Source organism: Ciconia boyciana, chromosome 1 (genome assembly GCF_034638445.1).
Source record: "Ciconia boyciana chromosome 1, ASM3463844v1, whole genome shotgun sequence".
Lineage (NCBI taxonomy): Eukaryota > Metazoa > Chordata > Aves > Ciconiiformes > Ciconiidae > Ciconia > Ciconia boyciana.
In genome coordinates, this window is record NC_132934.1 from 208,009,035 (window position 1) to 208,152,677 (window position 143,643).

Sequence of the window (143,643 nt, forward strand, 5' to 3'; positions counted from 1 at the left end):
TTAAATAAAACATTAGAAAATGGATCTTGATAGATACTAACCTTTTCACTTAAATTTTAAGGGTCTAACTAAAACTAGACTGTCAAATCAGTAATTAAGAAAGAATTTCAATAGAGAGGCAAAAGCAGATGGCAGAGTATGTTTCTTTATTAAATGTTTGAGACATGCTAGCCATACTTACCCTTGCCAAGAACTAATGATAACGTCCCCTCCCTTGTGGGCAAAAGGACCACAAATCTGCATATAGACACTGCAGTTGTGATTACTCTGTGCTCTTATTTTTTGAAGTTTCAATCAGTTGTTTGAATCACTGTATTGTATAGAGTTAGTAATTTGCATAGGATCAAATAACTGGGTGGATCTCTGCATAAAGTTTCGTTCCCTGCTGCTAAAGGCAGTGCTGTCGTAGTTTGTCATTCAAAAATTAGCATTTAAATAAGGTTATGTGATATCCACCCCCCACCCCCCCCAATGAAATGTGTGTATTTCAGGTTTTCTTTCCACTACTCAGCATCTTTAAAAACTGAACAAGATAACTTAATACGGTGGAGTCACTTCAGGAATTTCAGCACTTTCTGTAAAAGTGATCTTGGTCTGTGCAAAGGGTAGGCACTGTACTAAAAAAATAACCATGGTAACAATAATGTTTTTCTTTCTTTTGCAGCCAGAAACAAATATGCCAAGGGACTGTTATTCTTACAGCAAGATAAGGAATAATTGTTTAGTTAAGGTTAATACAGTTTTGTCCGCTTTTTTTTTTTCCCCCCAACTGTGATGCCACGTGGTAAGTTCAGTTGTACAGTGGAGGCTTGCTTTGAGATCTAATTCACATAGTGGCATCTACATCTGCTTCCCAGGATATGGGACTCCAGCTGCCAGTCCAGTCTTATTTCCCACACCATAATATTCCTGTTCTATTGCCTCTGCTTCTAACACAGTGGTTACAACATGGTTGACTTCTGATTCATCTCTGCAGATAGTTGGTGCAACGTGCTGCCATTGAAAAGCACAACACTGCTGTCTGTAGTGATGGAATGATCTGTAGCATGTTTTCTTGCTAAAATGCCTTAGGAAAAGAGTTGTGTACGTCATCTCGCTGAATGGAAAGGCAGGCAAAGAGGCATTATTTTAGAAAAGGTGGGGTGAATAGAGAAATATTATTTTCCCCCTTAGGCTTTTCTTCTGTTGTGGGTTTGTTGTATCCATAGTGTTTTAGCTTAATAAGCCTTTGTTCCACCACACAAAAGAATGATGTAGGCTTTGGAGCAACCCGAGCCGCTTATTTTGTGAACAGCTGTGCTTGATCGTGCATCAGAGGTGTGAAGCTCAGACAGCTATGAACGTTATGTCTGGTCTGATTTGATATAACCCATGCTCCATCGCCTGGAGCGTCCTGGCTTTCAGTGGAGGAGTGGGCAATGGAAGATTTATATGGAAAATTCTGAAACATAATGAAAACCTTGTTTGGCTGGAGATGAGGGATTCTGCAGCTCTGGCCAAAATGTGTAACTTAGCTTAAGTGTAAATGTCAGCTTTACACTACTGTGATTTACACCTAGTATTTCCTCCATGTCAGTCTCTAAGATGCAAAACTTAGTAAATTACCTTTTTTACGTTGGTTTTTTTTTTAATCTTGAATACCTTCTTTGGGAGGTTTTAGTGAAGCTAAATAATACAAAAAATCTTCAAGACTAATCTTCAGAATTAGCCTGCTTCCTAAAACTTGTAGCAAATATGTTGAAATGTCGTCCAACCTAGAACAGCTTTGAACGACTGAATTACATAAATAAACTACCATGTGTGCCAGGTCTTCTTTGTAAAGTGACTAAAACTGGCGATGCCTTACTCAACAGATCTGTTCCCTGTTTGCTTTCAGACTCTAATCTGTTGATCTTTAATGACAAAGATAAGCTTATGCAGTTTGTTACTACTTCTAGTTGTGCTGCCTCTGCGAGTCTAAAAGACAGCAGAGTTCTGTTTGTGAACAGAGCTGAGAAACAGCAAATGGCCGCACAAGTGCCCAGGGGCCCTGTAGCATCTCTAACAGGTGACAGGGAAACAAGCTTTGAAAATAAGATTCATGGATGTTTTCTGTAGCTGTTGTCACTATAAAATAATGTTTGACAGCTTCTGTTAGCATTGTGTTCATAATTGTTTTTAATAATTTAATAGGTTCAAAATTAAAATGTAATCATTTGAAACGCCCAAGATTGCCCCTACCATTTCTTTTGATTATAGTACAGTTTTTGCTACCCTCCAGTCCTCTGGAATTGTAGTTGGCTTGAGTCAATGTAGTTTTTCGCTAGCAGTTAGTAGTTTTAGGCAGAATTCAGTTGAGCTTGAAATGCCGAGTTGTTGGGGTCAATGTACAAGTTATGTATCCCAGCTTCCATGGTGGTGCAGTGCAGATGCAGTCAGTAGAGCCTGGAGCGTGGTTGGTCTCCTGTGTGTGTAATGTAGTGTGAGCAGAAGAGCCGTCTCGACTCCTTATTGTATTCTCTAGATCTCTGCTGAGATCTGAGCTCAGATGCCTACAAGGGAGATATCTAGATGCAGGTGTCTTAGTCTGGAGCTAAATCCTGCTCTTAGTCTTACAGTACTGCTTGTAGTGTAATGCTTCTTAAAAGTGTTATTTCCATTTTGATTTTCTTTTTTTTTTTTTCCCTATCGCCACATTTTGTCACTTCAGTCTGATAATGCTTTTTTCATTACCAGAAAGTGAACTGTGTTGGGCTAATTGAGGCTGAAGGATATTACATGGGTTATGTAAAGCAGATAAAAATTAGGATGATGCCTAACATGCCTTTTTAAAATCTTATTATAGAAAAATTAAATGTGCATCTGTGTGTAATAAGAACACTGGAGTAGTTACTACCATATGCATATTTTTTTATGATTCTTAATATTGACTTTATCTTCTAGTGATTCAGGTGACTGAGTGCTTTTCACTTCTCTTCATGCATGGCAGAGAATGCTGGAATGATCAGCTTTTTAGGAGCTGTTGAGATTAAATCTGAAATGGGGGAAGAGAGGGGAGAACTTTAATTCCCCCAAAAAAAGATGCTGACTGATTCCAGTGGACTGACCATTGAATAAACACTGTGTGTGGAGTGCATTATAGTTCTGTATTTATCAGTGGTGTGTGGATGCATTTTCATGCATCATTAAAAAAAAAAAAAAACCAACATAAGATATTTATGTGTGCCCCAGGGAAAGTGGTTCATGATGCACAGGTTCAGTAACTTTGGATCACGGACGAGGTTAATACCTTAGAAGTTTGAGGGTGAGACTGTGCCATGCTCTGCATGCCACCTTGAGAAAAGTTCCACCGGAGTTCAGCTCTAAAATGGAAAATGCTGTGTCGGCAGATATAGGACTTGGAAGAAGTTCTCTCTACAGAACCTGTGTCAACAGGGGAGTATTAGTTTCTTACAGTGCTCTTATTAGTGCTGCCTTCTCGTGAGTATAGTCCAGTATGAATTTTTGGTTTGTAGCATTCTTACTTGCTTTTCAGATTTGTCCCAGACCTCTTGTTTTTAGCTTGTACCAGTATCTTACATTTTGCTTGGTTTCAAATTAGTGCTTTGCATACGTGTGCTGTATGGTAGTCTGAGAGCTGCTTGACTTCTGGTGGGAACACGACAAAGACTGCAGTAAATCGGCTTTCACTGCTGTTGGCTCCTCCATGTTACGGGGGAAGAAGATGGTAAATCAAAGGTTGGCATACTGTGCAGAAGAAGCTGCGTACATCTCTTGTCTGTAATCCACAGAGGAAAGAAATACATAATTTGGATTTGTATTTCTCATATGGGGGAAATTGCTGTTCCATATGAAATATTTTTGGTCTCTGTGTTTCCGTATTTACTGTGGTGGTAATAACAACTGAAGTTGGAATGCAAATGTTGGATTTAGAGCTATGTTTGAAAACGCAAAACTTTAGTTTATTTGTGTTAATAACTTTTAACTGCTGCGGTTTGTGTTAAAGCTCCATGGATACAGCAGCAAGGGCAAGTTTTCCCTACACACATGTTTTAATGAGGGCATTACAGGGCTGTGCCATGCTTTTAAGCAATATGCCCTTTTGGGGAGCTTTTCCCATCCCACTGGCAATTAATTGCAGCTGGTTCTTAATTTTATATGTGAGAAGCACTGTAGTGGTAGGGGTTTTTTCATAACTAAAACTTGAGTAGATTTTGAAAGGTAAAATATTTACCAGTGACCCTGCATCATCTGGTATTTGTCTGTTTGTTAAGTTGGTATTGTTCTTAAGAGGGTTGGGGTGTTTTATAGGAATATTCCACATACCTGATCAGTCCAACTGAAAAACACTGTAAATTGTAGATAGTTTTAGTAATATATCACTTAGTATTGATTAAATGTTTGAAGCTAGAGAACTCTGGCTAGTATCAGTGTTCAAGTTTAGCAGTTAAACCTTGTAAACGCTATCATCAAGAAAAACACTTCCTCTTTTGGGATCCCATAGCAGCCCTCGGCCATGAATTTTATGCAGCTTGCAAAAAAAAAAAAAGAAAACCTTGTGATCTCTTTGTCTTTAGTTTATATCATTTTTAAAAGCCATGGTTTGAGTCTCTTGCAGTGCTAATGAGACTTCAGTGCATTTTTTAAGTAGAATGTCTTCAGACCATACTTCAGCATACAGGGAGCGGGAGACCTAGTTAGTCATCCAAATTAAAGATTTTGATTTTTTTTTTTTCCTTCTGGTACTTTCATCAAAGAGCAGTCCTTGTACTACATTTGAAAGGTTGTGGCAAAATATGTTGATGTAAAATGAATACTACGTATTCATTTTGAAGTCTGTGAACATTTAAGTCACTAAATATATTAATACAGCTTGGAAGCGTGGGCAGTGAAATCTGCTTTGTGTTGCCTGTAGTGCAGTGCTTTACTTAGGCTTGAGTTACATGCTTTTGACAGTACAAGGAGAAGAAAATTTTTCTGCTCCTTAATACTGGAACTCTTAAATAGTCTTATGACATCCACTGCTCAGTTTCATCTTAAATGTCTCAATATTCTTTTTAACTGGTCCCTAGGGGAGTTGTAGTTGTAAAACGTAAGAAGATTGCTGAAGATGATAGAGAAGTTTCAACATGCTGTAAGGTTTCTTCCACCTAGTGAATGCTGTAAAATGTATTCTCTTTTCTCACGAGGATAAACCCCCCCCCCCTTTTAATCTGTATATAGTTTTTAATATAATAAATATGTAAATGGTAAAGCTAGAATCTAACTGAATATTTGGTGGAACATCAGAGGTAAGTAGAACAGATATGAGTGTTGCTAGACTGACAGTTTATTAGCAATGTTAAGCTCTTTAGAGTATCTCTGCTTCTCCTTATTTTACTCATATGCAAGTGTCAAACGCTCTGAAAAGAGTCTGAGCTAGGAATTAAAGGTCTGTGTGGGTGTTCACAGCTAAATAATGTTTATCTTTACCAACTAGATGAGAAAAATGGCCCAGAAAAGTAATGTGTCTATTTCTGGTTCTCAGGAACAAGAGCAAAAGGCTGAAGAAGAAAGAATTCGGATGGAGAACATTCTGAGTGGTAACCCACTGCTGAACCTTACCGGCCCAGCACAGCCTCAAGCAAACTTCAAAGTGAAGAGGAGGTACCGTGCAACCTGTACTGTGATATCCATCCCCTTGCTCCCTCTCGTTACTCAGAGTCTGAAGATGTCATCACTGCCATTGGTTTTTATTTCCTTCCTCAGATCTTGTCACAACTGGTGTAATGTAGAATTGGGATACTGATGCATGTAGTGATTGTCTTGTGCATTTCTCTGAACAAATCATCCTGCTACTTTGTGTTTAAAAAGGAGAGAAAGAGATTGAGAAGTGTGTTTGTCTGACATTGTTCATAATGATACAAAAAGTAACAGGACCAAAGTTCCTCAAGAAATTTGATGTTATGCTCCCCTTTAAAATCTTGCTGGTTTGGGGATTTTGTTTCTTTGGGTTTTTAATGTAACTAGAATTAATAAGTAACAGCCTTTTTCTGAATACAGTCCTTGTTTGCAGATATCCCAATTACTGCTGTGTTTATCAAAATTAGGGTGATTAAAGTTTTTTTTTCTGGTCTGTTCAAATGGTCGTTATTTTCTGTAAAGACAAAATAACCTTTAATCTGCTGATACTTATCTTGCTTCTGACTCAGAAGCATGCAGGAGATGGCTTGGATTAGAAAAATAGATCTTTTTTTTCTTGAAGACTAAAATCTAATCCTAATGACTAGCTGTTCTTAGTACATTTAAATAGGATGGCCAACTTCATTTATGTATTTCTGTAAATTGCACCTAATTTTCAGACAAACTTACTGAAGTTAAAAACTTTTGTTTTCAGATGGGATGATGATGTTGTCTTCAAGAATTGTGCCAAGGGGATAGACGAAACAAAAAAGGACAAAAGATTCGTGAATGATACTCTGCGATCAGAATTTCACAAAAAGTTCATGGAAAAATATATCAAGTAGTACAGTTTTATGTGCGGTGGTGCTGAAGGACTTGGAAGATCATGGTTGTTCCCTGCCTCTCCCTCAGAATTCAAGGCTGAATACTGGGTCATGAATTCCCAAATGCTTTTCCAAGATCATCAACAGCTTCATAATTAATAATTGCGTTGTATCTGGAGTTTTTATTCCTTCAGTATGTTTTCCTTTTCAGTTTTAATTAAATCAGTTTGTGTTTCATGAATGTTTTTCTGTTCACGTGCGTTTACTTTTACTGGCCTTCTTGTAAACGGTAGAAGAGAGAAGCTGGTTTGCAATAAATACTTCTAATTGTTTAAATTGCTTTCCAAAACAATCTGTATTTGTAATGATGGTACTTTGTAACGTACAACTTATATAAATGTCAGTATTATCAAAGACGAGGAGTAGCCGAGAATGATAAGCAGCTATACTTTCTGTAGCAAACTGGACTTACTTCCTCTTAATAGCTAGTTAGAAACTTAGTTAATAATCTTCCTTTTTAGTTTCTTCGTACTGTCAACCAAGATACGGTTTGGTGGGGTGGCTCCAAGTTCTTAGCAGCCCTGCTTTCTGGGCTGTCTTGGCTCAGCACTTCTGGGGCGATACCACGTAATGCTTGGGGGAGCATTGAGAGGGAAATGCTCTGTGGAACCGTTGGGGTTTTTTCCTCCTTAATAAAACATTGCAGTGCTGAGTCCCTCAGCCACAACCACGTGGCCGCAAGGTTCCATCTGTGTGTGCATGGTTCAGTAGTAATAGTATTGTCAGAAACTTGCAAGTGAGTGTTTTTATTAAACAAGTGATCTCCTCAAGATACCATAATACACTTTGTTTACTTCTTAAATGTCCATTTTAACACTTAATAGGACAGTATAAAATATGAATGACTGAAAAAAATCTCTGTTGTGAAGGGATTTTTTTTTCCCCCTCTTCTGTCGTCTCAGTTGCATTTGAAATCTTGGTCAAATGATGCACTGGCTATGAGCTTAACATTTGCAAAATGTAGTGCAGTTACCTCTCTACCCAGAAGGCTACAGTGGCAGAACTCAGATGTGCTTATGTAAAATTCTTGCCCTTTTCCTTGCCTGTGTTATGCTCAGTCTAGTTCATGCTTACAGACACTGGTTTATAGTAATATTATTATTTTCAAGCTCTTAATGTGAAAAAATACCTGATTTTCTTTTTAAGAGAGTAAATGTAGAGCACAATGTTTTAGATTTTTGTTGGGCATAACTCTAGTATCCTGTAAAAGCTTTCATTAGCTTTAGCTGTATTTTCCACCCTTTCATTAAGCTATGCATAGTGTACTAATGCCAGCAGCTAATACCCATATTTACTTGGAAGCAAGATTTTCAGCGTGCTTAAGGTCATGTGAGCTCCTACAGCTACTGGAGGAATATGTGTTTGTGTTACTTGTGCTACCCGCCTCATGATAGTAATGATTCTTGGGAAGCAGAAAAATGGGTGTCGTTTGTAATTCTCTCTCTAAATTAAAGCTACTGAAATCTTGGTATATAGGCAATGTATTTAGAAGGAAAAAAAAAAGTTAGAGCTGTACTTCTCAGAGTCTGGCAGTGGAGAAGCCACCTGCTGCTTTAGGTCTGACCTAACAGCATAGTTGTCATGGCAGCAACAGAGAAGATGTTGGTCTCGCAGTATTACAAGATATAATCACTGTGCCAAAGTGAGCAAGTGAGCGTACAGTTTTATTGGAGAGGGGGAGACATAGTTGAAACGCCAGTTCAATGCCTTCATGGAAATTGTAAGTGCATAATGCTACCATTTGTGTTCTTGAGGTACCATTGCTCTTTTCTTAGAGAAAATAATACTTTTAAGAAGTCAAGTGGCCGGGGTTGGATGAGCTCTTCTTCAGCTATGCAGGCAGTTGTTCTCCACACCTGGAGGAACGGCCCCTTCTTACACTTTTGCATAATGCATAGGTGTACTCAGGCATTTTTTTCCAGTAGCTCGTTCCCTCCCTGGTTCTGGAGAAAGAGCTGTCGGGGCCATATAGCTCTAGGCTGCAGCTGTATTTGAGGTTTTCTGTTGGCATTGTTCAGCTCAACCACAGAATTTGCAGATCCTATCTCTAACCTCCCCCCTCAAAGCTTTTGTATTTTAGCCTCCTGCAGTGTAAGCTGACCCACAATCTGAGAACTCAGCAATACACAAGCACAATTTGATAATTAAGGAATCTCAAGCCTTATCTCTTGGCGGGTTTTGCATCATTAACTACTGAATTTTCTTCACTAGTACTGGAAAATGGTAAAGCGTGCTCTGCTTTTTGTTGGGGAAGAGCCCTGTGCTTTCAGTATTGATGCTGTATTGATGTTTAATTTTCTACTGTGCTTCTTGTACTCATCTAGGAAAAGACAAGCAGGTCATTTGTTTTTGTAAAAGTGCAGTGTGACTGAATTCTTAAAAAAAAAAATCAGACTGTGATGTTCTATACCTCTGCTCCCAGCATAATTTTTTCCAAGAACCTCTGTTCAGTATGACAAATAACTTCCAACAAAGGCAGTGGAGCTGGCAAGGCAGCTGTTCCCAGGAGGTGAAGTGGAAGAAAGTTAACATTCGGCACTTCAAGGAATGTAATATTTTACAGTTCCTAGCAATCAGGATTGTTTAATCCCGTGTTTTTGCAAGCAACACCTGAACTCACTGTAACTGGTGGCTTGAAACAAAGCCACTTGCTTTATAAACAGTTTCCCCCTTGTTTATGGTTATTTTCGGTGTAGCATTGGAACTGAAAACCAGGATCTATTTTCAATAGGGACTAACAGTTAAACTTCTAGGGGTTTTTTAAAAAGCCTTGTCTTTCAAAATTTGTCTTGGAATATGTTTTATAATTCTAAAGGGATTAATAGTATGAGGAGTAAAGCTCGATGATAGTCTTGCAGCTGGAAATAATTGTGCTCTGTGTATACAAGGTTCTAAAATGTTTAGCATCTATTTGTCTTCCTCAAGTAGATGGCTGAATATTAAAGGCTGCATATTGCAATCAGTAAAATTATTATCTGCATTTTTCAGGATTTCACATAGTCGTAGGTACCATATAGGCATCCTATGAATGCCTGGAGGGAGATTTATTTTTTTTTAATTTTTTTTAAAAAAAGCCTTTTTGGTGAGTTCCAGTTCCTCTGCTAACTTGGATTTTGTTTGAAATAAAATCCTGGGGCGGAGATGATCTGGTACTTGCTCTATTTGCCTTTGAGTGCCTCACGGGCTGGCCAGCTGGTGCCTGGTGCGGTGACAGCCTGGTGTCTCCTTTCAGCCATAGGTATCGGTTCCCATCGAGCTGCTGAAATTTCTCTCTGCTTTTTCCTACAACTACAAATACCTTGAAGTCTTTCATGCTGGAGGTGAGATCTGAGCACAGGGTCAAACCATCAAATGGATGGGGCATGTTGCCTCCGAGCGCTTCACTTCAAAGGCAGATCTGTAGGATTCGAGCCTTGAAGGGATGTGCTGATGCTCAGAAAGTGCTTCAGGCTCAAGTGTTTATTCGTATCTGCAGTCATGGCTAGCTGGAGCCTGAAGCTTTAATTCTCTTCTAAGGAAAGTCAGAATCACATGTCGGGGCTTTGATTTTATTTTTTTCTCAGTGCCTAGTGCTCTGCTATACAGATTCAGGGGGAGGGAAAGAAAATGCCCACAGAAATGTTTCCATCCACAGAAGTCCTCCTTCCATCTCCTGTTAACTTTTAGAATTAAATTCAGTTAGTTGTTAGGCAAAAAGAAAACTTCCTGCCAAATTCTGTCTTGCTTATTTGGGAGAAAAATTTTGGCATGCTTTTTCCAAAGAAATAAAGTATGTTTTGTTGTAAATTCAGCTACTTTTTCCCTAGCAGACTGACATATTGTCATATTTAGCCATAAAAGCAAATGCAGCCTCGTTACCATACTTTATGTCCCCCAAGGTATGGTTCAAGCAGAGCGTAAATGGGCACGTTTGGAAAAGTCATGTTTCCTAAGAAAGGCTCCTCTGAGCTCTTTTTCTGAACTGGGGATAAGGAGGAAGGAGAATGATGTTTCTATAGGTATCCAAGTTCACTCATTTTAAATAAATTTTAAAAAAATCAAACAAACTTACTTCTTATGTTGTTCAGTCACAGATACCTGTTGCCGTTGTGCTGCTTTCCTCCTTTGACTGAGATCATACAGCTTGGCTTTTATGGATTTCAGACTTGACTTTGTTTTCTTGGCATAGGTGGGCATACCGTGGGATGTAACTGAAGAAGAATGACCCTGGTACGGTGACTGGCTGAGGGAAATAGTGACTATGTCTAGTTTTTAAATTGCTTTAGTTCAGAGAGTTGGAATATACCAAAGGGATGTGATGAAAGTGTCTGTGTAGGATGGGGTTTTTCCCTTTGTAGCATCTGACCAGCAGTTCAGGAGCAGAAGCTTAATGTCACTGATCTTATCAAAATTTGATCTTTCAAGTGGGAAACTGCAGCTTGGTGATTTAAAAAAAACACCAAAACAACAAAACCCAAACCCAACACAAAACTGCTTGGAATTCTAATGTGCCTAGTGCACCTGTAACAAAAAGGAAGAGTGTCCTGGTTTCGGCTGGGACAGAGTTAATTTTCTTCCTAGTAGCTGGTATAGTGCTGTGCTTTGGATTTTAGTATGAGAATAATGTTGATAACACGCTGATGTTTTGGCTGTCGCTAAGCAGTGTTTACATTGGTCAAGGGCTTTTATTTTTTTTTTCCCTTCAGCTTCCCCTGCTCTGCCAGGTGCAGAAGAAGCTGGGAGGGGGCACAGCCAGGACAGCTGACCCCAACTGGCCAAAGGGCTATTCCATACCATATGATGTCATGCCCAGTATAGAAACTGGGGGAGCTGGCCGGGGGGTAGCGATCGCTGCTTGGGGACTGGCTGGGCGTCGGTCGGCGGGTGGTGAGCGGTTGTGTATTTTTTTTTTTTTTTATTATTATCTCCCCCCCCCCCCCTTTTTCCCTCCCTTGCGTTTTGTTCCTCTCTCTCTCTCGTTGTTTTCCTTCTCATTATAATTCATTATTATTATTACTATTATTTTGTTCCAATTATTAAACTGTTCTTATCTCAACCCACGAGTTTTCTTACTTTTGCTCTTCCGATTCTCTCCCCCATCCCACCGGGGGGGAGTGAGCGAGCGGCTGAGTGGTGCTTAGCTGCCAGCTGGGGCTAAACCACGACAAAGAGTCATCTAGATCTAAACAAACTATGTCTCCTAATCCAAATCCCAGCTTGCCACCGAGCCTAAGAAATATCTTCTGAAGTAGAGGGAAGCGGCACTGTACAGGAGGTGGAAAAATGAAACAGAGAAGTCTGATTGCTTTCTGTTGAAATCAGTAGCATCTGGATAGGAAAAGACGATTTCTAAATTGTTCTGTAATATAATTCTATAGATTACAATGGATATCTGTTATGATAGGTTTTATGGAAACAGAGGCTGTAAAGCAGGCTGTATTCTGAAGAGCCTAAATGCTCAGAAGTTTGGGTGAAGGGCAGGATGGAGACAGGCTGTTCAGTCCCACAAAAAATTGTATTTGGGAGCCGAGTGGTGAGCCCCTCTCCTCGGTACCTGCCCGCTGCCTTACCTACAGATCTGCCCCTCCTTCCAGCTCTTTTCTTAGAAATACCCTTGCTAAGAAGTTGGGCTATTTCTTTATTTTTTAACTGAGTTGTTTACAGTGGATGGGATTTCAAGCAGCTGGTCTTCCTCCAGTGGAAAAGGTTTATTTTTACTGCACTGGGAGAACAAGTTGTAAGTTTGAGCTGGATAAGGGTGGAGGATAGACCTGCCAGTCGGTCTGATGGGGTCCCCTGGGGTTGATCTCTGTCCTTTGGGGTGGCCCGGTTGGACTCGGTGGCACACGAGTTGTTGGGATTGGTGGGGTGCGTGGATGGTACGCTCTGCTGAAGCATCGCATGCTGAACCACGGCTTGGGTGGATGGTTGAATCCTAGCACTAAAGTTTTGGATATTCTCATTGCAGGGTAAATTAACTCTGAAAGAAAAGTCTGTTCTGACTGAAATTCCCGTGAACGCTTCCTCTGGTGCGCATGCATCCTAGACGTCCCATGTTCATGTGCCCCAGGTAGGAGCCCCAGATGTGCCATCGTGGTGAGACCAGCAAGATTCAGCGTTCTGTAAATGTTCCTGCTTAATTTGTCTTTCTGGTGCAGACCAACGTCACGAAAATGTCACGGTGCCTTTGAGCACAGGTCAGCAACGGGCTTGAACAAAACCAGTCATGTAGCCTAATTCGTGACCTAGTTTGCAGAGGCTGATGCTCCTGGGTGCTGTTTACCAGCCCTCAGGCTTAGCTTGTGATAGTCTCAGTCTCCTCCCTTGCTCCGGAGAGGTACTGCAGCCGGAGCCTGCTCTGAAGCCAGGCAGCAACGGAGGTTGTCAACACCAGACAGAAGAGTGGAAGAAGCTGGGGTCCTGTTGGGTTTCTTTCTTCTGATTAAGTGAACTGTCACTCGCACCTCTTAAAGGACTCTGTTAAACCAACTTTCCCCAGCAAAAGCTACTCCCAATAGCAATGTATGGATTCATCATGTTTCTTACTGCAAGACTTGTTTTGGGCAGTGCAGCAAAGACGGTGGGTGTTGTGATTTATTTTAGAAGATGATACTTCACTGGAACATCTTTCCGGTTTAAAACTTTCAGTGCTGAATTAATTTCAGTTGGAGGCACAGGTAAGCCTATGGTAATGAGCGTGAATCATGTTTTCTGAGAGCTTTAGAAATTATTCATAGATGTTGAAATCTATAGCTGTTTTATGCCCACCTCCTCCTTTAATTTATGCTTGCTTTTCAAACACCAGCTTCTTGAAAATGTATATTCTCTCTTTCAATGCAGACAGTGAGAGAAGGAATAATTTTAGAAAATTCTAGAGCCAAAGAATAAAAAAAAAGGCAAATTAAAGTCTTCCTCTATGTAATACCCCTTTCTGCCATTTGTTCCAATAAAGAATGAAAGCAAGATGGTGTTACGTAGGCGTTAGAGCAGGGGATGGTAATCAGGACTCCTGCAGTCTATTTCCAGCCACTAACCCAGGGTGGTGGCCTGGTTTTCATTCCCCTTGCTGGACTTAATGCTGCGGAACTTGTTATATTTGTGGAGTCAGGCACGAAGCTACGGGGCGAAGCAATGATTTAAGCCCTACTCTGAGACGTGAGGAAAGCAGCGTTCGGTTTTTGCCTGTGCTGCAGTTTGTGGGACTTTGCAGGAGCAGCTCAGGCACGTAAACCCTTCTGGTCCAAACCTGGGATCCGAGCGGAGAGCAGGGTGCTGGCATCCCAGCTCTGCCCGGCTCCGTTCCCGCTGAAGGGTGCACCTTACCCCTGCAGTGCTGAACCACGGGGAACGAGGCAAGGACCCACCTTAGAGCATCTGATAGCCTCGGTGGCCACAACAGAGATGCAGGAGGTCTGAATTAATATTGCTCGAGGCAGGGGATAGAGGGAGAAGTGCTCAGCGTTGGTCCCTTGGGTAAGTTCATGGCTTATGCACGCATGGGTCCCTCAGTCTGGAGGCTATTGGCCACCCGTGGTCCTGCGGCAGGACATGGGCAGCGATGTCTTCTGCCGGTCTGGGTGGAGCACTGGAGTGAGATGAAGCAAATGTAGTCCCTGCTGCAGAAAGGCTTGTGTTGGCGTAGACAGCGGCTGCGCTGCACTTCTGGGGTGGGCAGTGCGTGCAGTGGGGGGATGCAGCCACCCTCTGGGACATGCCTGGGGGGGCACTGGTCCATCTGGATTTCTGCTTTCTGGGTCAAACTCCTGCAGGAGGACAGAGCTTGGGACATACATTTGTCTGCCGAGCTGCCCATTAGCTCAGCCATAGCTGCAGAGCACGAGAGCGTGGTTGGATCTAGACCGAGAATGGGGAGTTAGGGCCTTTGGCATTAAGATTTTATTAAAATTACACATTGTCAAAGGCAACCTTTTTGGTCAATTAGCAGCGATCTGTCTCAGAAACATATTTTTAATTTTACTCTTCCTTTTAATAGAAAGCTACTAGCAACTGCTGATTGCAGATGGGAGCATTTATGGATAAAGCCTTTCCTTTTCATACTGCTGCAGCCTGGCTGGCTGGCTCGCTCCTCTTCAGCATTTGTTGGTTTGGAGTGGGTTTGTTATTTAATTTCATCCATTTTTTCCCCAATAGTTACTCTTTGCCAAGAATATAAAATCTGAGAACTGGGGTGAGCGTGTTGCAAGAAAACGGAGAGATGCCACGAGGTGCCTTGGTACAAGGGAATGCGAGGAGGGACTTGACAGAAGACCTGGAGGGCATTTGGACCACGCTCAACTGGAGACGGACACAGTGCCGAACTAGCAGATGCAGAAAGTTAAAGAAAAAAAAAAAATGTTGAAAAGAAGTAAAGGGAAAAAAATCAGGAGATGGGAAGGAGTGTGACGGATGAGGAGGAAAGATGAGCAGAGTAACGTAGACAGAGAGAAGCTCTTCCCACTCCTGTAACGTGCCTTAGCCAAAGAGGTGATAACTCACTAACTAGGACCAGATGGACTCGTTTATCTGCTCTCGGCAGCTCAGCAGAACTTGTTTCAGCTGCCACAAAGGATGAGTTTCAGAGTCTCAGCACAGATCGTTGGTCTTTTGACAACCAGTTCAGAGGCCTGTCAACAGGTTTTCCAAAGCACTCAATGTCTGTGGGAAAATGCTGAGCAACGTCTGAAATTGCGGTCAGTTAAGAAGCATCTGAAAGGGAGCTGGGAGCTTTTGAAGATCATATTTCTGTCCCGGGATGCTCGAAAACCAGTGCTCTGAGACATTAATCCTGTGACTGGCATGGCTCCGGTTTTATCCCAGCGTTACACCGCTGGCTGCGGTGGAGTTATTCTTGGTCCTCGCTGCTGTAAATGGGAGAGCAAGACCAAGATGTTTCTAAATACTTGGAATTCTTTTTTTAGCGAAATGTGTTTTCTAAGTGGAAATAACAATAAACCAAAGACTTTTTTGGAATATCCTGAACATCCTAAGAGTCAGCTGCGTCTTTTCCTGCCGAGTGCAAGGAGTCTGGTGGGATGAGCCGCCCCCGCCAGCCGCAGCAACAGGGAATAACAGGAGTGTCTGAGAGCACCAGCTGCAGATCAGGGGTGGCAGCTGGGCTCTAGAGGGATGGGTTGATGCTGAACAGCATCATTATGGGACTAACCCAGCAGCTGCTCTTCCTAAGGAAAGAGATTTGTCAGCAAGTTGAGAACTCCCCGCAAGTTTTCTTTGCCGATGCAGCAGAAACAGAGACGTGGGGAGAGCAGGGTGGGGGCGTGAAGGACGCAGTGGGACCAGCGCTGGGTCTTCAGCTAAGCCAACTTCTGCCAGCAGAGGAGTGAGGCCAGGGCTTGCTTTCTACTCCTGCCTTTAAATTATCTTCTTTCCTCTGTAATGCCTAAATTTTAAAGAAAGGCAAGGCAGTGGATTTTTTTTTTTTTTTAATCCAGCGTTCAGTAGGTCAGAATATAGCTGGTAATTTTAAAGCGATATCCAGGGGGCTCAGAAAGTACGAAGATACTCTCAAGCTTCCTCTTCCTTTTTATTGTGAGCTGGGAACTGGGAAAGGCTTGATATCTGCAGGTGCTGCCTTGTGCCAGACGACATGAATTGGCATTGGGCACCATAGCTAGAGAGAGCTTTGCTGTAACAATTAATGCCCATAAACTGAACGTGACAGATGCATTAGGAATGGTGGCTCCAGCCATGCCTGTCATCTCCTGTAGCAGATGTATCCTTTGCCCTCAGTGCTTGCACACCGCTGTGATCGCAGGCACAGCTGGAGGAGGGGAATGAGGAGGAAATGTGAAACTCACAACCTGAGGTCCTGAACTTGTCCATGGAGCTGCTGCCAAGCAGAACACCCGTGCAGTGGAGCAGCGCGTCTCAGATGTGACCCAGGGTGACGGCTGCCTTCTTGCACGGCGGTTCGGTTGCCACTGCCCTGTGACCACAGCCCCGACATGGGCTCCTGCTGCTTGTTCTCTGTTGGAGTTTCTGCCTTTGGCTGAGCCTCTCCAATATCGAGGTTGTCTTTTAAGGCTCTCTGCAGGTTGACCAGGGTGGAGACTTCCTCGTTTATCAAGATTATGCTGAAATCTAATCCAGGCCTCTAAAACACTTGTAAGCACCCCTTCACTCATCCTGGTGAACGCTATGTGCAATTTTACATGTTCTCCTTTCCATCACGAGGAGCACCCACAAACAGAGCCTGGGACACGTCCCTGGCCAGGACCCCTGTAGCTCCCGAGAGCATGAGCACATCGCTGGCGTACGTGAGCGGGCATCAGGCAGGACAAGGTGGCTGCTTTACCGTATGAGCTTAAGCCTTGGAGGGAGAAATATCTGTACAACGTGGGCCTGGTCCTAATGGAGACTCTGGGAACTGCCAGGACACTCGGCGTTGGTAGGGCAGCACCGTTGGCTTCAGGCCTCCTCGGAGGTTCATGTTAACGCAGCACTAAATTCCAGTCCCAAGAGCTAGCTTTTGCCAAAGGGTGAATGGCCAGAGAAACTGAAATCGGCTCCTCCTGTCTCTGAAAAAGGGTTGAGGCTAACAATGAAATGTCTCGGTTGTCCTCAAAAGCAAGGACGATGTGATGGCCGTGTTGTGAAGGGATGGTGGTGGCTTTGTCTGGCAGAGCAGAAAGGGGAGCTTGGGGGTCTTGGCTGGCTGGCAGGTGTTTGCCCTGTCTGAGGAGCAAGGGAGCGTACCCCCCCATGCCGGTGAGCCTGCAGAGCAGGTACGGCTTGACTGCGGTGATACTGAGTCAGGGCGAACGTTCAGACCTTGTGGTAACTGATGTACGGGCGTTAGAGTGCACTGGACGGGGAGTCGCTGTGGGCTGGGGTGGCTCTGCAGGTCTGCGTGGGTTGCTTCCACTCTCTCTCCCTGGCTACCAGTACAGTGGTACTGGAGAGTGATGGAAAGCACTCGCAGCTCTGACAAACCTCTTTGCAGTTGTCCTTGGAGGCAGGAAAAGGGCAGCAGTTGTGATTCGGGTGCAGAATGAGAGTTAGAAATACTGCACCTCTGGGGAGGGAGGAGAGCCCCCCTCATGCCTATGCTCTCCTCTGCTTCGTTGAGTTTCTTTTAGGGGAGCTAAGCAGGTCTCGCGGGGCTGCAGAGCTGAAGACAACACCCAAAAAGGGGGATGTGGAAGGAGAAGAGAACGTGCAGCTGTGCTCCTCTCCCCTGAGACCTTCGAGTCATCACTTCAGCAGCGAGAGGAGACGCTGACCAAGCCGCTTCCCAGGGCACCCTGTACCACAGGGGACAACGCTGTTCCCTGGGGGACACATGCCAAAGCCCTCCGGCATGGGTACGGTGGTGGTGGAGAAACCCAGCACACTGCAACCAGCCCTGCAGACCCTGGCTCCCCACCCATCAGGAAAACCCATTTTCAAGAAGCTGCCTTGAAGCCTTCTCATTTATTTTCTCCTGGCCACTTATGTATGACATTTTAACAAGTTTCGAGCTGCGGTGTTTGAATTCCCCCAAGTCCAAGTGTTAGTCATTATGCCAATACCTTGTTGCTTCTCAAAGCGTTTTCACCCAGGGCTACCCACTGGGTTTCCATTAGCCAAAAGCGGGTTTCCATTAGCGAAAAGCTGGTTCCCACAAGGCTCCCACCATGAGCGGGACTCACCGGGGGGCAGCTGGGAGGGCGAAAGCCTGCATGGAAACACAGGGTCACCCCTTCTCCTCAATGCCAGGCAGGTGGAAGGAGCCCAATGCTCATGAAAACACCCCCAAATTTCTTTCCTTGCTTTGAAGCATTCAGATCCCAAAGCCAAGCCTCGGGCTTGCTGAGCTGCATCTTCACAATCCTTTTATGCTACCCTGGTACAATGCAGAGGTCACAGTGAAGACAGAATAACCTCGCTTGCCCATCAGGGATATCTCTTGCAACGGCCTCTTTGTTGTTCCAGCCCAGGGGACTCTTCCACGTTCCAGGCTGTAAGACACAGCGTGATGGGTCAAGGCAAGGCCAGAGATCCCAAGAGAAAGAAATGAAAACAAGCTCCTTTAATATAAACTATATGTTTTCTTGTCCCCGCTCAATTTACACGCTGCATTTTTGACTGCTCTCTGACAAGGAGTGTTTATCTGGCAGGGGACAACTCTCATTAGCAACGAAGGGCAGCATCAGATTTTTCTGTGCTTTGTTTAAACAGTATCTTTTGCTTGTGTTTTCCTTTTAAAACGATTGAGCAAATGACTGAAAAGTGACTGAGGCAAGGCTACAGCACCCTGCTCCCTTTCCACATGCCTCCAACTATTTTAAAAGTTTGAGGGAAAATAAAACATTGAGTCAAGTAAAACATTTCAACTCACTGATTCAGAAGGGTCAAAGAAAACCCATCTCCAGGAGACAAAAAAGAAGTGAGATTTCAGCTTCTATCGAAACTGCTGGCTGGCATTTATCAAAAACATTGGGTCATGGTAACAATTTTTACATTTACAAACATTTTAACAATATTTAGAAAAATCTCTGTTTACACAGAAGTTGTGTTTTATGTGAAGGTCATTTCTATTAAGTCAGTATCTTTTCCAGGAATAGAACTCTCTTTCTTTGGAAAACCAGAAGAAAAGTGCAAACGCTATTATTTATATAAGACTGACCAGTTCTGGTACTCTTCTCAGCCCCGGGGTGGCTGAGGGCCAGAGGGGCAGCGAGCAGGGCAACCATTGCCCCATTGCACTAGCCCATGCCCAGTGCAAAACCTTCCCGTTACCTCCCCGTGCCAAAGAAATGCTCTTTTCCTGACTCATTTCCTCTCCCCACTTCCCTTTGATTATGATCTGGAGCCGAGCATCCCGCCCCAGGCCAGCTAAACCAGAAGGAGGATTTGCTTTGTTGGCTTTTGGAAACAATAAGCTGGTTTTGGAGCCAAAGGGGCTCCTGACAGCCCTGGCATCTCACCCAGGAATCACCGTGGTTCTGCCAGAGGCAGCCCTCTCCCCCCTCAGACCCCATTCCACGCCAGAGTCCCTCCCTGCCCATAGGGGACGGCTCCGTCCCAGCTCCATGAGTAGCGTCCTCCTGTGCTGGGACGCTCTGGCTCAGCATCGCCGATGGGAAGGCAAAATCTCACCCAGCAGTAGCCATACTCCACATCTGGGTCCCACCCCGAGGACCTTGATTAGGTCTTTGCTGACTTCAGGAGCATCCACCACCCCAGTTTTTGGCACTGTGTTTTGAGAATCACCTCGTGCATTTAGAGCATCGAAAAATGTTTAACAAAAGTCATTAGCCGTGTCGCAGCAGCCAGTGAGCAAGAAAGCCCTCTCGTGCTTATGAGGTGGTAAACTAATGCTTGTCATCATTAAACCAAAGGCTCCACAGTGCTGCTCCTCCTGCATCTTCTCCTCCTCCTCCCTCGGTGCCCCATGTGGGCTGGGGGCTTGGCTTCCCAAAGCCCCAGTCTCCCTTGCCTCCCGCAGCCCCCGTGGCCGCTTGCTTTGCGCTGGCCCCACTGCAGTCCTCACCTCCTGCTCCTCCAGAGCACGCTTCCTTGGACCATTTTAAGAGCTCGGGCAAATGCCAATGTGTGCTGGTGCTGCCGGACCTGGGGAGATGTATCTTGAGTGTGAACCGCCCAGGTAACGTTCAGCACCTGCTTCCCACCCTATTTCCTGAACAAAATGGTCAGGCTGGACCAGCACTGTGAAGTGGACGGATCCCGCCAGGCCAGCCTAGTAGGACACGGCTCATCCCCGGTGGCTGTGCCAGGTGAAGACGTGTGTCTGGGATGCAGGGGGACAGCTGTGTGACCCAGCAGGAGGGTGACAGGCGCTGTGGATGCCACTGCTCCCGGGGGTTGCTCCCTCCCATACAGCCACATCCCCGTCACCTAGTGCTTGGGCCAGCTCTCCTCCACACCGCTCCTGGGGCTCACAGGCATTAACATTAGTTTGACTGGTGATTTTTTTTCATTTTTATTCACATTTCCACCATAAGGTGAGGGATGTGCCTTAACCTGCTGGCCTGGGGTTTTCCTAGCACAAGGCCAAGGAGCGTTGGGTGTCCGGGTGGTGGCTTACAAGCACACGTGGGTGTTTGAGAGCATGAAGTCTGCTGGGATAGCACAGGAGGAGCGTGCGGGGCAGAAGGAGCCAGGCTGTGCCGATCTGGCCCTGTGCCTTTTGTGCACAGCCCCTGGAGCGTGCCCGGAGCTGGGCTGCGGTTTCACCCTGGGCAGAGCCGGCTGGAGCTCGCCACGCTGGAGAGGGCCAACGGGCAAATAATATTGCTCTGTGGGCAACCGGGGGGTCCAGCGTTTGAGATTACCCCCTCGCCCACCATTTTTTGGGGGTGTAAGATCCCAGGTGGGGCTGTTTCAGCGTTTGCACCCAGCTGGTGGTTAGGTACCTGCCTGCTCCTTCGGTGCAGAGGTACCTCCCGCATCTGGCATGGAGGTCTTGGTGGGACGAGGTCCCCCAAGCTGCGCCTGGCATGCAGTGGCTGGGGGACACTGAGGGGTGACAGTGCTGAGAGTGAAAAGGAGGGTCCCAAACCCGGAAACCCTCCAGAGTCCTCCAACTCCTCTTCGAGCATTATTTTTATGGCTCTGTGGATGACAAATAAAAGGTTTGTGATTTATCCACAGTCTGAGACAAGCGGAAGGGCTGATGCCCACTCCGGCTCTCTGGTGAGCCGGGGAGGTGCTTTGGGCCGGTCTCAAGGACAGCAAGTAAATCCACTTAAATGGTGGGCTTGCTTCCAGCCGTGCTGGCGGCCCCGAGGCATGTAGGTGTGCTGGCAGGAGCCAGGACCAATTTTGCACCTTCCAGGGGTAAGAGGGATATAAGGGTCTGTCTCTGAGCACCTCCCTCCCTGGAGATGGCAGGCAGCTGCCTCTTCAGGGTGCTGCAGGGGTAGGGCCCTTTGCCTTGGGGAAGCGCTCAGTGACCCTTGGGTGGCTTTTTGCTGTGGAAATATGACATATCATCACGCATTTGCAACTCCCTTTTCAATTCTGCTGTGCCAGACAGCAGATCCCATTGCCATGTTGCCTATAGCAACATCTCCCGGTTGAAAATAAGTGAGCTGCAACAAATGGATAGGTTTGCTGGTGGATATGTAAGAATGGTTGTTTATTATTATTATTATTATTATTATTATTATTATTATTACTACTACTACTGCTACTACTACTACTACTACTACTACTACTACTACTACTACTATGTTGTTGTTGTTATTATTATTATTATTGCTATTACTACTGCCACTATTATAGCTTTGGGGGCCTTGCAGCAACTGTTTTTGGTTAGGGATGCAGCGGTGTGCAATTCAAGAGCAGCATCACCCAGGCGGCACCTCTGCAAGCCTCAGGGCACAGCAGCCCGGGGCAAAGGGACCAAGATCACAGCAGATCTGCTTTCTCTCCTCTTGCTTAAACAACTGCTTTTCTTGGCAAGGATCTGGTGGGAAGAGGCCTGCAGCATCAGTAGGGAATCCTTTTTCCTGGAAAAAACATGTATGTGTCAGTGTGTCCGGGGCAGTTGGACAGTGCAGCATGTCACCGATGCTCAGGCTGTGTGACGTGCTGCCGGTCTCAGGGGACAGCGCTGCTCGGCGAGGTTCCCGCTCACCAGCTCACAACCATTGCTGCACAACGCGCAAGTCAGAGGTTTTTGGCAGAAAACATCTTCGGATGGGCTGAGCTGTGCAGAAGTGACTCATGACTTTGGATGCCTTGGTTTCTGGGTGACCCCGTTATTTCACTGTACTCTTGGTTTTCATTGCTATTTCATGTTTCAGGGAGCTCTTCAAAGCCCGTGGCTCAGTGCTCCAGGTGTGTGGTGAGAGTGGTACCTTCTTGTGGGATCTGCATCCAGGCCACAGCGAGTTGGCAGATAATAATTAACAATTAATAATTTGTTTCAGAAGAAGTAATTTTTTAAGAAGAGTGCCCATTGATTGAGGGGTGGACTTTGGCCTCGTAAGCTTTCATTTTTCATCGTTTTCCTGTTGACTGTTGACCTTTAAGCAATTTACTTTGCGCTCTGAGGCTGAGGTTACTCATCCTTAAAAGAAGGACATGGCTCACACGTGGCTCTTCCTCCCCCCCCCAAACACTTGGCAGGCTCAGGCTTCCCAGGTGGGGTCAGAAGTCATTGTACCAACCCACAACTTCCCTGGGATTTCTGGTTTTCAGCCCATTTTGCCCAAATGCCCTCAGAGCCTTCTGGAAGGAGTCTGGAAAAGCACCCAAATCTTTGGGGCACCACCAACTGCTCCACCACCCCAGGACCCACCAACTGCTGTGGTGGTGTCCACCCAGGGAGGGTGGAAATGGGCACCCTAGTCCCCGAGTTGTGGTTGTTCAACACTTTCTCACTTCAAGGTAGGGAGGAAAAAGCAATTCCATTTAAACATCCTTTTGGTGGTTTCGATCCTTTTGGGGCTGGTTTCCATCGTGCCGGTTCCCCACTGCAGATCCATGCTCAGTTATTCACTGCCAGGTCCCCTCCCGAGCCCGGGGATGTCCTGGCCGGGATGGTCCCAGGAGGGAGCCAGCGTATTCACAGCTGGAAACACTGGGAGAAAATGTGCTCCCGTGGTGTTTTTCTCTAAGAGCAGCAAATCCCAAAGGTTCCTCCTGACCCTTCCTACTAGAAATGAGATGAAAAGAGACACTTAAATGAAATCCCAGTTGGTGCAGCAGGGGATGCTCCTGACAGCTGCTCCAAGGGCTTCATACTGGGCAGCAGCATCAGGGAGGCAGCTCTGTTACCAGGACTGCCCTGGGCTGAGCTGAGCTGAGCACTGCTCGGTCCAGGCGTGGTGCGTCCCCCAGTGTCACCACGACAGCTTGGGCAGCTCAGCCACGTGAAAAGCGCAGCAGAAACCTTGGGTGCTGGTACGGTGCAAGGTGGTAGCTGGGGGTACGCTTCAAGCCCTTGCCATCTCTAATTTCATGCACGACTTGGAGGAAGTCATTCAGCATCTCTGGGCTTTGGTTCCTGCTATGTAACATACAGATGGCAGAATAAACTGAGGGACACGCAGATGCTCTGCTGATGGGGACAGATCCATCCCTGAAGGAGATTACTTTCCAACCCTCCTGGAGCAGGCTGGGGTGGGAAATGAGATGCCGAAGGAAATAAAACCACAGCTGTGGGGGCCCGTCCCAAGGGCCTTCTGGTAGTTCAGCATCTCTCCAACCTTCCCCAGTCATGCTCTGATAGAAGGCAAGAGCATCTTCCCTTGTCCTGCAAGCTGGAAACGCCGAGCTGCCGCTTTCGCCTCTCTTTTGGCGTGCTCTGCATTGCTTCACTGGGCCCAGGACCTGGCCCAGTTTAGAGTCATTTTCCCTTGAACGTGGATGTGCCATGTGTCCCCCGCTTTGTGGCTGTCTCCTCTGAAAGCAGGAGGCTGCTGTTAAGTGCTTGATACTCCTGTGAGGGCACTTGGGTTTTGCAGGGCACCATCATGCCAATGGCTCAGCATTATCACCTCTCTCTAGCATTTGAAACCAATATATATATATATATGCCTGTCTGCTAGGGGGCATTGCCATTATCCATGAATTCAGGTTTTTTGTCCTATTAAATGTCATCCCATTTCTACTATTCCACTCCACAGGGTTGTTCAGTTCCTCCAAAATGACATGCAAATCCGTTTTGGTTTTTGGCGAAAACTATTACATGGTTATGTTACCACGAATTCATTAGCATATTATTTCTTGTGCCACTGGCATTGCCAGAAATACTAAATGATCCTCAAGACTCATCTTTGAGGATCTCCAGAAGTTATCTCCCTGCAGCATGAGAAAACGCTTACTGAGACAGAGCACTGGGATCTCCCTTAGTCCATTTGCTACCCATCTCACAGTTTCCTCCCACCAAGTATTGACATCCCCATTTTAACTAATAATTTCACGTGGGACACCATAAAAAAAGAAGTGCTAAAGTCTGGCGAGATATGACTGAATGCCTCTCCTTTGCCTAGAAAATCAGTTATTCAGGAACGCTTGCAGAATTCTCTGGCAAGAATGTAATTTGGCAGACCTATTGTAGACAAGCAGAGCTGTAGTTGCCCAGGGCATCTTTCTTGCCTTTCTTAAATTACTGTTTTCCAGTACCGCTTCTAAAATGCCATAGATTAATTTCAAATACTTGCTGAACCTGCAATTTCATGGCCATTTCTTCCCTGACTCTGGGATGGAGCTGGTCCAGTTCCTCCCATTTGCATGCTCCCAGATCTTTGAAATTTCTTTCCCCTTTAGATGTGGTCATTTCCATATCCTGATGTCCATCCATCTTCAGTTTGACCTGAGATTCATCATCTGATGAATCATCTTTTCCTCCCAAAGCCTGACACCGAAGAGCCACCTTGTCTGAGGGACGTAGTTTTAGTGTCTTTAGACTCTGCCACACCCTGGGCATGCAGAAGGCACATTTCTTTCTTCTTTTCTCATTTATGACTCACATTTTGCTAGTTGTTTTAATTTCCTTTGCAAGACCTAACACAACTTGACTTTGGCAATTCTCACGTTACCCCTGCACTGCCTGACCTTTAACATAAACCTCTCTTTGCTGGTTAATCCCTTTTTCCATCCATTGCAGGCTTGTGGTTATCCTAATATTCTTTTTGTGGTAATTCTTCATCCAGTTAAGGCTTTGGCCTTTCCCCTGAGAGGTTTCCTCTCTTGCCTGGGATTGCATTCCAGATTGTTCTAAGTTCAGTTGATTTCCCTGATTAATTTCCTTAATTTCTCAAAATTCTGCGTCTGAAAAAGTTAGCAGCAAGCTAACTTCTCCTTCTTTTTAATTTAGATTGAAATACCATGAGGGCATTCAGTGCAAGATATTTTCTATGACAATTCTTAAGGACATGTTCTTACTTCTTTTGCTTCAAAGCCAAGCAAAAAATTCTTCCCTCCTGTTGGATTAATGACACTTCAGTGAAGAAACCAGACTGTTGTGTCCAAGAGTAGCCACCACTCCCATGCTTGACAGTATCAGCCCTATGACAACAGCACAGAAATTCCTGTCCACGTCCACATCTGGCCCTAACGATCTAGAGGAACGTGCCAGCACCACCCTCGTACGGCCTTTCGATGCTCCTGTCTCCTTCCTATCACTGCTGACACCTGCTCGATACTTCCTAGCCAAAGCACCGAAGGATGTGATTCTGCTCTCCCAGGCTAATGCTCTCATTAGACCGTGTTTCTGCAGAGCCACTACGAGGTCCGCTTACTCCTCTCCATCCCTGCTGCTGAGACGATGTCCCACTCATCAGTTCCCACACACCTCCCCAGCCTGACCCAACTATTTGCCTGCTTTTCTGCAGACTCACCCTGGAAGCTGCCATGAGAAACAGCTGGTTTGCTTGATATGAAGTCAACCCCTTTGAAAATTATTCTATTGACTTTCCCTTTCCTTCACCAGGAGTGTCAGTCAAATCTAAGCTCATTAGACCCCACTTTACTGTAGACCCCTAATAAAGGTGTCACTTGGAAGTGCCTGTAGGTTCTTGGTTGGAACCTGGGCCGCATCCTCAATCTCAAGGCCAAGGATGACTCCAATCTAGCTTCTCTCTCCAGTCATCTTCTGGCCTCCTCTTTTGCCTCTCCGTTGCTCTCATCTTGTGGAGCTTTGTAATCCCCCCAGTCTGCAGGAACAGGCATGTTTTAGGAGCTTTAAGGATTATAGGTCATGGAAGGCTGAATTCTTTGGGACCTGGGTACAAATGGGATGTCAAATCGCTACTCCACTGCTGCAACAAGTTAGTATCTGCTGGTGATTTAGGAGAAACTCTACATGCTATCAACCTCTCGCCAGTGGTTCTCAGCCCCATGATTGCAAAGCTCGATAAATGACAGAAGTATCCTGAACTGTTTCATCCTCTTTTCCTTCTCTTCTGTTGGCTTTCTGGAGATAAGATCAGGTCCTTAGACCATCTCTGTTCCATGGCTTGAAACCTGCAGAAACTTGCTCTCCCTCCACTGTGCCGGGGCTGATTCCTCTGACCTTCTTCCCAAACACAGCTCTTCTCTTCTCTTCTCTTTACAGCTATACGGCACACCACTAACTTGGGGCCCAAACAAACATTAATATGACCGAGAACAATTATTTGCTTCATGGGTCTGGGAGGAAAGGTTTAGAGGAGAGGGACTGGAGGGGTCTGACAGATGTTTCACCAGCACAAGGGGGAACGCCGGCTGTCCCCACAAACGCATTTGGTGATGGGTGGAGACTCCACAGTGCTTCCCTGATAGTCCCATGGGCTGGCACAGGGGACACACGGAGCCGGTGGGGTGAGGAGGAGAGTGCCGAGGGGACACCCAGCTGCTGGTTGGTGCCCGAGCAACTCCAGGGCTGCTGTGCCCTTCCATGCTATCTCTGCCGGGATCAGGAGGGACTAGCCATGGGTCACCATTTTTGCACGTGATGATAACGCAGTGCTGCCGAGGGGCTCGGGGACCCCAGAGCAGGTCCCACCGACGGATGCCCAGTGCAGCACGATGCCGGAGCTGCTCCTGGGGCAGGCCCCAGAACGGCGTTCCCCTCCCCAGTGAGCTGGGGGTAAGTCTGTGGGTCTGAAAAAATCTCTTCTACTTAGGATTGCGAGCGCATTTTTCACGTGGGAAAAATCTTGCCGCTGGTGAAGGATCCAAGGAGAATGCTGATGTGTGCTGGGTGAAGGCTGCCAAGTGCTGGGAAGTGTTTGCTCTAAAGAGGTGTATGAAATTCCTCTCTAAATCCGAAATGAAGCCGGCCTGTGGTAGCTGTTTTGGGTCTGAACCAGTCAGCTGGATGATGAGGCAAGGAGGACTTACACGCCCAGAGGCTATGTAATAAGATAAAGAGGTTTTTTTTCAAATGCAGCCCAGTTCTTGCGAGGGCATCATCCTGTTTTCTCCATACAGAATCAAACCCTGTGCTCGGGTCGAGATGTATTTATTTATTTTTTTTACCCGGAATGGCCTAAGTTTGAGCTGGCCTGGCCACAGCCAGTAGTCACAGGGGGATAATAGACAATTTTCCCCTTCCATGGATGTGCAGCACACTCTGCAATCAAATTCTTCACCTTCAAACCCTTCTTTTGCCACCTGTGGTGAACAAATGTCTTATTCTTATTCTTATTCTTATTCTTATTCTTATTCTTTTTCTTTTTCCCTGTGATGAACTGAATTTCTTATTCTTACTCTTATTCTTAATTTTCTTGTTCCTTGTGATGAACTGAATTTCTTATTCTCTTATTCTTATTCCTCCTCCTCTATCTCTTCCTCTACTACTGCTATTACTATTACTACTATTACCATATTACTATTACTATTACTTCTTCATCACCATTAGAGGCTGGAGCCAGCTTTCGCACCAAAATCTGAGCATGCTGTGTGCTGCACAAACACAAAAGGACCACGACCCCCATCCCAGAGCCTTCCCAGTCTGAGTGCCAGGGAGGAGCTGGCAGGATGGGGCAGCAGGGGCGAGCAGCTCCCGCACACGGGCAGACCTTGCTGCTGGCTGGCTTTGCCCAGGAGTTGGCACGTGGCCGCCGGAGACCGGCCCTGGGGACCTGTCGACGGTGGATGGGGACAGGGACGAGGGAGGCTGGTGGTGCAGCCCCAGCCGGGGTCGGGTGAGGCTGCAGGGCCCCGCGGGCAGGAAAAGAGCCAGCACACACACAGCCATCTGGGTAACACGATAAGGAGCTCGTGGCATCTGAAAATAAAGGCTCATCTATCTAAAAAAAGCCCGGTGGTGGGGGTGAGGCATTATTTAACACCTAAGTGAAAGGGCTCTTACTGCTGCACCAGATTTAGGCTTGGGGAACTTGCACAATGATCTCATTTTAAAAGCAGAGGCACACCGAGCGGATACACTAATAATATTAATAATATTATTATTAATAATAATAGTAATATTTACAGCTTGAGCCAGTGCTTTTGGGCGACCACACGCGGTCCCGCTGTGCAAGGCACTGTACAAACACCTAAATGAAGGCAGCCCCTATCTCCCAGGTGTTCAATCTGAAAACCGAACAGGGAAAAGTGGGGAAACGGTGGCACATGAGGACCTGAATGCCTGGGCTTTCCCTGCCTGTTTCTGGCAGGGTTGAGTTGGAAAAAGATACGGGAGGCAGCAGGGCGAGAGGGATGGAGCAGAGAGGCAGGGCGGGATGGGTGCTGCGAGGATGAGCCTGCCAGCCCGCAGCGGCAGCATGGCTGGGCAGGGTGGGGGATGAGGACATGTCCTGCGGAGGAACAGGGCACGGAGGGGGATCGTGTCCCTGCAGGGAAACAGGGCGTGGGTGGGGATGTGTCTGCAGAGGAGCAGGGCGTGGATGGGGCCACGTCCCTGTGGAGAAGCAGGACATGGATGAGGATGTGTCCCTGCAGAGAAACAGGGCGTGGGTAGGGATGTTTTCCTGCAGAGGAGCAGGGCATGATGGTGATGTGTCCCTGCGGAGGAGCAGGGCATGATGGTGATGTGTCCCTGCGGAGGAGCAGGGCGTGGATGGGGAGAGCCCACCGCAGCCCCCTCTGCTCACCCCACTCCCCACCCAGGGAGCAGACGGGTCCCTGCTGCCCCGGCATCACGCTCACCCCAGGCCTGGGCTTGTGCAGGCGGTGGCTTCGGCTGTCTGACCCGCTTCAGCCCCAAACCTGACCGGGCCAAACCCACACAGCACAGGCTCCCTGCAGGTGTGGGCCGAGCGTGTCCTGTCCGCGGGCCGTTCTCCAGCCCCTGTGAGAGGGGGCTGGACCCACGGGCCCTGGGGGTTGCCCATCCCTGCGTCCTGCTTCGCCCTGCAGCAAGGAGGGGAGAGGCTTCCTGCAGCCGGGGTGACGGCCTGATCCTGCTCCTTCGACAGTCCCGGGGCAGCTGCTTTGGGTGCTCCATGTTCCCCACGGGGTCACCAGGTCCCACCGCTGATTTGATGGGCTGGGGGCATAGATAGCATCAGAGTAGAGACATGCTGGCCACTGGTCCTCCAATAAGAGCAGAAAACCACCGGATTTGGTGCTTGGCCTGCTCATTTCTGGGTGTGCTACGAAATCAGGTGCAATTCATCTCCTGAGCAGCAATTTTTTTTTGCGCACAAAATTGCAATGAGATTATAAGAGCGAGCCTACCAGAAAGGATCTTCTTGAAAATACTCTGAATAACTGGGCCAAAGGAGTGGACCTCCATCTCCTCACGCCCTGCGAAACCCTTCTCCCTCCCAGCACTTCCTCCTGGCAGGATTTCTGCTGCCTGGGTTGATCAAGTCCCAAAGCGGGACTGCCGAGGGGATGGCGGCTGCCTCTGCGGTCCCCTGTCCTCGCCCCAAGCCCAGCTGTCCCACGGGAAGCTTCACGTGCCTGGAGGGTCACTGGTTGCCCACCCCGCTTCTGCAGGGGCCCGAGGGTGCTCCCCGGGCACATGGGCACCTAGGGGGCTGTGAATGGGGAGTCAGTGGCCACCAAGCAGCCAGGAAAGCCACCATGATGGCCAGGCATGGGTATGATGACCTCCCAGGAGAGGTGGTGGCACTGCTGTCCCCCAGCTTTTAGCTTGCTGTTAGGTCCGTCGCTGCCTCTCCCAGCGGTACCCGGGAAAACATAAGCTCCCGTCCAGCTCTGAGCTTTGCTGTGGGTCCTCAGACCCTCGCAAGATGGGGTCCGATGCAGACCTGGGTCTCATCTCTCATCGCTGCCTTGCTTTGCGTCAAAGCAGAGGGCGCTGGCAAAGGACCAAGATCCAGGCTGCAGCAGGGCCACGCAGGGCTACGCTGGAAAATATGCGCGCTGATATTTTATTCATCTAAAGCTGAAGTGGTCGGTATGAAAGAAAATAGCTTGTGGTCTTTCATACCTCGAGTCAATGAATTCCTGGGCCTTTTATAGCTCAGGAATGCCGGGCGCTCTCGGTTGGTTTTACAAGGCTGTGAAGCCGCAGCTTAAGGTCTGGATGAGCATTAATCACGGTGGGGACGATGACAGCTGCTCGTGTTTTACCCGGCTTTCAGGCGGGTATCACGCTTCGGCACATGGCACCCTGTTTTCCCCACCGGTCTGAGACATTTGCTTTGGTCTGTGTGTGTGTGTGATGTTACCTTCAGGCTTGTGGGGCCACTGGGCCCACCAGTTTTAGTACTGGGATTCAAGGGGGGGTCCATGCCCAGCACACCAGTGCAGTGCCAGCACAGGAGGCAGCTCGGCACCAACTTTGGCACGTCCCTGCGCTTTGCTTTTCCCCCCAGGCTGCCGTTTGACCAGCACTCTTGCACCACGGGGGTGAGTAGGAGTGTTTCCCAAATTACCGTGATCTCTGTCATAAGAGCTGCAGACCTGTAAGAAGATGGGGCTCAAGGTCCATGTGCAGACGGTCTCCCAAGCCCCCATTACTGCAGGCTGACAGCCGGGAAGGGCAGCCTGGCACAGACCCCGCCAGGTACCACCGACCTGCCGGGGCTCCCCTGCCCCCACGCTGTATGTTTTCTGGGCGAGAAGCTCATCTGCTGCAGGGTACCCAAAAACCTGGCTAAGGGTGATCCAGAAACACAGTGGGATGCTCAAACCCAGCCCGATTTGTTGGGTTGCATCCGGACCCCAGACTGGGGATCCCAGTGGTGAGCGGACACCTGGCAGCATTCTTCCTGCCGGCAAGGGATGTCTGCACTTTGCGCATGTTTCACTGCAGCGTGCCTTAAGTCCAACTCTGAGAGGTGTTTAACGATGCGAGAAGTCACAGCTTTTCTCCAAGAATGCCCCTCACCGCTGTTCGTACCTTTGTTCCTACAATGTAGGGAAGAGAAATATGGTAACAAACCAGAGCAGAAGAGGTGTCACAGCTGTATAGTGCACTGAATCCAAGTGAATCCTGAAAAGGTCTCATCATTTTGGGTGGGACTTGACTCGTGATTTTTGAATGCCTCTAAATGGCAATTTTGTTAATACTTTTAGTTCTTCTGAGCTCTCTCTCTATATGCGATAAGTGAGGAGACCACTGTCCAGTACTTACTTTTGGGAACATGCAGTAATCAGGTATTTTAATGTTTAAACAAATTGACTCTGAAGTTTGCTTCTTTGTTTTTTTCCCCAAGGTTAATATGCAAAATGTACTTAACTTGGAGACAGCATTGCAGTGATGTTCTTGTTTTTTGGCTGGAGCATCCGTGGTGAAGGCACAATCCAAAAATGGGATAAAACTCTGCCTTGTTATACCTGAACACAGCTGGCCACGAGGCTTTCCCCACCCTAATACTGGTTTTGCCTCTGTTGATTTCTTTTCTCCCATGGCCTTGAAAAACCAAGCTGAGCCCCAAATCTTACTGTCAAATCTTGACTTGAAGAAAGCTGAAAAGCCACAATCTCAGCAGTCACCAAATTGTTGTTCTTGGTGGTAAAGAGCCAGGGCACTAAAAATACTTCCAGCTGCCATGTCTTGAAGCGGAGTAATAAGATGGGTCAGGCCGACCTGTGCTCACACGGGGAACACAAGGTGCCGGGATGTGGGTGAAGCAAACCACTGCTCAAGTTTCTGCAAAACCCCATGGTCTTTGCTGACACACTCCAGCCCAGGGCAGGTTGTTTTTTTAATGTGTGTGAGGATTTGGGGAGAGGAGGTTGGGACAGGCAGAACAGAGCCCATAGGGGAGAGATGCCCTTAGTGGCTTTCATGCCTTTCATGCCTGAAGCTCCCTGGGACCTGATTCAGGAATTTTCTAACAGACACTTTCAAGAGCATGTGAGAGCCTGCTGAGCAAACCTCCCTTAACTCAAAGCCAGACTCTTGGGTAACTTTTGCTCCCCTCCCCCAGTTTATTTCAGTTGCATAAGCAAACATATGAGCAGTATTTCCACCATGCCAGAGTGCTCCCCTTGCCCGCACAACAGCTTGAAATGGGATCTGATCTTTTTGTTCCTTACTGAGGACGTTATAGTAATTAAAGAATATCTAGATCTACCTAAATACCTAGAATATCTATCTAGGTGTTTAGGCATCTTGCTCACACTGATCCAACACCTGTCAAATAAAGAAGCCCCAGACCCTCAAGAACAACAAAAAATCAATGGGAGTGCTATGCTTAGCAGGAATGTAGGGCTAAAGGATCTTCAGGTCTTCACCAAAGTGTCTCGTTAAGTTTCCACCCTCATTTCCTTCAGGTGAAGATGACCTCGCTGAAATCCTGCTGCTCTTGCTTGGCAAAGCGCTCAGTTTGATCCTCTGCTTTGCAGACCCGCTGATTTCATGCCCCCATACACCTACCGATAGAACCTGCTGTGGGGCCTTTCATTAACAGCTATGAAAAACAGAGGAGACGCAACCTTAAAGTCCTTGAGGTATCACTTCTTAGTCTTAGCACATTGTATGCAAAGCTTAGAGAATTGTTTAAAAAGTCCTTTCTTCTTGGGGATTGAATATATTCACACTGGAAAAGTGAGAAAAGAAACATGTTTATACATTTATTATATACAATATTAAGGCACAAGTTTAAACAGCAAAGAATAAGAAATCTTTGGCTGACCAACAATATCAATATTTGCTGTGGGTGACACATAACGTTCTTCATTTTCCCCCCTATGTACAAATAACCCTCCAGCTGTACAACACTGTACACCAACTTCTCTATACAACCAACGACAATAAAAAACGACAGTATTTTACAACTAGTTACCAATGTCACCTGGAATGGCTACAGCACAGTTTCCCAAAACAAAAAACAGTTCAAAGAGCTGGGAAAACCAGCACAAATGGAGTTGCACCGCTCTGCTGAGAGGGGCTGATTTATGGCAGTAGTGCTCCACCCAAGTCCTGCTAGTGCTCAGGCTGGGGGGAGACCCGCTAGTCCTCCAGACCTTCCCTCCAGGAATACTAACATCTCTTGAGTTCAACATAATTGAGGAGAATGAACCTTTGTGTTTATTTGAGCTGGGACTCCAAAAGCAAACGAGAGTTGCCTACACCGTAGTCTCTACAAACGGTTTCCTATATGTGAGCATGAATCTGGGGCAGCATCAGTTGTAAACACACCTTGGGATACCAGAAACTGGAGGGACTGTGGCCTCCAACGAGGAGGAGGAGGAGTGCTGTACTCCAGCTGACTTGGAGAAGCTGAGCTGCACCACTACCAAACATAACTGAAAGCCACATCACGCACGCTGATCCAACACTGTTTCTGCTGGATGCCTAGCTGTCTGCCTGTACACAAATTATTAAATAGTTTCATCAAAAGAAATAATACAGCCGGTAATAAAATGCTTAGGGACTTCCAAGCACCTGGGTATCCTTATTTCTTGGAGAAAAATGATGAAACGAAATATTCACCATCATTTTACTCGTATTCCCTTGCTTTGTCTTCCTCCTGCCCTGCTCCAACCACAGACACTCGAGGAAGGGCTACGGAGGTGGGTCAGCGCTGCTGCCATGCGCGGGCCCGGCTTTTATGCAAACACTTACAACCTTTAAATTAACTTTAGAGAAAAAAATAAAATTATTTTACAAGGCATATATTAAGCTGCATAACATCTTCCGAGGGTTTTACACATTTGGTTTCACAATGCAAAGCTGCTAATACTCGAAACACACACTTCGCTTGCCTGCACAACCTACCTACCACTACTTTGTTTAACAAGTGCAAAAATCAGAAAGAGGGCGACACCGACATACGTCTAATTCTATGTACACGCAAAAATAAGTGCATAGATTTAACATAGCAATTTTGTTTTTAAAAAAAAGGTATCAGCCAGGCAGTATTGAGCGCAGGGCTCTGGCCCCTGCAGGCGCTGAGGTTGCAAGGACTTCGGTTTTCAGTGAAAGCAGAGTTTAAAGTGCCTGGTGTTTTCACAATCAAGGGCTCTGATCCAATACCTACAGGAAGGGGTGACCTTGAGACAGCCCTGAGCACACAATTACTTCCAGCACCCATCAATTTTCCACTCTAGGCAGCTTCACATAAAATCCCATCACCCTTTTTCCCAAAGCCAAGTTCTTCCTAATGTCATTACGGTGCACAACAAGATTCAGGCAAAAGCCAATACAAAAATACCTCCAAGAGGAAAATTTCCCAATCAGCATGTGCAATGCATGAAGCAAATGGTATGCCATGATTAAAACTGCTGGTGAGTTGGCTGTCTTACAAAGACAGTCGCCACCTCTTACAGAAATCAGGGACTAAGCTGAAAATGAGAAATGTTCCATCCTGGGTAAAACAAGGTGAAAAGAAACTGCAGCTCAGTGCAGAAAACAGATGATGCTCGTGCTTTGCATTGCAGTTAAACCCTTCCCAGCCTGATCCTACGCCCCTTAATGCCCAGTCCAATGTCAGCTTGAATGGCAGGTTTGTATGCTCAAGGAAGGTAGGATTTGGCTGTAGGCATTGAAAATATGGAAAAATCCTGTTCTTAGCGCAAACACACTGATTCTTCTATTACTGTGAACCAGTGCACAGTTAGAGGCATCTTCTGATCTCACATGCAAGCCCAGCTTAACTCTACTGGAAACGCACCCACGCAACCCCCCTCTGAATGAGCTTCTGCACTGCACAGCCCTTTGGGGAGCTGCGGGGATCCTCCCCCGACTTTCCCTCCTGAAACTTTCCCATCCTTACAAAAGGGATTGCTTCAGCAGGGTCCTCCTCCCCCCTCCACTTTCATCCTCCATGGGAGTTCCAGCCAACAACTGCTCCTACCAAAAAAAGAAGTCTCAGCAAGCTCTGAGGTTGCAAGACACGAATATTTGCACTGTAAATCAAGCTCCAAGAGCAACACTTGTCCAGTCAGGAAAGGGACACCTGACCTGCCTGCCCAGGAATACCACACCACACCACTTCAAACAAATACTTACAAGAACCTGCCGTGTACATCTACGGACCAATTATTCACCAAAATTAAGCAGTGAATACTTTTGAGAAATGAATTGATATTGAGGAATACGCAAGTTTCTCCTGGGTTATTCAGAAACTCCCTCTGGCCTCAAAAGAACCGGGATTTCACTCCCTGTCCCGGCTGCAGAGAGGCAGGAAAACAGAGCGGCAGTTTGCACCCAGTCTGTAACTTCACTACCTTCTCTTTACACCAGAAAATGCAGTTTCCTTTTCCCTCAATGATCCCCTTCTCACGCCACATTCTGTTTTCAAGGGTCCTTTCTGCTTAGAAAATTCCAGACGTTCATTTCATCGCTCCTCTTCAGCACTTTTGACTTCTTGCCTGGTCCAAAGTCTCAACATATCAGACTAAAGCTTTGTTTCGGGCACAAACTCTCTCTATCTTTCTTCAAACTCTCAGGGTTAGTTTTTAAGGTTGGCACACCGAGGACCATCTTGGACCTGGCTGTACGCACACAAAACCCCAGAGACGCCATCTTCTGCTCAGATGAGGACTTCCATCATGTCCGTATCTGGAAACTCAGGCTTGTGGAGCAAGCTGCTCACTCTGCCTTTGCTGTCGGGCAGCTTCCCGTGGCTTGAGTTCTCTACAACAAGAAGAAGGGACAGTTGGTCTTCAGCTCAAATTCAACAGCAAATTGTTCAAAGCAAATATAAAACCATTTTTTTTTTGGGTGGTGGTGAAGCACATCTTAGCTGTATGTCCTACATACTGAAAGCCAAACTTGATCAGGAGGCCAAGAACATGTCATGCTGCATTCCCTGCACAATGACAGTGGGTGTGTTGGTCTGCACAGACCCCAAGGGCAGGTGTAAAGACGGTATTTAAGAAATACAGACCAAAGTACTTCTTTAGCTGTGGCCCTAGAGAGAAACAGGCATTTGTGAAAGGTCTACATCACTTTACCAAGTTACTTGTCATCTGATCCACGGTAGCTCTCCACACATATGCTCCTATTCTGCATCAGGTACAAAATTTAGGAATTTAAAACATCATGAAGGCAGTACACAAAAAATCAGGTAGGTGGTTTAATCTAAAACATATTACTTTGCTAGTGGGATGGGCTAAGAGAATGTATATGGCCAATTATCACAAGGTAAGATAGATGATGTTAGGTGTTTATCTTCATCACCGTAGTTCTTGAAAGTCAAATTCAGGGAGAAGGAGGACTCCAATTTCTTACAAGCAGGAATAGCTTGAAAGGCTATTTTAAGAGTACCTGGAAACAAATTCCAATCTGGATTGCCCAAAACACAGTAATCCAGAGTTTCAAGGAATCAGTGATATTCAGCCCTATTAATGACACATGGCATGTTTTTAGAGGGAAGGCTTGCTTTTGAGACACGATAAATGTATAGGAAACTGGCTTTTTCAAAACTGTGTGAAATAAATGTGTTCCTTGCTGCAAATCAGCAGTATCCACTTTTCAAAAATAATTAAAATTGTATTTATTGACACCCCCCCCTTCCCCACTCCCAAATCTCCACTTTCTCCTTACTATTTTCCCCCAGGTTTACTTTAAAAATTAGGGGGAAAATGGTGCCTTCACTAACCATGGTTTGAGTTGAAAAAAAGAGAAGGGTCTGAGTACGTGAGCAGGTGTGGAGTGTTTTCAAGGTGTGAAACTCTGTAATTTTATCTTTGGCAGCATGAATAATTGCATTTGTTGGAAACTCTGCCTGCCGTAGGCAAGCAGAGCTTTACAGAAGCTGCCGTGCACGAAGCTCTGCAAAGCCAGACCAGCAAGTTTGGAAAGGTCTCTCCCTACGATTTTAATTTCCCTGAAGAAACCTCCCCACCACCTTACAAACTGTGAAGGCATCACCCCTTCCATCAATACTGGGGTGTCTCTGGTGATCTGCTGACAGCCCTAGGGGTGCTGGTGTTTTGCACCAACACAAGGTTCTGGCAGAGCTCACCTAGTTTCTCGCCAGCCACTCGTGTCCCCGGGGGCCGCGGAGCGGGGCTGTGCGATGGGGTGGTACCCAGCCGTCCACGGCCGGGGAAGGAGGCAGCGGCGGGCCAGAAGAGCTCGGTGCTTTTGTCCGTCTGGGTGCTGCTGTCTTTGCTGCCTGTCTTCGTGTGGGAGGCCGCTGGTGCCGGGACAGGCATGCAGGACAAGGAGGGCAGCGGAGGAGGCAGCGAGGGTCCTGATGGGTGGTCATGGTGCTCCTTCCCCAAGAGCAGCCCTGAAAACACGTGGTGGTCAGTCACATCCCGGCTCGAACATAAGTGCTGTCCTCCCTGTCCCACCCCAGAGCTACAAGGCGCTTGTCTGGATATGTCTCCAGCCCTTTAGCTCAGCTTAGCTTCTCCCCTTGACACTGCCTGTTGCTCTTCTCCTGACATCCACATGGTACTTTCCTACAAAACCAGCCTTTTGAGAGCAGCTGCCCTTTCTTGCATCCCCTTCTGCATGCCCATCCCAGCGGTACCCCCAGCACAGCCTCATGCATCTCCATACCCCCTGTCCCACACGGCCCCAAACCACGGTCCTGCACTCATTTTCCCATTTAGCTGCCATATCACATCATGCACTCCCTACCCAAAGGGATGCTCACCCTCTTGTTTAACCAGGCTTTTGTTCTAGCCCAAATTTGTTATTTACTCCCACAAAGTTGCAAACATCATTTCCTTGCTTCTGGTAGGCTTTCGCCCAAATATGGCTTTCTATAATCAGTGCAGAACAATTTAACATGATTAAAGATATAATTAAGATACAATGCAAGGTTAAAAAATTACTAATTTTTGACTCGAGCACAAGGACACACATTCGTCCCATGGAAAGTGCTCTGGAAATGAGCCGTCGGGGCAGAATATGCCACAGCCAGGGTCACTTTTGCTAAGCTCAAGCAGGATTAGGACGAAGTGATGGATGAGCCAAAGCTTAAGCAAAAACTGAGCTCACCTATGCTTCCCTTCCAGATCTTCTCTTCCTTCTTCTCCTCAGCTATTTGGTTGCTGGTGAGTGAGGTCTGGCGTGAATGCGCGCCTGTAGCAGCAGCGATGGAGGGCACGGACCGAGCTGGTCGCAGGCTGGCACTGTCGGCTTTCCCAGGATCCTTCCGTGACCGTTGCTGAAGGACCTTGATCATGGCATCCTTCTCAATTATTTTTGCATGGAGATTCTTTATTCTGCCAAAATATGAATGCCTTGCTTAGAGGAATGGAAGAAGCGTTTATACGTGCAGCTCTCCCCACTCTGGGGCAGCAGGATGGGTCCCTTGGGTACGTGCCCTGCTGCTCTGTTCCCTCTGGTTTTGAGTGACCCAGATAAGGCAGCTCCCACCAGTTCCTCTGAGGATAACCATGCACTTCAAAACAGGCAGCATTTCTAGCTATTAAGCCAGAACTGGGAACTCTTTTCTGCAAGGTTAACCGAATCCATCTATTGCTGTGGCTTTACCAACCCAGCAGGAGCAATGAGGGCAGTATCCTGACGGGGCTGCAGATTGCTGCCTTCACCAGAATACAAACACACAAGCAATTTCCACCCCCGTAATACATCAGGGCCAGTTCTGGAAACCCTCCTTTGGCAGGCTGAGTTAACCCCACAATTCGGGTCTGTTGTCAGCTGGAGTAAAGACCTGCTGAAGCGAGCGGAAAGGTTCCCTTTGGTTTCTCTAACAGCTGGGCTGGGCTCTTGCTTCTCCCTCACTGCTGCAGAAATGATCAGCACACAGTGCGCAGAGCGGAGCAAAGCTCGCTACTTCTCTCATACAGACCCTGAAGACTCTCAAATCACAAAAAAATAGGATTATCTGAGCCTTTTCTCCAGGAACGATTAACACCAAATCCTACCAAAAGACTACAAAGCCACAATTTAAAAAAAATAATTGTACATGTACAATATGACAGCCAGATGACTATAGCTTGACTGTGCTGTACAATATATAGTCCAACGCAGCTGCATTTTGTGAAGCAGTGAAAGCTAAAATGCCGCATCTGGAAAACCTATACGTACAAGGGAGATAGCTAGTAACTTCATGTTGGCGTTAGTTTTCATAATCAGATGTCTAATTTGCAATGAAAACACAAGATCCTAATCTATCTTTAATGAAGCCAATGGCAAAACTCCATTACTTCACTGGAAGCAGGATTAGCTTGCATCTGTGAGTGGAAAACAAAAACCAAACCCAGTAAAGACAATCACTGATATCTTCCACAAGCAATAAATACACCTTTTTATAAAAGTGTCTGCAGACCGATGTTTTTGTGGGGAAGCCAACACTGAAGAAGATATTTTAAACAGTTTTTCAGTAAAAACCTAGAGGAATACATGAACTTTCTCAAGGGATTTTTACTCATCAAAAGGCCACTTTTCACCAGGAAAAAGGTCTGGATTAAAAATACTGCCCAGGTCTAATGTTCATTGAATTACACGGCCACATGTCCACTTGTGTGTTGAAAAGGGAGAAGTATCTGCTCCATTATCTGAGACTATCTGAGAATATTACTCTTGCTGACTGCCTGTGCACAAAAAAGTTTATTTTATATCTTCTACTACTTGTAAATGCATCTTTTTTAGTGGTGCTCATGGTGCTAAATTTTGCAGGTTTGTTCCTAAATGCCAATGTGACCACACAACTTGGATGTGGGAAACTTAGTGTATCTAGGAAGAGCAATAAGCAGGCGAGGAGCAAAGAACGAGGCAAAGGCAAGCCCTCACGTTGCTGATTATGTAGGAGTGGGATTACAACTTCAGCTTTTATGACCAGACGCTCTTGTTTCCAGAGGAGGATTTTCACCGAGATTAAACAAGCATTCAGCTTCCTCGCATGCCAACCTACTTTTAATAGTGGAACAGCCTCTGTTTTGCAAGAAGGTCATTTTTGGCACAGAGAAGGTTTAATGGGAAGGTAGGGAGGAAGTTATCTAATGATAGCAACTCTTTAATCCCTGTTCTAATGCTGAAGAGCAAAACTAAGTCAAAGTGAAGCCAAGCCCATCCTTTCCAGGCAGGCATGAAGGAACAGAAGGGCATCCTGGTTTATCTGAACCCAGCCCAAACCCCACGATGAGTAGGTACGGCACAACGGCCCCTTACGTGTACTCCATGTCCTGGCAGCGCCGGTTGGCTTGCACGATCTCCTCCTCCTCCTGCCAGCCCCGCACCTCCAGTGCGCTCTCGCCGTAGCTGCCGTTGCGTGAATGGCTTGGGGCTGAGGCATCCCTGGCAAAGCGGTTCAACACAATGAGCTGGGCTCCTGAGACTGTGAGGGCAGCTTTTGCAAGTGAGATTGGTCCTCACAAAGAAAACCCCAAACCTACATTCAAAGAGCAAGCTACTGATGGTTCCCTGTCAAGCAGACAGCTACCTGCTGTTGGATTGTCTTGCTGCGGTCTACTCTTGGCTCGGGTTTAGCCATTAACACCAGTAAATAACCAGGCTGATGGAACAGAGAGCACGCTAAAACCGTGGGCGAACCCCATGGGGCTAACAACTATCCTGGAGGACATGGTCAGACATCAGAAGGACTCACTCACTGGGGAAATGGTCCCAAGTCAACAAGACTACATCACAAATGAGAAACAAAATTGCACACTCTGGAAGGTGAAAAATAGCACAGGAATTGCTGTCTAGACTGGAGTGCAAAAGAAAAGGATCATCCCGAGTCACGCACTCAACCGCATTTCAAAGGGAAATCTCATTTTAGGATGTCTTCAGGGGATTTGGCTTCTAAGAAACAGGGGTGAGAAGGTAATTATCCCGTCCTCCTCATCGCTGGAAAGCCTTGCTGCAGTGCCTTGTGTGCTTTTGGGCACCACGCTTTGACACAGACAAACTGGAGACAGTCCAGGCAAATGCAACAGGAATGGGAAGGGGTTTACACTAGGACATGTGAGGAACGGCTGAAGAAAGTAAGTTGGTTTAGGCCAGGGAAGATCAGTGGAGGATATCTGTCTTCCAATATTTACAAGGCTGTTACAATGTCGACAGTGATCTGTTGTTCATCATGTACACCTGGGAAGAACCAGAATCAATTGAGGTAATTTGCAGTAAAGAGGTTTAGCTTAGCTATCAGGAGAACCTTTTTATTTCGAAGCTTAATGAGGTGCTGAAACAGGGCACTTAGGCCACAGAATTTCCCTCATTACAGGTTTTTAAAACTAGGTTCAACAACCGCTTTGCAGACTGTGGGATGGATGCAGCCATATACCAACAGTCTCGCCTTGCTCCATTGGTGCAGTGGGGAGTTGCCTTACCTATGCTGTGCAATTTGGCAGCCTGAGACTTTGCTGTTGAGGCCATGGCTTGAGTCTGGTGCCTGGATTTGATAAACTTTTGGACCTGGTCATAATAGTAAATCCTGTCTTAACCAACTATTGTATCTCACTGGCATGACACCAGAAAGGTGCATTAACCCTGGCAGTGCAACTCAGCAGGGAAAGGCAAGCAAAATCCAGCCATAAGAAAATACCCATTCCTTATTATTCCCCCATGCTTTCTGCTGCAAAGAGAGCTGCCCGCTTGCAGCAACATCTTACCTCTCTGTGGCAGCCGTGGCTGCAGCATTCATAGCAAAGTGCCTGATCGTACTCTCCTCCAGGTACTTCTGCTCCCACTTGGTCATGTCGGCTTCCAGAGCCAGGATCCTCTCCTCCTTCTCCCGCACCAGCTCCATCAGGGCCGGGGCATTGTGCTCTGGGAGGCTGCTCACCTGGTAGCTGCCCTGCCTCTGCCGGTGGAAACAGCGAGATATTCACCTCCTGCCAAGTATGGGAGCTGCTTTTGCCCACGTCTTCTCTGGAGCTCACAAAGACATCCCCATGTCTTTTGACAGGGACATTGGGAAACCCTGGGCTAAACCCCTTATGTTGCAGGAGGACAGGCAGGTTGACCACGCGTGCAAGCCCCAGCACACGCTTCTCTGGACCATGCTGACAGAAGTAGGGATCCGGCTGCTCCCTGGGTGTGCAGGGATTTTGTGGGATACCCCAAGCCAAGGGAAAAGGTAGGAAAAAAAGCTGGTAGGAAAAAGAAGCAATGAAGCTTTAAAAGATATTCTTCTTGCTGGGACTTCATCACATGGCTGGGCAGTGCTTGGTATGGACAGGCAGTTATTACCAGAGGATTTATATATAAAAGCAGAAAAAAAAGTGACATGTAACCTAGCTACATGTAACCTATTTAAAATAGCAGCTGGGAAAAAACCCGGACGTGGATTTATGCCTCTTCTGGCACATTAGTTCTCATGTGCCCTCAGGAGATGCTTTCTGGGGTGCAGCAGGTAACTTTCCAACCAACCGGAGGGGCAGAAAATCCCCAGGCACTGTGGGGTGGCTCCCATGGGATGCTGACAAAGCAGCAATGGGTGCATAACCCTTTGCATTTATGCTGCGAGGAAAGCACTTACCCAGGCAGGATTTATCCCACCCAATTACAGGCACTTAATTAAAGCACCTAAGCAGCACAGGTAGCCTTCTCAAGCTCCTCTCACTGCTGGTTGAGAGTGAAGGAGGACAGAGATCCAGCCCTGGGCTCAGGGAAGGCTGGATGGAATGAGCCCACACTGGGGAGAAAGGCATGAAGCTCTGGGAGAAGTCAGTAGAAGTAAATGTTTTTTTCAACAAAAAATGCAAGAGATTTGTTACACTCCAGGGTGCACAGGACTGTGTTAAAAAGGAAACCGTGTCTCAGGTGCACCGGCTTCTCATCCGTGCTACACCACGAGCTTCCACCAGCAAAGCGGCTCCCTGGCGCAGCACCACCACACTGGAGCAAGGGCTGCAGCAACCGTTTCCATTTTCCAAACCACATTTCCTCCTTCTAGTCACTTATCTCCTGCTTACGGGAAACTAGAGATACCAGGGGAGGGCTGCGGCCTTTGCCTTTGGTGCAGTAACGTGTTTGGATGCTGCTTTCTGGAAGAGTGCAATACGGAGTAACCCTTAGGAGCAGTGGCTGCAAGTCTTCTCCTGCAAAAAACAGCACTTACACTTCAAATATTGTCAAATCCCTGGAAGGAAGGTAATATTTTGGAAGCACAGCCCTGGTCTGTAAATGGCACCTTGGGACATCACGGGTGCCTGTTGTCTTCATTCTCAGTCAAAACCTCTGCCAGCCCTGCATGCTCAGCCTGCAATGCTAAGTCAAAGATTTTTTTTGGTCCTAGCTCATGCATTAGTGATAATGAAGATTTGCCGTTTGGACTCGGTTACCAGCAAGCCAGGAACAGAGGATACTCTGGCTCACTATCTCCTTGTGTGCTGCTGGCTGCAGTAAAAAGGAGAAAAAGGAGGAAGGCTTCGGTGGAAAGCCCAGTGAATGACCTGAACCCAAAAGCAAGGTGGTGCCTGGCAGGGCTGCAAGCAACTGTCCTTTAAAAGCAACACAGAAGGCCCCATGCTGGGGTCCCGCACAGACCGCCCCGACCCTCACCTGCTGCATCCGCAGCGAGTCCAGCTCCCGCTCCAGGCGTGTGCGCAGCCGCCGCTCCATCTGCTCCCTCTTCTCGCAGGCTGCCTGCAGCTGCGTCAGCGCCTGCTGCAGCTTCTCCACCTTCTCCACGTAGGCTTGCTTCCTGCGCAGCTGCAGGGGACAGGGGGTCAGCAGTGCCGGGGGCCACCGCACACCCGCCCCGGGCTACCGAGACCCCTGCGCACTTGTAGGTGCGCGTTGGGCGCAAGCATGGCTTTTGCCATTTGCTTTGCAGAGTTTCTCTGGGGGAAGGATGGTGCCTCTTTGATGGGCAGCTCTACCCCTTTCAGAGGGAACACTGCCCAGATCTTCCATCCATAAGGGATCTGGTACCCATGAAACCCCCTGGCCATTTCTGAGCAAGAGCTGTCATGTTGGTGGATACTATTTAGTCAAGATACACAGGCTGGCCTCAGCTAAGAGGAATCCCAGTGGGTTTTATCAACTGGTGACACTTGGCACATTGTCTGCACCCAGAGTCTCTTTTTTTCAACACTGTGTATCTGTCCAACGCAGGTGGAACAAGCAGAGGGGCAGCAGTGCTCCACCTGCTCTATCCCGCTAATGGGGGATGCTCGAATTCACTGCCATGATCACTTAAGATCCTCTTTAGGACTTACAGTCTCCATCATTTATTTGTACACTTGTTTGAGATCTGAAGTTTTTCAGAAGCAAAACAGGAGGCAGAAAAACACCTTAACCCCAGCTGACACTGGCGAACTAGATAAATAAGAGAGGCTGGAGAGGTGCTGTGAGCTGGCAAGGCCAGGGCCAAACCGATATCCTAGTGCCTACCTCTTTTTTAAGTACTTGAATCACTACTGAAATTAACTGCAATGTGGGTTATGATATAGGAGCTATGGCCACAAAATATCTGTGTCTAAATATCTAAGGGATGTAGTGAGAAGTTTGCTGCCTTGCTCCTGAGCATGTGGAGCAAATAAACACCAGTGCTGGGTCCCCCACCGCTCTGTGGGGCTCCCCTTCATCCAGAGTCCTCTGCTTAGCCCAGGATTCCCATGCTGCAAAGACATTCCTTTTTTTACTTGTGTGATGCTGGATTCACCTATGTCTTCTCCCACTGATTAGAATGATAATAAAATAACTTCTTCAAATTCCTCTTCTGTCACCCCAAATCCATCCATGTCACAGGTGAAGTGAAATACGGGCTTGTTCACAGCAAAAGCAAAACTTGGCCTAAACAAACGTCCCCAGCCAGAGCCGATGACTGGCAGCATGACCTCCCTAGCCCTGCTGTAATCCAGGCTAATCCTTACGGCTCCTGGGGCTTTCCATGAAAATTAATGAGATTATAATCCCTACTAGTCTCTGGCAGCAGCACGAAGATTGCATTCCTCGGGAGCTCACGACTTGGCAAGACAGACACAGCAGCGGCTTCTTGCTGAATGTGCTATTTTGGCAGTAGGAAGGTGCCTGTGCCACCTCCCAGCCGCGCCAGGGTGGATCGGAGAGGGGAAGGGGGCTCCCCCAGGGTCCCTCCTCGGCAGCAGACCTCATCCGCTCCCCCGCATCCAGCTGGATGCTGGAGGGTCCATCCGTACCACAGCAGCCAGAATTTGGCTTTGCAGCAGCCCTCTAAGCCCCAGGGTTCACACGCTTGCGCATGAGTGCACCTCTGCCCGTGTGGGTGAGGCAATGCACACACGTCCACCGCCTTAGAAAACAATTTTGTTGGAGATATGCAACAAGACAGTTCCCACATTCATAAATTTATAGGGAGGTTCTTGAGCCAATTCTGACTTTTCTACCCTGCCTGCAGATTCATAAGCAAAAAATTCACCCACACATTTAAAAAACAAAGCACCAAATGTTGTCATTTAAATTAATGGGCTTGCCAGTGCAGTATGCATCCATAAGGGACAGGGACTGCAATCAGAAATAGATGATACTAAGCTCCACTACCTCACAGACACATAGACTCAAATAAAAAAAGGCTGGATGGCATCTGGAGAGGTACCAGTCCATCCTCCCGCTGCAAGGTAGGATCAACTCTACCTAAAACCTGGTGCATGTCTGTATAATCTGTTTACAAAACCCTCCAGGGGCACGGACTCCACAACCTCCCCCTGCAATCTACTTCATGGCTTATTTTCCTGTACTGCCAGAAAACTTTTACCCTAATGCCTAATCTGGCTTTCTCTTATGCAATTTAAGCAAATTACTTCTTGTTCTGTTTCCAAATTGTGATCTACTAGAGCAAGAAGCATTTAATGAAACAATTCACATATTCAGAAGATCAGCAAACTTGCCTGAACACTGCCCTTGTCCCAGGGATTAGGAAAATAAACATGAAGAAGAGCTAAGGCTAAAAGGGGATGATCCAAGCAAGTAAGTCTGAGTAAAAATGAGTGGGTCTGGGAAAAATATCTGCACTAGGAACATAACTCCAGTTTGAGCTATAGAATATCTATTCTATAGATATAAGATTTGATTTTAAGACTGTAAGAGATGGAGAATCCACTATCACCCTAAGTAGGTTGTTTCAGTGTTAATTACTCTAACTCTTTATTTCCGGCCTGATTTGCTCAGCTTCAGCCCCCAAACACTGCATCTCATTATTTCTTCTTACGTTAAAAAGCAACGTTTAATCTGGCTGACAGCAATCCCTTCTTCACGTTCATGTGCATGGACTGGAGCTCAGCCACCTCTCCACTTTAATTGTTCACAGCAAAGAACAGCTTCTGGGCCCCAAATAAATTCTACAGCTGTTTCCTGAACCCTCTCCAATTATTCAGCCTTCTATCCAAAGTGTGGACCAGACACACGATTCCAGCAGCAGTCTCCTAAATGACATGTGGTGATAATACCACCCACGTACTTTTGAATTAAATCCTTCTACTAGCAGGCACTTAGGATAATGTAGATTTACATAGTACGCTATCTTATGTTAATTCAACTTAGTAGCTACTGCTTCTTTCTCAAGCCTTGATTTAAAAAGCTTTTAAACCTAATTACATTCTGGTGGTAGAAGAAATCTGGGTGGATTTACAAAGCAGTGCATGAGGTAGAGCTCTGTTATTAAATAACAGTCATTTTCACTTTAGTGATTTTGTGTTTCCTTCAATATATTCCAAATTACAGTAAAAATCCCTGGTTTAAAATGAAGGTTCAAAACTTCAACAATATCTGCTGCATATGTGTTAAACTGAGCTCCAGAAACACTGGAGATTGTCGAAAAGGTGCTCTGATCTAGTGATGAAATAGGCCAAAAGCAAGGGTAAGGGAGGACAGGAGCTTGGGCACATGCCGGCAGCCACAGATTAACTGCACTTCACCCGAGCTGCATGACACTGCCTTGAACAATTAAAACACAGCAGCTGGGATAAAAGTCGTTTGGACTCCCCCTAGAATGAAAAAAGCAGTTAAACACTACCAGGTCAACATGGATTTGCTCAGGCTGAGGGCTCTAACAGAAAACTCTGGCAAATACCGTTGCCTCACCCTCGTATTTTGTCACCAAGAGGTCTACCATGCCCTATGCAAGAGGTTATCACCTCCATAACATCTACCATGCCCTGATCAGGAGGTAACCACCTCCATAACAGCTACCATATGCTGGGCAGGTGGTTACCACCTCTGTAACGTCTACCATGCCCCAGGCAGGAGGTTACCACCTGCATAACATCTACCATGCCCTGGGCAGGAAGTTAGCAGCTCTCTAGAGGGGAACATTTGCCCTCTTCTCAGCCCCACCAGTCCACAATCCAGGATCCTAGCTCCAGTCCCCAGCAGAGGCACATTTCTGTTGGGTGCCTAGATGAGGGACTGGCAACTGCAAAGCTCTTAAGAGACAGAGCCCTAAGGCTGCAAATGTATTTACGACAACCCAGCAGGCACCGGGTAGCTTCTTCCACCACCTGCCTGGCAATCTGCATTTATGCTTCTGCTGCCTTCACCGGTGTGTACTCAGCCAGTCAACGTTACCTGCCAATACCACACTGACAGCCTGTGGAGCAGCCAGGAGCTAAATGTATTTCTTCCCATCCCCTGTGTGATGCCGCAACTGCGGGAGCAGGTGTTGCCACCTAAAAACCTTTATTCAGCCACTTGGTAATGAAATGCAAGTAGAAAACCTCTGGTTGCCTTTAAGGCAAACAGTGTCAAGTGAATTATGTACAGATTAAAGGTATGCTAGCTCCTGCAGCTACCCCAGAGGGACTGCCCCAAATACACTGGGACGGTGAGCAGGCTTTAGTCTAACTAACAAAGGAGCAGTTAAACTTAATGTGATCCTCTTCTTGCGGCTGAGTGTATCTGCTGGAGGCAATGGAGTATTTAAAATGTTCCTAAGTTGGCAGTCAGAATGGTCTAGTGGTCAGGAACAAAATAGCAATGCCTTCAGCACTTACATATAGTACCTTAAATCTTCCAGACTCTAAGTAACCATTAGTTAGCCTAACAGGGGGTCTGTCATGCTTGACACCCTGATAAAAAACATTCAAATATCACTGAGGTCAATTCACCCTTCATCTTTCCAAGAAAATGAACTGCACTTAAGTTACTTGCAGTTATTTCAGAAAAGACCTTCCCTGCTCCTCACAAGACCACTTGCATCCCTGCACCCAGCGGGCTCCTGTGGATTCCCCCTGCTAGGTGACGCACCGCTCAGCAATGGCCTGCCCGCTCAGATAGTAAAGATTATATTTATTTTATTCCCTGTAAAACATCCTCCCTCTGTTGGTCACAGGGCTAGAGATTTTAGGGCCAAGAAGGCCTGTTTTGACAGTCTTGCCTGATCTTCCAGAGTGCATAGACTTTCAGTTAGTTATTAAATCCACATCTTTTGGTTGAAGGTCTTAAGGAACAAAATAAATTGAGATTCAGAAACCTCCAATAATGGAGAATTGACTCTCTCTTAGTTATAGTTAAACCTGAGCATTATTTCAACTTTGAATTTCAAAGAATCATAGAATCGTTTAGGTTGGAAAAGAACTTTAAGGTCATCAAGTCCAACCGTTAACCTAGCACTGCCAAGTCCACCACTACACCATGTCCCTAAGCACCACATCTACACGTCTTTTAAATACCTTCAGGGATGGTGACTCCACCACTTCCCTGGGCAGCCTGTTCCAATGCTTGACCACCCTTTCCATGAAGAAATTTTTCCTAATATGCAATTTAAACCTCCCCTGGTGCAACTTGAGGCCATTTCCTCTTGTCCTATCACTTGTTACTTGGGAGAAGAGACCGACCCCCACCTCTCTACAACCTCCTTTCAGGGAGTTGTAGAGAGCAATAAGGTCTCCTCTCAGCCTCCTTTTCTCCAGGCTAAACAACCCCAGTTCCCTCAGCCGCTCCTCATCAGACTTGTGCTCCAGACCCTTCACCAGCTTCGTTGCCCTTCTCTGGACATGCTCCAGCACCTCAATGCCTTTCTTGTAGTGAGAGACCCAAAACTGAACACAGGATTCAAGGTGCGGCCTCACCAGTGCCGCATTTGTGTAACTCCAGCTTCCAGCTACTAGATGATGTTCTGTACTTGTCTGTCAGTTTGAAGAGCCCTCTGTTCCTGGGATTGTTCTTCCCATCTGAATACCTATTTTCACTATCAGGCTTATAGGAGCCTTAAAGACCTCTTGGGGCTTTTGCACAGGTGGCACTTCTTGGTTCTCATGGTATGAGAGGTTTTTTCCAGCTCTCACATAAAACCTGTAGTTCTTCATAGCTCTAAATCCTGGGAGGTCTGCCTCCAGCCAGATCAGTCAGTTCTTTTAAGACCACTGTTCAGATGCGAAGTTATGAAGCCCTGTACTGCTGTGCACATCTCAAAAGCCTCCTGGCATTCTTTGGGGAGAAATGGGCTGCAGCAACATCACATGTTTGCATCGCAGTCTCAAGTCAGTGAGTAGTCAGCTTTTTATTTGATCTTTCTGTTACGTCCTACCATTACCTCGGCCACCACCTAGCTAAGTTTGGTGTTGCTCCTGGTTACATGTTGAAAGTTCTGCTCTGAAAACATCTATGATTGTGGTTTCCTTTGCTTGCTTGTTTGTCTCAGTATTGTATAACTACGCATTTTCTCTATAAGAGGGCCAGTGCAAGGGGAGCAGGAAGATCTGCCATACCATGGCTAGAAGAGATTCAGGACTTGGAGGGAGGAAGCCCTAACCATGAGCCATCACCAGCCTCAGAGCAGAGAAACGTTGCCCATGCCTCACCTCCTCTTCCAGTTTGATGACCTTGGCTTGCGCGTTGTTTAGGGCCTGGTCGAGGATTTCTATGTGCCTCCGCTGGTCCTCGTTGGCAGAGCGCACAGCTGCCAGCTCCATCTCCAACTTCTCCTTCTCCTTCAAGTGCTCTTTGTCTGGAAGAAAGACAAGAACAAGAGCCGCTCCAGGAGGACAGCTCACAGGCCCTGGGCCACATGCCAGAGGTAAGCTGCCACATCCCTAGAAAAGCAAAAATTACGTTAAGCAGCAGTGAGTGGGGCCATTACAACACAGTGCTGAGACACAGCAGGCAAGGAGTTTCTACTGCCAAGGCTCAGCCCCTCAATGTCCCGCCTTACGCGAGTGCCAGCAGCAGAAACAAGTGGCAGCTTGGGCTTCACCTGCACGAGCAGAGCTTGTGGACCTGAGCACTGCCTTATAATTGTCCATTCTGCTGAACTACTAGCACATTCCCCAGCAAAATTTTGGCTTGCACCAGCTACTCCTTTCCCACACAACACCCAGGCCCTGCTTGAGGACAGCCTACGTCAAGGAGTTTTTATAGCTGCCAGCTTGGATGCAGCTGCCCTTCTCTAAGAGACAAGAAACCTCAGCCATGTGGATGCAGGCTGTGCCGTGCCCGGTCCCTTTTATTTGCAAGGATGGAGATCATGAGATACAGAACATGTGAAGAGCCAAATAATTAACACAGATCTGTGCTGGACAGCTTGAAAATGGAAAGAGGAGAAAGCAATAAGGAAGAACAAGATAGGAGGCATCTGAACAGGCTTTCTCTGGCCATACAGAGAAAGTGGGGCTGTGGGAGGCATTCTAACCCTGTGGGGGCCCTGGGTGACTTTCCAGTCCTCCTCTAAGGGTCCAGCAGTCAGTGCTGCTCCCTTATTAAGTGCCTTAAAGCACGAGGAGTGAGGCTAAAACACATAGATAACCTCTGTGCTCAAAAATCATCCCTTTTTTGGATAAGATTTAAAACAACATTAAAAAAAACCCACCCAACTGGCTAAATTCAGTCAGCTTTGCTCACATCTTTTTCTTCGGCAACAAATTGCAGGCCCACCATTGACTTCGTTGGCAAGCTGCCTGGGGAAAGGCTCGGCTCCGTCCACCTCTGCCCTGACAGCCCTGAGAAGCCATTTCAGGGAACATGAGCATCACAGGCCAATCACTGGATCCCCAACACCGGACTGCAAACAGTTAATGATTGGAGGGAGCAGGGGATGGAGGTTTCATTCAGTGAAATCTGAGATTTCAAAACCTGGCCTTCGTTCTGAATGACAACAAAAATAGGGCACTTGGCAAGCCTCCAGGAAGGAAAATTTCCTCCAAAAATTAATTTGGCATCAATTAAACATTGTTTTAATTTTTGACTTTTTAAACACAGCATTACAGAATTTATTATTTTTTAACTGAAGTGAAAAGTTGCTCCAAAACTATCGAAACGTGGAAAATCTGCCTCTAATATCCAGCCCATCCCACCCAAGCATGACCACTCAAGCTGGAAGCCCCACCATCCACCTTCCTCTTGAGGAGGGTTAGGAAACTTCACATGGCCAAAGCCAGCCCATTTCAGACCTGAACTACCCCCAGAAGGGCCTTATTCTTCCTTAATTACAGGCAGGATGAGAACAGGTTTAATTTACACATTACCAGTAGGTGCCTGCAGCGAGGTGAGATGTGTACGAGCTGAGCCATGTGGAACAAGGCACAAGTGGCTGAGGTGAGCCCAAACCCACCCGGCTGTCTTCCCATTTATCCTAAAAGGAGGAATTCAGCACCTCACAAAAACATTCCCTGGCGGCAACACCGGCACATTGGCCTCTGCAAAGCCCACGAGCAAAGGCCAGTGAGCGCTGTGCACACTGCACCACCAACTGCCACCACGACCCATCTATGTATGACATGGCCTTAATCTTCCCACGTCAGCAAGAAATTTTGTATTGGACATGCAGGTCTCTTCCTTCAACGCAAAGACATTTACTTCAATCAGATTCACCAGAAGGAACATTAATATCTATTGTACAAAAGTGTAAATCTGGGGAAATTATCAAGCAGCTCATTTCATTAGAGGGTGAAGCAGCTGGAAGATGAATGCTATTTCAGCCCTGTGGCACTCCACCATCTCATGCTGGAACCACACTTGCTGTGCTCCAGATTTGAAAATCCTATTATAGGAGGACAGCACATAGAAAAACTGGACTTGGGACCTTCACTTTCAACTTTCATCCGAGGAACTCAAAGCACTCAGCTTGCTCTGCTGCATTACGTTTTCTATCCTCCCCTAAAAAGAGGACAAGATTATGCTGTGCACAAAATGACCACTGAAGCCACTAGAAAGCTGACAAGAAAAATTTACTTAACAGCTCTCAACACTTCTCCACGTCAGCTTCTCCCTGCAAAATGCTGGAGGCACATTTTATAAGTACTTTCCTATATTGCATTAACTTTTAGTAAAGAAGGTCTTTGTTGAACATACCTTAAATTCTCTTCAAGTACATACAGGTATCCTTAAAGTCTAAAAATACTGTTTTACTGTGCTACGCTTGCATGTACCTTCTGCCCAGGCATGTGCTTTTTACCAAAGAGACTCCAGCTAATAACTATTTCTATTTTCTGGTGAGTCACTGCTACATCTCATTACTGAACAGTCCCCAAAAGGCTTCTTTCCTGTAGTTTACAGTTGTAATCTCACAGCTTTCCACCCACTGCCTCTGACTGTTGTACCTCAACACACTGAGGACATTACACCAATACTCTGTGGCTGGGTTAGAAGAAAGAGGAGATAAAGCCAGAAGTCTGCTTTGGTGCTTCGCAAACAGGCTTTTTGAGTTGTCAAGCTGAGTAGGTACACCAAGAGTAGACAGTCTTGACCCTGCTTTGAAGCCGCAACATTAGACAGAAAGATACAATCTCTGCCACCCCTTCACTATACTCAGATGTGACCCCCAGCTTTTCACACAGACCTCATGCTTAACAGAAGGTTTTGATCTGATCAGTCTTGAAAGAAAAACAAGAAATATGTTTTTAACGTGCCATTGACCTGTATCAGTTGAATGTGTGCCCTCAAAGCCACTCATAACTAAATACTACATTATAGATCACACAGGTCCACCCTGGACGCTTCACAAGGAGCGACTGCTTTAACCCCTGCATCCTGGCCAAACACCAACACAGCTCACTGCAATCTCCTCCTCCTGCGGTTTTGCTCACAAACGGCACATTCCCAACAGCTCTCTGCAGTTTGGACCATGCCAGCATCAAGAAAAGGCTGAGAAGCTGCAGGAGGTTGTGCTCGAGGTCCCTGAGTCTCTTTTCTCACGTGGTGATTAACAGGGATTCTGCGCTGGCATTAATAATTATGATCAGTTGTAATGTACTTCGTAAATGGTTCATTACATGGTTACTTGTGGTCACCAGGCTAAGCAGGGATGCAGAAAGGTTTGATGCTCTGTTGTCAGAGGAAATCACCAAATCTCCATTGAAACTTGTGATGGCCTTCCTTACCCCTACAAAGTATCGCAGGCAGCTTAAGCATGGTCTGATTTACAGTTAGGACATTTCCATTTGCATGTCATGAAGTACAAGCCAGGGGAGAATTTGACCCTCACGTGTTGAAAATGGAAATCAGATTTCCCACTCCCCTTCCCTTTGGAGGGCAGGGGAAAGTCACGCAGAACAGATGCATTTTTCTATACAACACCATTTCTTCAGGATGCTGCTCCCTGCGCAGGTGCCCTTGGCTCTGGGTGCAGGGGGGCAGCAGCTCCCCACCTCCCCGCATGCAGCGCACGGCTGTGAAATGAGAGGGCAAGGAGCTCCCTTTCACTTGCCCCTGAAACTTCCGCCTCTGCCCTGATTATTTCCTGTCTTAATACCAAATGGCTCTTAGTCTGCCCAAAACCCCACTCTCAAAAACACCTACTGTGAGCATTTTCTTTGGTTAGATTAATTCAATGGGAATATTTCTTTGCCTGGGATATCTGGGACAGAGATATATGCACCAGTCATACACGGCACATCCACTGCACGCTCCCACAAAGCATGAGGCTCTACCAACACACTGCCAAAACTGTCTACACATCCCTACTAATGGGTGCAGAGCCACGTGGATGGGCACAGACCACAACCTGCCTCAGACACCTGAAAAAACAGCCTCTTGGAGGAACCCCTGCTCTGACAGAGTGTCTGTAAGTCCAGAAATCCCAGAAAAACACACAAAATTCTCAGACTCCACCAAAACAAATTTTTCCCATGAGATGCTGTATCATAAGCTTTCTCTCTGCCCTATGCCCTTGAAACCATCCTCAGTCTTCCTGCCTCTCCCTTTGTACAGTATCTCTCAGCCTCCTCCTGCCTGGCCCTTCTCTCACCTGTATGGGCCCATCCACCTTCATCAGTCACTGCTTCATATCTTTCCTTAAAAGAACCTCTTTCACTGACAAAACATCACATAATTAACGTGAAACTAATAGGCTATGAGTTCTCTCCTACCCCCGATACAAAAGTAGCATTTTTCTTAGGCACAAATGCCTAGCACTTAATACTTAGAGGCATGCAGCCTGGCTTTGCCTATTATTATTACAAAGAATAAGAGTTTTGTCACCTCCGGTCCCCATCGCTCTGCACTGTTGCACTGCTAACGGAGAGCTCTGCAAGGAACTGAGAAATGATCCCTGCATGTCCTGCCTTGCCAGACTTCTTTTTCAGGGATTCTTTCCTATTACTGGAGTTTTACCACAGTATTAATTCTGCATTTGCAGTATTACCAAGGACAAGCGTTAAAAAAAACCTCAAGAGTTTTATCCCTCCTTCTTCATGTCCTCATGAGACTAGCTTAAAAATGATAACTTTTAGGAACCTGCTGATGTTGGAGTCTTTTCATGTAACTTAAGTTGAGGATGTTAAGGGTCATGTTTTCAGGCTGTTTTCCATAAACGTAGGGACTAGAAATCTGCTTTTGCTTTCCTAATGAAAACTAAGATTTGCATTTACTAATCTGACTTAATAAGCTACCACCCTTAGGAAAAAACAAACACGAGTTTCACAACAAAATTGCAACAGCCGATGGGAGCGCATGTAGGCACCATTTTTTTTCTCTTCTTCTAAAAATGACCATTTCAGTCTCAGTCAACAAGCGTACACACAGCAGCTAAAACAAGCTGCACCTCTTCTCCTCAGTTTTCTGCCTCAGCATCCCATCAAAAGACATGAGGAGGGTACAGACCATACTTGCAAAACCACCAAGTTGGCCGTGAGGTGCAACCCTGGTCATGGTCTGCCCCTGGGGAACACTCACAAACATCAGCATATAAAGGCAGTCAGCAACAGGATTTCCAAGCAAAATTTTTTATGGGCTCTCAGAGGGGTGTTTTAGGCTGATACCCTGATACCGAGGTCATTACTGCATGTGCCCCAGCAGCCCAAAGAACATGACTGAAGAGGACCTGCTTTACTTGTGCCCATTTTTCTATTCTTGGAAGCACTCTGCATCGCATTGGTAACATTTAGCTCTCTGGCCTAGCCAGGAGACACTCCAAGCATCCGGCCTGTCTTATGGGATAGGATACAAAAAGCTATATTTGTTCGTAAGCTGTGAATTGATAGCAGTAATATGCTGAGTGCACAGCGCAGTTTTATTGCTAGATATTTATCAGCAGAAGCACAGAGTGTGTTTATGCACTGGAAAATGACTCAAATTCAGTCCATCCTGGGGATTTAACTCCCCCTTGCAGCTACCAGCATATGGAAACACTGCCAGGCTGTCTCTATGCGAAGACAGCAGACCCTAGTCTGCCATTTTCACTGTGCAACTTAACCCCATTTGAACTCTTCCCAAGGATGACAAGACTTACATAGCAATGCTATTTTCTTAACAGATCATCCCCTTGGGTTTGCAGCAGTACCTACACGCCCCTGTGGCATCTGCTAATATGGCGAAGCTAACTAAGTCATGGAAAAGATCATTAGATTCTCTTCTGGTTTCTGCACACGTGCACAATTATCAGCAAAGCTGCCGTGCTGGTATCGTCACTGCTGGTAGGAACTAGGAGAAGGCTTTCCTGCATTTGGAGCAGCTGGTGGACGTTGCAGGGCTGGCGGTGAGGCACGCTGAGTGGTATCAAACACGGCACTGCTAGTGGAGGTGGCCAGTTCTCCACCTAAGGATTTGCAGTTGCAGTTCATCTTCCAAGGAAGCTCTTGGTGCAATAAATAAAACAGAAGGATCAGTTGTCCACAGCATTTAGCTTCAATGGGATTTAAGCCCGCAAGGTACTGCACAGCTCCCAGGTGGTCAAGCCCTTCTGGAAGCGTGCTGAAGATGCTCAGGATACATGAGAAGCCACGCGCTGTCATGCAGCTCCCAGCTGCTCGGGTTTTCATTTGGCTGGTCACACGGAGCCGTCAGCACATGGCAGGGAAATGCTGCAACACTGTGCTCAGTCATTATGGGAGCCTAAAACTTGACAGGAATGGATGTTTTTCATAGCAGTAGAAGTTGTAAAATCTTTGTCTCTTCCATCCTTTGTGAAAAGGAAGGTTCAGGTCTGCTCTGCCTTCTGTTAGTGAACCCCTGTCACTGACAACAAGTCAGCAGAGGTTGCTCTGGCCTTATCCCAGCCAAGAGAAGAATCTGGCTTCTCTAAAAAGCATGCATCTCCATAGATGGTCCCCACAAGCAACACTTCACAATTTCAGATAAATATTTATCAAAAATAAGCTGAGCTGTGTTACCATTAACTCGCACTGCCTGATTGTGGTGCTCAGAGAGAAAAAAAACAGCCTAAACAGCCCAGTCTGCAGCTTAAATAAGAGTATGTGACGAATTAGCTGAGTAAAACCAAGCCATAAGGACAATAACAATTAATAGCAAAATATTCACCTCCACTCCAGCACATATATGTATGTGCATATATATATATATATATCTGCACCTTCAAAACAGATTAGCACAGTACTCACTCTGAGTGACATAAAGGCCCTCTGTTGACTTATCCTCATGCCCATCGAAGTCTCTGCTGGCTAGCTGCCTATTGGCCGTCTCCAGTCGTTCTGCAAAAAACAGGAAATACTTTAAGTATAAATATATGTATATAAAATTGTAGGCCAACCAAGAAAATAAGATGCATGCCAGCAGAGCAGTATAAATAGATTCTCTGAAGGAGGACATTAAAATGGAGGCTGACACATAAGTAAAAGTTGAGGCCTTTGACCTCTTCCATGAAGCTGTGTCGTTCAGATTTACAGAAACTGGAGGAAAAGCCTCTGCCATTTGCGGCTGACATGCCCAGGCAATTCATCTCTCACACTGTCCAAAACGCACACGGCATTTGCAATCTGAATTACGCAGCTTTGCAAGGGCATGGGTGCCTTCCCGCAGTGGAGTGCTGCCCCTGGTGCAGCAAGACGCCCTGGGAAGGAGCAGTTTTCTGCAGCCAGGGACAGCTTCCCCTGGGAAGGCCTTGCTTTCAGGTGCCTCCCTCCTCCAAAAAGACCATGCAACCCTCCTTGCACCATTGCAAAAAGCATGACCCAGCTTGCAGAAGGCATCTCACTGCACAAGGAGTGTACCAAAGTACCCCCATCAGGAACCTGGACCTGGTAATAGCTACCCAACATGTCCTCCATTTGCTTTCTCAAAAGGATATACCCTCAATTTTATGTTTTTAATACAAAAAAGAGATACCCTTTGATACTTCCTACTGGTTCGTGAAGGCAATGAACTTTGAGATTTATGGGTTGTACAGCATTTCTCTATATTGCAACTTGCTCTTCAGCTCGTTAGAGCTGGACAAGACTTTGGGACTGGTGGCCTTGCTGTCAAATCAATATTTGCAAGTGCTAAATGCAAAGTCACCATCTGAAGCCGACTCTCATATTTTGCCAGAAGGGTTCCTTGCCACCAGGGGGGTGACAGCAGTTTTGTCTTATGCCAATAAGCAGGGCCTGATTTCTCAAGATGTTTATCTAAAACTTGTGTGAAGCTACTCCTCTAAAGCCTGCTGCTCTGGAGCTTGTGAGAAGTGAAACACCATGTCAACTGGGGAAAAAAAACCCACCCAAGCAAGTGTAACGTACCGCGGAGATCCCTGTTGAAGTCATGAAGTCTCCTAATTTCTCCTTCGAGTTTGTTTCTCATTGCTTTGTCCAGAGACTCCCTCTTAGCGGTGGTCTTGACCAAGCCCTCATAAGCTTCTGAAATCCTCTGAATCTCTATTTCAAACTGAAAGGAGAGAGAGCTCCTGTTAAAGCCCGGAAGGAATGCATCCCGTCCCAGCATTTGCCCAGCGCATTTCTATGGGGCGCAGGGGTCGGGGGGATGCTCGTGCCGAGTGTCACGCCAGCCACCAGCTCTACAATGACCAATCTCCCTGGCGGAAGATGGTGTGAAGCCCCCAGCAGTGCTGGAGGTTCCTGCAGTGGGGACTTCCGCAAACACCCTGTGGGGCAGCTCACCATGCCACAACACCCCATGGCACCCTGCTGGCAGCTCCCAAAAAAGCCTGGGGTGGCTGGACTTGATGTAACTGCTCAGTTGCCTTCGCTCTACAACTGAGGTGACTGCTTTAACACCATCCAAGAGGAGAAACTAAGGAAATGGTGTATTTGTGTGGGCTGTATTCTTTCCTAGAAAGGGTTGTAGGAGGCAAGATTTATTATTCTGCCAGATCCCTGACCCAAAACTTAGCTCTGAGCTCTGCATGCCACCAGCAGTGTTTTAGGCTCAGCTCTGACCTCATGTCAGTTTTAAACTATTGTGGTCCACTCCTTTCCGTCCTTGACTGAAGACTGCTCTATACAAGAAGAAACTCTCTATAACAGACCAAACCAATTGTTTTGGGTTTTCAATCTTCTTAACTTCAGCTCCTTGAAATCTGGCAAACTGCAGGCAGGACATGCAGAGGAAGCCCTTAGCAGTGAACTTGCGTCTTAAGACCTGAGCCCAAAAGACTGACAGAAGGATAGTCCCGGGCAGAGTTTTGCTGTTCAGGTCAATCCCATCCAACTCTTTTAATAAGCTAATGTCGTGTTAAGTGTTACAGCTTTGCTAAAATAATTGCTGCAGGAATGATCAACACCGATGTGGGAATCTGCTCCTGCATGCCTGGCCCTTGTGTTGTGGAGAAAAGCTTGATAATGTGCACAGGCTGGAAAACCACGAGATATATATAGCCTCCCACATACCTTTCTAAATCTAGCACTTTTTTAGCCTCTTGAATCATGGGTGGGACAGATTCGTGATTTGTGAAGTCAGGGAGCGAGCCTACCTCCACTTGTTGTGGAGGTGGGTCCCCCTCCAGGGCTTGTTAAGCTTTAGGTGTAATTTGCCAGCTGCAGCATTTGCAGAATAAAAGCTGCAGGGACACTGGAGCTGTCACCCTGCTGTCTGCGTAGGAACCTGCAGCCAGGCTTCAGCAGCCTGGACCTGCGCTTCCCATGACACCAGAGCCACTCTGTCTGGATACAGTCCATGGGCACACGGTACCTCCAAACCACGCACCGAGGAAAGCCCGGCAGAGCTGTGATGGAGAAACCCAGTTACCTGCCCCAATTTCTCCTTTCAACTCGCTCAGGCACAAAGGCTGAAACAAGTGACGATGTGCAAAGCCCACGGTGTGGCCCCTGTGACACCAGCAGCTTTGGATTAGTACCTTGCTGGGTATCACATCACCTATCTCACACTGGTGATGATTTAACACACACAAGCCACATACACATACATGCGGTAACATACACATATGGTATTTCACACACATACAAGCCACTCCTCTACATCCATGACATTAAAAGGTACCATATGTAGATTAGTTCTCAGCTGACAATTCTCCACAGCTGCAAGAAGAGGATGACTTGTTGAACTGGCCATATCCCACGGTATGACACTCCTCCTTGGGTGAACTACAAACTTAGTCAGATTATTCTGACTTTCCATTTTACTCTTTTTAAAGCAGGAGCTCCAGGAAGCCCCGTTACATTTTCCCTAACCACATCTAGAAAAGCAGGTTCTTCTTCCCCACTCTGCTGATGCATGGCCAGACACCAAGCATGTTCCCACCACAAGGACAGCACGCTCAGAGGAATGCTGCATAAATCCAAACCTGTTTGAAATTCAGACTGAACCTTACTGTGGCTCAAAAAAAGTCAATGAGTTTTATTTTTCCTCATATTGCATGGCAATGCAAGCTTGTACAAAGCCTCATCAAAAAGTCTTAACTTTTTTTAGAAAATCACCTTGAGTGCTGTGTGCAGTTCTGGGCCCCACAATTTAAGAAGGATGTGGAGGTCCTTGAATGCATCCAGAGGAGGGCAACAAAGCTGGTGAAAGGGCTGCAAGGCATGTCTGATGAGGAGCAGCTGAGGACACTGGGTTTGTCTAGTTTGGAGAAAAGGAGGCTGAGGGGCGATTTCATTGCTCTCTACAGCTTCCTGAGAAGGGGAAGAGGAGAGGGAGGTGCTGAGCTCTTCTCCCTGGTATCCAGTGATAGGACGTGTGGGAATGGCTCAAAGTTGCACCAGGGGAGGTCTAGACTGCACATTAGGAAGCATTTCTTTACCAAGAGGGTGGTGAAACACTGGAACAGGCTTCCTAGAGAGGTGGTCAATGCCCCAAGCCTGTCAGTGTTTAAGAGGCATTTGGACAATGCCCTTAACACGCTTTAACTTGGTCAGCCCTGAATTGGTCAGGCAGTAGGACTAGATGGTCATTGTAGGTCCCTCCCAACTGAAATAGTCTATTCTGGTCTATGACTATGACCTACAATCAAAAATCTGTTTCATGTGAATTTTCCAGAATCAAAATGACATGTTGATTAGTTACTCCAATAACAGCATAGTTTCAGCTACTTGATTCTGTTACAGCTTTTTCTTTAGATCAGCATGACCTCCGCTAGCAAAAGTTTTCTCTTACTGTAAGTAGTTAGAGGCTATATTCAAACTACCTCTCATTGCTCTCCTTGACCATTTAAGCAGATTGAGCTTCTCTCTCCTTGAAAGGAAGGTTTTGCTTATCAAAAATAATTTTTAAAGCACCTTCCTGAATCCTGAACTACATGATCCCAACCAGACACTGTGCTCAGTTGGGTGCCCCGACACCTCCCCTCTCCTGGGTGAGCCACTATCTGCAGGAGAAGATGCCTGCTCCAGAGAGCTCCTACCACAGCAAAGCAGGTTTGCCAACATGGCAGGGGGTTTCCACAGCCCAACAGTCCTGCCCAACGCTGCTGTTACCACAAGGGCTCCGCTCTGCCCGTTATCTGCCGCTGTTTCCCAAAACACATCACCACACAAGTCTCCTGCAGCCCCGGAGGCAAAGACTTGCTGCAGGAAAAGAAAGAACCTCCATCAGCACTGAACAAAATTAAAGGAGAGTAGAAGAACAGCCATAAATTGTGTCAGTGTTTCTCAGCAGCTCTGGGATTTCCTTCCCCTTCTTCTATGGAGGGAAAAAAAACAGTTCAGCCTCTTCTCTGCCTGGTAGCTCCTAGAGCCAACCCACTCAAACAACCTACACACATGGCATGGGGAAGAGCCAGCCCAGCCTGGCAATTAAACTTCAGCAAGGTAACACTGCCCAACAAAACAACAAAAGCAAAAAAAAAAAAAAAAAGGAGAAAATCACACTTTGCTTTTGCAAAAAAAGCTCAAAATTAAACATGCACAACCCCTCTTCCCCTCCAACTCTTTTTAGGTAAGAAAACCAGACAACTTGTCAAACAGCACGGGCGTTAATCACCACCTTGTACCTCTGCAAAAAGTCTGTTCAGACACGACTGAGAACTTGACAACCCTCACGGCTGATCTGTTCATGCGAACACCCAGGGAGCCCTCCATGCCAAGCTGATTTTCCTAATTTCTTCTCCTATTCTGTAATGAATAAAAGTGATGGAAAGGTGGCCCTACCTAGAATAAAATTGTTATGCACAGACAAACAAGAAGTACTCCTCATGACCCTTCCACTTCCAATAAGAGGGAAGAGTTTTCACACCCAAAGGATGTAATTTAACTCACTGTCACGTTTTCAGAGGTGATGTTCAGCTGAAACTGTGGGAACAGAGGAGGACCTGCCCTGTCCTTGTGTTCAAACACAGAAAAAAACAGCATGGGAGGGATACTGTGTGTTAAGGCTTTGGTTCAGGACATTTTCCTGAAGAAAGAATGTACTTGAGCATGTGTTTCGCTTTAATACTCCGCTTACATTCCCCCAGAGTCAATGGGACTCGAGTCCACGGTCTGTTGACTGAAGTGAGACTTCAGCCCATGCTTGAATACCTTTCTGTTGGTGTCTGATGCAATCGACTCGCAGGGCATCCAAGATAAAGACAGAGCCGTTTCCAAGAGTGTAAAAGGAAATCAGAGTATTTTTAGGGCATCGCACTCAAATAACTTTTACTGAACAACGCAGCTTTTGTAAAATTAATAGCTGGAATATTTCTTTTTGCCCACGAAGGCCACAGGGAAGTCAGCGTTAAAACCTTTGCAGATGTCTTCACAAATAGTTAATGTTGCTGCAAAAATTTCTCAACTAAGTTTAGGAAATTCTGTGAATAAACTTAACTCATCTGGTTGCAGAGCAGGAGGCTGAAAAGACGACAGCAGCTACAAAACAACAGGTCTTTTTTCTAACCTGTTTGAACAGATTGTCACAGATTTTTCCCAAAGCTGATGCTGGGACATGGTCTCTCAGAGCTGCCTCTTCTCCTGTGACGGGTGTCTCCAAGAACACCCTGATCCCACACAGCACAGAAAAAACTGAGCTCCTATTTAGACTCCTAAATTCAGAGAGAAAAGACCTGCAGCCTAAGCCCATTGTGCATAAGCGGTGGGAATACATAAATGAAATAGCAGTGTAGAATCCTAAATAACTCATTTGGTCTGGGCTCTTGAGCCCCAAAGCCAGCAGGTCTGGGGAGCATCTCTGCATTGCCTTCAGTGAGCTCTCATTTTTAAGCAACTTCTACTTTGTTTGATTTGACTCTTCATCTTGTCACCCCAGGCAGTGTGCAAGACATCGCCCTTTCCCACTGAAAATGCCAGCTTGCATACAGACAAGAGGGTGCAGGTTCTCTTTGCAAAAGGGTTGTCGAACAAAACCTTTACCAAATGGTTCTTTCAGATAAGGGGGCAGTGCTTTTTGAACCAACATGTTCAAAGGTGGGTGTCTAACATCAGCTCTTAGAAACACATCAAGCAGCCACTGAAAGCCTCTGAGACAACCAGGTTAATGCATTTCCAAATAACGGGCAACCCCACCGATAGCTGTTACATTTCCAAAGAGCATGGAGTGCCACGCGAGCATATTGTGGTGAACAAGACCACTCAGGGCAGATGTGGCCGTGCTCTTCAAATGCTTCTCACCCGCAGCTCTAGTGCCTGTGCAGATGGTGCAGGACCCGGCTGCACCAGGAGCAGACTCTGCCCATGGAAGGCTTCCAGGGAAAGCTCTGGTGAGGCCACCACAGAAGGATGGAAGGGGAAAGTCCCCACCTGAGAGACATGTGATGGGCTGCTCCATTTCGCCCTAAAGGCAGGGGAGCCCACAGGCCACGGGGCACAGGATTACACTTCTGGGAGACCACCATGGAGAAGTAATAGTTGGAGATGGCCACTGGTGTGTGCCTGTTGCAGTGACATGACCATGAAGAACAGCTTGGGGGACCCAAATGCAGAAACACCAAGACGGTTGCCCTGCCCAGGCCCCATCCACCCCTCCACATACCTTCTGCAGCTTGTCCGCCTTCTCGTAGTACCCCTCCAGCTCCTGCCGTAACACGTGGTTCTCCTCGGAGAGCATCTCCACCATCTGCTGCGCCCGCTCCACGATGGCGAAGGCGTCGGGTGTCAGCTGCTGGCCCAGTGGCGTCGGTGTCGGCGGCTGGGCAGCAGCGGGGGCCGGCAGTGGGGGCAAGGTGCCCGGGAGCAGAGGGCCGCCGGCAGCGGTGGCCTGGGAGGACATGGGGCTGTGCTGCTGGGCCGGCGGCGGCGGGAAGGGCGGCTGGCATTGTCGGCTGCGGGGAAGCACACGCGGGGGAGGTGTTAGAGCCGCGCGCCCTCGAAATGTATGCAGGAGCTTTCGCCTAATGACTGCATGGTTTATTAATAGGGTTATAACTGTACGGTCGTGATTCCGGTCCTTAGTCACTCCTAAATACCAACAATTGCAGCAGGGACCGGGTAAATTGTCTCCTTGCCTGCTCTTGACAGTGATGTATACATCTGGCACGAATGGATAAAGGAAGCATTGACTCGCAAACGACATTTTTGCCTAGGTGCGCAGCTAATATTTCATCAGCCAGCCAGCCTCTCCCTGCCCCCCCTTGCCACAAACCCCACCGCCAAGAAGCGTAAGCCGGCGGGCTCGAAGGAAACACAAGGGGTGCATTACTCACCCTTCGAACACCGCTCCCTGCCTGGAGCGAGACCGGCTGATCGGCCGAACTGGGAGGCGAAAGGAAGTGATGTGAGCACAGCAGCATCCCCGAGCGGCTTTAGCAAGCGGCAAAGGGAAGGGCTGCTGCGGAGCTGCTGGAGACACAGCCCCGGTCAATCACGGCGAGCCACGAAAGCCATCTTCCAGTGCGAGACCTCATTGTGTCACTCCCCGACTAACGGCATCCATCACCCACCAGGCTCGTGTCAGGGAAGGATAAGAAGCGAGCTGTCAGCAGACCTGCTTGTGGGCTAGGCTTTCTGATGGTGGGTAGCTCTTTAATCCAGCCCAGTTACAATTTGCAATGTTTGGAGGATAACCCAGGTGGATGTCTTAGCAGTGAGGGGGACCCTGTGGCTGGTGGCCAGGCAGGACCGGAGTCCCTCACTTCTGTCCTGCATTTCAGCCCTGTGAGCTCGAGAAGGGAGACTGCTCCTGTTTCAAAAGGGGGAAATTCAGGCAGGGAGCAGCTCAAAGCTTGTCTGCACCGGACCCATCTCCATCCCTCCATCCACCGCACAGGCAGCCTCGGAGCCTTGGCCAGGGTGAGCAGCCCCACGCAGAGCCTCGCTGTGCACAGGCTGAGCCACTCCTCAGCCCAGATGCCAAAGTTGTGAAATTTCTACAGAGCGCTTATCTAAGAGACTGAACCCAGACCACACGGGACATCTGTGTCAGAGCCCAGTTTGGCTGGAAAATAAGCTGGCTGCTGGACCCCACCTGAGGTCTGCAATCAAGCACATTCTGAAAGTTGTATTTTAGCTGAACCACAAGCTATTAGGCTTGCTGTAGCTATCATTGCCTTTATTTCTGTACCCTACAAGAGGCAGGAGACATAATGAACAGATTTATTTACTCCATTTGGCCTCAAAGATCCATGAATGCTATTTTTTAGACAGGCGATTTTGTGCTATATAAAGACATAATAAATATGATTACCGGTCTTCAGCTCCCGAACGGCTTCACGAAACAGGGTTTTCAAAAGCTCTGCACGTTGGCCTAATTCTACTGACAATAACCCGCCACTGCCTTCAACTGCAGCAGAACAAGATGAAAAGTGAAGGCAATTAAAGCCCTGCCCTAAAAGCCAACAGCACTGCTCTAACGAGCTTGTCCCCACCAAGCCACACAACAGCAAGGAAAACCAGCAATTCAGCCATACCTTCTGTCCGAACCAGAGGGAAAGCAAACGGGGCTCTGCAGCTCCCCAGACGCAGCACACACACAGCCCCGTGCTCCCATCCCGGCTCTCGTGCTTTGCCCGGTGCATCCGCTGTGGCATGGAAAGGTATTGAAATGGAGCGAAGACCAGCGATGAGCCCATTCCCGAACACAAGCACACTGCTAACCTGCCCAGCAGCACAGATCCTGGTCCAGACTCAGTGTTCTTGGGAGGAAGATTCCAGCCAAGCTTCGTGCAGCCGGCACTGGGAAAGCCTGTGCTGAGCTCACTCTGGCCTCGAGACAGCTTTTACCTGCACAGCACAGACATATCCTAAGGCTGTGTCTCCCCTGGTAAATGAAACACCTACGGAGGCAGCTCAGGAGCACAGCAGAGGGGCCATTCCCCATGGGCAGCTCCCAGGGCCAGAAGGGTTTGCTCTCAGCCCCAGGCATGTTACTTCTCCGGCAGAGGTGCAGCTTAATGACTAAGAAGCTAATCGTCTACTGAAAGCAGATAAAACTTTCCAAAGGACAGGAAGGCAGGGAGGTGCTGTATGACACTTTACGTATGGGCAACAAAACATACAGTAATTCATAGAATCATAGACTGGTTTGGGTTGGAAGGGACCTTTAAAGATCATCTAGGCCAACCCCCCTGCCATAAGCAGGAACATCTTTCACTGCATCAGGTTCCTCAAAGCCCTTGCTCAAAGCTCAAAGCCCAACCTGACCTTGAACACTTCCAGGGATGGGGCATCCACAACTTCCCTGGGCAACCTGTTCCAGTGTCTCACCATCCTCATCATAAAAAAAAAATATTCCATATATCCAATCTAAATCTACCGTCTTTTAGTTTAAAACTGTTGCCTCTTGTTCTATCACCACAGACCCTGGTAAAAAGCCTCTCTCTCTTTCTTGTAAGCCCCCTTGAAGTACTGGAAGGCTGCTATAAGGTCTCATCAGAGCCTTCTCTTCTCCAGGCTGAACAACCCCAACTCTCTCAGCCTTTCCTCATAGGAGAGGTGCTCCATCCCTCTGACCATTTTCATGGCCGTCCTCTGGACCCGCTCCAACAGGTCCCTGTCTTTCCTGTGCTGAGGGCTCCAGAGCTGGACACAGTACTGCAGGGGGGGTCTCACAAGAGCAGAGTAGAGGGGCAGAATCACCTCCCTTGACCTGCTGGCCACGCTGCTTTTCGTGCAGCCCAGGATATGCTGGCTTTCTGGGCTGCGAGTGCACATTGGTAGCTCATGTCCAGCTTTTCACCCACCAGTACCCCCAAGTCCTTCTTGGCAGGGCTGCTCTCAATCACTTCATCCTCCAGTCTGTACTGATATTGGGGATTGCCCCGACCCAGGTGCAGGACCTTGCACGTGGCCTTGCTGAACTTCATGAGGTTCACATGGGACCACCTCTCTAGCCTGTTAAGGTTCCTCTGGATGGCATCCCTTCCCTCAAGCAAATCAACTCCACCACTCAGCTTGGTATCATCTGCAAACTTGCTGAGGGTGCACTCAACCCCACTATGTCACTGATGAAGACATTAAATAGTATTGGTCCCAGTAACGACCCTTGAGGGACACCACTCGTTACTGGTTTCACTTGGACACTGAGCCATTGACTGTAATTCTTTGGACGCGGCCATCCAGCCAAGTCTTTATCCATCTAACAGTCCATCCATTAAACCTGTAATTTGCCCATTTAGAGGCAAGGATGTTGTGGAGGACCATATCAAAGGCCTTACAGAAGTCTAGCCAGATGACATCCGTAGCTCTTTCCTTATCCACTGATGCAGTCACTCCATCGTAGAAGGCCCCTAGATTAGTCAGGCTTGATTTGCCCTTGGTGAAGCCATGTTGGTTGTCTCTAATCCCCTCTCTCTCTTCCATATGTTTTGACATAGCTCCCAGAAGGAACATTGCAAAGTTTTAAATGTCATGGCTGGTGAAGGTTCTGCCTGTGCTGGCCCCACTCATCCATCCCTGTGCCCGGACAGCACACACCACAGCAGAAACGCGACAGCACGGAGGAACAGGAAAAAGGAAACTGCAGCAGCTACGCAAAAACACCCCTTAGAAACAGCAAAAACACCCGCAAAAAAACATTGCACTCTGCTAGAGGCAAGGATGCTACCGCAACTCTTTCCTCTGTGCTGACTGCAGTGATTTGCTGTGGTGCTCGACATCGCCTTAGCAGGACAGGCGGCATTCCAGCAAGGAGCGTATCATTTTAATTCAGGATGTTAGGCTGCCTTGCTCTCTTGCATTTCTCACTAGAAAGGAAAGGAGCATGCACCCCACCCCCAAGCTGACTTTCTGGCTGGTGTATCTGCACTGTCTGAGCACACAGAAGGTGCTCAGCAAAGCCCAGGGCTGCAAAAAGAAGCAGTCATGACTTCCCCTGAAATCCCCTTGAAGCGGTGGGCCCAAGGTAGCCTCAGAGCTCCCGGACACTAGCACTGGGTTAAGATGCTGCTCCCTGCTCACTTGCCTTTGGAGTTTACTGCCTTTCCAGCCTCACCACTTCTGCCTGCTGCTGGGACCTCACGGCAGGATGCCCTGGGGGGGTCACACTGACCTGGGGGGCTCATTTTACCTTCCTGAGACCAAAACCACGTCTTTTAGCAGTACCTGGCGATCCAAGGCCGTGCAAGCGAGTGAGCCCAGCGAGCCCTGTGCCGAGTTGCTTGGCAAATCGCAAGGACAGCCCGCCACAGGCACAGCTCTCACACCATCCCCACAGTGCCCCTTTCTTTTGGTGCCCCAGTGTGTAAATCCCAACAAGGGACCCCAAGCCCATTGTGGGACTGCAATATTTTTTGTTCAAAAACCTGAACAATAATAAATATCATGAGTGGTGGAGCAATTGATATCACTCATGATGAAAAGATGCTCCACAAGCGTGCGCAAACACAGCCAAGCACGCAGCACCTCCTCCACACGGCTGACGGCCAGTCTATACTCGCACGTTTTACCACAGCAATTAATTGAGCTAAATGTGAGTTTGTTTGTCTTTACCAAAATAAAGGCCACAGCTGATTTTATGCAAGTAAAAGCCCAGCTGTCTGGACACAGTTATACCACTACAAAGACACAGATTTGCTGCAGGTACAGATTTTCTCACTTCTTTATGGGAATAGCTTAGAGTAATATAATTAAATTGATCTCTGAATCTAAACCAGTGGAGATATAGCAATTTCTCCTTTTAATAATCAAGTAGTACATTCTTTGGTCACAGACACACCCTTTAAACACTTGCAGGAACTCCTGACACTGTACTTTTGGGAAATTGCAACCTCCCATCAATTTGACCTTTTCACATGCACTTTGGTCTGTCTAGCTTTACGCGACAGAGGGAGGAGAGCTCCCCGGGATCTCCATTCTCTTGAACTACAATCTGCTTGTTGAACTACCAAAGATTTACACCCTGTAGCAGCAGCCAGGCAATAGCTAGGGCCACAGGAGAGATTCTCCAAAGTGTTTTCCAGCTTGGAAACAAAACCAGCAAAACTGACATTACATCTCTTGAAGTGCATCTGTTTAACATAATGAACACGTTTCTGACTTTCCTTTTACTTGCTTAATCTGTCCCAATTTAATTCTGACTAAGCCTACTGCAAAATCTCTAAGTGTATATGCAATAAAATCAGCACAGAGATTCATACTAACATTTCTAGAAATAGGAGAGTTATAACATCAGCTTAGTTCACATCCAACTGATCACATAAAGCTCCAAAGAAACGAAGCAATCAGGATTATCGTGAGCTCCTTCGGACTTAGTAAAGAATGACATTCTCAAAATGCTTCTACTGTATTTTAAATGTTGATCTTACTCTGCATTAGAGCAGGTTAAAATCTTCCAGCCAAACACGTTTTCATCAAAAATCATCCTTCTTAAAAGCATGAAACTGTGGAACATTATGAGTTTTGGATATCTCTGCAACACTGCAGCTACATTTCTGTTGGAAACATATTTTTTTATTGACACTATTGTAGAAGTAGGGCTCCTATATACTTCTGCAATGCAATGCAAAGAAGAAAAAAAAGAAGAAACTAAGGAAACCAGCTTTTAGAATAGGAAGCACCATGCAGGCAGTGAGCCTTTCAAGAGCTACCATGCTAGGGTCACCAGACTGCACTCTCTCTTTTAAGTGATGTATAGCTTGCAATATATGCAATAGCTTGCTATATATAGCTTGCAATACAGTGTCTTCAGCAAAATACTTGTCCATGGACCTCACTTTCATGAGAAACCCCTCAGAATTCAGCAAGGCCACCCAAGCCCCCAAATTTGGGCATGGTCTTAATACACCTCTTATATTGGAACCCCTGGGAACAAGAATGACCAACACAGAGGAATTTTGGGGGGAATTTGTAGCTGTATGTAGGAATAAGAAACCCTGAATGGACAATTAATGATGAAGTCCGCTTGCTGTTGACCACCAAGAAATCGTAAATACAGAAGAGCTATTGCTCAATAAAGCAGGGCAGTATAAGGAAGTAATGAAATGAAGATGCCTGTAAATGTTCTGGAAAGGAAAGTTCACTACTGCCCTGCTACAGGTACAGTGCAGGTCTCTTCTACGTAGGGATGAAGAGTAGCCAGTGGAGGAAGGACTTTGTTTCCAGCATACCATGGCATTTACATTCATAATTAAAATGCCCTCCTCTAACCTATTTAACTCATCTTTCTCTGCACGCTCTGCCTTCCTTTGCCTCTAGGGCAGACTGCCCTACTTCATCTCTCGAAGACTCTCCAAAGGGACTACATCTCACAACTTCACACATCTACTGTGGATATGCTCCAGCTGAGTCAGCAAAGAGAAAGAGGCGTTTCTGGGGTGCGGATCTTTGAACCTGCCTTAGGCTTTTACCTTACAATGAGAGTAACAAGTGTGTGAAAGGTGCTTACTCCTGCCCATTGACCAGGAGCCTTGAGTCTGGATACTAACCTCACGTCCAGGTGTCTACCTGACTTCAGCTATGATTTCTGCAGTCATGAAGCAGACTTCAAATGTTATTCTTTGTAGCTGTGAATAACACAGAAGAATTAGTGTTGTCGCCATGTGGGAAAAAAGACAAGATCCTGGGAAAGTCAGTAAGCCCAGTCATGGTGCAAGGAAACACAGTTATAGACCCATCGTTAAATGCTGATACAGCCAGAAATGGGAGAAGACTTTCCGTAGCCAAGACATAGCCCTCATGGTATCCTCTGGCTTACGGAATCAGCAACAGTTGCAGCACCTTGTAAAGACAAAGGTTTATTTCAAAAACCATTTTGCAGACTTGGACTCACATCTCCAGAATCCACTGTTTTCTTAGTGATGTTTGTTAGTGCTGGAAAGACTTGGCCTGGCTTCTTCAGGGGTGATTCCGTCAAGATTTGCAGGGCAAAATTATCATCTGAAGAGACACACGCTGTATTAAACATATCCTCCATAGTTAGGAGAGGGACAGGATATCATATTTCTTCACAGGGATCCACACTCAGAATAAATACTCTTTCTAAAGCTCAGCTGATTGTCAGCAAAGGAAAAGGTGCCTTCCTCAACCTCTGCACTCCCAGAGGAACCGATTGGGATAACAACACAGAAGTATAAGCATAAATGACATGGCCATCACCCAAGCTGTAGGAATGGCTTAATTTCTCTTCCATTTATTTTAATGAAAGGCAGATTAGACCAGAGGGAGAGGTTACAAAGCTCTTCTGCAGGGGTGCCAGCATCCACGTCAGCTAGAAGCGCAGCCTCCGACCCACGCTCACGCTTGGGCTAGCCTCGCAGAGAACGCCAGCAGAAGTCAGCTTGGGTGTGACATCCCTCGGCTTGGCCACGCTGCCAGCATGCCTGCCTGCCTGGGGTGTCTCGGGGAGGAAAAGGAGCTCCTTGTAGTCCTCTCAGCAGCCACAGACATGTGGTTGAATGAGTAAATATCAACAGGTTGTCTGAAAACAGCAGTAAGGGGGGAGGGGGGGGTGTTAATACACAAATAACCAGAGAAGCCACAGACTATTATGGCAGTTAAATATAGGCTTCTACATCCAGGCAGGGTGGAATTTTATGAAGCACATTAAAAAATGGGATATCTTTAAAAACAGACCAGATTTATTCTTCAGTTGCATGCCATCTTTTAAAATGCATGGATTAAATCAGAATTAAAAGGTGCCTGCATGATTGACTTCTGCATGTAGTCACAAATGAAGTCCGCTCAACAAGCAGCAGTGTTTCCAGTTCAAGGCTTCATTTGCATTATACATGCTTTTTATTAATGGTGCAAAGAAAGAAAACATTCTGGATAAAAGACACCAGGATCTGATAAGGGCCACTGAGAGCAATGAAGAGGATTCATTGCATTGAGTGATCTGGATCACTGCTTAAGCAGGGCAGGGAGAAACAATACGGACTTGAGCCGGTCCAAGTTCATCCACCCAGGAATAAATACAGCAAGCTACAGTAAAAGGGTGGGAAATCCTGTCCTGGGCTGTGACTACCCTCACATGTCTGACCGGATAACAAGCTGGATGGGGAGCTCCCGGGGTGCCAACGTCTGAAACGGCAAGTGTTAATGAGCTACGAAAACAAGGAACATTGAGTCGCATTGCAAAGGTGATATTGTATCTGATTAGCCTCTGGTTCAGCTGGTACTGCACCAGTGTCCAGGTCAGCTTTCCACAGTGAAAAAGGGGGTTTTGACAACAGTGAAATAATTACGGGGCTCCAGGCTCCATCTGTTAAATGCATTAAAGGACTGATAGCACAGGGCTCCTCACTGTATCTGACAAAGATACTGCAAAATCCCAACTGGTAACTAGAAAATACAGGCTAAAACTAAGATGCAGATCTGTGCCAGAGATGGCAATTAGCTAGTGGAACAAGTCTGTAAAGGCCGTGATGGATTCTCCAGACGGAGAGTGTTATAATCACCAGGACTGAATGTTTCGCAAACTGGAATTAATGCATGGCGTTGTGCAAAAGACTAAATTAGATTATTTCCAAGCCCTTTTACCGGACAAGCTGCCACTCTCTGAACATGTGCCTAAGGAAAGTTAGCAAAGACACCATTCAGGAAGAGCTGCACATCTAGGAAAGGAAAGGTTTTCTAAAGATTATTACACTTGGCCAGCTTAAAGCATTCAGAAGTTGTGAGTCAAGGCCATGGAACAAATATCTATTCCTTTTTATTTGCCTTCTGTTCTTTTGGCCTTTTAAGCTTCAGGGTTCAAGCTCTGCTCTGCAATCATGATGTCCATAAAGCAGAGGTCACCAAGTCTAATTTATGTAAATGCTGAGATTACCACAGCATCATATGAGTCTAGGAGGTCTTCAGGACAATACTGTAAATCTCAAGATTTTTGATAAAGTTATGAGATTTCACCATGGTGATTATAAAGGCAACGCTCCCTTTAAAACCAGCCACATGCAAAAAAAAAAGCCAAATGAAAAAAGCAAGTTAAGCAGCAGCTGCAGTTATCCCATCTCCTTCAAGAGCTCCCTGCCAGCATTTGCGGGTTTCCAGCCACATTTCCCTCATCACAGAAGGACTGGGGGGGGAGTAGGGGATTGATGACCCTACAGGTCTTTTCCATCCCTGGTATGTGTGGGTGCTTCCTCTGGACCGATGCAGCTCTGTGCTTCTCTCTTTTCTGGAAGGCAGAAACCTTTTGCACAGTCCCTGTCCAGAGGATGCCAGGATGGATGGGCTGGGGAACAGATATGGCCAGGATAGACGGAAGGAGATGCTGGGATATACGAGATTCCCATCTGACCACGGGCAAAGCTCTGTTTCCATTAGCTTCTTTCCCAGGCCCTCCTGACGAGATGAAAGCTGGAATTTCTCACCTCGCTTGTTCCTCTAACAGAAAAAAAACCAGCTTCTCCAAACCCTACTCCTTCCATTAACCTTATGAAACCGGGTAGTCCCCTACCTCGACCTCTCTTATCAAGGTCTTCCATCCCAGCCAGACAGCTGGCTGTGAGCCTCCCCAGAGCCCAGGTAAGGGGGGGAAGCGGTGAGCAAGAGCAGAGGCACAGGAAGGTTTGCGCTTGGGAGCAACCCAGCAGTGTGACACAGCCCCTGGCTCTCCTCCAGCAGAGCTCAGGGGCTGCCACCCAGACAAGTCCTCTAGCAGAGATGGGGCTGACTTCCCCCGACAGGTAACCTGCCTTAACCCTCTCCATAGAGAGGAATATTTAGGGCAGAGGCCATTTTGTGAAATTCCATTTTAACCATGCTCATTCCAGACCTGGGCAAGCCCATCCTGTGACGCAGCCCGAGATGTGCGCAGGGATGCACCAGAGCACAGCTGCTGCAGACAGAGAAATGGCAAGTGATGAGCACGCTGGGATTACTGCCATTTCCTAAAGGCTTTTGTCACCCAAATCTTCCCAGGTAACAGGGCCGTGAGGGGATCCTGCAGCCCGTGGGGCCAGTTATAAGTTGGGATATGGCACAGGAGAAGAAACCAAACCAGTTCATACCAATTAAGAACAAGTCTGGGTAACGGCAACAGTGAATATTTCAGTGCGCCCAAGCAAAGGTTGACATTCCTGTATCGAAAAATACCACAGAAAAAAGCCTGAGATGTGGATGAAGACCACTGCTTGCCAACATCTCCTGTGCAGCCAAACATCCCCCCAGCCGCTGGCGCTGTGCAAAGCAACAGCACAAGATACAGTCTGCACATGAGCAACTGTCCTGCTAGTGCTAATTACTGCCTAAAACATATCCAGCAGGAACACATAGGCAGGAAACATCCCCCCAAAATCCAGGCACCGTGTGAAAGGAGCTAAGAAGGACCTGAACTTGCTGAACTTTCTTGCTGAACTGCAAGAAAGACACCACCCAAGATTTTTTAATGTCTGCAAACTGCAGTGGCTCTGCTCTGCCATGCTCCCAGTCCTCTGCTGCACAACACATCCCACCGCTGCCCCTGAACCTGCCAGGAGGGACATTTCTCCACCGTCATGCAAAGAAAACAGCACACAGGGGTAGCAGGCATCTCCTCTGCAATGTGATTTGCGGGTTAAACCATGCTGCCTTACTGGGAAAGAGCAGCAACCACCATCACGAGCCAGCAGGTTTCTCCCCACAACTGCTGGGGTGATCCAGCAGCACCTTGGGATAAGGCTGGGGGCTGGCCCATGCTGCCTGGGTAGAAAGCTGCACTGAAATCAAGGGGTTTCTCAGCATTAACCTTGCTCATCAGGCACCTGGACAAGGTTTTGCAACTGGTTCCAAAGGGTTTCCCACTCAACACCAGTGCCGTTCCCAGTTAGCTGCAGCAGTGCATGCAGTGCCCAGGTCCGCTTGCTTACACGGCCTCAGCAGAACAGACTCTGCGGGTACTGAATCAGCATTTTCCAAGAGTAATAAAAAAACCCAAACCAACTCCTTTTCTGTGGGGATGAATCTGCTTGGTGCCAGAGATGTTTGTTAGCACCGCGAATGGCTGCAGCAGAGCACGGCTCCAGCTCGACCCTGTTGCCCTCGAGTTCATATAGCTGTTTCTTAGCATAAACAGAGATTTTTGCTGAGCTTTTAAAAATATCATCTCACTCTAAAAAAATTGCACAAACTCCGCACAGTGGTAGGGTGGTAATCAAAACACGCGTAGCTGGAGGAAGGTCAGCGGCGCTCAGCGCGGGCCCTCCACTTGTCACAACTGCCCTGCAACATTCATCAAAGCCACGGTCCGAGTTCCTCCTCGTCTGACACAAACCCCACCACTTTTGCAAACTCAGAAAGGCAGAGCATTCACCCCAATTTCATGCCTTACGAACTCTGGAAAGGAAGAGCCAGGTCAGCTGCGCCATCTTTTCTCCATGCCTGCGCCATGGAAAAGTAAGCGCATGCAACTTAAGTTGACGCCAACAAAACTTTTGGGGATTCTGGGGTCAGAAAAGACCTAACGAGGCAGCTTGCAACATGAAAACCACCCACAATCACACCGGACAACACCAGCCTTCCAAATCCAGCAAGATACTGTCTGGGCGGTCAAAGAGACAGGGATGAAACAGAGAAACACCTGTATTTAGGTACAGCAAGGAAAAGGGAGCCCTCAAGGCATGGGTTCACCTCTGAAGGTAGCAAACCTGTCTGGGTGCTGGGCAGGACCTGTGCCACTTGTGGGGATCAGCTTGCAATGAGTAAACGCTCCAGATTATTTTTAATGCGATTGGAATAAACTTGTGCTCACGGGGAGGCCCGGCACGAGGGGCCCGGTACCATGAAAGCCCGACGTGAGCTCTGTTGGGAAGATTTAAGTAGGGCATAAGCAGCGTATATGCTTTATATAGCCCTCGGAGATGCAGGTGCCTCCACCAGCCATCCCGTGCGGCCCGGCCATGGGGGTGTGATGTCCCCACCCGTGCCTGAGGCTGAAGCTCACAGGGGCCATGTCTATGCAAGGCCCAAGCCCCGCAGAAGCCGGCCCCTCCAGCGAGGGCAGGACCGCCTAGGCCCCTCCGACAGACCCACCCCCCGTTGATGGCCATTACCTGCTGACCCCGTACTCCGGGGGCGGCTGGTAGCGGACAAGGGCCACCTCCACCCGGGCAGGCTGTGGGGCGGCGTAGGAGGCCTTGAGGACATCCTGCGCCGGCTGATCGCCGTAGAAGAGCCCGTGCTCCTGCGCCTTGCTGCCGGGGGCCGCCGCCTTGCCTTTGTAGGGGTACTCGGGCGGCGGGCCCCGCGGGTCCGTGGCCTTGCTGGGCGGCGGGGCCGCCTTGAAGCCCTTCCCGCCCCCCGGGGCCGGGGGGTGCTGCTTGGCCCCGTTCCTCTCCAGCGAGAGCTGCATGATCCTCTCGCTCAGCGAGCGGACGTGGCCCTGCTTCAGCTCCTTCAGCGCCTCGTCCTTATGCGCCTGCCCGCTGTTGGCCCGGTTCACCGTCGGCCTCCCCTCCGTCCTGGACTTCTGGCCGGATGCGCCATAAAGAACCGGTGCAGCGGCGGTGGCCGGCGGCTGGCCTCGGAAAAACTGAGACTGGGCCTTGGCCTCCTCATAGGTGGGGAGCTCCTCGGTGCTGTGCGGGGGCTGCGGGGCCCGGGGCTGCTTCTCCATCGCAGCACCGTCCCCCTGGTGCTCCTGCCCCTGCGGTTCCTGCCGCCCTGACGGCTGGACCATTGGCGGCTCTTCGGGCGCGAGGTTTTCTGCGGAAGAGAGAGTGCTGGCTGTGCTGTTGGAGGGGCCGGCGCTGCCCGTCGCCTGGTGCTGTATGGCCAGCAGGTTCATGTTCTCGCTGGGGTTGCCATACCTCAGCCGCTCCTGGATCAGGCGCTGCAGGACGGTGCCGGCTGCCACCTCCTCCGCCCCTCGCATCTCTGCCTCTGGGAGCCGGTGGAAGCTGGGTGGGCGCAGGGTGCAGAGGGCCTCCTCGGCTGGCAGGGAGAGAGAGAGGTGGCCATTAGCTCTGCTGCCTGGGAGGTCTGCCCCCCGCCTTTTTTCCCCTCCTACACCCCACGGCTGTGACCCTGTGCCCAGGATGCACCCCCGGGGCAGTGCCCTGCCAGGGTACCCCTGGGAGCAGAGGGGACATGGCTGGAAGCCACCAAAGGAGGCAGGGCACTGCTCCCTGCTCATCCCCCCTCCCAGCTCATCCTTAATTCTGTCTGCAGTGACCCCTAAAAACATATTCCCGTCCCCTCCCTGGCCTTCCCCTCCATAATACTCTGTGCGTCCCATACCCACGGCTCTGAACCCCCTCCTGAGTCAATGGAGGGACAGGCGATGTCACAGGGAAATTTGGTCTTTTCTAAAATACAAATAGACTAGACTAGAATATTTCAGTTGGAAGGGACCTACAATGATCATCTAGGCCAACTGCCTGACTAATTCAGGGCTGACCAAAAGTTAAAGCATGGTATTAAGGGCATTGTCCAAATGCCTCTTAAACACCGACAGGCCTGGGGCATCAACCACCTCTCTAGGAAGCCCGTTCCAGTGTTTGACCACCCACCCTGGCGATGCCTTGCATGGCTTACAGAGGCAGCCTGCATAGCAATACTAAACAAGATGCTGCATTTTTGATGGCCAAAGTCAGATGAGTCAAATCCCCTCCTAAGTGCACTGCCTGCCATGATCAAAATAAAATGCAGAATGTGTCGCAGAAAAACTGTGAAACAATGCTGAAAATAAAAGGGTCCTAAAAGTGTAATTAAAGAACAGTCTGTGCTCTGGCGTCTTCCCCTAAAACTGCAATTTCCCTTCTGGCCAATAACGCTATTTCTAAGGGAGTCAATACTAACTTTTGTAATTTTGCTGGGTGAGTACAAGGAAGGCGTTATGGTCATAGATGTAATGCCAGCATTTTAAAAAGAGCACAGACAGATCAGCTGCACAACCCTAACACAGGCTACTGAAGTAATTCAGAGGCAATGGTACCATTTTTGCACCATATATGCAGCGGAGCTTGCCTGGAGCTAAGCATCTAATGCCATATAACCACGGCTGGGAGGCTGGGATCCCTCCCTCCTGGGAGACGTCTGTCTGAACAGTGTTGGAGCCCAGAGGGGTGCTCCTGAAAGACCCCGGTGTGGAGAAAAGTGAGAATAAGCCCACAGCTCTGGACAGAGTCCTCCCACGTCCCTAGGCAAGAAGGAGGTGCCATTTTGAGTTCATTTTTTTTGAGGTCATTCTTGGCAACTTTCTCTCTCCTGCTGTTTCCAATTCTCAGAGGAGTTTGTCAGAAGTACTTACATTTGTTTTTTCGCATTTGAAAGTAGTTAAAAAGCAAACTTTCTCTTGAGGTCTGGTATTTCCCTGAGGTTTCATCAGTTACTGCACATGCTGTGGGATAACTTATATACAACCCGGATGCCAGAGGAGAAAAAAAAAGCCTTCAACTCTTAACAACGAGAATAGGTCGTTTCCACTAACATTTCTGTGGCAAAGCCTTTAAGATGATTATGAGGCTTGAGGGGGAGAGAAGATTCCCAGGCTGTTTCACTCCACGCCTGCCCTATGATACACACCTCTCCTGCTTTCCCTGAGACACCGTTATCTGCCTACCAGCCTGACTCACTGGGGTCCTTCAGGACTGGGCCAGTGTTTGGACCCCACAAGATGCACAGACACACAGACCTCCATCTACCTGTCTGCACAACAGCCAAGTATCCATCTGCTTTATATGCCCCTGCAGCTACAGCAACCTCTTACTGCTTTATTTGTGTTATCACAGTGCACAGAAGCCTCACCATACTGGACATTTTTGCAGACGTGCAATAAAATCTCCCTAACATACCAGAAAGCTCAGAATCACAGAATCGTATAGGTTGGAAAAGACCTTTAAGATCATCGAGTCCAACCGTAAACCAATAGTCTAGGTTGTTAGACTACACCTGAGATAAGCCTGCAGAAAGTGGAAAAAGCCAAAACTACATTGTCAAGGCAGCTCTTTATCATACACCACAAGGATTTTCACCTTTGTGCTAGACATCTGTTAACAACCTTGTATTTGGGAGATGTACTTTAGTTGCCTATTGTTGAGGTCCAAAAGGATTGACCACAGTGAGCTTTCCACAGGGTGCCTGCGGTCCTGCTCCATCGGCAAAAGGCTACGGACCTCGGTCGAGCTGTGCAGTGAAGAGCAGCCATGTCCTGAAGGACAGGTGGAAACGCTGCATCCTCCACAAGCACAGGTGACAAATGATGGTGGGTCATAACACTCAAGTCAAAGGCAACTCACCTTTGACTCTACCGAGGATGAGAAGCTGGCCTTCAACCCCGTAATTATTTGCAAATGGTCTAAACTTCTCAGTTTATGCTTCAGGAAAAACCTGGAAGTAAATGCGGTGGGTTTGTATGGAAGTGTGGCCACCCACTTACCAGCTTTTTCTTTGGCACTGATTGCTTCAGCTGTTAGCGGAGAAACTTCATGTCTGCCAGCAAACAACTGGTGATCCTGGTAAAGAAAGCCAGTGTCTTCCAGTACCTGGACTGGGCTGGTAGGCTTGTAACAAACAGATGTGGAGCCTGTAAGAAAGAAGAAAGTGATGTCAGTAAATAAACCACTTGAACAACAAAATATAAAGCCATGACTTATGACAGAGGTCCAGAATGTTTTCTTGAGCATGGTTACGTACCTGAGAAGCCCTGCTGAGGCCACTGAGCCAAACACCTCTGCTGTCCTCACCACCCAAATAACACATTAGCTCTGAAGAACAAGAGGCAGCCACCAAGTCATGTTCCAGGCACCGACCCAGCCTGATCTTTGAGGTCCCCAGACCGCATACAAAGCAAGGCTGGCACAGCCCGGCTTGCAAGAGCTGACAGTGACAAGCTCACAAACCAAGGCATGGCCCTGGGACATGAAGCTAACAGAGCCAGAGTAAAAGTGAAAGAGGGAGTGGGTAAAAAGAAGGAAAGAAGGATAGGTGAGGACCCAGCCACACATTCAATATAGTGTGGGAAAGGCTTTGCCACAGAATCCGCTCGTGAATAATAGTTCAGCACTACAGAAAATTGCTGAGACATAAAATACAGCCAACACTATCAAGGGAGAGAGTTTATAAATCACTTTGTCCAGATGTTCTTAATATGGTAAGGAGACGATGTAGCTGGAGAGCCACGGGAATGTGTCCGGCAGACTGACTGCACAGGAGCCGCACGCCTGAACTCCGGCATTCCACAGACATCGATGGCTGGACTAGTCCTCCAGCTCCTTTCACAATCAGTGAGCAGGAACAAGCTCTCCTGGCAAGCAACAAGGCTCATCTTAAATCTGTTCTCAGGGATGCCTTTCTCCGGCAGTGCTTGTTCTAACAAGCTCTTACAAAATGCATCACAGCAGTGTTAAGACAGGAAGGACATTGGATGACCCCACAATTCAAGACAGAAATGACATTGGCATGACCCCACAATTCAAGAAAGACATAGACAGACTGGAGAGGGTCCTAATGAGGGCCACAAAGATGATCAAAGGGCTGTAGAACCTGCCCTATGAGGGAAGGCTGAAGGAGTTAGGTCTTTTCTCCCCGGAGAAGAGAAGGCTTGGGGGGGGACAACATCATCACAGCGTGACAGGACTTAAAGGGCAGCTACAAAGAGGACAGAGGCTCTCTCTTCACAAGGTGCCACATGGAGAAGACAAGGGGCAATGGGTACAAGTTGCACCAAGAGAGGTTTTATCTTCACATAAGAAAGAAATTTTTTACAGTGAGAACCATCATTCACTGGAACAACCTCCTTCAGTGACATGGTAGAGTCCCCATCACTGGAGGTTTTCCAGATGTGATTGGACAGGGTGCTAGATAATCTCATCTAGGCTCCCCTTCCCATGGAAGGTTGGGCCAGATATCTGTTGAGGTCCCTTCCAATCTGGGCTGTTCTATGATTCTATGACTTTCCGCTTCCTACTTATTCTTCTGAGCAACACCTCATTTTTGTGAAGAGAAGGCTCTTTGAGGTTCAAACCTTGGAGGTGAGCATCTCCTGGCCCCAAGTACCCTGGTGCAGCAGGGACACAGCAGAATCGCTCTCCATTTACACCCATTGCCAGACATTTTAGACTAAGGGACAGCCACCGACCTCTAGCACCAGCCACTGCCAAGGGATGTGCTCGGGCAGGAGGGCTTGCAGTGGCACCGGCAGGGCGTCCATCCGTCCCAGCGGGGCATCTATCCATCCCAGTGGGGCATCTATCCATCCCAGTGGGGCAGGAAGCCCACGAGCACAGGGACCCGCAGCACCCTGCTCTGCAGGAAGAAACATCAGCCACAGATGACCTGGACTTACTAATCCTGACTGCTTGGTTTGTGCTCAACTAACTGCATGCTCACTGCCATATATCACATGGGGAGGTTGCTTTGCTCTCCTCCTTATGTACAGGCCATCCCTAACCCCATGGCCCTGCATGGAGCAGGGCAGAAGGAGGGTAGTGGAGGGCAGGATCCAGCCCGTCTTCTCTACAGGCATGACGATACTATTTTCTTCTGTGCCCAGAGGAGAGGAAATAGGCATTTCTGTGAAATGTTAATGAATTCATCACTTTACCATTCATATTATGCATGAATGTATACGGCAGTTATCTATATTTAGAAAGCAAGAGGGAAAGATTGCTCACTTGAGTAGATCTAAGTCAAACATGTTTGTGAAAATGAGCGTGGTAGACTGGTCTGGAATTTGTGCTGATGCTGATACAAACCCAAGAAAAAAATCTCAAGAACCCTAATTTCCAACATTATTACCCTTTTCTGGTACAGAATAACTTTAAAGACACCCTTCACTACTCCTCTACACACACAGTCCTGCCTTGGAATCAGGAATTCTGTATGAAACAAGGGAGTTTTGAGCCCAGGCTTGTTTTATGAATAAAAAGCGGTTTGGGGTAAAACAAAGAAAATCCATACACCCAAGGAATACAAGCGGTTTCAAGCATTAAAGGCAACCTGAACAACCAGCAACTACCAGCTTGGCCTCACCATTCACTGAACAGAATTGAGAAGAAAGAAACTGTTACTAAAACTATACACTCGCCTTCTGCGCTTTGAGTCTGTAGGCACCGTTGGGTCACGTCTTCAAATTTTCCAAGATGCAAAATGGAGAATAAAGACTTGTTTCTGCTGTGATAAGAGCAGAAATTCTCACCTAACTACTTGTCTCTGGGGGCTGAGGCCATGGCAAAGCAATATTGTACTATAATCACAAGGACTGGTAAATGCCAGCATCTATCAAACTGCTCAGCTTCCGATCTCTGTTATACTGGAGTTGAAACCAAGTAGCTCTGACCCGGACAGAAACCACTGCACTTTGCTGTACCCATGTTGATGTTTTATCATCATAAAATGATGTAATGATGTTTTATGATGTTAAAAATGATGTAACAATGTTTTATGTTTATTCACGGTAGGTTTTAATAAAGTGTCAGCTGCAACTGGCACAGAAAGCCAGTTTATGTGTAAAACAGGTAACAGTTGCTGAAAGATCAGCGCTTGGCGCGTGGCTGCAATCCAGATCACGAGCAATAACACAACACTTGAAAGCTTAGTGAAGCCTCACAAGCCACTTGGAGCAAGGCATGAGCCTTTTTTCTTCCCTCCCTTGCTCTTATTGGAGCCTCCCAAATCCCAGCTCCCCTCTCCGGAGGGAAAGGGTTTGCTACAGCCAGTTCTGCAGGGGTGCAAGGCACCCTTCCGATGCTCACGCACCTGCTCCTTCCCCAAACCTCCCAATTCTTCTACGATGCTCACCAAAAAAGCAATTTCCATCCCTAAAACTGAACCCTGGTGCCAGAGCAGCGGTGCCCAGGGGCCACAGGAAAGCAGCCGGTTCAGGGCAACCTAGGATGGAGACCATCACCCCTCCAAGGATGTGTCCCCAGGAAAGGGCTTTCTACCCATATCCAGCCCAAACGTCCCAAGCTACAAACCATGGTCGCTGCCCCGTGTTTTGTCACTGTCACTGCCAAGAACTGAACCCATCACCTCCATAGGTGCCTGCAGGCAGCTGCCAGCTATGCTGTGCCCCCTCCTCTCCCCCTCCCAAAGCCAGTCCAGCCCCCTTGGCCCCAGAGTGCCAGGATACAGCCCGGTCCATAGACATCACCTCTTCAATTGCCATGTGTCTGGTGTCTCTTGTAGCCAACTCTGTAAGACATGACCACATTTCTGGCCCAGTTCAGTCCTTGCTGAATTGGGCAGCTGCTCCAGGCCTTCCTTTCTGCATCTCTACCAACTGTCCCACATCTAAGTGATTGCCTGACACCAATTCATTTGTTCACACCCCCCCCCCTTTTTTTTTTTTTAAAGATAAACATGCATTACACCGTATGGAAGCAGATATATTATCCTGGAGGGTAACTACACAGCAGCACAATTCATTTGCAGATTCAGAACTATTTCAATGAATCATTTGCTAAGATTAACGCCAGACAGTCAGCAAGGACCCAGAGACAGAGGAGCAACGCTTAAATATTTCCTCTTTCTGATGTGGTTTCAGTCTGGTTTTGAAAAGGATCTAAAGCAAAACCTCATAGGAAGCTCATTGCTGTGACTTTACAGGAAAGCCATGGCTTTAGAGCAATAACGGCATCCTCAAGAAGCAAATTTCCTCCTCAAAAAAAATAGTCGGAGAAGATGGTTTTCTTACAGCCAAACTGTACTACTACTCTCACCTTCAGTAAAACTCAAAAAAATGCCCGTTGTGCAACAACAGTTTGCTGCTATTTAGAGGTAACACCTCGAGGCAGCACCCAAGTGATGAGTTTCTGCATCACACGCCGCTGCCCGCCTGGGTACCGCTCCGCGGCTGCCTGCGGCACAGCCCGCGCTGCCGGCACATACGGCTCCTCCTCCGCCACCCAGCCAAACAAAAACACAGAGTTGTCCTCCAAAAAATCCTCTCCCAATTTGTACCCTACTGACCGAGCGGTTCGAAAGAGACTGAAGCATTTCAAATACCATCCAAAGCAATCATCTGGAATTAAAAAGTAAGTAAGGCGGCTTTACACTTTCCTATAAACTCTGCCGCGGTTTGTAAGGGAGGTCCAAAAATGACAGAACAAAAATGACAAGGTTTCCAAGCCCACATCTATCCTTCTGTCTCATAGCCAAGCCAGAAAGGAGTATAAATACCTTGTTCCACATTTAAAATATTTTCTCTGCCCTGTCACTGCATAAAAATCTCAGGTCAACAAGAAAGGAAAATAATTATTTCAGGGAACCGACGAAAGGATGGTCGAAGCACTGCAGGGTCCCGGGGCTGCCCGAAGGCTGTGCCATGAATCCCCCAGGGGGGACCCATCAGCCCCTCCAGTGGGTCACAGGGACCCTCCATCGAGGCTGGATGCCCCTCCGTGTGCGTCCTGGCCTGTGAACCTTCGTTTCTCTCCCGAGCATCAGCGCAGTTTTGAGAGCGGGGATTGCCGTACTCCATCCACACAGCCGTGCCGCTCTCCCAAGGCTGGGAGGCAGATTTGAGTTTCCTTCAGCTCAGAAAAAATTAACTCGTGTGTCACGTTTCTTGGTTTACCTACAAAAAAGAGACGCCACTTCCAACAGTGTTGCCAAGGATGGTCTCGGTACTGCTGGCAGCTCTTCTCAGGCGGCACTGGGACTCCTTTGCAGCCCCAGCTCCAACAAAGAGCAGGGGCTCAGACACACGTTGGTGATTTTTTTCCCTTCAGCAGCTCCCCGGTTGATGTACAGGTTTTCTAGGTCACTTCTGGGGTGGCTAACTCACTCCTGCACCCCTTAACTCTGCTTGGGAACCTCACATCCCCTGCCAGGGCTCCTGAGCCCCACGAGGACTGAACAAGCATCGCTAATACTATTTTCACGGGAACAGAGCAACATCTTGCAGGACAGAAATCCAACCCACATAACTCACACCAGATGTGAGCAAGCAGCACCTCTCGTTTCCCACATGAAAGCTGGGGATCTACCACATCTGAGCTGGGAGAAGCCTCGCCCCTGCGCCTGGCAGGGTTCACCAGACCAAGCCCCCCCTCCGCAGCTCCCTGCTCTGGGGAGAGAAATCCTCATCCCAGTGTTAGCTCCGGGATCCATGCTGTGCTATTGCCTTGCTCGAGAAGAGCTCCTGGAGTCTCCCAGCTCGGGTGCTGTCATTTCACTCTCCAAAAAGTACATCGTCCAAGAAAGCACTAGCAAGACTAATGAGAAAAGGCAGTGGAGGCAGCCAAACCCCATCTCTCCCAAGGAATCGTGCTAACACATCCAAATTTAACTGCCTACAAGGATGAACATTTTCCGTGAAACTTCAGCCTCATGCGCTTATTTTCATATACGCTTCCCGTCAGCAAAAAAACAAAGCGGACGAGCAAAAAAGCTATGAGTGAAACAAAGCAAAGGCGCCTTGAAAGCAGTTCCTGAACCTGGCATGAGATCAGATGGATACAGGAAAGAGCAGAGCCAAGTCTGCCTGCCCGGGAGATCCCCCACGGATGCTCGCGCCTCCCTGCCTTCCCGATGGAAATGGGGTGCACGGGCGTGTGGGGGCAAACGGTGCCCATCACAGCTCTTTCATCTCGAAGGGTTACAGGTTTTATACCTTTAGAACAACCCGCTGGTTTTTTTTCCCCCTTCCCAGGCTCACCCCCAGAGGAGAGGCAGGATGCAGGCAGAGTATTTCCACCGGTGCTCCAGGCGCCGAGCGTTACCTGGGCATCAACCCGATGGAGGAAGGGATGCGTGTTCCTTAGGTGGCTGTGCTAGGCTTTGCAGAAATATGTGCATTTTAAAGGCCTCTATATATTACGAGCTATACATTTGCCTCTACAGCTATAACAGTGAGTCTACAATACGCAGCCAGCCTAAATTTATTCAAAGAATTGAATCAATAATTGAAATTTCTACTTTGATCAAAGTGCCAGTGGCACAATGACGACTCATGTCAGCGTTACTGCTCTGAGATAAAAGGGTAAGTATTATTCAGAGCTGAAAGTAAGGGAAGAAACTCTCCATAAAAGAGTGAAATACAAAGGCTGACATGGAGCTCGCGAGTGAGACGACGCTTCTGCTACAGCTGTGCCGCTTGTCAGCACAGCAAAGAGTCTGCAAACATTTTCACTACGCCATAAATTCTGATTTCCAAGCCATAAAAAACTCCAAGATAAAAATTCATCAAGCAAATTCTTAGGGAAGGATTTTTTTTTCACTGGGGGGGGGGGAGGGGAAGAAATAATAAATCAACCAGCTACAACATACAGACAAGACACTTGCAAAGCAGGAGTTTAAGCTATGATTAACTTTGCTGGACTTACTGCCTTTAAAAACGATCACGTTACAGAAAAGCACTGGCATGATCCGTGTCACTTGGATATTTAAGCCCTTCCATTAATTAACCAGAAGTGAAATAGGACCTAGGACTGCGGATCATTAAGTCTAGTTCCTCGTTACTTCAAGCAACCATATTATAAAACTCCCTTCTTGAACTGAATAAACAGCACCTGAAAAAGAGGATTTTTTTTTTCACCCCATTTGGAGGTGGTTTCAGGATCCTCTTTCTCAGATACACACAAATACTTTTCTTGGTTCCCAATCGCAATCACTGACATCGCTCTTTATCCATCTATTTTTTTTGCCAGTGGTGTCCTTTAGGTTAAATAGCTTTCTCCCTGAGTCATTCCCACAAACTTGCAGTGTACAAAGGAGCTTGGGATAAGGACAGAACAAAAATAGTACAAAGACTGTACAGTACTCTCTAACTGAAAATGCAGGCATTGAACTCTATCGTATGGATCTTCAGATTTCTAGAGCTTTTCCTTGTTTTGTTTTTTTTTTTTAACACAGGCAACAAACCATAGGCTAAGGATCCACAGTGCTTCGTTTGATCCGTGTGATGAACTGCTCGTGATAACCCTACGTTGAGCAGAGCCTTTACATTATTCTTATCGAGTGTCATGTCTAAAGGAAAAAGAAATTAAACTGTCTCCCCACCAGAATATATATTAAAATTATGAGCCTTCCATTATTAAATCATTACACACAATTTATATTCAGCCACTTTTAAAATGCAGAAATTTAATAAAGGTATTATACACAGAAGCGCTAACAAGGTAATTGCCTTTAGTTCCTGCTCCCAGATGGCTGAGCTCAGATTTAGAACAGGGAAAATCACAGTAACGGCCGACGGCATGGAGCCATCGCCTCGGAAACGGCCCAAAATCGATGCACGTCGCGGGCAGGGGGACATGTCCCAGGAAATGGGACACGTCACTGGCAGGGACCCCCTGCCCAACCCAGGTAGCCATCCTGGGGGGGGAGTCCCCCCGAGAAGTGCCTCCCCAGCTCTGCGGGATGCAGAGCCCAGGCCAGGTCCCTGGGGGGGACGCCGGTGCCTCCTGCCCTCCAGGTACCTCAGGGGACCATGTGCCATCCCTCAGCCCGGCAGGGACTTCATTGAAATATCTGCTCACAACGTAGACATTGAGGAGGAAGGGCAGAGGAATAACAGTTTTTTAATTATTTCAGTCAGCTTAGGTCTTAAATGGAGACTGAATTTTACTAAAAGCATTTTAATTCATAAAATTATTAATTAAATTAAATTAATAAAATAATTTCATTATTTTCCAGCCTGAGCCTTGATCACTGGAGTTACTGTTGTCTAAAGCACATTTACATTTGTGTTAACCAGTACGGTCAGAGCAGATAATCCCAAGTATTGCTCAATTCTTTAATCCCAGGCTGTTTTCCTGAGGTGTGGCATCCCTCTATAGATCACCCCGCTCCTCAAAAGGCGCTGCCTCGACTCGTGCCGGCTGTCATCGCCCGGCTTGTGTAATAAGGACCCGCTACAACTTCAAGACGTGGTAGAGATGCGCGTGGGGAAAGACACGGCCACGCACCACGGTGGGACATGCCGGGGCTGTGGAAAGGCCACCGAGAGGCAGTGACAAGCAGGCATGCCAGTAAATGCTGCAGGACCTGCTGCCGCACGCAGGGTATACCTTACTGTGAGGCAAAACCCTGCTCTCGCCCGTGCTGGTCCAAATCCAGAGTGATTTCACCAGCTTCTAGAGATTTACTCCAGATTTACACCCACAGCAGCATCCCACCTACTGAAAAAGTCACTTAAAGGACCAAACAAGAACAGATACACTTCCTAAATGCAACATTTCAATAGAAAAGTTGCCCTAACAATTTTTTTATAGAGTTGATGTCGTTCTTGTTGTTATTACCGTTATGTTCTATTTACTTCCATCTATTTCTACTTCTGCCCTGAGCTGAAGGCAGGCTGTTCCATTTAAAAATTCAGGACACAAATGGGAACCAGATTACATCTATCCCAAAGCTGCCAAAAAGCAATTGCTGTATGAAACCAAAAATCCTCCTGGGATTTTTCCCAAATCCACAAAATATTCCCAAGCACTAAAGTTTCCACTGGGACTATTACATTAGCAGATAGATAGTCTCTGTGCGAAAACCCGAGTACGCAGCTGGCCTTCTAATGGTTTCCAGGACCAGGAGGCTGCACAAGGCACGTACTCCCACCTTAGCACCAAATAACATTTATACCAGATCTGGTCTTTAAAGCGAGTTATACTCCTATCAGTGTTAAAAAAATGGCACCGGGGACCATCAGGCTTTCGTTTCCCCAAGGAAAGCTGCAATGGTGAGCAGTAACATCCCCACGTCTCCCTGAAACCTCCACGTGCATCCCCAGAGTCCAGCTGAGCCTGACCCCGCAAGCAGCCCCACGCACATCCCTCCCGGAGCTTCTGCAGGGATCCCTACAAGCCCCTTGGATGTGTCTGCGCTGGACAAATGCAATGCCTTCAGCTCTGCGCTGGCGGTTCCTTGCAGAGGAGCTCTTGGAAGGAGGGCCGGAGCTGTCTCCGTGCATCAGTCCCTCCATCCAGGATGCCGATGTGCGGTGGATTTGGTCCAGATTGCTGTGCGGGGCCAGCACCCCAGGAACTGCCCCTACGCTCCTCCACGATGTCGCAGGAGCGGCACGTGTTTGGAAAAGAAAAACAAGAGAGAGCACCCACTGATCCTGCGGGCATCGGGCTTCGGAGGGGCAGCACGTGCTTGTGTCAGCCGAAGCTGCCCTCCTCCAGCAGCCAAGTGCTTCCCAAAAGAAAAGGGAAAGCAAAGCCCCCCCAGCCAAATGCTGGCAGAGAGCAAAGAGGAGCGATGGACATCAGGACAGAGGAGGAGGATGGACGTGCAGGTGATGGGGCGGCTCCCACCAGCCCTGCACAGCCTGGGGAAACTGGGGGGCCCAGCCCCAGCAACGCTGGGGGGCACATCCCTCCCTATTTAACAACCTAAAACCAGCCCCCTGACTTCATCCCCTCACACCACTGCTCCGGCTGGGGCTGGGGACGCAGAAGGCTGGGCAGGATGTGGCCCCTCCGCACGGGGCCACAGCATGCACCCAGGGCAACCCCAAGGAGGGTTTTACTATGGGCTCTCACCCACCCGATATTCCCTGCCCTCCCTCACCACTCGGGCATTTCTTGATAAGATATTTATAGGACCCTTTTAAGAGCTTTTCTAGCCATTAGCAACAACTACATATAGGTATATATGATATATATACACACAAATAAAAATATAAATATATGTAGTATGCTTTATATTTATAGAGAAATATATGTAGTCATATATATCTACATATATTTTTACATATCTCTGCATATATAAATATATAAAAAATATATACATATATTTATATACAGAACTCTATATGTATGTGTGTATATATATAAAAATATGTATCTCCATGCACACCTGTGAGCAGGAACGGTGTTGCCAGATAGCCATGCGCAAGAAAAAATCAGGGGACTCCTCACCTTCAAGGCCGCCCCTCTCTCAGAAAGCTTTTTAGGTTTATTTTTATACAAAAAAGACAAAACCTCAGCTCAGTGGATGCCCGATAAGGGCCTCGCAGATGCCTCAGCAGACAGCCCTCCGTCTCCGGCGGGCGTGCGGCCGCCCAGCCCGGCGCTGCTCCACAGGCAGCTGCTCCCGGGACGTTCCCACAGCACCAGGAAAGAGGAAAAAAAAAAAACCCCTTCTTTCCATCGAAAGAGGAAAAAGACCAAGCAGCGACCTTCCTGTGTTTAAAACTATGAATCACAAAACCCGGCAGGAGGATTCGAGTTAAATTCACGTGGGGTTTTTTTTTCCCTCCTCTTTCAGTGTTGGTTGTTGGGGTTTTTTTTTCCCTTTAAACAGGAGTTCATCTTTGTTCTCCCTGCAGGGGTAGGAAGATTAAATATAAAAGTTCCCCCTCACCATCCCCCTACAACAACAACGTGAGAAAACGCTCTCCCGGCGGGGGAGGCCCTTCCTGCCCTTCCCCTGCCCGCCGGCTCTGCTCTGCCCTCCCCACGCACCCCGCGGCCGCGCTCGCCCCGTCCTCGGGGTGGATCCGCCGTCACTCCCGCGGGTGCTGCCGGGGGCCCCTCCGAGGCTTCACCGGGTCGCAGGGCTGGGACGAGCGGTGACAGCCGGGGGACCCACGGGGACGCCGCGATCGCTCCTGCGGAAACACGAGCGGCCGCTCCGGCTCCAGCTGGAAACGCTTCCCCCCGCGGTCCCCGCTCCTCGCTTCGCCCTTCCCCGGGCGGCCGGAGGCGGCTCCCCCGCAGCGCCCGACCCACCCCTCCTCCGAAACGAGCCGCAAACACCCCGCTTTGGCCGGCGGCCGCCGCGGCGCGGGCCCGGGCTCGCAGCCCCGGCTGGTTTTGCCTTGTCGGAGCGGAGACAACTCGCAGAAGTGCCCGGGGAGGGTTCAGGGCGCAGAGAAACATGGAGTATCCCGCGGCCGGCCGGGCCGGGCTGCTCGGCCCTAACGGTGCAGCGCGGCGGGGGAAGGATAAACTCGCCCCCGCTCCCGCGCCGGGTGGGGCTTCCACGCAGCCCGGGGGCAGCCGGGCGGTCTGGGTCGGGAGCCTGCCGAGGGCTGCCCAGGCCTCCCCGCATCCTCCCCGGGGAGCGGCGGGGCACCTCCCCGGGGAGCAGCGAGCCCGGCGCGGCCCGGCCCCGGCCCCCCGGGCAGCGCCCGCTCCACGAACGGGCGGATATGAGCGGGGACAGCCCGCACCGGCACCCCTGCACGCACCGGCACACGCACCTGCACGCACCCCGCCGCGCTGCACGGTACACACGTGGACAAAGGCACACGCGCTCCCACGCACACGGGTGCACGCAGACACGCGGGTGCACAGGCCCGCACGTGCGCGGCGACACGCAGACACCCCCCGCCGCCGTTACCTCCGGCTCCGCGCCCCGCCGCCCCCGGCAGCACCTTGGCCATCCGCGACGCTCCCCGCCGCCCCCGGGCGCGCACCGCCGGGCGGGGCGGGGCGGGGCGGAGCCGGCAGCCCGGCGGGGGCGGGGCCAGCCGCTGGAGGCGGGGCGGGGCGGAGCCGGCAGACCGCTGGGGGCGGGGCGAGGGAGGGGAGGAGCCACCCGCTGGGGGCGGGGAGGGGGTGTGGCCAGGGGCGGGGCGGGGCGGGGCCCCCACCTCCCGAAGGCGGCGGCGGGGGCCGCTGGGCCGGGGCCGGGCAGCGGCCGGGGCGGCCGGGGCGCAGGTGGCTCCCGTCAGGGCTGCGGGGCCGGGACGCTCAGGGGGAGTCCGAGCCCCCCCAGGCTGGGCCACGGGCTTTGCTGGAGCTTTGCAGCCCCAAACGGAGCCACCGAAGACACCTGGCTGCGCCCGGGGGTGAGCCTGTGTGGCAAGCACGGCCTCCCCACCTCGTGCTTGGGGATGCTCGGGACCTAAATCCCATCCTAGGCACCAACGCAGGCTCCCCAAAGCCCACTCCAAGCCTCGCAGGCAGTGTGCAGCCGGTAGGAGTTACCCCGAGTCCCAGGCCCGTACGTTACGCCCAGGTGTTCTCCCGTCTGCCAGGGCTCCGGCTGCTTTGCCTGCGCCTGGAGGAGCGGGTGGCTCCTGGGGAGCGACTGGGCTGGATCTAGCCCGTGCGGAGCTGGGGCAGCCCCCCCATCTTAAATGCAGCCCCTTTCCTCTGCTGCCCACCCACTTCATCACGCATTTTCACATGAGCAGCGGATGCACATACCCCTCGACATCAAGGGATTTATGGCAGATGCTGGACACGAGCACTGTGATAATGGGAACACAGGACATTTGTCAGCTCAGGGTTTCTTTGCGGTTTGGCACACCGGGTCCATGGGATGTGTTTTCATTAGGGCTGGAGTCACTGCTTCGTCTCCCCAGCCCACCCCAGCCCTGCTGCCGAGGGTCTGGCATGGGGGACAGCACGGGAGATCTCCTCGGGTGTTTGCACCGTGCTTCATTCCCCTCCTCGGAGCCATGTGGGCACACACTGGGTTCAGCAGTCCCTCTGCATCCTTTTCCCAGCGCTGCCCCACAGGCCAGACCTCTTTTCGGATGACTGGTGCTGCCAGCACGCTGCTTGGGTTTCCCCATCTCATTGCTCCAGCCTCCTTCAGTCCGGTAAGATGCCCAGTGACACCGGGATTAGCCATTTGATCTGCACTCATTTCTCCCAGCTCTTAACACACAGACAAGCTTTTCAAGCCCCAAAGGGACTGATGGTGGCTTCTGCCTCCCGAAATACTGCGCCAAAGGGGTAAAAGCAGGTGGAAATGCAGCGGCAGGCTGAAGAGAAACGTGCCCAGTGCCGCTGCAGCCCTGTAAAGGGGCATGGTAAGGCGGGAGCTGGCTGGTGCCATCACCGCAGGGCTGCATGGAGGCAGCGGGGACTCCCGGCAGCTCCGGGCGCTGGAAGCGTGCTGTGAATCACAGCAGTCTGAGGCATTGCTTTTTTGAATCGCAAAACCCAGCTTTGCTTGATGTTGCTTAGGTGTATGCAAGACACAGGGAAACTATAGGGTATGGGAAAGGGGCAAAGGAGGAAATAATATCGGCGGTGAAATCAGGTCCCTCCATTCCAGCACCTGCACATCTCCCACGGCAGCAGGTACCCCAGAACTACGTTTCCCGTGTGAGCTGAGCGTCCTCAGAGGTGCCCTTCCCCCGGTGTCGGCGTCCAAGGCGAGGTGACAGGCGGGTGCTGTCCCTGCGGGTGTCTCTCTGAAACTCTGAAGCTGAGGCAGCTGTAAGCTGTCTCCCTGAGGTCACCTAACACAGGCTGGGGTTACGCTCGAGCAGGAGAGCAGAGAATTGCAGATACGCTGCTGTTTGAGGGGGAGGCAAGGGAACCATCGCATCCTTGGCCTCCTCAGGGGAAAAAGCGCAGGCTAGTGCTTAGGGTACCGGACTCGGACAAGAGAAGGATGTTCAGTTCTCTTGTCTCCTACAGATGCCCTGAGCATCTCAGAGCAAGTCAGGCCCAAATTAAGGTTTTCACATGCTAAATCCTCTGCAAAATCATGGGGAACCTTGACGACAGATAGAGTTAGACACCTCGGTCCTCTGGAGGAACTGGCCTTTGCTTTTTCAGATTGTATAGCTGCTCTCTCCTACTTCCCCTGGAGATAAATGTTGGCTTTGCTTATAGACACAGGCAAACCAGGAACCTGCTCAGCTGTAAATGAAGGTGAAATTTTGCCCTCGGCTTGTTAGGTGCCTGTTCACAGCGGTGGATGAAGTTGGATGAGGGCACTGCCTGCTGAGCCCAGTTTAAAATGGCAATTCAAGCGCTACTTTTTGTCACGCTCCAACTTTATAATTTGGTTGGGCAAAATGGGACACATTATTTTGGTTATTTTGCTTCACAGTCTGTGTCATGGGGGACTGGGCAATTGCAGTGCGATCTGGCTGTACTATCCGCAGCCAAGCAGACCCAGCCTGTCCAAGGGCTTATTTTGTTTCTCATTCTGCTCCCATAGTCTATGCTCCCCTTTTACCTACTGCTGCATGATGATCAGGGATGATTTAGGTGCTAGAAGAACAAATATATCAAGAAAAAGCATTATCTGCTGTCTTGTCTTTCAGTAGCATCGCAAGGACCTCATGAACCATGCTGCTGTGTTTCCAAGGAAAAAAGCCTTTTTTTCTGCCTAGGTAAAAGTGTCTTTTCTTTTTTCCCCCACATTATTCATTTTCTGGTGCATGTTTCCAAGTGATTTGCAAAGTCTTTTTCCTGTTCATCTCTATTTTGATTTGATAAACTAAGGATGGCAGATTGGAGAGGGAGTTCTCTAATCCCTCTGTGGTTTGATACACCTGATAACCCCTGGGGAGCTGTGTCTGCCCAGGAGGGCAAGGCAACCGCCGCTCAAGCTTCTCCACTTTACAGCTCCACTAATTATATATATATATTTTTAATCTATATATATTAAAAATATATAATAAGTATATTGTTCCCCCAATGAATTTTGGAATAGCTCCACTATTTTAATATATATTTTTAATATATACATATAAAAATATATTTATATTTTTTATGTTATTCCCCCACTGAATTTGGAGAAGGAAAGACGTTCATCCTTCCACCCCTTTTGGTCTTAACCTGCTCAGCTGGGGCCAAGTGCCACCACAACTCCAGCTGTCAGGTCAGTGGAGTGGAGCTGGCAGTGCCATCTTGCTTCACTACTTCCCCTCGGCTTCTCCCTGGTAACTACGGATCCAGGAGACACACATGATCCACGGGATGGAAGCACGTGTCTGTTACACCCTGTGGTGGAAAATAAACGCCTTTCATGGATTTCCCATACATTTCAGCGAGCTGCATGGGAAGGGAGAAGCATTTCCAGGCGCCTCCCTGGCTCGGCCATTAGCAGCCCCTTGGATCACTCAGCATCCCTGTGCCATCCCGAATCCCCCATGGCCAGGGAGGTCTGAGCGGTTGCTACCGCCAGACCCAGGGCTGGACCACCGAGGCCCTGCAGAAGGGACGCGGCCATCCCAAACCGCAAGCACACCCGGGTACTGACACTCATTACATTTGCAACCACCCATGCGTGTAATCCCACAGATTCCTAATGCTGCAAGCAAACAAATAACCGTCCCACCCTGCCTGACGCTGCAGCAACCCCAAATGCCTGCACGCAGTTTCACTTCTTGCTGTCGCTGCTGCTTTCAACGACGGCCGATCGGCAGCCAGTTACAGCCCCATTAACACCACCGCTGGGGACGGCATGAATAACTGCTCTGCGATGCTGAGACCACGGCAAGAGCTGAATCAAGAAGTCAGAAAACACTGTGTAGAAAGCTTCACCCAGGTAAGTTTAGTAAATAAAAGCCACAAAGCCTTTGACATGAAAGATGCCCTTACCATTATCCCAGGTGGAAATAATCCTACCTCTTCTTGATAGTCAGAGGCTTCACCTGCCCCGCAGAGACCCTTCTACCCAGCCTTAGCATCCCTGAAGCATCTCTAACTACTGAGCGGAGGCGAATCCTCTTGCAGCACTGGAGCAGCGCTTTCTAAACCACATCTGCAGAAAGTTTTTAAGCAATCTTGCTACCAGGCAGGCAGCGAGCTCAGCAGCTCGGGGAGCCTCCAAGAAACCCATCCTGCTAAATTAATAGCCACTGTTAAGATTTCCACAATGACAACTGTGCATATTTATCAGGTCCCCTCTGATACGCATTTAACAGGCAGCATTGTATTTCGAGGCAGCAGAAATATCTCCGCACATCTGTTTTTCCAGTTCTGCCAAAGAGCTTTCATTTTTCTCTAATAACTTGACCTGTTTGGTTTCTGGCAGAAGACAGCTAAGCAGAGCACTCGCTCTCTGGATTCACTCCAGTACGGGATGAGGTCAGGACAACAAAGAAAAAGAAGCAGCTGGATGGCTACGGAGCAGTGGGAACAAACAGGGCAGGGACCAGGGCTTTTTCTTTCCTTCCCTTTTTATTTATCCAATGGGATTTCATTCCTGGGTGTATTTATTCCCCCGGCAGACAGTATCACAAAAGCAGTGTTTCCTGCAAGCCGCCGTTGTGGGGAGCCTCCTGCAGCAGGCTGACCGTGCCCGGGGTGCAGGTAGAAATAGCACAGCCAGCTAATCCCTCCTCTGGCCGGCTGTCGGGAAATGAGAGGCACAGGTCCTAGGGGCTTCCGCTGAGATATTGCATCTCCTACACAAGCATTTTCATCTTGATTTTGGCAAGGTGGGGTTCATACCCCACAATCCCACTTTATTTTTCCATTTCATCACATTCTCATTAGTCTACCCAAGGCTTTCCGGGCTGGGGGCTTTCACCTTGCATTTTTCGTTCTTCTTTCTTTTTTCTGATATTCTGCTAAATCACCTTAAAGCAGCAAGCAGAAAAATTGCCAGTGAAGCAGGAAGGATGTGGAAAAGAGGGGAGGGATGAGGGAATGGAAGACAGGGAGAAGCCCATGCAAGCACAGGAGAGAGACAGCGAAGCAGTCTGCACATGTTCCCTGTTCGGAGAGTTTCTCTCTCCCTGACCTCACTTTCTCCACAGCCAGAAATTCCACCTTGGGACTTGCCAAGGAGACAATGCAGCATTCCTCTGCTGGGCCACAAAGCAAGTGTGAAATGTTCTGTTTTAATCATTTACAGAACAAAAGGAACACAACAGTCACTGTCTGATTCATATCTGCTGAAATCCAGCAGCCAAAGCTGTGGGAGAGGAGAGACAGATGAAGAACGGAAAGGAAGAGGAGGTGTGGGTCTGGTTTGTTTTTTCCTTCTGGTTAGTCACTGTGGACCTAAGGAAAGACAAGAAGGACCACGTTGGATTATACCGAAGGTTAAGAGCCCCCGGTGTCCTCTCTCTGACATGGCCTCTGGTAGATGACTGCAGAGAAAATACAGTCAAGAACAGTACAAGCACAAATGCTGTTTCCTCTAGTACGTGATCCCGTTTCCCTTCCTGAGCCAGAAGCTGTAGCTGCATCATCAGGTTTAAGAGCCTTTCATAGACCTTTCTTCCATGACGTTTTCTAATCACTTTTTGAGCCCATTCATATTTTTGGCACCCTTGACATCCTGTGGCAGCGAGTTGCACAATGCAATTGTGTGCTGTGTGAAGACATACTTCCTTTGGGTTGTTTTAAGCCTTTCCTTATTTCACAGAATCACAGACTGGTTGAGGTTGGAAGGGGCCTCTGGAGGTCATCTGGTCCAACCCCCCTGCTCAAGCAGGACCACCCAGAGCCGGTTGCCCAGGACCATGTCCAGACGGCTTTTGAGTATCTCCAAGGATGGAGACTCCACAACCTCCCTGGGCAACCTGTGCCAGCACTCAGTGACCCTCACAGTAAAAAAGTGTTTCCTGATGTTCAGAGGGAACCTCCCGTGTTTCGGTTTGTGCCCATTGCCAGTGGTCCCTGGGCACCACTGAAAAGAACTTGTCTCTGTCCTCTTTGCATCCTCCCTTCAGGTATTTATATACATTGATGAGATCCCCCAGAGCCTTCCCTTCTCCAGGGTGATGAGACCCAGCTCTCTCAGCCTTTCCTCACAGGACAGATGCTCCAGTCCCTTTATCATCCTTGTGGCCCTTCGCTGGACTGTCTCCAGTATTTTCATGTCTCTCCTGCACTTATTTACTTCTATGCCATTCATAATTCTTGTACTTCTACCATATCCTCCTTTAAGCATCTCTTTTCCACGTCACCGAGTTGTAGTTTACTCAGTGTTTGCTTTCACGGAAGCTGCTCTGTCCCTCAGTCACCTTTGCCTCCCTCGGCTGCTACTTCTCCAGGGAACCTCAGAAATGTGCTCACTGCTGAAGGTACGGGTGAGCCATGCACTGACTTACACAGCAGCGGACCACAGAGAGGTTTCCAAAGGCTGGGCATGGCAAGCAGAACACCAGTCTTTAAGACAAGGAGAGAAAGAAGAGTTAGGAAGTGATTTCCCAGTCATTGTTAATTCCATCCTTGGAAGCACTGGAACGACCAAAGGCTTTGCAAACATATAGGAAAGGAGGATATGAGTAATAGCCAGCACAGATTCAGCAAGAACAGAGCTGGTCAGACTCATTTAATCTTCTGCGATGAGGTAACAAACCTTGTAGATGAGGGGGGAGGTGCAGATGCCATATATGTTGGCATATAAGTAAGGCTTGTCATTACTGTGTCATATGGTATCACTACGAGCAAGAGAGGGATGCCTGGACTAGGAGAAAGTATGACTGGTCAAAACCCTTCTTGGAGGTTAGTTACTCATGGCATGAGGCGATGCAAAAAGCCTCTTGTAAATCTGGTTCTGATCAGCATTTCCACAAATGACTCAAAATCCAAGCACGGCTTTTTACATTTGCAGTTGACAGCAGGCTGGGAAAGCTGCCAGAAAGCTGGACGCAGGGCTAGCGGTCAAGGCAGACTTGATAAGCAGGAAAAAAAGGATGTGATCCAGTGATCCTCCATTGGGATCCTCCTCCAGCCCCCGCAGAGAGGGCAAGACACTCTCAGTCTGGCCCATGGAAGGGCTTTTCCCTGCTTATGCATGCCTTTGGCAGCACAATGCGTAATTGGCTTAAATTACAGAAATTTAATTAGACGCCAGGAAAACCCTTCCAGTGCAGTGAAGCCCCGGGGTGCATTGCCTGGGAAGGCTGCTAGGACAGGTTGGTCCTTCTCCATGTGAGGTGATGGGTGACCAGGAGGTGCCAGTCCTGCCGTCAGGCAGAAGAGAGGTGTAGCTGACCTCTTGAAGTCCTGCTCAGACCTGCTTTTCTGTGATTTTTATGGTGATGATGCTTTGTTACAATATTGATGTTTTGTCTCAGGATGTTGTTATTATAATGCTGCTTTATTCTCTGCTCCTCTACTAATAACTCCTGCTGTTCAGGTGGCTGGTTTGACCAGGGCTGAGTATTTTTGACCTGGTGTTCTCAGGCCCTGGTTACATGATCACTTCAACACAGCATAAATCTGAGCTGCTACTGGGATGGTCTTGTCCTCTCCCCCTCCAACACGTGCTTGCTCTCACCCCCTGGCTTGCCTGGCACCACAGACCACGCAGCTGCGCATGACTCAGGTCAGGAGACTGATCCAGCTGAAAACTCACCAGCTGGGAGGGAGGCAGGAGGAGAGATCAGTTTTCCATTACTTGTTCTGCTATCTCACATCCTTTGTCTGTCTTGTCTACCTTGGATGGAGCAATCACGTCTGTGGTGTTTGGAAAGCAGAGTGGAAATGTAAGGTGATACAAGCACTGGTTTGAATAATCTTTTCCAGACCGAGGGATGTCTACTACTGCTGTGCAGAGGAAAGCGGTGTCCAAGCAGCTCCTGCTGCCCCTCGGCTGGGAGCAGGGCTGTGCAGAAGCCCTGGGAGATGCCAACCACCAAGGCAATGGAGGCAATGTATCACGCTGGATGTCACAGACTATTTCCCCATTAACACAGCGAGGATGCCAGGAAGCCTGTTGTCCCATGTTACAGCCCTGATCCCTGCCTCTCCAGGGTCCTGCCCCTTGACCAGGTGTCACCACGAGCCTCATTTCGCACATCTAAAACATCTGTCTAGCTATATTGTCATCTAGGTACATAGCTACATTTGCACATCTAAAACATCTGTCTGCATTTCTTTGCTACTCAGCTAAAACCAACCAAATGTTGTTATTTGGGAGAGGAAGCTTGTTCTTTGTCACTGAATACATTTGCTAAGACTTGGAGGATTTGCCAAGGTTAGGAGAATTGGGCTTGTGTCACTGAGGGAAGGCACCGGTCAAGTGATAAGATGAGGAAGCTCAAGAAGAAAAGGAGCTGGTGGAATCTGTGTCACAGAAAATGCATTTTCAAGTTACTTGACTTGTTTTAACAGCAATCGGGTAATGAATGAGGCAGCCAAGGGAAGGCTCTTGGCTTTATTCCCATTTCCTGTTAGACAATCCTCTGGGTGAAGGCATGTCAGAGCAGTCTCTATCCTGACACCAAGTGGAGAGAGCTCACAAGGACTCCTTTAAAATACCATCAAGTGTATGAGACTGCTGGTGAGGAGAGCCGCCAGCCCAGCCACCCCTTCAAGCACCAGCGAGACATCATACAGTTTATAGGCTTTTTTGTAGATATAGGAATTTTTTCAAGATCCTGGGTCTTAGCAGCAGAGGTTTACAGCAGAGATAGTTACACATGATATAAATCACCGTTCTGGGCTCCTCCAGTTTTTACCCTCCTACCCCAAATTTCCACCAGTGCCACATATGGTGAGCAGCCCAGTGCGTGCATGCAGAGCATCCTTACTGGGGACACGGTGGGTTCCAGAGCGGCGGGGAAGTTGCAGAATCACAGACTGGTTGAGGTTGGCAGGGACCTCTGGAGGTCATCTGTCCAACCCCTCTGCTCAAGCAGGGCCACCTAGAGCTGACCACCCAGAACCATGTCCAGACAGCTTTTGAATATCTCCAAGGATGGAGAATTCATTGCCTGGAAAGTGAAGAGGAGGGTGCCTTTTCCTTGGGAGGAAGGGCTAGTGCTCGGTCGTGTAAGGTGGCGGGCATTGCAGTGGGAAGGGGTGGTCCCACCATGCTGCTGAAAAGCAAGGAAAGGTGCACAGACCTGAGCCCGGCATCTCTCCCAACACATCTAATTCGCACTTTCCCCCATGCTCCATCTCCAGCTTTTCCCCATTTTCTCAGGAGGGGCTGGGGGCTTGATTTCCCCCTTCCCTGCACATCAGACCTCCTGCAGAAGCTCCCCAGCGTGCAGCTCAGGTTCTCACCCCCACCTTACCTTGAGCACCTCTAACTCCTCCTGAGCAACACATCTTTTTTGACCTTGGCCCTGGGATTAAGGGGGGGTCACTGCCAGATAGGGCTCCCCCATGGATTCAGCCTCTGAAGCCTTCAGCTTCCCATGCTCATTTGAGGTTGTTTTCTCCCTGGGTGTCTTACTCTTCATTCTCGCTTTACACACCTCTACTTCTGCCTCCCAGGGGGAAAAAACCCTTCATTAAGTTGCAAGGCACCAGAAAGTCACAGAAGCTCCAGTGCCAGCCACGGGCTAAACCTCAAACCCCCAGCCAAGAAGCAGCAGCATCCAAGAGTGCTGTGCACCAGAAAGGTGACAGCTTCTCTCCCAGAGAAAAAAAATCCCCATCAATTTAACACAGAAAGGTACTAAACACATCTAGCATCGAGCTGTCCCATCCCTCTGGTGTATGGCATTCAAAAGCAACACAGAAGGGAGGCACCAGTGGTGATGAATTTATGCAGTGGAAAGCATTCAGCAGTTGCCCTGTGTTTTAAGTCATCTCCTAATTACTTTGCATAGGAAAAAAGGAAGAGGAAACTGTATCACACATGGACTTACCCAGCTGATCCAGAGCAAAGATGGCTGGGGCACCTTCGGAGAGCTCATTGTCTGAGGGAAGAAGAACAAATGCTTGGAAAGGTCAGCTGGAGAGGGAGGTGTGGAGAGCTGGGGCGACAACGGTGTTTTAATCACACTGCAGATAAGCCCCTGCTCAGCTTGCTTCCAGTTCACCCCTGACGGCCTTTATATGTGTGTTTCTTTTAAGCCAGCTGTTATTGAAAAACCTTGTAGTCAGCTCAAGACAAAGACTTGGCAGGATGGACCCTTATCCCCCTCCAGCATTGCCAAAGAGCAAGAGCTCTGCTGCCCTGTCTCTGCCCACGCTGGGATCCCCCGGCTGTGCTCCCCTTTTCAGCCGTGCCATTGCTCTCCGCTCCCTTTCCCTGGCTCACCTGGGTCTCAGGGCACGGCCAGGAGCATCCTGCCTGCAGCAAAGCTTTCCTGCATGCTACAGCCTACTCCCACTGGGGTAGGTGTAACCAGCGGGAGTAGGAAAATGCATCAGCTGGGATTTTTCAGAGGCTGAGCAAACCCTTGAGTTATCTGACAATATTGCTGTAACTCAGTGCCTGTGGCAGGTTAGACCATGAGCTCCGGAAACTCCTGAGCCAGTGGCATCTCTCACCGAAAGCTCGTGGGAGATTATTTTGGATCCCAAGGCCAATCCCACCATGAGCCCACCCATCCTCGCCTGCTTCCAGCTGTGGACCACGGCGCACAGGGATCCCTCACTGACAGAAGGACCTGCAACCACATAGGAGCACATGGCCAAGTGTTAAATGGCATTTGTGCCTTGGAGATGGTGGGGGTTTCTTTATTTTCAAACATTTATTTCAATGTCAAAATGCTGCTAAATTGCAGAAGTTCAATGTAATTTAAAGAAAATAAAATAAATTTGCAGAGAGTGGGTTTTTTCCTGTTGGGTTTTGGTTTTTTTTTCCTTTCATAGAATCATAGAATCATTTAGGTTGGAAAAGACCTTTATGATCATCAAGTCCAACCATTAACCTAACACTGCCAAGACCACCACTAAACCATGTCCCTAAGCACCTCATCCAAACGTCTTTTAAATACCTCCAGGGACGGTGACTCCACCACTTCCCTGGGCAGCCTGTTCCAATGCTTGACAACCCTTTCGGTGAAGAAATTTTTCCTAATATCCAGTCTAAACCTCCCCTGGCGCAACATTGGTTCAATGCATGGGTAAGACTAAAAACCTTTTTGGTCTGGAATCTGTGGACTGCTCCTAGGGGGTTCAGGGAGGATGTTTAAGAAGGGCAGGTGCATGACACCATATAGTAATCCATACCTGTGACATTTCTAAGAGATCTTGCCCCCCACTATAAAATGCTGTTAGGCCCATCAGTTAGAAAAAGCCGTACGCCACTAGTTTAGGATAACAACAGGCTGCATACAAAACCAAAGGCCAATGTATATCTGCATTTAACTGTTTTGGATTTTTATAAACTCCTGACAGCAGTGACTCTGCCCTCCTCTGCATTACGCACCCAAGCACAGTGGATCCCAAACCCAACAGTATAACCCAACCTATAAACGGTAACACAGACCACGCACATGGTGAAGATTTTAGAAAAATAACAGAAGCAGAGGTTGTTCTAATGGGCAAAAAGGATGGACTGCAGCAAGCATCCCTGTGCTGGTCCCTTGGAGCCACCCTGGGCTGGGTACCTGCAGAAGCAGCAGATGTGCTACCATAAGGATGCCAACCAGTGCTGCTTGGCTGGGGAGACTGAACCCAGGGCTGCCGGGTTCAAAAGTATAAACCTCCTTATTTAATTCAAGTCTTGTGGAAAAGGAGGCAATGACGCATCTCGGACTGTCCCCTTCCTCTTCCCCAGGCATCTGGGCTATCAGCAGGAAGCCGAGGGAAACAGATGGAGATAAGTGAAGCATTTTACCAAAGCAAAATGTTTCTGTTCCCAAGGTGCTGTCATCTGGAAGGCTGTGGGTTTGTTTTGGTTTTAGTCCGGGGCACAGCGTGTCCCAGCCAAAGAAGGAGCTTTGCCCAAGGAGGAGCAGCTTGTGCTGGCCCGGGGGACGGGCACCTCCGGTGACAAAGATGAGCTGGGGCTGAGCAGGGAGCACATGTGGCTGCTTCTGCCAAATGTTCAAATGGGGATTAAAGATCAAATTACAGCAGCTGGCTGGAAATTAGGTAGAGATGAATCGATAGAGGAAATAGTTCTGCTGGCTGTCTCCCATTGCATCTGCCCTGAGTGCTTTCCTGAGACTGGCAATTTCTGAAGACCGAAGGACCCCAGCCTTGGGCTGGGCGGTCTTGGGCCATGCTAAGGTGGGCTGAAACCTTGAATGGTCCTGCACAGGGAGCCCCAGCCGGGGCAGCCCTCGGCCCTCCTGTCACTGCCGGGACAGTGTGTCTCCCTGGAGCCATCCTAAATTGTCCCACGCAAATATGGTTGAAGAGAGAAGGGGGTACTTTACTAGCTCTCCTCCTCACTCGTCCCCAGCCACTGTCTTCTGCAGAGTCCTGCTTGTGGAGAATGAGGGTGGTAACATCTAGCACAAGTGGCATATTAACTTGCCAAAAGGTGGGTGTTGGGGGTTTTTTTGGCAAAAGGCCACTCCAGAGAAGGAAGACAAGCCACAGATCGAGTGCCTGTGTCAGTGTGCCATCTCCTGGCAAGACACTGCAGTTTGGGTCAGACCTTTCCCACCTTCATACTGAGTACTGCCTTGCTCTGGACATAGCCCAGCAAAACCCCTGGGACCGCTGCACAGTGAAGGGCAGCAGCACGTCAGGAAGGCTCCCAAGGACATTCACTGGGTGGATTAAAAACCAGCAATCATGTCGTACCTCCTTTCACACTGGCAAAGGGGTGGATCCCACCATGAGACAACCAGTTGGTTTCATCCAGCTTCCAGTTTTCACCAGGGTCCATCTCTGATCTGCAGCATCAAAGATCTGCTTGCAATGCCTCCTGCTGCTCTCTCTGGGGAATAACCAGAAGATACTCTCAGTGCCTGTCGTGGTCCGCACCATGGCCAGCTATTGAGAAGCTTCCCTCAGCAGAGGAAAATGTCAATATTTCAGGAAAAAAAGGAAAACAAAAAAACCGCATGGCTCACAGGGGACTATTGGACCAAGGAGTAGCTGACTCTGCCAAGCCTTGACTTATCACATTGACAAGTCTCCCTGCTGTGTCAAAAGGCCACTGATGCTTGGACCTCTTCCATTTTCTGTTGTCAGTCTGACCAACACTGAGAAATTCCTAATCCCTCACAATATTTGCAGGGATGGGGTTTAATTTCTGAGCAGGGTGACACTCGGGGATGAGAGTCTTGGCTCTACATGCCCAGCCTGACTGCACCCCGGGGTCCCAGCTGGCGAGGGGAGCAGGCAGGGATGCTGGCCCTTGCTCTCATGTCACAGCCCCTCCATGGACAGGAGTTATAGGCTGGGAGTTATCAGTTACACATTACTAGTAGTGATGTGGTAGTAGTGGTAGTAGTGGATGGCTAGTAGTGGTAGTGATGCTACCACTGCCTGCTTGGCTCTCGCAGCTGCCCCAGCCCTGGAGCAGTGGCTGTGAGCCACCAGGGAAGGATGGAGATTATTGAGCAGTTAAAGCTGGAGCTCCTAACCCCGAGAACTCCCTTTCTGGTGTAGACACTGAATTATTTTCCTGTCTATCAATCAGCCATTCGGTGCTACCTACAGGCTTGCTGCAGCTGGGAGTCCATGGGAATACGTGGAGGCATTTTCCCTCCCTGACCCCTTGGACCTGTGCATCCCTGGCAGGGTAAGCACACAGAGGCATTTCAAGATTACATGGATTTGGGAGGGAATAGAGTCCTTCCAGTGTCAACAACCTCTAATTTATCAAGGAAGGTCACATCAGTGTTGGGATGCAACAAAAAGTTGCTGCAGAGCTTTTTTGCCTCTGTGGGAAGATGCTGAAGAGGAGGTGACAACAGGGACTTTCCCTAATGTCATCTGAGCCAAACCTAGACCCCAAATGGCACTGACGGAGCTGGTTTCATGGCACCGATGGAGCTGGTTTCACGGCAAAGTGAGTCCTCTGGAACCCACCACGCTGGAAACTGTGCATCTCTGCTCAGCCCTTGATTTTCATCATCATCATTTGTAGGAATTTGTTTTAATTTAATGCCGCCAGGGCTCTGAATTCAGGGTGCTCCTGGGAGGGACAGGTGGGTAGCAATGGAGGGACACCATCACACCAGCACCATTTCCTTAGGAAACCAGGCAAAGAAAGAGATGGATGGGCCCTATCCCCATGGGGAAGCGAAGCATGGCCAAGCCACACCATTGCATTTCCCAAGCACTGGCACACCCCAGTCACCATCCCATCGGAGGCAGATGCCGGAGCTGGGGGGCCTGCGGGAAGGGGCAGCAGCCCCACATTAGAGTATCACCTCGGTGGCTACCGGCCCAAGCCCCTGCCCCTGCTGGGTCTCACCAGGGTGAATCATGGCTGTGCTGGTGCTTCCCTGGCCAGCCAGACCTGCGAGAGGTCATTTCACCTGCTCTCTTGCTCAACACCTTAATTAAGTAGAATTAAATACTTGTGCGTATGCGTTTGCTGAGCAGCAAACAGGACCTGTCACTGCCGCATGCAGGCGGAGCTCGACTGGGGTTTTTTGATGTAGCAAATTCACCCGAAGGGCGATTAATAGGTACCGAGACTGTGAGTGGATTTGGGTTGAATATGTAATGAGTTTTAGCTGAAAAAGGAGAAAAAAAGTTCTGAGAAAAGCTGCAAGGCTCCATTTTGACATTTTTAAAATGAAGCATTTTTTGTTGTTCTTTCAAATGACGTTTTTAGTTTGGAAGTGACCTAGTTTGTTTTTTCTTTTCTTTTTTTTCTTTTTTAAAGTTATGAAAAGCACTAAATAATCTCAAACCAGAATGTTTCGTGCAATGCTTATGAAAAGAAATCAAAGAAGAAAAGAAACATTCTCCTTTAGGGGGTAACCCAAAACAAAAAGTATTTTCAATTTTTCCATTCAGCCACTGAAATGAAAAACGTATTATTTGTACAGCTCCACTACTGAAAGGCATCTCGTCAATGTGTACTGCTGGCAATTTATTCTTTCCACCTGCCAAGAGAGAGGTTTGTCTGCAAGTTCAATAAAAGTATAAGAGAGAAAGAACGAAACGGCAATTTATCAACATAGCGTGGAAAATAAAATGGCTTTTCCATCTTCACTCGTTTCTCTGAAAGAAGGAAAAAACAAACTTCCAGACCTCAGCTCTTTGCCCGCTGTCCCCCTCTGTTCAGAATCATATAGACATGGATTTGTATAGACACGAGTCCTGAGCTCCCGTCATATAGAAGATTAATTGCAAATGTAAAACTTCTGACTTTACCAATGCATAAGGTTCAACCAATATTAGAGAAAGCAAAAACCAAAATTTATTTGGGACAATCATGCTGGCAATGCGAAACACCTAGAAGATGATAAACCTCAGTCATTACTGTAGCTTTGGGGCATCTATCCCTTCCCGTGAGAGCAGAGCTTGGTGCCAGCAGAGGCTGTTGGTGTCAGGTCCTCGGGGCCAGCATCACAGGATCAGGAATAGGTTTGTGGTCCCTGTCTCACCACAGAACATCCGTCGTGCCCACCCTCTGCTGCGGCCACCCAGCAGGATGGGATGGGAGGGAAAGGGGTGGGTATGAACACAGACCAGGGCCCACTAGCTGCATTAAGTTCATGCAATAGACTTCTCACTAAAACGCAAAGCTGAAGAAAGAGGCATTGCTGCTCAGCCTGGTGTCTCACGGGGGCTGGGATTTATGCTCCAGCTGCTTGAAGCGTTCAGCCTTGTTGCAGTCAATAGTCAACACCTATTACCTCCATCTTTTAAGAAGAAGACAAATCAAATGTCAGATTTTCCAAAATGCCTGCACGCAGATCCTGTGTTCAGTCTTCATTTAGGGCAGGGGGAGCTCATTTTACACACCTACAGCTTCCACCAGTCCTCTAAGAACAAACAGGATAAGAAAAGACTTGACTCACATTCCTGCTATATGTCATATCCTGATATAATATAAAAAAATAATAGGGGCTGAATGAATTAAGACCCCTTTCACTTCACAGCTTTCACTATACCGCAATAACACCCACACGGATCACAAACCACTGTCCATTTTCAGCCTAACCTGCAAATCTCTTCCAAGCTGCAGAATAAAATAGCATAATATCGGAATGACGATTTCAGCAATATTTTACAACCCCTCTAATCTGTAAGAAGTGGCTGTCAGAGAACAAGCCCCAGCTAAGCTCCTCTTCTGGAGCGTTTCCAGTTTAAGACAATCTGCCATGCAGCCTTTCTGGGCACTCAATAGCTGCATGGGGATTTTTTTTCTTAGTACCATAAACTGCAGAATTCACACGGCCAGAACAGCAGAAAAATAAAAGTTAATGACCTGAGACTAACCCAGACAGACAAGAGACTAAAGCTTCAAACCCTAAATGCTCCAGCACGCAGGGGCTTGATCTGGAGGACAAGAAGCCAGCAGCGTTTGCCCAAGCACTGCCCTCAAAATTGGCTCCATCCACATTGCTCACCAAAACCAGGCACTGCTGAGCAGAGATGCAGACGCTGTACGAAGGATCTCCCTTTTCTCTGAGCTATCTTTTCTCCTTGCATAATGGTTCAACTTCAGAGCTCTAGCTGCATCCACCTGCTTGACTCAGGGTAAAAATCAGTGGCATCTTCCAGAAGATGCTAACTCAACTACTTCTCCTCTCCTCCACCAGCAATGAAAGAGGGCACAGCGTTGTGAGATGCTCATCCAATCTGACCCGGGCACTGCTAGGCCTGGCGACCACCTGGGGCTGGTTATAGCCCTACACCACCTTGCTGGTCCGAGTGCTCAAAGTGGCACACAGGAGCCTTTTGCACTTAATGGTTTGTTTGTTTAGATGAACAACCTTTCCAACCCCCTGTAGCACCTAAGAAGAGCTCACATGTGAACCCTTCTGAGCAGGATCTGGCCCGGGGCACCTGGGCAGCGTGGTGTGCACACAGCTGGTTCCTGGGCAGCAGAGCAGCCCCAAGCCACACCATCACACGGCTTGGTGACCAGGCCAGGGCGGGTGACTGCAGAGCCACCACCAGCACGTCGCAGCCGGTGTAAAGGGGGAGGGAGCATCAGCAGGGACTGGGGCAAGAGAAGGGGCTACTCAACAGCTGAGGTGGCCACTGGCCACGGGAGGTCTGGTAGATGGGGCAGCAGGGAGGACACCAAGGAGAGCGGGATTAAGTATCAGTTTGGCAAGGGAGAGTGGGACAGGGGAGAGAAATCTCTGTTTCTGCTCACGTTGCAAACCCTACAGTGGGGGCCGGCCACTGCTAGTGTTTTCCAGCAAGAGAGGGCACCAACCCTGACCTGTGCCTCCAAGCAATTTGTGGGGTTTGGAACAACGTTCGCCATGCCAAAGGGATGAGATGGACAGCCAAGGCAGGACTGAGACTGAGGCAAGAAGCAGGGACTGAAGAAGGGAGCTTGGTCCAGCTGGAGAAGAGGGAGAGAGCTCAGGCAGACTGAAGGAGAAGGTCTGGGGCAGCAGTCTTGCAGCAGCCACACATGGGATTAAATGCTACAAGACAGATCCCTTTTCCTGGGATGTTTCCCAGCACCCTGCAAAAATACTGGGATAGCGACACAGCCTTCCTCTCATCAGGCATGGGCTGGAAATGTCCAGCCCTGTGCTCACCAAAATGGTATATACATCCTTACGGTGCCTACACGGTAACGCAGGTTCTTCCCACTCCCAATGAGTCCAGAGAAGTTAAAGCATCCCCTGACCCTCAGTTTTGCTCAGAGCAAAATTTTTATGTGTCAAAAAGGCCACGTATGCCAAATGTGGGAGCAGTGCCAAGGTGAAGTCAAGGTGCTCTTGGGTACGTATCGCTGCCCTGCGAATGCATCGCCTTTCTGCACCACCTCTCCGCAGCTATTCATCTGCCCAAGGGCAACTTGAGCAGCAGTGAGAAGGTCTCACTGAGCCTTATGGAGCTGAGCAGGGCAGGATCAAGCCTTGGAGAGGGACATCACAAACCCACGTAACTGGGAGCACGATGGCCACAGCGAAGGGCACAAGGTGACGATAAACTGCTTCCCCCGTGCCACAGAGCTCAGCCTGATGGCTGCCTTTAATCACACACTGCTGTTCTTTACTGCCTTGGATGTGCTCTCCCTTAATTAGCCCAAAAGGTGACTAATGAGCTATTTGTTAATGCCATCATTCAAAAATCTCTATTTGTAGCTGGTCTGAAAGAGTTTTTTTAAAAAGCGGTGAGTTTCAGCCAACTGGCACAGAGCACGATCACAAGTTAATTACATGATCTCATGGCAGTTATCTCGAACTAATACATCATTAATCTGATCTTATGACAGCTAAAGGAGAAGCCCAGAGCCAAGAAGCACTTGAAGGCTCCACAGTCCCCAGGACAGGAGCCCTTTTTATAAAAGCTGCACACAGGGTTTACACACAGCAGGCACATGTCAGGACAAGCTGCAAGTCATATCGCTCCCCTCGCCACAATGAACAAAAACATTTAGGAGCCAGGAAACCCAGGATCTCCTCTGAAGGGACCCTTCCCAAAAGCACAGCCACCGTCCCCCTGCTTCAGTTCAGGGCTGCAAGGACGGCCAGGGCAGGAAGGGCCTTGGGGGCAGGCTCCCAGCATTGCTCAGGGACCCCAAGGCATTTCTGTATGATGAAGCCCTTTAGGACGTGTCCCAGTCTGGTCTCGGGAGATATTGGCAGGTGGGTAGTTTCAGGTCACCCTTACTGATGAGGACAGGCGCTAGAAGCTCCTCTATATCCTCTATGTCCCTTCAGATATAAAGGTAGGAGGCAAATCAATAAATACATCCCTATTTACATGTTATGATTTCATTTGAATAGCTCATCCCTAGCTAGGGACACACATCTACACAGATACCCAGGAACCAGAATAAAAGCTTGAAAAGCTTTGAAAATATGAGCTTCAATTTCAGCCAAGCTCTTACTCTCACTCCTGAGCAAGGGTGTCCCCTGAAACGGTCCCAAAGGAGCTCACAAGCCTGTCCCAGCCATCCCACAGGCATGGCGGGATGCCAGGAGCCACCCTGCAGCGCTGCAGGACCACCGGTCTGATGACAAGGTACAGGAGATGCTGGGTGTGCATGTCAACCCAGATTTGGGGTGGTTTTAAGATCTGTAAGGTCCTCCAAGTTACCATGTGCAATAAAATTTCTCTTTCTTACTTCTCTGGTTTTCTTCCAAAATCTGCAAACTGGATTGCAACTCAACGATTCAAATGTTAAAGCACTTGAAGCAAAGCGTGTGCCTCCCTTTGTGTCTTTTGTAGAGCTGTCTGTGCTAAACAAGCCATACCAAACACCACCGCACCTCATTTCTGCCAGTTATCTTCACAAGGAATTAGCTGCCAGGTTATTTTAGCCATAACAATCACTTATCTATTTAAGAGAGGATAATTTCTCTGTGCTGTTCCTGTGACCTCTCAGAAAGCACACGACTGCCTTTTTTTTGCACTCATAGTAGAAAGCGTTCCCATTCCAGCCTCAGTTTGGACTAGATCTTTGAAAAAACGGTAAAATAGAAATAGTAAATCTTACCTGACAAAACACCCGTGATTTCTGTGGTGACAAAAAGCGTCTGTGCCTCGGTGCTGCGAGACCAAAGCTTTCTCGGGGAGACGTTTGTCCTCCGTTGGGTAAGGGCTCCACGGGAACTATGCAGCCATTGTCTGGACTTGCTTTGGTTTGGGTAGGTAAGTCACGGGAATTCAGCTGCTCTTGTGTGTTCAAAGAGCTTCAAAATGCTCTACACCACCTATCGGCATTATGGCTCCCGCAAGTATGCGAGGTATGCGTTTGTCTTCCTGAGTCATATAATTATCTTTGGGAAAGTAACCCATGGAAGCACAGCAGAGAAAAAAAACCCAACTGGCCATGTAAATCCCTTGACAGTCGGTAGTAGCCCTGCAAGGAGATCACCTCGAACAGAGGCTTTGCTAATTCATGTGTCCCAAATGTCAAAGCTAACAGAGATGCTGGCCTGTCCGCTTTCGTTCCTGCCTTCCTTGGCAGTTTGCAGCAGCACGTGCGGGGAGCACCGAGGAGAAGGAGCGGCACGGTCTTGAAAGCAGCCACAGTGGTGGAAGAGCTGATCTGAAGTTCGGTGGGTTGCACAGGTTACAGGATGGCTTCTGGCCAGGAGGAAAAGTAGGGTGAAATAGTCCCTGATGACTGCTGTTAATGGAGGCTGAGTCATCGGTGATACAGGCTGAAAAAATGATGTGATGCGGCAGTGTCTGGGCTAGTTACATCTTGATAAGGATGGTGGGTGTCTTCCTGGGTTTTCCGTTGAGTCAGAAGCACCTGGGGAAAGGTGACACCAGGAAGGGGATTTCTGCCATGATCAAATGCCACCTCAGGCAGTCTCAGAAGAGGGATAGATACCACGAGAGAATGGGATACCATGTAGGTGAGCTTCCCAGAGAAGCCCCTTGTGCCAAGCATAAGGGAGGAGAGAAGGCTGAGAATGGAGAGGAAACAGTGAAGGGTCCCTTGATTATACCATCCTCTTGCAAGGAAGAACATGGGCTTACCATGGAGTGAATGGCTCCAGCAGATGTCCACACCCTGCAATGTTTTGTCAGAGTTGCCAGTTTTCCCAGATGACTTATCACAAGAACATCTCAGAAGTGAAGCTCCAATTTGTGCATGACAGCAACAAGCTCACTTGAGCGTAGGCAGTCCACACACCTGAGGCAGATGTGAACGGATCTTGGTTTTTGCTCCGGCTCCCAAAAGACCAGCTCCATCCATCATCTCTCTTGACAGCTTACGGTAGTCGGGAGGTGATTTCAAAATTATGAGCTCAGCTGTGAAGGACTTCCAACCACCAAGTGAGACAGAAAACCTCATACCTGGGAGCAAACAGCTCGCATCCCCAGGACCAGGAGGGCTTCAAGCACCGATGTACACTGAATGACAACAAGAAATGTGCTGTGAAGCCTTTGAGCCAACTCTGATGGGTGGTCTTTGCTCTTTCCAGCTGGGGCTCGGTTTTATCACCCCATCCCAGCTTTGGCCAGCATTGCCTAATGCCTCCAACAGTATCTGGCTGTGCTTGGCACCTTTGTGCAGCGTGAGCAGGTTGGGACACTGCCAGGTGTGAGGTGGTGTCCTGGTTTCAGCTGAGATGATAGAGTTAATTTTCTTTATAGTGGCTGGTATGGGGCTATGTTTTGGATTTGTGCTGAAAACAGTGTTGATAATACAGAGATGTTTTAGGTGTTGCTGCACTGGTCAAGGACTTTTCAGCTTCCCATGCTCTGCCAGGTGCAGAAGAAGCTGGGAGGGGGCACAGCCAGGACAGCTGACCCCAACTGGCCAAAGGGCTATTCCATACCATATGGCGTCACGCTCAGTACATAAAGCTGGGGAAGAAGAAGGAAGGGGGGGACACGTTCAGAGTGATGGCGTTTGTCTTCCCAAGTCACCGTTACGCGTGACGGAGCCCTGCTGTCCTGGAGATGGCTGAACACCTGCCTGCCCATGGGAAGTAGTGAATGAATTCCTTGCTTTGCTTTGCTTGTGTGTGCGGCTTTTGCTTTACCTATTAAACTGTCTTTATCTCAACCCTCGAGTTTTCTTACTTTTGCTCTTCCAATTCTCTCCCCCATCCCACTGGGGGGGAGTGAGCGAGCGGCTGCGTGGTGCTTAGCTGCCGGCTGGGGCTAAACCACGACAGGTGGGTTGCAGGCTGCCTGTGCACTTAGGAAGCCAGTGGGTCCAAGAGCAGCAGACATCAGCTGGGGACCAAAGACCCTGCATTCACACACCTCCTCCAGAGGCATGTCTCAGCTCTGACCACAAAGGAAAAAGCATCCAAGCTCTTACCAAGAGGCGTTTTGGGGACTGCCAGCATGGGTCCAACTGGTGCCAGCTGCGGTGGCAGCTGATGTGTGGGGCAGTCAAATATTCAGGCTGTGCCACCGCCTGTGTGCAGGTGAGGAGCTGAGAGGAGCCCTGGCTGTGCTGGGATGTCCCAAGGCCATCCTCACATCCAGGCTCACCCACCATAGCTGCAAAGCAGCAGAAGCAGCCCAAGCAGTGTCAAAGCTCTCCCACCAAGCCCCTGGGGTGCTGGTGCCCCAGGATGCACCCCGAGGATGGAGATGCCCCAAGGCTTCAACTCTGCAGTGGGAGACACTTGGAGAAACCACTCCGCTTGGGCAGAAGTCAACCAATGGACATATGTGCAATGGAGGCTTTGGATTAAGCTTGCTTTTTCCAAAAAAATCCTACATAGCAGGCTTGTAATTACAGCGACACCGAGTCCTGATGGCTTTTCCAGGCCTGCTGACACGGGGCGTGCTCTTACCCTCCTCTCGGCATGTCTGTGCGGGGCTGTGGTCTCCCCGCCATGAGCCATGGCAGGCCTGGCATGAGCCATGGCACAGGCTCATTCGCTCCTGCACAAACATCCTGGAGAGCCAAAACTGCCTTCAGAAAGGTGAGCAGCCGGCGCCGTGTAATTCACGGTGCTCCACGGCTCTTACACTGTGACTCATGAGCTCCCTGGCAGATTTACAGCCAGCGGCACCGATCTGCATCGCAGACAAATGGGGCGGACGGTTGCAGCCCAAGCCAAGCTCCCGGGTGAGACAGGGCGAGTCAGCGACGAGCAGTCATTGCACAGCATTGCATCTGCTGCAGAAGGGTTTACCCACAAGGAGGGTGTCTCTCCTCTCTTCCCACCCTGTGCTGGGGACATGGGGCGGTGCTGGATGTCACCAGCCTCCAGCCACATCGCCTGAGCCTTGCACCTGGGCGCCCATGTCAAAACTCCCGTTCCTCTCAGCTTGTCCTGCTCACCACTTCTGAACTGGTGGGGGAAAGGGCTTCACACTGGGGCCTGTCTTCTGCTAAACATCTGCCCAGCTGCAAGCACTGCGCTCCCCCAAAAGAGCCGGGTGAACGGAGACAGAGGGTCACACCAGGCAACAGGACGAGAAAGGCCATCCCACCGCGGCTGGCAAATTCTGTCTGAAAACAGCCACCTTTTCCTAGGAAAGCCTTTCTGGGCACCACCTTGCAGGGCAGCTGAGGGGGGAGCTGGGTGGGAGCTCGTCCGTGTCCCGAACACTGGTGGGGTGCTGCACCGCTGCCTCTCAAGCAGCAGCGGAGCCTCGTGGCCGAGGGCTGGTTTGTCCCCCGTCCCCATGCGCTGGGCACTGCCCTACGCACATCATGCTCTCCCATTCAGTAACACTGCTGGGTTACCTGCGCCGAGCGAGGGAGAGGAGGGAAGGGTGGCTGGTGGGAGGAAGGACATAAGTCCCGGGCCAGTCGCAGGCAGCAGGGAGTCTCAGGTTACCTGTGGGGCAGGCAGATACGGGCGGCAGCTCTTGGGTTATTCGGCGGTGGGAGAGTCAGAGCGGAGCTCTGTCTCACCGAGACCCCGACAGACACCACAGCCATAGTCATAATAATTTTCTCCCTGGTGAAGGACAAGAGCAGGCTGAGGAAGCTTCTTTGCTCAAAAACCAAAGTACATCATTCAAGTGCAATAGAGGCTCGGGCGGGATCTCTGCTGGCAGATGGGAAACACTTTAGCTTTTTTGTTTAAGCTGCAGTATTTTTCAGAGAGCTGAGTTAGACATATTTACAGCACTCTCTTCAGAGGAAGCTGCTTTTGGAGATGTCATTCTGTGCTAAACAAAATCAGAGCTCCTCAGGGAAAAATAAAGAGGGAATCCAACTGGCATCCCGTCAAATGGCTTCCCCAGGACCAGACAAGAGCAGAAAAGGGGTTAGTAAGGGGGTGGGGGTGTTGGTGACTGTGGGAGGAATTACATGGCAAAACCGGACCTCAGTGGCCCGTGTAAAGGATGCCTTATTCTTCCCTCCTTATCTGGCTGCATATAGGGGATATGGCAGCCTGCACCTGGTCTGGCTTCTAATCTGTCCTTCAGTTCAGGGTTAACCCACCACCTTTGCTCCCTGCAGCTCACCCACGCACGGCTCCGACCTCCCCCAGTCCCATATTTCGCCATCCAAAGGCAAGCCCACGCTCACTCCCGGCTCAGCTGGCACCTGGTGTGCCTCTCCCTGGGCTTCAGGAGCGCGGCTGCTGGCTGCCCCAGCCCCAGCTCCATCGGCGAAAGATGCTGGCACTCGGGAGGTGCTGGTGTGGGGCCCCTGGGTCCCAGCCGACCACCTACCTGGCCTTGTGGCATGCATGCTGGACAGATGCACAGACGGATGCTCGTTGATGGTTTCAGATGGGTGGAAGGGAGAAGACTCAAGTCTTGCTTGGGTAGGCTGGGATATTTACAGAGCAGACCAAGTGGGACCTCGAGATGACAGTAAGCCACAAGCTTGCTCGTGTCTACCACATAAAAGGGAGAGTGAAAGCCCCGCTGTGGTGGTGGGGAGAAGAGAAATAAATCTCCCTCCTCCTTTCTCTAAGAGAAATAAGGCTTTTTACCCCCAAGACTCCGGTGCCGGTTTATGAGGGTATGATCTCTGCCCCCAGGGTCAGTCGTGGCACAGACACCTAATGTCTTGCTGCTGGGGTCAAAGGAATGCATCCATCAGCCACTTTCTTCCGGTTTTCTCCTGGCTGCCCGCCCTTCCCTGCAAATTATGCAGTGAGATGCTGTGGTCACCTCCCACCCCGCATCCTCTGTGGGTCTCTCCTCTAATTGCAGGAGGACCTGGATGCGTTCAGGTCTCAGCCCTGCCTGATGCAGGGTCCCCTCTGCCTGCTGGCACGGGAGGAGCCAGGGCTGCTCACTGGGCGTGAGGACAGCACAATCATAAGCCCCCACCACTTCATTACGCTGAGCAGGGGCTTGGCCACCAGTCTCAGACGTGGCACTGTGGGAGGTGAGTCCCTGTCACCAAGCCCCAGCCTCAGTCTCTTCAGTTCTTGTGAAAAACTAGAGAAGACCTTGGTTTTGCTCCACATCAGAATAAAACCAAAAGCTGGAACTTCTAAATATCTCATAAAAGAGAAATGCCATTTTCCAGCCAGGTCTACTTGCTGCTTAAGAAAACAAAACTCTCTCCAACATAAAAATATCAGCATTGCAGTGGCATTTGTTCCAGCTGAAATGTGAAGCACACCAGCTCCTCTTCTCCTTTCACATTACTGCTTGAGTATTCTTTAGACTTGCGTTTTGTAGCAATAAGGGGCTTTTGATTTGTGCATGTTATTTAAACTCTCCGCAAGGAACCAAAGTAACAATTATCCACCCCATGGTCTGGTGATTCACGGCAGACCCTGATGAACACAGTGATGCCATGTAACCAGTATGAGCTATCGGTGAGGAACGACCATAAAGAAAGTCTGCTCAGGTCAATTATGGAAGAACAGCGTCTAACAGGATGTGTCCAACTTCATGCTGGAGACAGAGACACCGGGTGATTTAATCATCCCTTGAGGTAATACACAGCCAATTATTACTTTCGCTCTGAAAAAATTCATTCACATTACTGAAAAATTCATCAGCAATCCAACATCTGTGGGTAGCACTTCTCAAATGGAAACAGCTCCAGGTGTGGGGCAAAGAGAGACCTCCTCAGGTCCGCGGCGTTCTCCCCGTTGACTTCAAGAGATGATGGAGCAGACCCCCCCAGTTGCAACAAAGTGAGTGTATGGGGATAGCTCTCTCCTTGTACTGTATGATACACAATTACTACCCTACACTTCTTAATAGCCAAGAAGACTCCTCCTTTAACATCAACATGTTTGTGATGCTGCCCACAAACTAAACAACTTTCCTGTGGCTTTACCAGGCTGCTCACCGTAACAGTCAATCCTACCCACTTTGGGCACTGTGATTTTCTAATCAGAGACAACTTGGACATGAACTCTTTTCAGAGGTTTGGGTTTTTTTTCCCCTACAACTCGTAAATGAAGGATAAGCTTTAAATTCTATTAAATACATTAAATTTTGCCTGACTCTCTCCCCCAAAGAAAATGACTGCTCTCAAGCCTTTTTCTGTTCTTTCTGCAATCACATGCAGGAAGCATGCCCAGTAGGTCTGAACAAATTGGAGGCACCTTCTTCTAGGACATGGTGCAATCCCATGGCCCTTCCCCAAAAGTTGGTGTGACAGAGGCTGCCCTTTCCCTTTTCCCTTGCCCCAGTAACCACTTACCCCAAGCTCACAATCACTACAGCTCAAAGAAACCCGCTGGCGCTCCTTGATTCCCTCCATATCTCAGTTCCTTCCCTCCCCACTGAGCAGGCAAGGTCCTCTGCAAAGCCACCTTCTGCTCTCCTATGGGGACAGTGAACCACATTGGATGTACAGCTTGGGTTACCCGAAAAGCCAAGAATTAGGCTTTTCCTCCAAGATTTTTTCATGAAGGATGAAACATTGCATATGTGCCCTGGACGGGAACCGAAGGAGACCAAATCTACCTCTTTTCCCCCATGAGCAAGCTATAACAGCTCATTCTTGGCTGTCTGCGGCTTGGGCTGTGCCGGTGGGGTTTCCACTGCTGTTTTTTTCCCAGGCACTGGAGCCTGCACGCCAGCCTCCACAGTTTTCCAAAGGGCTGTCATTTGTGTCAGCAGTGGCCAGGACACACAGAAGCCCCAGGGCTGCTCCTTGCCCATGGAAGAGCCTCGTCCACCAGACATTGCACACAAGGGGCTCAGCAGCAGTTCCCGGGGCCTCTGCGCCCACCCTCCCAGTTGCCAGGGAAACTGATATTTCCCTGGAAAATATCAATTATTCCTTTTTTTCCCCTCATTTTGGGAATGTACCACTTTCAACAAAAATTCTGCCAGGAAAAGTTTTTCAGGCTGGAATTTTTAGTCCACGTGTGGAAAAGCCACCTGGGAGGTGCCAGCAGCTAGCGGTTAGGGCAGGGCGATGGTGGGACCTCAGATGGCCTGTTTCAATTGCGGATCTCAGACCTGAGCTTCCCACATCCTTAACCCCTTGATTATGATCTTGGGCTCCAACTCCTTTCCCAACAAAATCAAAAAATCAAAAAACATAAGGAGGAGATTTGGTCCTCCTGAGAAGTCGGGGAAAAAGGATAAAGCTAGAAAAGTGTTTCTTCCCAGCCACAGCTCAGGCTGTTTTACTTCCAGGGAATGTTCTCCACACATTTCCCATGATGTCTGTGTGTCCTGAGCCAAGATTGCACCATCCACGCTGCGGCTGCTCTCTGCCACTTGGCTCTGGGAGACGAGAAGGGCTACAGGCTTCAGCGGGTGTGTAACAGCCTGCGGCCAAACTGAAATGCGGAGGTGATGGTTGTCCTGTGCTAACTTGGCTCAAGCCTTCTGCCCACCCATGTCCTGTCCAGGCAACAAAAAAATTCGCATGGCTGTGACTGCTTTTTCCTAATAGCACCAAACAAGTCCATCCTCACAAACAACAATGCCCCACCGAAACACCTTGATGTCAAAACTCCCGTTCCTCTCAGCTTGTCCTGCTCACCACTTCTGAACTGGTGGGGGAAAGGGCTTCACACTGGGGCCTGTCTTCTGCTAAACATCTGCCCAGCTGCAAGCACTGCGCTTCCCCAAAAGAGCCGGGTGAACGGAGACAGAGGGTCACACCAGGCAACAGGACGAGAAAGGCCATCCCACTGCGGCTGGCAAATTCTGTCTGAAAACAGCCACCTTTTCCTAGGAAAGCCTTTCTGGGCACCACCTTGCAGGGCAGCTGAGGGAGGAGCTGGGTGGGAGCTCGTCCGTGTCCCGAACACTGGTGGGGTGCTGCACCGCTGCCTCTCGGGGCAGGAAGGGAAGGAGGGGGGTGGATGGGAGGCTGGCCGGGGGGGCTGCCACCTTCCCAGCATTTTTGTGAAATGAGCCCTTTGTTTCCCTTGTTTTCCTTTACCGGCACCCAAAGTGGAAACAGTCATCTCCAGCCCCATCCAACATTTCGCTTCGAACAAAACTTTCTCTTCTGTCCTTTGCAGTTTTAATGACAAAAACAACAACAACAACAAAAGTAACGCGTATAAATCCACACCAGAGTGGGTTTTCTTTCCTCCTCCAATTTGTCAGTTCAGCAGCCAAACCAAACACGGCTGTCCCCATGCCTGCTCTCTGGGCACCGCTGGATCAATAAATAGCACCGCTCCGTTTCCAGCTTACCTTGAGAGGTCTCTCCTCCCTGTTGGCCGTATCCAGCCCTCCTGCAGCCAGTCTGCCCAGCCCCAGCATCTCCTTCCCCCCCAGCTCTGGTGCTGCTCCACCCGCACAGCGATGGCTCAGAGGTTTGTGTTAAGAAAATGGGCATCAGGCGGCATTGCTTGGGACGGGATTCAAATCTGTGTGGCAGTGGAGTTATTCCTGGCTCACGTCGGCATGTGTGGGTGCAGGACTCGGTGCAGGGAGCTAACATGAGCCTTTGACATCACTGGTTAAATTTAGGGGATTAGTACAGTCCTAAAATGGTCTGGAGGAAAGCTACTGCCAGGCTGGCAGGAGAGAGACAGCACCCTGCAACCACCTCCCACCCCACGCACAAGGCTGGGGATGGAGACAGGAGTTTCTGCACCAGCCCCACTGCTACGCCACAGTCACCCCTTCAAAAATAAGCCCCCAGCCAGGTGTGCCATGCTTTGCTGTGGCACAGAAGCAAACAGCCTCCCTGGGCTTGCCCACGGCGGGGCTGTGGGGACCCCTCCTGAAATCACACAGCCCCATGGCGCCGCTGCTCCTGCTCCACTGGTCAGGGTGGAAGGCTGCAGGGTGACGGAGATGCCCCCGCCATGGCAGTGATGCAGGAGAGGAGGTGACGCCGAGCAGCTCCCAGCCCACGGACTCCCCCAAGAGCCTCCCGCAGCCACCATGTCCCCTCTCCAGGGGATGCTGCAGCTCTCACCGACCAGCCCAGCCCCGAGAGGAGTGTACCTCCAAAGGAAAGGAACTGGAAACAGTCACGAAAGAGGCAGATCCCCCCAAAAGATGAAGAGAAAACTCCACAATCCAAGAAGAGCCTCTGAATCCCAAGTCTGTCTGCTGTTTGTAGAGGTGGGTGGAAGCTGTAGGTGTGTAATTGCAATTCAGGTTGGTTTTGGCAACCTCAGTACTTACAGAAGATGGCTTCTACGGTTTATGGTCTCTTTCATGGACACTTTACTTTTTTCTCTTGATTCCTTGTTGATTCTTGCAAAGCCCTCTCTATTCCTTGTGTGAAGAACATCCCAGGAAGCTATTGCAATAACACCCTTGAATTTTCACATACCTTCAGTATGGAGATCATGGGACACCCACGTTCGACATGACCAGAAGCAACATCTCTCTGTTTCTGAGCATACCACCTTGTATGAGCAACTGCCTTGTTTTGCTGCAGTCGTGTGGCACCTGAATAATAGAGACTGGAGCATTTTGGGTGCAAGGAAAGAGACATCTGTTTGCTTTCTTGAAGGAATAGCTCTGCAGCCACCAAACAGCCAGTGAAACAGCAGCCATGCGAAGCAGCTAATTCCAAGCCAGGCCGTGAGAAACAAGATAACCCTTAATTGCTTTCTCAGTACTTGTCCCTAGCCCATGCTAATACCAAAAGGCAGTGGAGCCAAGCAGGCTGATGGCACTCAAGTCCAGCCTCTTGTTTCTGATATTAATGATGCCTAAGAGTACACTAATCTAATCTGGCTGACAAGTTGTAGAGCTTTTTGTTAGTATAATTAATTTTTTTTTCCGATTTTAATCACATTTATTGGATATATGGAAGGGCTGCTGACAGCATTTCCAAATTTCTCTGTCTTGAGGAAAATCATCACCATAGCTTCAGCCTGTGAAGGTCCTCCGTGCCCATGGGATGTGGGAGGCTCAAGTTCAGGGTATTCCCCCACCAGCCAAGCCCAGATGGGCCCTTATCAGCACTGCGCAGGGGAATAATATGCTCACTTCATCAGGGGGTGATGTGTTTCTCAAAAATCTGGAATAGTTTTCATTGCAGAATTCAAATACTTTCTACAGAAAAGCCCGTTTTTCACTCTTGGGGTACAAACACCTGACATCTTCAAGGATCACGTACCATCACTTCCACTTTCTTTTCAATGTTGCTACTTGTGCATCTAGACATTAATTTACCTGTTTCACAACCACCTTTCACTGTGCATCATCCCCCAGGTTTTCACAGTCTGTGACTGCTGAGGATGTTTGCTGCAATTTGACTCTCCAGCTAATGAGCAAGATGCAGTGCTGTTCTCAGATCAGTCATTCTTCTGCCCTCTTTTGTTCCTCCTTTGATTAACGTGTTCCCTTTGATGCCGCTCACGCTCAGGGACACGTTGCAAGCGCCTTCATCTTCCCACCTCCCGCTGCAGTCACTGAAGGTCATCAGTCATTTCCGCCAGCCCAATTACCTCTGCAGAAGAGGACCTGATTCTACCTCACAGCTTTCGTGTTGAAGTGCTTGAACATAATGAGCTCGATGGTGATTAGTGTGGATCCAAGCACTCGTTGTGAAGAACCATGGAGGTTATTTACATAAAAAGTACTCATTACATTATACTAGAACCATAAGATGGCTGGGGCAGAGCTCCTGGGTCATCATACTCCATTGCTGTCTGCCACAAGGAATCACATCATGAGACTGTGCTAAACCAACCAAGGTATATCGCACAGGTAGTTTAATCCTCTATATCTGTTTTTCCTGTTAGAAGGATGTTCTTACCTTCTGATGGTTAACGATGTTCTTCTCATTTCCAATCTAAATACATTCATGGGCAGTTTATGTCCATTTGTTCTTAAGCCTATGTTCTCTTTTAGTTTAAATACTTCAGTCCCATCCCCTTTTCTAACCCAGGAATCTATTTTTTAAAAAGCAGTCATAACCCGTGTATACAGCACTGAGCTGTATTATACATTTTGGCTGGTATATACTGGCCCCCTAAGGCTGTGACATGCAAACATTCATCTGCTTAACTTTATTCTAACATATAGGCTTATTAAAATTAAAGGGACTACTCAGAAATAAATGAAGCATAACTTTGCAGGAAAATTGGTTGTGTAATTAACTGCATCTGTGTGTATTCTGCATCTAAAAAGTCTGTGCTACTTTTCAAAAGGATTATAATATGTATTTTCTGTCAACAGAAAAAATATCCTTTAATTTGTCTTCTTTCATTATGAAATTACAGAGCTCTATGACAAATTAATATGATTACTTAGGTTTAAAAGATGTTACAAGCATATCTAAAGTTGTAGCGCTGTCTCAATAGTCTTGTGTTAAGAGTAATACAAAAGCAAACCCCAAACCATGCGTCCAGCAAAACCCTTCATCCAGTAAGATGTAGAAGAGGGCAAAGGATACGCAACTTTAACGATGACAGTCCCTTATTGCTCAGTGCGCAGCGCGCCATAATTTCTGATTGCTATATATGGATTTTGCATGCAATTTAATAATAAAAAGCTAGGAAAACTTTGCTCAAGTTAACACCACGTCATCCATAAAAGGCATACACCATTTTTACGTACACGTGGGTTAGTGTGTAGCTAACAAAAATGCATTTATTGAGTGATTGGGCAACCAACACCTCCCATCAGCTTCACCTACACAGTACCTGGGCACAAAACTAAATTGTTATGCCACATGCCAATGAACATTTCATACAGAAATACCTATTTCAGATAAAACTGCTTTGCTTTTTTTACCAACATAAATTCCTAACTCTGAGTGCACAAGCACAGACTCAGCCTGGAATAACTGGCAATATGAATTACACACGGTGCAGCATGGCAGCTTCTCCTCCCATTGACCAACCCAGTGCTTTCAGTGGAGAAAATTTGTCTTTCCTGTGCATCTTGTCCATCCTCATCTCTTTGCTCTTTTAACCTGTATGCTGGAACGTAAAGTGAGCTTCAGCAGCTCCTTCCATGTCAGTCCATTTGACTTCTCTCTGTGTGTATGTATATACATACATATATATGCATATATATGCAGGGCTAGACAGCCAGCTCCCAGGTGGACACCTCAACTCAGATGCCAACCCTGTGAAGCTGCATCCAACACTGCGTGAATAGCTTGGTCAAACAGTGTTTGAAGTCCTATCCTCAGGCTACACTGGGAGTCACACTCCTTATTTTGTCCGAGATCAGAGAACTTCTGGGGTTTTATTTGTGCAGCACATGTGTAAGTCAGCTTTGGGCTAACCTCCACTGCGCTTCTGTCGAGTGCTACCAGCAGTGCATCTGCAACTACTGAATCAGTCCCAGGTTCTCCATCTGCTAGCAAACCCCTGTATTTCTAGCTCATACAATATTTTCTGTATTCCCAAAAGGCCTTTTTTTCTTATTTTTAAGCAGTTTTTGTTAACAGTGACCTGCCTTAACAGAAGGCAGTGAGTATTTCCAGAGGATGATTCAGCCAACCAGCCTACCAGCTCTCTTAAAACGGATGAATCTCCCTCCAGAGGTGCCCATTCTTCTCGGCTGATAACAAAGCAAGCCGAACGCAACCACTTCTGACTTGGATATCCGATTTCTGAATGTCCTAAAGAGGGGAGATGATTCCTACCCAAAATGGATCTACAACTGCAGACTACTTTCAAAGCTTTCTAATCTGGAAGGGGTACACAGATGGAATTACCTTCACCTGATTTAAGCAGTAAAATTCATCCCACATGAATGGAGGTGCCTACTTTCAGGATGAGATGAATCACACCAAATTCCTGACTTGGGATGGGCTGGATCACCCTCAAAGCTGCATCTCTCTCTCACTTCACTGACACCAGCACTCAAATGACCCGTTTAGATGAGCCATAGCTGGTAGAAGGCAGCCAGTCCCTACAGTCCCTGTGCTCGAGGAGTTACAGGGCTGCAGCTGGGGTCCCTACGGGCAGCTTTGGTTTATATTTTTTGCGTTTAAAAGTCGGGACCTTCTATATTCTTTCCTTTTCTTAAACTTTAGGTAGATTTCCATCCTGTGCCCACTGACATATTTGCAAAGCTAAATCAGGCATGTGTGTGCCCCTCCCGTGCCTGCTAGGTAAAGCATGCTGATGAGCTATGAGGGTTTTCCCAGGAAGAGATGGCATTCCGCAAATTTCATTTTCTCCTGGAGTTTTAGATGCTCTGTGTTTTCCCTTTGAGTATTTCCTCGGTCTGTTTTTACTGCTGGTGTGCTCAGGCAGATGGACGTGTCGGTGAGCATGGCAGAGGGATGCTCCATGCAGTGGATGCGTCTGCACAAGGCAGCAGTTGGCTCCGGAGAGAAACGCTTCCCTGCAGCCTGGTGTGATAGAAAAATGATGTTCCTTTGCCTGACATTAAACCAAAATATCACATTTCAGTTGAGTCATCCACAAACTTCTAAAGAAGCAAGCGGGAGACTGTGGCTATTCTCTGGACTGCAATTAGCAGAAGGTCATTTTAAGAAACCTGAAGTCATCTGCTGCTGATGGATAGGGTGGAAGACAGCATTTCTTTCTGTAGCATAGCTATGTCTCTGTCTCTGTCTTACACACGTACATTTTGTTCTCTTTATCCATTCACCATTTCTTTTCCTTGCATTATCGTGCAAATCACTTCACAGTGATTTCCGTTTCAGTTCAGAGAAACTTCACACTTTCTCAGCTTCAGAGTTGACGTTTTCTTTACAGCTCCACGTCTGCAGGGACTGTACCGGTTTTTCCAGCTGCTTTACTTCGGAGCTTCATTAAGGGCTGCTTCAAAGGCAGGAGCTGCAGCTTTGTAGCTCGGCTGCAAACAGATGACCTCCTCCGGAGAGACCGGGCGGGCGAGTGCCCTGCTTCGAGAAGCACAACCCCCTGCGTCTGCTGGCTGGGACCTGCATGCAGATGTCCTCAGCCCACTTGAACCGAAACACGTCAGATTGGCAAAGCTCTACTATTCGACCCATTTAAATCTGAATAAACTAAAAACTGGTGTGGACTCTCAAATTACATTGCAGTCACCCTTGTCAGAGGTATGCACACCAGGGTTGCACCGGTTTAATGGAACCAGTGCAATGCTGCACGTTTAAGCAGATACATCTTTCAGTTTAGCACTGAACCTTTGACATGACATAGCTGTGTCCATGCCTGGTTTAACAGAGTCAAAACCAGACCACTCTTGTAAAATTTTGAATAAATATCATGGGTCTCATTCTCTTCTGGCTTACGCTAGTAGCTATAACGCAGGTGTTACTCCATTAACTTCAGTCATGCTTCTTCTAAACCTGATGGGGAAGGGAGAAGGACTCGCACACGCTTTGTTTCTTGTCTGGTTGAAGTTACAATTACTAAAGCAAAATTGGTTTGTGTTTTGATTTCCCAGAACTCATAAAAACAAAGCGGGCAGCTGAGATCAGTGTGATGAGTTAGACAGGCAAATCGTTCAGGAAGGGTGCTGAACATGAAGAATAATTTTGTATTATTATGATATTCATTGCTCTCTGGAGAATCTGAGATGGAAACGTGAAGAAATCAGCCTGAATTCCTCTACCCTGCTGCTCTATAGAGAGAGGAAAAATTCCTGCTGACCAGAAATGGGCATGAAGAAAACATTTTTTTATTAAGTGTCTGTACACTTGCTGCTTTTGGAAGTAGAAAACATTTTACCTTAAGCACTCATACGTGCAAAAAACCACAAGCAGAAAGCCAACACAGCATGTTCTAATACAAAATGAAATATGACCTTTTAAGGAACCTTAAGCTTCTGAAAAGTAAATGTTAAATCTATATATAATTCAAAGTATATTGGCTGAATTAGATGCTAATTGGCTGAATTAGATTCAAACCTGTCCTGAATAAAACCATCCTCACATTCAGTTTTTTGGCTTTATTTATTCTCTGTGGTTAAAAAAAGGGCTTTTGAGATTTTGGTGTTATTAACCAATTTACAGCGTGGGGAAACCTGCTGTCGGAAGCAGAGTGGCTGCCGTGCCCGTGCGTGCAGGCAGCTCCAACAGCCCAAGGGCTGAAGGGCTTGATCCAGGCAGGAGCGAAGGTCCCGAGAAGTCAGATGCTTGCTGGACTCAGCTCTTGTCCCTGGACTGCCAGGGCAGAGTCCAGAGCCACGCGTGGGCCTTCAGGCTGTAGATAAAATGCAAGGTGAGATATTGCAAGGTGACATTCATCTCCTGCTCCTCACCACCTCTGCACGTTAGCTATTTGCTGTAGAAGTAGGTTCTTTCAAGAAAAATGTAAAGTATTGGATACTTGTGCTTGAAGATCCCATAGCTTTTCTTGATCCACAAATTATTATGCTGCAATGTTATCAAGGGATGAAAACACTGAGTCAAACCCAGTTTTATCCTGTTAAAACTCCCACTCACTCTTATTTTGAAATTAATTTACTTTTTTTTGAAAGGAATTCTTTTGAAAAGAATTTGAAAAGAAAGCACACAAGTGCAAGTATCACCTTTGCATGAAGTATACGTGTTTAATAGCCCCATCACATTGATTTAAAGAACTTCTGATCCAACTGGGTATGGCAAGATACTAAGAACTGAAATAAATCTGGATATTGAGAGATCTCTTACTGATATATTTGTAAAGATAGGTATTCCTTGGCCTTGACAGTTCTCCCTGCCCTCACATAAACAAACTCATGCGATCCTTTTCCCTTCACTCCTTTTGAAAGTGATTTCCAGAAAGTTTTCTGACTGTTTAAGAGCATGTCGGCTGTTCACGTGCCAGTACTGAAACTCACAGGCAGATATGGCTCAGTTATCCTGTAACCACCTTGTGGATAAGAGCTGGGGAAAGAGCTTGGCCCAGCATGTGGATAAAACACAGGGAGATGGTCAAATACAGGAAACGGCTACTGCAAAAACAGCAGGGGTGGACAAATACCAGACGCCAGCATCAGCCAAACCATCTATAAAGGAAATGACCAACTTGTTAGCCTCCTAATATTTGAAATATAAACAGAAAATCCACAAAATACTGCCATTCGAAATGTGTGACCTGATCTTTTTAGCTCCTTGGACTCATCACCTGAATAGCAATGCTTATAGGACATAAAATTCAAACCACACTAGGAGCGTTACTTAGAGCCGTATTTGCACAGCCAAGCGCTGCGCTTTCAATGTGGAAATAGTTTGGACAGAAACTCACTGTCCAGCAAGGCTGGACTGGAAATGTATAAACTCCCTGCAAAAAAAGGCTTAGTCCTAGTTCATAATTACAAATTATGTCGTTTGGGAGCCAAATTTGCACTGCAGCCACTGCCTGAGCACAGTCCTCCTTCAAGTAACTGTGGCAGGGAGACAGCAAGAATATAATGACTCTCTTGAGTTGTAGGAGCTGAGCCCAGAGCAAGGCCTGGAGCATTTCCTCCATTTCCAGCCCATGTGTCAGTGTGTTTTAATGTCATCTGTTCCTACGCTGTGCTGCGTCGACATTAGGGTTCATTTCCCAAACCATCTGTACCAATGCCTGTTTCTTTACCAAGATTACCTCGGTATCAAGATTAACAACAGAATAAGCTCAGAAAAAAGTTCCGCGTAATATATTTTTAGTAATTCAACATTCATATTACGTAGCAAAAGTACTCCTATGATGCAATGAAACTTTATTTCTTAAAGAACCATTTGAAATCTCTTGTAAACAGACAGGAAAAAAATTCTGTAAATAGAGAAGCAACCTTGAAAAGGAACCCAGAAGTTAAATGCGTGCGCCTGCAGAGTAAGACATGGTTTATTTATGCCCCACATCTTAGGGCATTAGTGAGGGGTTTGCTCTTGGACACCAGAATGTGAATTTAAGTTCACAGGCACACCAGGCACACAAAGTCCTCAGCTGTCCTAATTCAGAGAACAGATTATTCCTCATTTTAAATATAAATCCAAATATTTTCCCCTGCAAGAGAGAGTTGGAGCAAGACTGTATTGGCAGCCTTTAGATTCCAGCGAGATTTCTGAAAATCATTTTTACGGTATGAAGTTATTCCTTCACTAGACAGAGAAGCCAGTCGGGCAGCTCCAGGCTTGGCTCCCCATGGCTGCTCCGTCCCCCTGTTCGTGGGCATGGGGTGCTCACAAGCTAACCAGACCCTGAGAAAGAAGCTTTTGAGAAAAGTAAATGGTCATTTCTTATCTGCACCACTGCTTCTTTTTTTTCTTTATTCTGAAAGAGACAAGCCCCAGGGAAATACCATTCCTGTCACAGTGCTGTTGCAGGACTGCTCTCCCCATCACTGGTGGGCATGGGCTGCCCAAGGTCAAGTCCTGCATGTTCAGCCAGAGGCTCGATTTGGCTATGAAAACTGTATTTTTGGGGACATGATATATATAGTCGGTGGAAGGAAAGCCATTTTCTACCATTTGTGGACTAAACATGCATAAAGCTCCTTAAAAGTCAGCTGAGAAGCAGGCATTACACCTTCAGGATTCTTTCCACCAACACAACAATTGGATGCTCTCGAAGGCTTTTGCTTCTCCCTTCCTGAGCCCTTCCTCGTCCCACTCGGGCTAACCTGGTGGGTGATCAGTCACCTGCGCTGCCTGCTTCTGCCCACGCAACCGCCCTGCCTTCCTCATCCGTCTGTCCCCACCAGGCTCAAAAGCAGGGCTGGCAGCAAAGTGCCACCTGTTGTGGTTCCTGCTGTGATGTCCTGGTGAGATGATGTGATGTCTGGTGAGATGCCTGCTCTCATGCCTGCTGAGATGCACCGCGGTGCCTGCGGAGATGCCTGTGGTGATGCTGCTGTGCTGCCTGCTGGGGTGATGCCTGGTGGGATGCCTGCTGTGATGCCTTCTACGTTCAGTCATCTTTCAAGACAAGTGAGACCAAGCATTTAAATCTTCGTAATTTTTTTCTTTCACCAGAGTGCATGTGTGTGTGTGCTGTGTGAAGATATGCAAATATATTTAAATATTTGTTTTTACAGGCTCTGTCTTGTTCTGGAAGGAATGGTCCCAGATGGCCCAGGCTCCAAAGCCATGCTTCTGGCCAGCCCTCACCAAGGCTTTCAGTCTCCCCTGAACGCTAGCAGAGAGAGCAGCTGTTAGCTGTTAGAACCTCTCCTGCAACGGCCAGTGATGCCCTTCACAGCCAGCAGCCCTGACACAGGCACGCTAACAACAGGTTCAGACCACAAGCACGTTTAGAAGTTTTCCAGCAGCTGCAAGCTTTCTGGGAAGACTTTGCAGTGCCTGGCCATGCCCCCCATGCCCCTGGGGACCTCCAGGCAGCTCCAGCAAGGGAAAGGCTTCCCTGTGCCCAGCGCCAGCCTGGGCAGAGCATCCCATCCCGTACCCCAAATGAACCCTCCTGTTCACTAGGAACCACATGGAGAAAGTTGCGTCTTGCTCAGCTCCCCCAAGGCTCCCCTGGACTCCTTGGGCATTAGAAAGGAGCTTCTGCGCAGGCAGCACTGCTCGTGCCCACTGAACCCACGCTGCAGGAGGTGGAAGAGCATTTCGTGCACACGAGCACTAAATTGCTTAGCTGCAGAGGCTGCATACGCAGTGAATGGTCACGGTGTCACACACAGTGAGTGCCTCTGTCTCTGCTGTTAGCTCCATGTTAACCTCCCCTGTCTCCTGACTCATAGCTCAGATACCTGTATGAGACGAGTGGCAACCCTCGTTTATATTCTAGGAAAGTCTTTCTTCTCCAGGACACTTTCAATTCTGATTTTGAATGTTATGAAATACCCAAATGCAGGCTTCTGCGTGTATGATTTCAGAATATATTACCTGTTGCAATACCTATTTAATATAGCTTCTTGGCCATTAAGTTTATTACTACACGTCACTCTCAAACTGTGTTGGCAGCAATGCAGAATTGCTGTCAGAAACTGGAAATCAGATTTATGTGAATTACTTTAAAAGAAATTCTACAGTAGTATTTTTCTCTTCCAGGAGAGACATGTATTAGGAATTACCTTCAAAATCTAAGACTACATGGGCAAAATTGGTCTATATGCAATGTCTTCTATTTTTAATGAACTGTGATCATCCCAAAGCAATAAGAAAGTTAATCATAGAATCATAGAATTGTTTAGATTGGAAAAGACCTTTAAGATCATCAGGTCTAACCATTAACCTAGCACTTCCAACTCCACATGGATTGCTATGCGCCCTTTGCAATGTAACTAACGACTCGGTCAGCAAGTTCCATCTTGGAATTTTAATATATATCTGTGATTTTAAAAATATGATAATTTCTGTAAAATAGTAAAGGCAAGGCAAGTTTTATTAGATGAAGAAATGCTAAAAATAGTCATGCACTTCTTCATTTGGTCCAGGTATATGGCCTGGTTTTGAATTGAATATTTTCTCAAAACGCTGAGTGATGGCAGATACGCTCTGAACAGCGTTACTCCCCCTTAGCTTGGCCCTCTTCACTGGGCTGTATGCAGATGCCAAACATTTGCTCAGCCCGATGTAAATCTCTCCTTGCCATTCAAGGTACATGCAAGGAACCAAGGGATGCATTTCTCCCAGGCCACAGCTGTGACACTTTCGGTCTTGAAACAACAGAGAAGACAAAAGCGCACATATCCAGGTACTTACATATATTATATTTCCTAAATATGTGAATTTAAGCTCAGATTTATCTCACCTAAGGATGCACTTGAAGCAGCTAAGTCCTAGGATCCTGTCCTACCCTAAGATCCCTATGCAGACACTGTGTGAGCTGAGCGTCACTGAAGATGGGCTCAGTCCTTGTAAGATCTGGTTTCCTTCCCAGAGCTGCATGGTCCTCTTCACTGTCTAACGGTGGAGCCCACAGCAACCACACATCTCATATAGGTATCTGAGCGATGTGTCAGGAGACAGGGGAGGTGAATGTGGCACTAACAGCAGAGACAGAGGCACTCGAAGTGTGTGACACCGTGACCATTCACCGTGAATGCAGCCTCCGCATCTAAGCAATTTGTTGGGCTTAGGAGAAGAAAGACATTCGCTGCTGTAAAACTAGGCAGTGTCTCTCTACATACAATTTCCTTATAGAAATAAGAAACATTAAACCTTTAAAGTTTTTGTATATATATTTCTGGGGGGAAAATAAACTCACAGAGCAGGTAAGCACTGAACCTGCTCAGGCTCCTAGAGTGTGAAAAGGAAGGGAAGAAATGTTATATATCTGTCCCTGTGCTGAATCCTGTGGTCATGTTTAGCAGCTGGGGAACCTCAACACCCACGGCTGTGTCTAGCTGATTTTACTATCGGGATAAAGAACAGAACGGGTGGATATGAGATTGTCCACTGTTAAATATGACATTTAAGACATTCTCATCATTTAAGGTGATGCCATGCTCTCAGTTTATTAGAAATCACTTCTCTGTGCTCAGTAACAATGACGCAGACTCAAAGAAGAAAATGTCTTCACATTTCTCCATCAGCATGGAAGGTGGCAATATGTAACACATAGAGCGGGTGGCCTGGGAGGTCTGATTCCCAGCAAAGGCTCTGTTCCTGGCTCCCACAACTTCCAGATGAGTCATTTCTCACGGTTCTGCTTACCCATCTGTGCTTCTCAATACCCATTCACACCTCAGCTGCCAGCACCCTGACGACTGTTAGCTGACAATTATTGTGACAATAGCTAATGCTAGGTCGATTGGAATTTAAATACACTTTCCTAAATTAAAAAAAAATGTCGAAAAGATGGTGCCCAGGGCTGCAGAGACCAGTTGTAGCATCAGGAACTATGCTCAGTGTACTGCTGGTCCTCAGCACATGGTCTTAAAATCAAACCATTACCTTACTATTGCTCATCCTTCTCATAAAAATGCTGGGCAGTCAATTAGTTCATATTTAAATGTATTTAAACCTCATTTAAATTCTCTATAACTGCTCTATAAAGCGGAGTACATAATGAGTGCTGGTTAAATATGCAGAGGACAAAGTGAGTATATTTTCTGCCGTGAGCTCACATTAAGTTTGCATTATTTGAAATATAGGTTAAGCCTGTGACTGTCAATTAGTTGCAACACAGTAATGTTCATATGTGGCTTTCATCAAAAGTGCTTCACATTTTGTTAATTATACAGAGACAAATAATGAAAAGCTGCATTTTAGTGAGCCATTATCTGTATATGACAGTTATAGAAAGTGAAGCACGGAAAGCTAGACCATCCATGTGACCAAGTCGTGGGAACTAAGTGTAATGTAAGCTGGTTTTTGATGATGGAAGTATTTACACTCTTACAGCAAGACCAGGTATTTTGCTGAACCCCTGTCCAAGTGACTAAATAGAGCATCAGAGGCAACGCTGCGGGTTTGTGCCAGGCTCCCGAGTGCAGCTTTGTGTGCCTTCCCTGGGTCGCACTGGCCCAGGGGATGAGTCCAGCACTCGCTGCTCAGGTTCACCCATTCGACCACCTCAGCTTGCATCATGTGGGGCATGGGACTCACCTGAACGCACTCTCCTTTCAGGCAGATCATCTCTGTCAAATAAATATTTGATTTAAAGATGATTCATAGTGGAGGACTGATCAAGACCCACAGCAATTTTTTCAAAAAATCAAATATCTTATTAAAATGATTTATTGATGATTAATAAGTAACTCTCTTCTGAATATATCTAGCTTTGACTTCAGCCACTGGATTTTTCTGTGACTGATACACTGGAAAGTCCATAATCAAATTTGTTCCTCAAATAAACAGCTACAGGGATCAAAGCTGACTCTCAACCTTCACTTCATTAAGCTAAGCAGATGAACTTGTTCAGAGTCTCACAACAAAGGCACTTTTCCCAACACTTCATTAAATCTGTGACTCGCCTCTAAACTGTCCCAGTGTTAAATGGTTGCCGAAACCATCACAGCTCAAGAATTATCACAACTCTGCCAAATGAGGAGGTACAATAACTCATCTACTGCTACTTAATATTTTCCTGCCTGCTTGCATTTCCATAGTACAAGAGGAAAATTCAGGCTGGAAGGGACCTCAGGAGATCAGCTCCAAGATCAGCCCCGGCTGCTCAGAGCTTCACTGAGTTGGGTCTTGCACAGCCTCTCTGGGCAGCGGGCATGGGTGTCCTCATCGGGAAAGAGCTTCTCCTACCTGAACCTCTCATGTTTAAGCTTGTGCCTCTTGCCTGTTGTCCTCCTGCCCTGCACTGCAGTACAGAGCCCGGCTCCGGCTCCTCCATGCCCTCCCTGTAGGCACTGGGGCTGCCCTTGGGTCCCCCCAAAGCCACATGCTTTCGGGCAGGAGCAAAGCCTCATGCTGTATAACCAGGCTCACCAGGTAAGTCCCTACCTACTGCTCTTCAGTGAGAATTCGGCCATGGCCGGAGATAATTTGGGCTGTTTAGCATCGTCAGGCTGTCCTCCCTCCTCTTTTACCAATTTCCTGAAGTTTGGGTCAGCTGCAAGTGTTACCAGTAAGGATTTTGCCATCTTCCAGTTGATGATCTGATTTGTCTGAGGCGGTCCAAGTAGAAATTAAAGCTCAGACTGCCCTAATAAGGAAGGCAGACACGGCAATAATAGTGGCTGTGTTAGCAAAGTGTTACCTCATGATGCTGGAATTAGGGTGGGCCACCAACCCCATTACCGAGCCTTCTGCATTGATGGGGTCTTTACTGGCATCAGTCACCAGGAGTGATGTGAATTGTGAAATAACGTATTTAAATTTGGAGTGATTTAGAGATAAACTGGTTTTGATGAGCTGCTAATGCATTATTAATGCATTATTACATTTCATACATTATGATTTTTATAATGCCTGATGCCACTTCCTGCACCTTGCACAATTCCTGTGTGCTGTTAGAGGGTTTGAAGAAAATAATTGGTTTTACGGCTATAACCGAGGGGGAAATCCAGCCCATACTGGACTTGGCCCATGACATCCCCATGCACAGAAGTCAAACCAAATGGGCAGATGTTGTGGTTTAACCCCAGTCAGCAACTAAGCTGCTCACTCACCCTCCCCCCTGCCCCATGGAATGGGGGAGAGAATCGGGAAAAAAAAGTAAAACCTGTGGGTTGAGAGAAAGATAGTTTAATAGAACAGCAGAGGAAGATTAATAATAATAATAATAATAATAATAATAATAATAGTAATAATAATAGATAAAAGAATATACAAAACAAGTGATGCACAATGCAATTGCTCACCACCAATGCCCAGCCAGTCCCCAAGCAGCAATCGCTGCGCCCTGGCCAACTCCCCTCAGTTTCCATACTGAGCATGATGCCATATGGTATGGAATAGCCCTTTGGCCAGTTGGGGTCAGCTGTCCTGGCTGTGCCCCCTCCCAGCTTCTTCTGCACCTGGCAGAGCATGGGAAGCTGAAAAGTCCTTGACCAGTGTAAACACTGCTTAGCAACAACTCAAACATCAGTGCGTTACCAACATTATTCTCATCCTAAATCCAAAACACAGCACTACACCAGCTACTAGGAAGAAAATTGACTCTATCCCAGCCAAAACCAGGACAGCAGATTTCAACAATGAGGCCAGGAATGAGTGAGGGGTCACTTCAAATCAAATGGTGTGATCCAATTATACTGGTTTTTGAACTTCTACAGTGCTGACAAACTTTTTTTTTAGTAATTAAGATGGGGAGAAAAACAGTAAAGAAAGGCAGCTTTACTGTTGATGTGTCAATAACATAGGGGCAAACTTTTCCTATTACTAATACGCCAATAAAATGTACAATATTTTCTAAATAATTGTCTAATTGTCTAGCTAAGCATCTGCTTACTTTTGAAGACCAAGAAACATTTTAATGTATGGCTAATCCACCCTCATATGACCAATTAGAAAAGGAGATAGAATTAATTTCTGATCTATGGATGAATGGAAAAAGCTGATTAGTTTTACCATTTTCTCTCTTGTCAGCTACTTCACGTGACCCGGCTGAAACAACCCCACACACAGCTCCTTCTGGCTTCAGGCTCTGCAGTGCCGAAAGGGACACACGGTGTCCCCAGGGGACAGGCACCTCGCACTGGTTATGGTGCTGCACCGCGGCCAAGGCTACCTGTTAAAACCTCCTACGTCACTTGGCGGATCACCACGCCTCTGTGACCTACGTGGAGAAAAGGCTGAAATATTTCCAGCATCCAGTTTGCAGAGGAAGAGTTTGTCTCTGATTGGCCTTCCTCCTTGCGCAGGAGGATGGCGTCCCTGGCCAGGTAGTCCTGTGGGTAACACTCCCTGCTCTCTGCTCTGGCCCCTGGCAGATGCCCCTTCCCAGGACAGACTCCCCTTCACATTGATACTCTCAGATGCCTTCAGTTTTATTATTCAAGCAATATCATAACTAGATCCACATATAAATTTCACAGCACCCACGTCCCTCCCCAGGAGGCATGGAGGCGATGGAGCAGTGCTCCACTTCCACACATCTCCTCATGCTCGAGGGTTTTCCACTTTTTTAAATATGTACACAGTTTTTCCCATGAAACGCGAAGAATTTATGAAGTCTAACTAACTTAGTTGTCCTGCAAACTTCTTTTTCATACAAGATGACAGCTGGAAAATGAGATCCGTATAACAGGGCTGAAGATATCTGCCTAAATGGACCGTGCCGAATAAACCGGCGACTCAGCTCCATGCCAAATCCTGCCAGGATCAGACGAGCCAAAGCACTGGAGGGTGAGACCCCCATGATGGCAACACTACCAGGCCAGGAAGCAAATGCAGCACACTTACTTTAGCCCAGTTCTGGGGGAAAAAAAAGCAAGTATACTTCATTAGAAGATGTGCAGCAGGATGTGGTGTTCCCCAAGTTGCCACCCCTGCACCGATTGCACTTCCACCCCACTCCCTCCAAAGCCTCTTCATGCCTACCCTAAAAAAAATAAAGAAATGACTGCCCCTTGCACAAATATGCCTTATCTAGCTTTCAACCATCTCGTCCAAATACCAGTCAGCCTAACTATGGGAGCAAAGCCTCCAGTGCAGGTTGCAGGGCAAAATCCAGCACCCCTCCCTTGCGGTCATGCTGGTACCAATATCCAAACTAACTGCTTTAAGGTTTCTGATCTCTGAGCTGTCAAAACTTGATTCCTTCTCTCTCTCCCCTCCCTAAGGGCCAGAAGTCAGGCTGCATCTTCTTCAAATGCAGTACAAACGGGTGCCTGAGTTAATAAACACAGTAATATACACAGTAACACAGTAACTGTGTATAACTGTGTATAACTGTGTTAACAGTAAAAAACACAGTAACACAGTAACTGTGTTAATAAACACAGTTAATAAACACAGTAGCCCCAGCTGTGCATCAAAATTCACATGCTGCTGCCTTGCCCATGGGAATGTCACCCAGCACTCGAGCACTTGTAATCTGAACAAAAACACATGTGGTAAACACATCCAGTCATGCACGGACTTTGCAAATACCAGTTTGCTGCTCATCTTCTGAGATGAGGGGAGGACCAGCCACCAGATACCACATCTATCGAATGTAATACTCAAAAACCTCCCAGATTTTTTTTTTTTTTTTAAAACCAGATTTTTTAGGGTAACTAGTTCTTAAAAGGAATACATTGCTTCCAGAATGAGTGTATAAAGGATGCTGCAGTAATACCTGCATGCTGTAGCATGCCCAACAGCAGGTTCTTGATGTGGCAGCGGGTCACTTTGGCCACTCTGACCCTGGAAACTAAGGCTCTGCAGACATACACACCTTGTTCAGACATGGACCCGCTCGAGAGGGTCCAGAGGAGTGCCACGAAGATGATCAGGGGGCTGGAGCACCTCCCTGTGAGGACAGGCTGAGAGAGTTGGGGTTGTTCAGCCTGGAGAAGAGAAGGCTGCAGGGAGACCTTCTAGCAGCCTTCCAGTACTTCAACGTGGCCTACAGGAAAGATGGGGAGAGGCTCTTTATCAGGGAGTGTAGTGATAGGATGAGGGTTACTGGTTTTGAACTGAAAGAAGGTGTATTTAGATTAGATATAAGGAAGAAATTCTTTACCGTGAGGGTGGTGAGACACTGGCACAGGTTGCCCAGAGAAGTTGTGGATGCCCCATCCCTGGAAGCGTTCAAGGCCAGGATGAGGCTTTGAGCAACCTGGTCTAGTGGAAGGTGTCCCTGCCCGTGGCAGGGGGGTTGGTCTAGATGATCTTTAAGATCCCTTCCAACCCAAACCATTCTATGGTTCTATGATTCTATGATTCTATAGTCAAAAGCAGCTAACAACCCCAAGTAAGCCCAGCTCTAGCAGCAGCTGAACCTAGGAAACATGCTCGGTAACAAGCATCAGCAAAGCAGAGAGATGTCAGCGCAGCAGCTGTGGGTGCAGGACCTGTGCGAGCCCTCGACCAGCGCTGGCTCCGCGGGTAGGTCCCTGCGGCTGGGAGAGCACCGAGCTCTGCGCCCAGCCCTGCCATCTCGGCTCTCCTCTGATCATGGCTGTTACTTTTCAAGGAAACCCAGGTATCATACAGCTATGTAAAATCCATGGGGCAGTTCACAGAGCCACTTGCGGTCACCTTGCAGAAGGAAGAGGGTGGCTGTGCAGCCGGCACCGAACCTCCCGTCGGCATCGCTGCCAAGGAGCACCCAATCTCTGCACCCACCTCCCACCCATCAGGAGTTAACGGTGTATTCAGAGAAGACTGGGCAAGTGAATCACGGAGCAAAGACTCACATCACAGCTCCAGCTCAAAAGACCAAGCTGTCAAACGTGGTAATTCGCTGAAAAGGTGTTTCAAGATAATTCCAGTTACCTTCTTGCTGGGGGATGCCTGCAGATGGACAGTGCAGTGTTCCCCGAGGATGGGGAGCTCATAGCTGGAACAAAACCAGCTCTCCAGCCTGCATGCTCCCATCCCGATGGAGGCATGGAATTGGTGCCAGCAGCTGGCAGAGGCTGGCTTGGAGATGGAGCCAGAACTACCACACTCCAGAAACTCTCTGCAGCTGAGCACTTCATCGGTGACCATCTACAGTGCACATAAAGCCACAAACTCTGGGTTGGGAAACTCAAAAGCAGTGTTAGATCTTGTTTTTCTTTCCTGTTTAATTTATTTTCTACTTTCATTTGTTTTCCTATTTCCAAACATGTGGCAGGAGCTCAGGCTGCCAAAAAGTATAAGATGATCAGGACCAGTCAGGTCTCACTCCTGCGCAAGGCAGCTCCGGCCAAGCTCTGAGCGCAGGGGAATCAGGACATGAAGACGCTGTCACCTGCAGATGCTGTCACCCTTGCCATGTCATTTAAAATGTGCACACAGGCCAGGGACCTCCCCAGCAGGCAGCAGGGCTCAGATCACCCGATTTTGGACAGGGGAAGTGTTTAGCCATGCGGACGGGAGCTGTGCTGTGCAGCTTGCCCTCAGAGGCAGGGGGAACCCTGGCCCCTTTTATCTACTAGCCCTGGGGCAGCCCAGCTGGTGCCCTGGGAGCCCAGGAGAAGAGGATGAGACCCAAAATAATAAAAAATAAATTGGTATTGCCTATTTCATTATCAGAAGGCAAGACAGACTGAGGATGTTGTCACTACCTTACCGCCTACTGATGCCACTCATTCACCTCCCCACGCTTCCAAAATCAGCACAGTCTCTTCAAACCTCAGGGGAACCGCACAGCCAAGTCACCACGTTGCAGAGCGCGTGATGCACTCCGGGTATGCCCCAGGGCTGACCAGCTCCTTGTCTATTCACGGGCAAGATGGTCTGCACCTTAAAAGCTGTATTTACCTTTGTCTTAAAATACGTAATTCACCGCTGTTATTGCACAGGGGGTTTGAGCACAGCACACAACGCAGGACCAGACTGTAGGTCAGGTCACTGTAACTGAACCTGCTGTTGCCCATCCATTTAACAACACTGCCTGCCCACATGTGCATCATCCAGCCCGGCACCTGGAGCTGTGGGGAACACTGATTTGAGCTATGGTGTTTCACAGTTCACAGCTCGGACAGACAAGGGGCACTGACAAACAGCTGCAAAGCCTCGACGGGCAGGCAGGCAGTTATTAAACTGCCTCTGACTTGATGACATCTCTAGCCCAGCAGTAACTGCCCCAAACAGCTTAAAATCTAAAGCAACTGTGGGCACGTGAAGCCAAACATCTCAGCAGTCCTGGGGGAGACACACAAAGAGGAAGGAGTGCCCCATACCAGCTACCCAAGGCTGCTACTCCTTTGTTATGAAAATGCAGTTTAATAGCTGTGGTAGGGAGGAAGCATCTTCGGAGAGAAGATCTAAAGGAAGAGAAGACTGGTCCCTTTTTTTACTGATGTGGTCTGGGACCGCTACTCACTCAGTGGGGATCACACCGAAAGCAAACACAGCACTGGAGAGAGGAGCAGGCTGAGAGAAGAAGCTGCCGTCATTTGTCCTTCATCAGTTTTGTGGTCTCTTTTTTATTTCAAAAGCATGTGAAAGGTCTTTACATGCTGCTGGATGAAATAGGCACATGAATGCAAGTACTTACTATTACCCTTGGCTGTGATAAAGCACCGAGACTGGCAAACCCTGCTAAGCAAACCGAAGCACCTCTGAGAAACCACACATGTTGGGATATTTCATACGAAACCCTGCTGCACTCTTGGCTCCTTTCAGACTGTTTCAGGCAGCTCTGCAAGCTCTGCTCTTCTACAGAAATGCAGCAGCAGCCAGCTGCCCAGAAGATGCACTCCACTGTCCTTTGACAGATCACCAGCACTAACTGGCAGCCAATTAGCAAAAGTTAAGAAAACCCACAAAAACAACCAACTCGTTAAAGAAAAAAAACCTCATCAGAAAAGAGATCTTCATAAACGATCTCCTCCAACAGAAAACATGAACTGTCATTTCTGAGATGCTGCACCTTGATCAAGGGGAAATCCAGCGTCATTCCCTGAAGACCAGCAGCTCTAGCAGTTAAGAGAGGGAGATTTTTTTTTTTTTTTCAGCACTTAATTTAACTGCATGAGCAAACAGCAGCAAGGTGGTGGTGGTAGTGACACATCTGAACAGGGCTGTGCAGGGCAACTGCGTCTCACGGTGCATGAATAAACGCCAAGCAGGAAAGCATTCCCCTGCTTCCTCCGGGAGCTGGATGCATCCCCATTCAAGTGAGGCTTTCACAGCATTGCCCCATTGCCCGTCTTTGAAAAGCATCAGCTGCATATCTGGATCCCATCAGTGATCCCTCAGGGGTCTGTACTGGGACCAGTACTGTTTAATATCTTCATCAACACCACAGACAGTGGGATCGAGTGCACCCTCAGCAAATTTGCAGATGACACCAAGCTGAGTGGTGTGGTTGACATGCCTGAGAGATGGGATGCCATTCAGAGGGACCTGTTGGAGCGGGTCCAGAGGAGGACCACAAAAATGATCCGAGGGCTGGAACACCTCTCCTGTGAGGAAAGGCTGAGAGAGTTGGGGTTGCTCAGCCTGGAGAAGAGAAGCTCCGGGGAGACCTCATTGTGGCCTTTCAGTACTTCAAGGAGACTTATAAGAAAGATGGGGTCACACTTTTTAGCAAGGCCTGTTGTGATAGGACAAGGGGTAATGGTTTTAAACTAAAAGAAAGTAGATTCAGACTAGATATAAGGAAGAAATCTGTTACAGTGAGGGTGGTGAAACACTGGAACAGGTTGTCCAGAGAGGTGGTAGATGCCCCATCCCTGGAAACATTCAAGGTCAGGTCGGACAGGGCTCTGAGCAACCTGATTTGGTTGAAGATGTCCCTGCTCATTGCAGGGGGGTTGGACTAGATGAGCTGTAAAGGTCCCGTCCAACCCAAACCATTCTATGATTCTGTGATTCTATGATAACCTCGACTACGTGTCTGGAATGAGGAGGAAGGAGCTGACGGGTACACAGGTTTGACAAAGATGTCATGTTTACTAAGAGCTCAGGAACAATTTTCCTATAGCTGTGTAAGTAATGAATATTAAATGATAGAAAGGAAACCCTTTCTTCCAAAGGAAAGCTAAAATGCATGAGTAATATCTGGAAACAGCAGGAAAAAGAGACATTTTGCATAGCAAGGTAGGAGTGCACCCTGGAGCAGGGTTGGGAAGCGTGAACAGGGAGGGCTTTGGCAGCGCGGGGCATGCTCTGATGGCACCAACATGGTGGCTTCCCACCTCATTCAGCTCCTTCACCTGTGGCTTGGGACCAGAAGATTTCCTCAGACCCAAACCTGACAACCTGTGCCAGCTCACCGTGGCGTTTGAGTGAGTATGGCTCTGATAACTGTTACGAGGACTTTAGGTTCAAGCCTGTCTTCCTTTCTTATTATTAAGGCACACAGCTGACTCTTTCACATCAACAGCTTGCAATGAAATTTCCCAGTATGGATCAATCATTTCACATTAAAAACTGCTGCACTCCCTAGGCACGATGCTGGTAGCTAAACACCTGCATGGAAAGGTCACCTCCTGCAGCCAAGGAACTTCTATTAATAGGAACGTATGCTGCAGATACAAACTGTAACATTAAATAGCAATTCCCTACGGCCGTTCAAAGACCATCTCTTTTTTTCTTTACAACTGAGACAAGAACATAGCTGTCCTTTCTCCAGTAGCAGACTTTTCTCCCTGGAGTTTGAAAGCCCAGATGAGTTACCACAAAGAACACGTGACGGGCAGTCCCAGACTGTGGAGACACACGGAAATATGCAATTTATGGTGAAAGTTAGGTTTGTGAACTTACTCTCTGCTCTTCTGTTAAGATTTCTCAGCTAGGAGAGCTTGCCCACTCAAATAAATTTGGCACACAAACCGCATGGCCAGATCTCCAATATAAACAAGCCTCTGTTTCTGCAGAAGCATTTTATTTGATATAAAAGAAAATAATTTAAGTAGACATTAGCAAAATTGAGAAACAGCTGTCAAATAAGCAAACTTTAGTTTTCAAAGGATCTGGTTGTATTTCACATGATTACTTGAGAAAAACAACCCAATACTAGCTGATTAGATTTGTGTGGGATTTGCCAACATGATGTGACCCCTCCGAAGACAAGACATTCTTAGGATATTGCCTATTTTATCAGCTAGTCCCTTGAGAGGGCCGAAGAGCAGCAAGAGGTAACCAAGACTTATAGTGCTATATCACCATCTAGGGGACTTAGTCACGTCTCAGCCCATGCGAGAGGTACGTGCAGCTGGCAGCCCAGCGCTGGGTGAGAAGGGCACCGCTTTTAAATAAAATAGCACTGTTCCAGCCCCAAACCCCCACTTTCCCTGCCTTTTCCATATGACTCATTTGTCACACAGCTCTTCAAACCTCCTATTTTTACCTGCACTACATCTCTCTCACCCTTTTTTTCAGTTTTCATCTAATTTTACCATGTATTGTGCTACGCTAGTCTTCATTTTCCCTGCCTGTTGCCACCAATAAGTACTGATTATATATAAACCTAAGTATGTGCTATAAAAAATGGAATACTTTTAAGAGGGATTAGACTGGTTAAACACAATTGAAACAAAAATTATTTTTAAAAGCCAGTAAGCCCATGAATGCAGAGCAATTTGCTACAACAAGAAAAAGTAAAATCAAACCTGACTTTGGAAAATGAACGCTCACATTCCATTCACATCAAGATTAGCACTGAGGAGCACAGCGCATCTCCCTTCTCTTTCTGTTTGTCCCAGACTTTACTGAGTGCAGTTGCAGCCAAAGTCCTCAGTTCATACGACACATGGGCACTCTGGGTCTCACTTTCTGAAAAAGGTAGAATCACAGAATGGTTTGGGTTGGAAGGGACCTTTAAAGATCATCTAGGCCAACCCCCCCACCATGGGCAGGACACCTTCCACTAGAGCAGGTTGCTCAAAGCCTCATCCAACCTGGCCTTGAACACTTCCAATGACGGGGCATCCACAGCTTCTCTGGGCAACCTGTTCCTGTGTCTCACCACCCTCATAGTGAAGAATTTCTTCTTTACATCCAATCATCTGAATCAACCCTCTTTCATTTTAATACTGCTGCCTCTTCTGTGACTACAGGCCTTGGTAAAATGTCTCTCTCCATCTTTCTCATAAGCCCCCTTTAAGCATCGAAAAGCTCCCCAGAGCCTTCTCTTCTCCAGGCTGAACAACCCCAACTCTCAGCCTTTCCTCATAGGAGAGGGGCTCCAGCCCTCTGACCATTTTCATGGCCCTCCTCTGGACCCGCTCCAACAGGTCCCTGTCTTTCCTGTGCCGAGGGCTCCAGAGCTGGACGCAGTACTGCAGGGGGGGTCTCACCAGAGCAGAGCAGAGGGGCAGAATCACCTCCCTTGACCTGCTGGCCACCCTGCTTTTTGTGCAGCCCAGGATACGGTTGGCCTTCTGGGCTGTGAGCGCACATTGCTGGCTCATGTCCAGCTTTTCATCCATCAGTACCCCAAGTCCTTCTTCTCAGGGCTGCTCTCCACCCCTTCATCCCCCAGCCTGTATTGATGCTGGGGGTTGCTCCGACCCAAGTGCAGGACCTTGCACTTGGCCTTGTTGAACCTCATGAGGTTCATTTTCAGAAGTGTAATAGTTTGTACATAGACTGCAGGTAACAGCTCACTTTCCTGCAAGGAGAGTTTAAAAGTATCTTCTACTTTCTGAATCCCTAAGATATGAGCCTATATCTCACTAGCATAAATGATGACAGCACCATGCTCATTGATATTTAAGTAGCTCTGTGGAAGAATCAAATG

General features: G+C 48.1%; 2 protein-coding genes across 9 annotated transcripts in view; one reads left to right on the forward strand and one right to left on the reverse strand.

The window, feature by feature from the left end:
- The window catches only part of CWC15 (CWC15 spliceosome associated protein homolog), a 17,868-nt gene extending 11,159 nt beyond the window's left edge, over window positions 1–6,709 (forward strand). For all 5 annotated transcript variants that reach the window (XM_072850694.1, XM_072850691.1, XM_072850692.1 and 2 more), the window contains exons 6-7: window positions 5,507–5,625; window positions 6,356–6,709. In XM_072850694.1, the coding sequence (XP_072706795.1) occupies window positions 5,507–5,625; window positions 6,356–6,485 (249 nt within the window). In that variant the 3' untranslated portion in view covers window positions 6,486–6,709. The remainder of the gene's footprint in view (window positions 1–5,506; window positions 5,626–6,355) is intronic.
- A 25,345-nt stretch (window positions 6,710–32,054) lies between these two features.
- Window positions 32,055–110,954, reverse strand: AMOTL1 (angiomotin like 1). 4 transcript variants are annotated; one of them, XM_072850696.1, is made up of 15 exons: window positions 110,772–110,954; window positions 103,973–104,108; window positions 101,134–101,184; window positions 79,360–79,506; window positions 76,034–76,913; window positions 63,664–63,952; window positions 58,026–58,170; window positions 56,910–56,999; window positions 49,941–50,086; window positions 43,723–43,872; window positions 41,829–42,019; window positions 40,387–40,512; window positions 38,248–38,474; window positions 37,259–37,528; window positions 32,055–35,925 (listed from the first exon to the last, which is right to left on the reverse strand). In XM_072850696.1, exons 2-15 carry the CDS (start codon window positions 104,055–104,057, stop codon window positions 35,822–35,824), a joined length of 2,901 nt encoding a protein of 966 aa, XP_072706797.1. In that variant the 5' UTR covers window positions 104,058–104,108; window positions 110,772–110,954; the 3' UTR covers window positions 32,055–35,821. The 4 variants fall into 4 exon arrangements, with proteins under 4 accessions (XP_072706797.1, XP_072706799.1, XP_072706800.1 ...); XM_072850698.1 differs by lacking the exons at window positions 101,134–101,184; window positions 103,973–104,108; window positions 110,772–110,954 and adding an exon at window positions 91,215–91,322 and having other exon boundaries at window positions 32,056–35,925; XM_072850699.1 differs by lacking the exons at window positions 101,134–101,184; window positions 103,973–104,108; window positions 110,772–110,954 and adding an exon at window positions 90,335–90,506 and having other exon boundaries at window positions 32,057–35,925.
- Window positions 110,955–143,643: the final 32,689 nt, after the last annotated feature.

Bases quoted from the DNA above. Each gene is read 5' to 3' on its own strand.
- AMOTL1 (XM_072850696.1), bottom strand. From the start codon at position 104,057: ATGGACCCTGGTGAAAACTGGAAGCTGGATGAAACCAACTGGTTGTCT. The intron at 63,953-76,033 runs GTAATGGCCATC...GCTTCCCCGCAG, and splicing joins CCGGAGTACGGGGTCAGCAG to CCGACAATGCCAGCCGCCCT. The intron at 37,529-38,247 runs GTGAGCTCAGTT...ACGTGTTTTCAG, and splicing joins GATCTGGAAGGGAAGCATAG to GGCTGCTCTTGGGGAAGGAG.